This window comes from Lissotriton helveticus, chromosome 1_1 (assembly GCF_964261635.1).
Source record: "Lissotriton helveticus chromosome 1_1, aLisHel1.1, whole genome shotgun sequence".
NCBI classification, from domain to species: domain Eukaryota; kingdom Metazoa; phylum Chordata; class Amphibia; order Caudata; family Salamandridae; genus Lissotriton; species Lissotriton helveticus.
Window position 1 is genome coordinate 256,506,837 of NC_136057.1, and position 144,179 is coordinate 256,651,015.

Below are 144,179 nucleotides of genomic sequence, written 5' to 3' on the forward strand. Positions count from 1 at the left end.
TGCTTAGTACATGGGGTTGGAAACTGTTAACAGTTCTATGCGTGATTATAGGGATATTTTTCTTTTGTTGCTTATGTATTCAATGTGGTCCTACTTTATGTTCTGTATGTATTACAGCCTGTATCCCATCCAAAACGAGCTATTGCTAAAAATGTACAGATGAGTAATGCTGAAGTAAGACAAATTATGATGATCGATATTGATGATGAAACATCCGGATTACTTTCATTATGAGGTAGCTTCAGCTAAACGCTAAAAGGGCCGTCTGTCGTAATTTGGCAGTACCTGACTTAGCGTTTAGCTCAGCTACACGAGCATTCTGTTAACTTGACCTAAGACATACGGGGGCCATCTTGTATTTGGTGGCTTCCATTTTGTATGAACATGCGGTCTCGTGGTCAGCGTGCCCTTTCGTCCTTCCTCCATGCCAATAAGCCTTTACCCTGCCCGGCAACAGGGTATTTTTAGCGATGGTCAGTTTTACGCATGCGTACACACGATCTTTGGACTAGTGAGTGGTCACTCCTTAGGAATGTTCCCCCAACTGACCAGTGGTATTAAGCTCCTCCCACATGCTGGCTGTGCTCCAAAATTTTCCTTATATGTACCTAAAACTGTTCAAGAGTATACCGCCTACCTTTTTATTGCTGTAAAACTGTATAAAAGAGGTCGCGCACCGATGTTTGTTGTGATACTTCTTGCATTGCCGAAGGGTGCTGTAGGAATGTACCACCACCCCATGGGGTCCTAATAAACTTGTCTCTTTGCATTTTCAGTTTCCGTGCCAACTTCTGTTTCTGGTGTTCGAGGGTTTTTGCAGAGTATGTAGGCCTGACAGAACCCGATACCTCACTCTCCCTATCCAACGAACCAACACCGCAAGACACAACTTTCGAGAAGGCATGGAAGCCCAGACACCTGAAACGACACCTGGTAGCCCCACCGCCCACGGAAGCCTGCCCACCCCCACGGACCACTCACACAACCTGGGAATAATCCTGGACTCAGAGCTCAAAATGGACCACCAGATCAACTCTGTCTCGTCCTCCTGCTTCCACACCCTAAGCCTCCTATGTAAGACCTTCAAATGGATCCCCCTCGAACACAGGAAGACCGTCACTCACGCCCTGGTCACCAGCAGGCTCGACTACGGGCGGAATAAACAAAAACCTCACCCGCAAGCTACAGAACATCCAAAACGCCGCCGCAAAACTGGTCCTCAACCTGCAAGCCACTGCCACATCTCCCAGCACCTGCGCATACTCCACTGGCTCCCCATCGAAGCTAGAGTCACCTTCAAGATGCTAACCCATGCTCACAAGGCCCTCCACGACACTGGACCAGCATACCTGAACAGCCGACTCAAAATCCACACACCCCAAAGGACTCTCCGATCAGGCCAGCATTCGTTGATGTCTGAACATTGAGTGAGTGAGAGATCGTTAAGGTAACCATGTTGTTTCTGCTTACATTTCACATGCTTTACTTAATCTTGCATTCCCTATGAGTGTTTGCTTTTAGTTTTTTTAGGCAGCATATTACTCTTACTAAGTGCATAATTTGAATTGAGCCACATCCAAGTGTTTATAGCGAGCACAATTAGGTTGTAGCGGAAGGCAGTGTGCGTTTCTCTGTGAGGCAGTATGGTGTTCAGTGGGAGAGGATGTGGCACTATGGCCAAGATGTCGGATTTGGAACTGGGGAACCGGCATCAGCGTTCATGTACAGTCCACCAGACCACTCTACTGAGGGAGCATATTCCCATGCTAGACGTTAGAAGGCCTGATGTCTTAGCACATGCAGGTGTACCCTAGTGGTGTCAATTCTAGGTTAACCTTGGAGGCCTGTCCACCACAATCCATACTGAAGTTCATCTCCAGTCTTGCGGGCAGGCCTACGAAGCAGCGCACCCAAGAGCAACAGTGATCCAGTCACTGTCACTCTGGCACTAAGGTCACGTGAACCTTGAGCAGGTTAGGGCAGTGCGAAGGGTGTGACCGCACTGGGTACCTATTTTGGGTGGGTGCGTAGTGTTTGCCAGTATATTGTGGTTTTAAAAAAACTTGCTGCCTCCTTCCTGGCCTCCAGCAATTTTCAGCAACAATTAAAATGTCATGATAACTTCGGCGATTAATGTTCTTCCTAGAGAGAGATCGGAGATTTGTCTAGTGGAAGGGTTGACTCCTGGAAAGGTAGCACAGAGTGTTAATGTGACTGCTGCAAAGAACATGTATCATGCAGATCACAAAGTGCACATAATGTTAACTAGGTTAATAGGTTACTGCTCTTGTCAGAGAGATCCTTTTGTTACTTGCAGTTTATAAGTTAAAATCCTAACATAGAACAGTGAGCTATCATACTATACTGCCTACTAGTATGGTTGTCATGTGGCTTCTACACCTTGTAGTCCTTTGTCTTATGTAACATTTCCTATACAGTGATTTACACACGTATAAATGTATAAATGTGTGATGTAAAGTGCTCTGACACCCTACACTGGTATGAGTGGCGTTGTAAATCAAATTAAATGCATCTGAGAAAGAGTGTGGTTATGGAGACTTGAGGGGGACTAGTAAAGGGTGGTAGTGAGGGAGTCCGAGGTGTAGGTGATCATTGGGGGCACCAACAAACATTGTTACACAGGGCGCCACCAGCACTAAAGCCGGCCCTGCCATCGAGATCAATCCACCTCACCCATTGGTACCTCCATTGGCCTTGTTTCAGCAGTAGGAGCTGCAACTCACCAAGGATCGGCAATGCAGGATCTGCACGCACACCAAACATAGTTTGCAAACTTCACAGTCTCTCTGCTTCATGCACAAGCACTTTTAACATGTGCTACCTGCTCTGGAGCCACTGGAATTATGCAGCGGTTGGGGACAAAATGATGGCGCCGTGTTGACTAAATTATGCAACAAAAAAAAGGCTACAGCATAATGCAATATATTTTCTTGTACTTTACTATTTAGACATTTTTACACGTTAAGTCTCTGCAAAGATTCTGCCTCATTAGTATCAGTATAACATACAAATGCAGCAGTGAGAAAGGTGATCAGTCAACCTTTGCAAAGGAATGACCACTTTGCAGCAACTCGCGTCACGTTTTTAGTAACTTTTTATCCGTTTGAGCTACAAAAAGGAGTAGTTAAAACTGTAAGATTATGCAGTGGATGATGTATTAAGTGGCAAATATGGCAGAGCCATATTTATATAGAAAACATTTGCAAGCTAGGATATTTTGCGATTCATGTTTGAACTGCTCGTGGAAGAAGGGAGAAGTGCTAATGAGAAAAACTGCATGGCTTGGAGACAAATGGCATGTGATTCCACTTAAGTGTATTTGGGACATTAAGTGATTGGAAATATATCCCACTTTGTGAATGTATTTAAATGCCAATAACTCCTATGACACCTTAAATAATCAAGTGTATCCATTGGTGGAATTAAATAACACAATAAGCTGTAACTGGTTGGTGAAATGCTAAACAAATACAAAAAATTGGGATGTTTGGCACATTCTGACCACACCTCTGACTCTGCCCACTGATCTAATCCTCGGGTTATCCCCGCCCTCGAAGTCTCCGCCCACAGTTTCCCTACATTTTTCCCCCTATTTCGACCACTGACAGACGAACGGTCAGACTGGCTCATCGCCTCTGCTCACACCTGCCCTTGAAATGCAAGCATGAGCCACCTCCTGTCCTAGGAGTAATCCAGGGTCAGCCACTAGCTAGCACTTTGTGTCGTTTGATGTTGAAGTCAAGCGCTGTGCCTGAATCCTCTCATAGCGTCAGGAGGCTTCTGCTGAGGAGCAGCATCCAACCCAATACATGTACCTGGGCTCAGGTCCAACTGAGACCCCTGGGGCAAGATGCTGCCCTTGTCACTGACCCGCCATCGATGGAAAGAAGGCCGGGGAGTCTGCTGAATTAAACCGCTTTCGGTGGAGTGAACAGATGGTTGCGCCGGGGGTCCCATAGCTCCTATGATCCATCGAGACCTTTTTAAAGGTACTGGGGTAAGGATTTAGGGTCAGCGCAGTTTCATCTCAGAGGAAATTTAGCACAATCAAGGGTGGAAGGAGGGGTGCGAAGTGGCACCCCTGCCGTTCCATCTTGAGACAACTTCCATCGGGTCAAACTCAGTGGAAACCAGGATATTTTCCCCCAAGCGAGGAATCCAATGATTAAATGAAGCCCGGAGGGTTTGTGGCCTCTTACTATTACTGAGGGGTGGAGTCTGCAAAGACCGAGCCGCAAAAGTCACAGCGCAAGCCAAGAAAGGTCCGGGCTCCTGTGTCTCACCTCCTCGGGAGCCCGTAGATCAGTCTCATGGTTGGTGCCAGGCAGTCGCGTATGAGGCACTCTCCAGGCTCCCTGGGCAGCTTCAGTCCCCACCCCCCCCAGCACCTCGACCGCGGCGTACATCGACATGTCACAGATATCGTCCAAGTCTCCTCTTTGTGAGGTCGCTGTTAATTCGGACGGGTAGTCCCAGTCGTCGGAGCCGCCCTCAATGCCCCCGCCACTAGTCTTTTCTGTTTTTACACATTTTGGGTCTCCTACATGCCTGCATGTGACAGATAAGTGCACTGAAGAGCAGAGCCTGAGAGGATTGCGTCCACATGCCCATGACGGTGGACCACGCCACAAGCCTACTTTTTCATTCTCTCAGGACTGGTGCACAATGTTCAGCAACAGTACCAGATTCCTTGTATGTGTGTGCATTAGCATAAGTAAGCAAACAGCTTTTAATGTACAACACAACAATTTCTGAATATCGTTCTTACGTATTTGTACATATTTATGTTTTATTTTTTCTCAGTTAATATGTATGTCTGAACATTTTCACAGGTATCGCATTACTGGTTACAATAAAAACATACTTAACAATGAACCCAGTGCTTCAGTTATAACAATGTCAACATGTATAAGCCCATATATGTTGCTCCTTCTCCCTTAAGCATTTAAATAAAGTTCTCCATGTACATGGTAAAAGTTAGACCTCTTGGCTTTATCGCGGTTTGCTTGTTAGACTCAGAGCGGAAATAATAATCATTTACCTTTTATTTGAACAGAGAAAGTCCCTAGGTAAGGCATTTATCCACCTTTGAACACAGCTTGCCAAAACAATGTACCTGCAGGAGTGGGTTTCAAATAATTCTATAAATTGAATATAGACTGGGATGTCCTGCAATCTATAGGGAAGGCTCCCCTTAACAGTCTACGAAGGACTCTCACCATAGGTTTTAGGTAATTGTATTTCAAAACGAATGCAAACAATGTGTTTGCAGTGTATGATTTTGCTGGCTGTAATCATGATCTTGAACAATCCTATATAACTCCCAGTCACCCACATATAAACTTTGATCCCTGGTTTTCAAGCTGCCTTTATTGAGGGCTGAAGGCTCCAGATTGGAATCGCTCTAAATTGAATGACGTTGTTTCCTGGATTAAAAACAGTAAGGACTCAAAATTCTGATGTCGTTTTCGGACAGAAGTTCGTTTGAGGACAGTGACGGGGTGGGTGCGCCAGACCCCGAGGCATGAGATCAGACTAACCTTTGGTGGGCCGCCGTCCCTGACTTACGTGCCTCCCTTGCCTCCATGCAGCCCCAGGACTGTCCTGACCCAGAGGAGTGGATGAAGGGAGATCCGGAGTATTGGTGGCCGACGAGACAGGAGCCTGAACACTACGCCTTTAAGGACTGGGAGACCTCCTTGGTAGCCCCGCCCCCCTCCGTGAACGTGACGACGTCAAAAGAGCAGAGTGAACAGGAAGAGACGGACAACGCGAACCCCGAGTCGAGTGGACGAGAGGTGAACTCCAGGCGTTGCCCCGGCGGAGAAGTATCACGGACGAGCCCAGCAGTCGACTTCCTGAAGAGCCCACAAGAAGAGACCTCGAGGAGCCCAGGAGACGAGAGACAGAGGCCAGGAGAAACGAGCCGCCCGCCACACGCCCACGGGAGGTGTGTGGCTCAAACAGGTACGGGGCGTATGGCGGGTTGGTTGGGACAACGTACCCTACCCCCCTGTGATTAAGTGTACAGCACGTTGAACCGTCCTCCTGCATAACCCCCCCCCCTCACGAGCACTATCTCGGCACTTAAAGCCTTTGGGTTAATAAGACACAAGTGCACTGGTTTCCCTCACCCCCGGTCCCTGAGAACTGTGCAATATATGATCCTAACTTCCGGTTTCCGTTCTTCCCTCGGTACTGACGGAGCTGCCTTCGGGAGAAGACCGGACCCCTGGCCCAGGCACCCTGGATACTCCCCGGACTCCTACCTACGACCCTGCAGCTTTTGCGAGGGAGCGACTCACTAGCCGCCGCAGGAAAACATATACTGTACCCATAAAAATAAAAACCCTCCTTGAAAAGGATACAAGCGTATGCCGCCTCTCCTTCTGTAGAAACCACATTATCCCCCGCTCCTGCGATAGAATCTCCCAGCTCCAGTCAGGTGCCCTTCCCCAACCCCTTACATCTGGTGTCAGAAGTGGGATCAGAAGATCAGCCCATCTGTACCAGCGAGATGGACGCCCTAATCCAGCACATCATCAAGGGCCAAGAGAAAGTGGAGTGGGCAGTGGAAAGACAGTTAACATCCGCCCAGGCAGACCGAGAACTTTTCAAGTCAACAATTTCCGCCCAGCTCGAGAGCCTGAAGAGTGTGCCGCCTCCTGTGTTGACCCCTGCGAGCGAAACGAGGGCCCATAGTCCTCACCCCTCCGGTATTTCCCTACAGAAATATCTTCAGGGGGAAGACCCCGATGCGTTTTTGATGAATTTTGAAAGGGCAGCGAGGGCGTTGGGATGGCCCGAAGAAAAATGGCCCTTTTTTCTGGCCCCCTTGCTAACAGGGGAGGCCCAGTCCGCCTACCAGGCCGCGAATCCCTTGGGGAACACCCCGTATTTGGTGATAAAAGGGGTGATATTGGACCACCTGGGTCTTGACCAGGAAGCCTACCGAGTAAAATTCAGGAAAGAGCGAGGCCTCCCGGGGGAAAACCCTAAGACCCTCTTCACCATCTCAAGATGGCCGCAGACAAGTGGCTCACCCAGGAGGCCTGTACCAAAGAGGAAATTCTACACAAGGTGTATTTAGAACAGTTCATGGAAGCACTCCCCTATGCATCACAAAGGTGGCTGCGTCAGCATTCAGGTCTGGGGATAGAGCAGGCCATTGACATGGCCGCCAACTTCGCCAGAGCCCAACCCAAGGCCCTCCCGTGGGACCACGAGAAAGCCACGAAACAACCCTTGACCGTGAAGGCGGAGAAGAAACCCAAACCCGGTGGGGAATTCGGACGGGTAAAACCCCCAGGGCCGATGGCACCCATGTTGAGAGGACCGCAGTGTTACGAATGCGGCGAGTGGGGTCACATCGCTAGGCTGTGTCCTCGGAAAAGACCCCCCCTGAGGAACCCATGGAGGTCGGGTACCTGCCACGAACGGTGCTCTATTCATCAGAGTTGGGCTCCTCCTTTTATGTGAGTATGTGGATGAATGGGTTGCGAGTAAGGGCCCTGTTAGACTCAGGGTGTAGACAGTCGGTAGTGCAAGAACACCTGGTCGCCCCTAGCCAGTACATACCCGACTCCCTAGTCCACATTAGATGTGTTCATGGAGATATCAAGCCCTACCCCCTTGCCACAATCACCCTCACCCCCAAGGGGAAAGCCCCCTGCACGGTAAGGGTGGGAGTAGTGGACACCCTCCCCGAAGACGTGATTGTAGGAGTAGATAACCCCGAATTCCTTTCCATGTTCAGGGACTCTCTTACCCGCTCCCCGGGTTATGGGACAACCCCCATTTCTCATTTCCTTGCTCCTGAGCCGTGGACCACTGACCATAGTTTCCGATATGCACAGGCGGAAGACAGGTCGCTGTTCAATGCATGGGAAAACGCGCACTCTCCCCAAAGCACATCTAGCCCCGAGTACCCGAACTTCAGCATAAGGAATGGTCTCCTGTACAGGCATCCCCGGGAAGACTACCAACCTCAGTTGGTCGTACCCCGGTCTTTCCGGGAACAAGTGCTCTTCTATGCCCACACCCACCTCACCGCAGGTCATGCGGGTAAAGAAAAAACCACCGAGACCATCCTGAGGTATTTTTTTTGGCCGGGCATTTACAAAGAGGTCCAAGACTACTGTGCCCACTGCGAAGTGTGTCAACGAAAGAACACAAACCGGCCAAGTGCCGCTCCCCTACGACCATTGCCCATCATAGGCACTCCCTTCGAACGGGTTGGCATGGACTTGATAGGGCCTCTGCCCAAAACTGCAAAAGGACATGTATACGCTTTAGTCATCGTGGATTACGCCACTAGGTTCGTGGAGGCGTTTCCCCTACGTGCCCCTACTACAGCAGCCATTTCCGACCGATTCGTGGAATTGTTTGCTAGAGTGGGTTTCCCAAAGGAGGTGCTGACGGATCAAGGTACTCCGTTTACATCCAAGCTAATGAGGGAAGTATGCAAGACCTTGAGCATAAAGCATCTAAAAACGTCGGTCTATCACCCGCAGACGGACGGGCTGGTGGAGAGATATAACCAGTCCCTGAAGAACGTCCTGAAGAAAATGATGACCGCGGAAGGACCCGACTGGGACCGCCTGCTGCCACTGGCCCTTTATGTTTTAAGGTCTCAAAAACAGAGTAGTCTGGGGTGTTCTTCGTTTGAACTATTGTATGGAAGGCTCCCCAGGACATTACTGGAGATCACGAAGGACCTATGGGAAGCCGAGGAAATACATGAACAACAATCCGTCCTCGATTACACCATGCACCTAAAGAGCCGGCTGGGCAAATTAAGAGGTCTAGCCTCCTCGAATTTAGAACAGAAACAACAAGAACAGAAAAAGAACTATGATCGCGGAAAGAGATTGAGACGTCTCGCGGTGGGGAAATGGGCACTTGTCTTGATACCCTCCCTAAGTGGGAAAAACAAGGGGGAGTGGCAGGGTCCCTACAAAGTGGTAGAAGCCATCGGGGATACAACGTACAAACTACAAATGACCCCAAGGAAATCCCAGAGCTACCACATCAACCTGCTGAAAGAGTGGTTGGGGCCTGCTCCCCGGGGAGTACTCCATGCTGGTTCTTCGACCATACCCCAACTGGTAGTAAACCCCGAATTGACTCCGGAGAAGGACAGTGCGCTGAACCAAGCCCTGCAGTCCTATTCAGACATATTTTCGGACCTCCCCGGTAAAACGGCCCTGGTGGAACATCGCATCAATACGGAACCTGGGAAGATCGTGAAACAGAAGCCATACAGGATCCCCGAGGCGCGAAGGACAGCGGTGAAAAAGGAGGTCCGAGATATGATGGACTTAGGAGTGATCAGACCCTCAACCAGTGAGTGGTCCTCGCCCATTGTGATGATACCCAAACCTGACGGGACGAAGAGATTTTGTATGGACTTTCGGGCGCTGAACGCAATATCCTCCTTTGACACCTACCCCATCCCGAGGGTGGACGAGCTGATCGAAAAAATCGGTGACGCCGTCTACATAACCACTCTGGACCTCACGAAGGGGTATTGGCAAGTGCCCCTCCGTGAGGAAGACCGGAAGAAGACCGCATTTGTAACGGATGAAGGATTGTACGAGTTCACCGTCCTACCCTTCGGCCTCCACGGGGCCCCCGCCACCTTCCAGCGCCTGATGAACCAGGTCCTACGGCCTCACCTTCGCTACAGTTCAGCATACCTGGACGACATCGTGATTTTTAGTAGGAGTTGGGAGGAGCACCTAGAACATCTCCGGTCCGTACTATCGGCACTACAGAACGCAGGGCTACATGTCAACTCCAAAAAGTCAAGAGTCGCTTTCACAAAGGTGAATTATCTAGGGTACGTGCTAGGAGATGGCCACATAGCCCCCCAAGAAGCCAAAGTAAAGGCCATTTCTGAAGTTTCTTATCCGACCACAAAGTGAGAGCTGAGGGCCTTTTTGGGCCTTATCGGGTACTATAGGCGCTTCATCCCCAATTTCGCGGAGGTTGCCTCCCCGCTTACTGATTTGCTCCAAAAGGAAGTCCGTCCCAGGGACATAGCCTCTCTCTCCCCTGCTGCTCTCCAGGCCTTCACCCTTCTCAAACGTTCCATGACCACGGCCCCCATATTGATGTCCCCGAACTTCGAGAAACCCTTTTATCTGGCCACGGATGCCTCAAACACAGGGGTGGGGGCGGTTTTGTCACAAACAGGGTCCGATGGGAGGGAACATCCAGTGGTGTACATCAGCCGAAAGCTATTCCCTAGGGAAACCCGATATTCCACCATAGAACGGGAATGCCTGGCCATCAAGTGGGCGGTAGAGAAGTTTAGGTATTACCTTGAGGGCCGGCCATTCATCCTTCATACAGACCACGCCCCTCTCCGTTGGATGCACCAACAGGGTAGCCACAATCCTAGGGTCCAGGGTCCGATGGGAGGGAACATCCAGTGGTGTACATCAGCCGAAAGCTATTCCCTAGGGAAACCCGATATTCCACCATAGAACGGGAATGCCTGGCCATCAAGTGGGCGGTAGAGAAGTTTAGGTATTACCTTGAGGGCCGGCCATTCATCCTTCATACAGACCACGCCCCTCTCCGTTGGATGCACCAACAGGGTAGCCACAATCCTAGGGTCCTCAGATGGTTCCTCTCACTCCAACCCTATGCATTCACGGTGCTTCATAAAAAAGGGACAGACAATGGCAATGCGGACTTCTTGTCAAGGGTGCGTCCTCTCCCCGATCGGGAGAGTCCAGGGGGGGAGGTGTGTGACGGGGTGGGTGCGCCAGACCCCGAGGCAGGAGATCAGACTAACCTTTGGTGGGCCGCCGTCCCTGACTTACGTGCCTCCCTTGCCTCCATGCAGCCCCAGGACTGTCCTGACCCAGAGGAGTGGATGAAGGGAGATCCGGAGTATTGGTGGCCGACGAGACAGGAGCCTGAACACTATGCCTTTAAGGACTGGGAGACCTCCTTGGTAGCCCCGCCCCCCTCCGTGAACGTGACGACGTCAAAAGAGCAGAGTGAACAGGAAGAGACGGATAACGCGAACCCCGAGTCGAGTGGACGAGAGGTGAACTCCAGGCGTTGCCCCGGCGGAGAAGTATTACGGACGAGCCCAGCAGTCGACTTCCTGAAGAGCCCACAAGAAGAGACCTCGAGGAGCCCAGGAGACGAGAGACAGAGGCCAGGAGAGCCGAGGAGAAACGAGCCGCCCCGCCACACGCCCACGGGAGGTGTGTGGCTCAAACAGGTACGGGGGCGTATGGCAGGTTGGTTGGGACAACGTACCCTACCCCCCTGTGATTAAGTGTACAGCACGTTGAACCGTCCTCCTGCATAACCCCCCCCCCTCACGAGCACTATCTCGGCACTTAAAGCCTTTGGGTTAATAAGACACAAGTGCACTGGTTTCCCTCACCCCCGGTCCCTGAGAACTGTGCAATATATGATCCTAACTTCCGGTTTCCGTTCTTCCCTCGGTACTGACGGAGCTGCCTTCGGGAGAAGACCGGACCCCTGGCCCAGGCACCCTGGATACTCCCCGGACTCCTACCTACGACCCTGCAGCTTTTGCGAGGGAGCGACTCACTAGCCGCCGCAGGAAAACATATACTGTACGCTTAAAAATAAAACCCTCCTTGAAAAGGATACAAGCGTATGCCGCCTCTCCTTCTGTAGAAACCACATTATCCCCCGCTCCTGCGATAGAATCTTCCAGCTCCAGTCAGGTGCCCTTCCCCAACCCCTTACAAGGACGCATTAATTTTCTATGTGTAAATTGATACAAGAAAGCGCATCATCTGAACAAAGTATTTTGGCAAATTAACTAGAAATGCTCAATCCATTTTGAAGCTGCAACTACTGAACTTCAGCAGTGCATTCCTTGCATTCTGTACTATATTATCAAAAATAAAGATGGATATTTGTTAACACAAGACAGACTTTGTAGCATTTCATAATGTGTAGGTGCTTCTTTGAACAATTGTGAAGGTTAAGTGATTGGTTGTGCAAATGATTTTCCCCACTCTCACTTTCTCCATTGTCTAACAACAGTTGTAGGCAGAAATGTTAGTCACACCCCCTGGTATCCGCAATTTGCTGAAAAAGACAAGCGCCCCAGAAGCAAGACGTATTTTAAATCCAGAGCATATTTGATTCTGAGATTCATTTGACACATTGCTATATGCTCTATGGGACTTGAATAGTGTTCCTTTTCTTTCCCCAAAATCCCCAAACAACATTGATCTCCTTGCAGATGCCCTAGTGCAGTGGCAGCTGAAGATCTTTGAAAGGGGTGAGGTGCAATGCTTGCACTGCACCGAGTTGCAGTGAGTAAAAGAAGTGAAGAACATGGGATTTTAAAGCTAAATGCTCACATACATTTGCTAAACAAGCATTGGCCTAGCCAATAGGTCTCGCTTTTGGGACCTTATAAGTATTTACCCGTTGGGGTAGCTGCGCGCTTTATAAAAGACACAATAATAATAATAATAATAATTTAGTTATGCAGCACAATATCCTTGGTGCAACACTACCAACCGTTGCATTGCTAAACACTTATAAGGTCCCAAAGTCGAGACCTATTGGCTATGCCAATGCTTGTTTATTTAGGTTTATACTTCTATTTTTCTTCTCCGCTGCTGCATTTATTCTGCTTTACCCTCATCCGCTCCTCTCCGGTTGCACCATTTAACCGCAGGCCAAGCCCCAGGCCCTCCCACCTGCCAGGGTTACTTAATGGAGGCCACAGTGCGACGTGCCAAAGGCAAGCCCATCTGTGACCGCGCACAATGCCAGGAACCCTGGCCCTCCACATTCTCACAGGTACTATTCTGCAGAGGTCCAGGCTCTGGACCCCGCAAGCAACAACTGCTGCCTCACAACACCATGCTCCACAGCAGGACCTTTCTCCTGCACCCAATTCCATTTCACCGCCACCTCATCATTGCTCACCACCCCATCGAAAGCCATGCCTACCCCAGAAGCCAACTCAACTGCCTCCTGATCAATGCCAGATTACCCTGCAAACAGGCCACCGAAATCTGGGACACCAACATCACCATCACAGAGACCTGGCTAACCTACTCATTTGCCCCAGACATCGCCGCGGCAACACCCAGCGGCTACAAGATGAAACACAGACTGCACCAACAGACACGGCGGAGGCTTCACCATCATGCACAAGGAATCAATCACCTACACCATCACCAATATAGACACCACGCAGACTATCTCCAGGATGACATCAAATCCACTGTCAAAGGCACCCTCTCATACAGACTGCAAGGACCACAAACAGGCATCAGCGACACCATTGCTGAATTCATCACCACACTTGCAGTCGTATCTGAACACTACATCTTCTTGGGAGACCTGATCTTCCACCTGCACGACCCCACCGACACCAACACCACGACCTCCTGAAAAGACTATACAACATCAGGCTCAAACAGATTGCCACCAACCGTACACACAGAGCAGGACACACAGTAAGCAGCTGAACAGATACAGCCACACCTCAGAACTCACTCACCTGGATGGAACACTCCCTCCTACACTTCACCCTCACTGGTCTGCCACTCACCGCCCTCAACCGACACAGCACCCCCTACCGCAGCTGGACCAAGGTAACCCAACAGCAATGGCCCGACGCCCTCAGCACCGCTCAGCCCATCACAACCACCTACCTGGACCAAACAGTAGAGAATTTCAACACCTGGATCACCAACGATGCCATCCAAGTCGGACCCCCCACCAACCCAGCCAAAACACAAAGACCCACCAGGCAAGCCAGCTGGTTCCCGCCAGAACTCAGCACATCAAAATACAAGTGTAAACAACTGGAAAGAAGATGCTGAACCAGCAAGAATGACACAGACCGAGCCACCAACAAATCAGCCTCAACCACTACCACCACCAGCCCAAAGCCGCAAAAAAGGAGATCGAAACCAGCCTCAATCAAACCAAGGAACTTTTCACCATCGTCAGAGTTCATTGCCTTTCAGCCATCGAAAACTCAATCTCTCCCTCACCACTCTGCGTCTCTCATGCCGACCACTACCTTAACACGATACCAACCATTTACAGAAACTTTGATCCCCAACCCTCTGAGCTTTGCGGCAGCCCAACTATCTCGACCACCAACCACCCACTAACTGCATGGGAACAGCTTAGCACACAGACAACTACCACCTTGATGAACTCAGCCCACTCAGAAGTACCCACCAGTCAGTGCCCACACTGACTCTTCAACCTCAGAAGCAATATCAGCCACCAGCTCACCACCATCCTCAGCGCCTCCATATCGACAGCTGCCTTTCCCGATGCATGGAAGCATGCAGAGGTCACACTCCTCCTTAAGAGACATTCTGCAGACACCAAAGAGCTCCAAAACTACGGTCTTGTCTCCCTCCTCCCATTCTCCAGCAAAGTCCTGGTGAAGGCCATCAACCTCCAACTTACAGAACATCTGGAAAGAAAAACTGCTTAACTCCTCCAAATCGGGTTTAAGAACCAACCACAACACCTAGACAGCACTGATCACAGCAACAAATGACATTCTCCCCCCACACACTCATCGATCGACTATGCCAAATTGGAATCAGCGACGATGCGCTCAGATGTACAGTTTAATGTTTTTTGGCTCCTAGAGTGGAGTCTATCAGGCTCCCAGCTTCAGACACCCGGTGCGAGAAACTTTCCAACTTTTGTATTAATAAAATTCGTTCTATCCAGACATCGTTTATCGGTTGCAGTCTGTTCCCTACTGTAGTTACACACTTGGAGGCCTTATCGGCTTCAGCTCCTTTGTTAGCAGCCTTTATTCCCATTGATCTACCGGATTCACTCAAGATTTTCATGGCCCTGAAATCAGGCTCCACTTCGGATCCCTGCACTGCTAGGCTTTTGGCCACGGTTGCAGAGACAGTCAATCCAGAGATCAATAGGCTTGTTAATTTGTCCCTTCACCAGGCTCTTGTCCCGGACGCGTGGAAGCAGGCCAAGATTCTGCCACTTTTAAAGAAACCCTCTTTGGACCCAGGGCATCCTGGGAGCTATCGCCCTATCTCCCTTTTACCTAGTATGGCTAAAATCTGCGAGAAGGCTGTTAATAAATAACTTACCAAATATATTGAAAGTTAGGCCCTACTTCATCATGCCCAATCTGGGTTCAGAGTCTCGCACAGTAAGGAGTCTGCTTTAGTCGAAGTCGCCGAAGATATCTGGGAATGTCTGGGAGCTGGAGGAAGGCCTGCTCTTATATTCAATGCTTCTGGCCCGCTGGCAGAAATAGGTATCTCAGGGACGGCCTGGGGTTGGCTGAAATCCTTTCTGGAGGGTCATACCCAGCAGGTATGGCTCCCTCCGTTCACATCACCACCCCAATTGGTGACCACTGAAGTGCCGCAGGGGTCTTCCTTGAGCCCCTTCCTTTTTAACGTTTACGTCACACCTCTAGCCCGGTTGGCAGAGGATCTTGCAGCCAAGATTGAGGCATACACTGATGATACCCAGCTCTTGTTCATCTGGGGAAAATCGGAGTATTCTACTTTGGAGGCCAAAAATTGTGTGACAACTGTCGTTCATTGGCTCTCGGCAGCCAAGCTCAAATGTAATGAGGACAAATCGGAAATCCTCCTCCATGGGAATTTCCCTGCTCGGTTCAAAGAAACACTCTGGCTACCCGATTATCCCTTGTCATCGTCTTCAGCTCAACCAGTCACCAAGGCTAAAAACCAATGGAGACTTCATAGATACCTCCCTCTCCTTTTGCCACCACGTAAATATGCTCACTGCATCCACCTATTACATTTGAAAAATCTTGAGGAAAATTCTTCCATTCATACCGGTAGGACTGCAGAAAACAGTGGTGGCAGCCTAGGTGCTGTCCAAACTCTATTATTGCAATGGGCTACTGTTTCGAGCAAATAAATCAGTAATAGCAAAATTGCAGGTACTTCAGAACTCTACCGTTAGACTGCTCCTTGGTCTGTCCAAATGTTCAGCCAAACATGTCTTGAACACCTTGCATTGGCTGCCTATCGAGAAGAGCATTAGATTTAATGCACTGTGTATTGCCTTTAATGCTTTACAGAATTCAGGTCCCACATACCTGGAAAAACACTTCAAATGGCATACACAGGCACGCACACTTCGCTCGGCTTCACTGAAGTTGGTGATCGTGCCATCCACCCATCTTCAGAGATGGGGCGGAAAAAGCTTTTTTAATAGAATAAAAAATATTAAAAAAATATATATATATCACCACTAGATGCTGGAACAAGCTACCTGTTCAATTGAAGAACTCTACTGATCTCCTGTCCTTTAGGAAAGGACTGAAGACCTGGCTTTACACTGTGTAATTTTGTAAGTACTGGTTTATTACATCACGCAGCTGCTTTGTGGGCTACCTCTGCAAGTGCCTATATGCCCTTGGGTAGTAGTGCACTATATAAATATATAACTATACCCGTTAAGAACCTGGGTGTCTGGTTTGAAGAGAATTTATCCTTTTCAACCCAGATTAAAAAGTTTGCAGGGGGCTGTTTTAGGTTGTTAAAATCCATTCGGAAATTCCTCCCGCTTCTTCCCAGGGCAGTGAAGGAAACAGTAACACAGGCGCTGATTTGTTCACGTATGGACTACGCCAATGCTCTGTACATTGGGCTACCGGGCTACATTCTTAAACTGCAGGTAGTCCAAAATGCTGCGGCCAGGCTTTGTTTTAATATTCTTATCAGATGCAGCGTCAGGCAACATCTCCGCACACTTCACTTGCTGCCTGTTCTCGAACGTGTCAAAGCCCTGGTCCTGGCCCACCATGCTTTGTACGCCTCTTGTCCAGCTTATTTAAGGAAGCTTTTCATGTTCTATACCCCAGGCAGGAGATTACTTATGGGCATAGGTCATACTTAATATAACTAGTTTGTGCTAAAACGGACTGACATATTCTCCCAAGCGATATCGGATTTGTTTGAACCCAGGAACCTGCAAAAGTTTTCTTCTGCATTTCTGTAAAGGGTTGTACTATTTATATATTATCTGTACTTGGTATCCTGGAGTTCTTTTCTCAAATCCTGTCAGCATTGTTATTTGGTTTGTGTTTACCTTCACCTTTTCAGTGGATTTCATCAAATAAGAAGGCAATTCATAGATTTTTGGATATACTTTCACTATTATAAACAAAACTTTATATTATTCAAAACATTTTTAACAGTTTTGGGACTATTCCATTACTCATTTAAGTGTCTAGAAGGGACCATTCTTCGAAAACTGATAAAAGTGGCACAGTCGGTCCCAGTTCAAGCCCTTCGTCTTGAGCTATCGGTTACGGGAATTTTTGCCAGAGTAATTTGTAATATTATTAGGTGGGCATACAATCTGCTACATGCAGCCGCAGACACCTTAAAACATTTGCTAAAATTTGAGTTTTTTTAGAGGAAGCGTCTGGGTACACCTTTAATAAGAATATGGTAAAAGCCTTGGAGGTTCCACAATGCACGGTTGCAATTTTACAGGAGTGGTCTCCAGCACATCTGAAAAGGTTTTTAAATCATTTGGCCCCTAGAATCAGTTTTGAATCTGATAAAGATCACTGTTGTCAATTGAAGCACTATTAACGGTTCGCTGAACAAAAGGAATTTAAAACTTCTGTCCCTTACTTGCTTTTTCAATTAGAGCATGGCGTAAGGCGGTGTATTTTACTCTTACGTTTGGGCATACTCCCTTTAGCCACTTTCTCAGCTAGCTGGGATGGTACTAATAACCCTAATGGTATATGTGAACTTTGTAAAGGTGGGCAACAAAATTTGCACCACGTTCTATTAATCTGTCCTAATGAGAGCATAGTTAAGGCCCGCCGACGTTACATAATCCCAATTCAATTAAAGTATAATGCTTTCTCTGCTCAAGATTTAATTACATTGTGTAACTCTCCGGTTAATGAATATGTTTGTCATAACCTGTTTAAGTTTTTAAAAAGCTTCTTGAAGTGGTTTTAAACAAAAAGTACAATCCGAAGATTTTATTCTATTCTATCAACTTCATTCTAATGTTGTCCAAGTAGGTGGCTGAACATCACCACTGTACCATCTTGTAGTTAGCTTAAAAAAAAGCAAAAGTGTTTTAGCTAAGCATTTTTATGAGTATTTGAAATTATTTTAATTTTGTATTTGTTGATCTCAGTTGAGGTCTGGATCAAATAAAGTTTTACTTTACTTAAGTGTCTACTCTTAACAGTTACTTTTGCATTATCTTGACAATTATCATAAATAATCTATTTGGCTATATTTATATAAAGAGAGGAAAAGAGCATTTTCTTAAAAGACATTTTCAAGGTAAAATTGATAACTATTACTTGGAAATTTTTAGTCAACTCTTCAAACCAACAAATTGTAAATTAAAATAATTTTCTTCCTCTACCTGGCAAATCAAAAGTGTGTTGGACAATTTGGAACCGCAGTTTTGAAAGTTATCTTATTGCCACTAATGCCGATGAATATTCTCCAAAACGCAAATTAGCAATTCTTTACAGTCACTTAGGCAGTGCTGGTTGTCAAAGTATTTGATAATCTTCCATCTTCTATTCCACTTCCTGGTGATGGTGATGGCTGGAATGTCTACACGGATGCCATTCGGAGATTAAATAAGACATTTTTAGAACAACCCAACATTATGCTGGAAAGATTTCATTTTATGAACAGGAAGAAAGATCCTAATGACAGTGGAAGAGTTCATTCCTATTTTAAGGAACTTGGCAGCAGATTGTAATTTTGGTGTTTCTCTTGACATGTACTTCAGAGATCAATTTGTTTACAGCTGTTTTCAAAAAAAGATACAAGAGCACATTTTGAGTTGTAGAGATCCTTCATGATCAGAAGTAATTGATATGGACAAGAGTATTGAAAGCTATTATTTCTTCAAGATGTTTTTCCAATGAGAATGATTCTCCCATTAATTTAGTACAAAATGATTCTGTTATTAATGCCACTGCTGTCAAAAAAAGTTTACAAAACCGTTTCAAAGAAGAACAAACACCATCTGTTATAGATGTGATTCTAAAACTCATCTTAGAAATAGTCCCATTTGTTCTGCTCTCGGTAAAAAATGTACAAATTGTCATAAAATTTCAGACTTTCAATCAGTTTGCAGAAGAAAACGGGTAGTTCAAGTCAGTTCAGTTATCTCACAAGATCCTCCCTATTTTAATGTTGCCTCTCTTGATACACCCTTACAAAGTCTCAATATTAATGCTGTGAATTTAATTCCTGAAAGTCTTCCTCCAAAAATTATTTTCTCCACTGATTCCAATGAACAGTCATCAAGTTCAGAACGTGCAAAAGATCACACCTCTGAGGTCACAATTGGTGATCTCAGTCTTGACATGATGGCTGTTTCAGGCGCACCTGTTACCATCATTTCTGATACTGTTTTTAAAAAGCATTGGGCTTCTTCTATTTCCATACAATGTTGAGACTTTGTTTCCGAAAAAATATGGTGATAATGACCGATATGATGGGTTTCTTTTTGGAAATTCTAACTTGTCTAGTTAAATGCATTAATACAAAAAATGTATGTTGCCATCAAGGGAAACAAAATTGTTGGGTGGCATGATATTGCCAAAATGGGCTTAAAATTGGTTCCTGGTTCAAATAATCCTGTACAACTCAATGAAGTCTCAGTTCCCATGGCTTCGGAGAATATTGATCCAATAATTCAAGATATCATTTCATAATTTCCTTAATTTTTCAGTACTTCCATAGGGAAAATTACAAATTTTGAACATTTTATCAAACTTAAGCCCGGTGCAATACCCGTTGCACACAAACTAAGATCTATTCTATTAAGTTTCAGAGAAGATCTTAGAAAATTACTCGATACCACGGTTTCTGAGGGAATTATTGAACCTACTGACTCCTCTCAATGGGTCAGTACAATTGTAATTGTCAGAAAAAAGGACTCCAGTATCCGTTTGAATGCTGATCTTCGCTCTCACGACAAAAACTTCATCGTTGATTGTCACCCTCTCCCGAAGATACAAGATCTGATAACTGGCATTAGCGGTTCCACATTTTTTACATTACTAGACCTTCACAGTGCTTATCATTAAATTCCCCTCACTTCCCATTTGACTTATCTTTCTACGTTCATTACACCTTTTGGAGCATTTAAATATCTCAGAATGCCGTTTGGGTGGCCTCTGCGGCCTAAAAATTGTATGGATTATTTGTTAAAAAATAATAATTTTGTACAAGCTTACCAAGATGACGTTCTCATCTACTCAAATAAGAATGAACATTCACACTTTAAAAAAAGTTCTTTCCAGATTTAAAGACGCTGGTATCACTTTAGGCAGTAACAAGTGCGAATTCTTTGCCAATTAAATAGATTACTTAGGACACTCCATTTCATCTAGTGGGATCAAAGCAAAATTTTCATTAACCCAGGCCATGTCTAATATTGCCATTCCTAAGGATAAAGATTCTTTGAAATCTTTTTTTAGGGATGACTGAATATTACTCAAGATTTATTCAAGGGTATGCTCAAATTGTTCAACCATTACGAGTTCTTTTAAAAAAGGATTCCAAATTTGTTTGGTCTCAAGAGATTAGTGATGCTTTTGATCTTGTCAAAAAGGTGATCCCGGAAGCTCCTACTTTGTCCTCTTTCACACCAGGTCTCAAATGTTCTATTTCTGTAGATGCAAGTCAACATGGTTTAGGTGCCATACTTTGTCAGTGGATTGGTGTGAAAGAACACACAATAGGGTTTGCTTCCAGAGCTCTTTCTAGTGCTGAAGTGAATTACAGCACAATAGAAAGAAAAGCCCTCGCATGTGCTTGGGCTGTTGAAAAATTCAAATGCTTTATCTGTAAAACTCATTTTAATCTTTATAGTGATCACAAGCCCCTCTTAGACTTACTTGATGGCAATCGCACTGGCAAGGCATCCGCCAGACTATTTTGCATCCTGTCAAGACTACAGGAGGATAATTTTACCATACAGCATATTTCTGGTGGACACAATGTTAGAGCCGATTGTCTCTCTAGATTACCATTGGGAAGATAGTCACACTGACTCGAGATTTGATGATATTAAATGCGTTGTTGCACCTATTGAAGACTCTTTCTTCACATCTTTCACATTTACGCATACAGATTGGATTCAGGGATCTAGAGATGATCCCACTCTCTGGGCTGTCAAAAATATGATTATTTCTGGTTGGCGAAAAGAGCGTTCTCTTTCTGCCTCACTCAAATCTTATGCTCAAGTTTCTGATGATCTTTCCATTGTCAACAACATTATTATGCGAGGTGATCAATGCATTCCTCCCACTGCTCTTAGTTTCAAGATTTTTCAAAATGCACTGAAGGTCACTTGGGTGTAGGTGCCACCTCAAGAAAATTGAAAGAACATTTATGGTGGCCAGCATTAGATAGAGATGTTTCTCAATGGATTGCCAACCGTCAGACGCGTTTACTCTCTGATAAACACTGGAAGACTACCAAACTACCTCTTCATTGTGTTCCTGAACCTTGGTTTAAGCTTGCATTTGATTTTGATGGCCCTTATGATTCATTACCTCATGATAAATGGTATATTATTGTTGATTATTGATTACTATTCAAAATTCATTGTGTTCCTGAACCTTGGTTTAAGCTTGCATTTGATTTTGATGGCCCTTATGATTCATTACCTCATGATAAATGGTATATTATTGTTGATTATTGATTACTATTCAAAATGGGTTGATTTAGAATTTTGTGATAAGTTGTCAGTATTTAATTTTCTGAGCAGGTTTTCAATCTGAGGGTTCACCCTGAGAAATGGTTACTGACAATGCCTCGCATTTTTCTTCATATTTAATGCAAGATTTTTTTATTTGCACATGATATAAAGCATCTCAAAGTAGCTTGATATTCCACTTCGTCCAATGGTCTCAATGAAAGGATGAACAGGTTTATGAAGGAAGGTATACAGTCTGCACTAGCTTCCAATTTCTCTGCTGAACCTTTTCTTCAAAACAATCCTGGTCCTATATTATTACCCCACATACCATCATAGTTATTTCACCTTTCAGACTTCTCAAAAAGAGGGATCCCAACGGCAATTTTTGTCCCAGTTGGATTAAGATTTTAAAGAAAAATGACAATTTATGTTTGGCTTGCCAAGACAAACAACATGCAAAAAAAAGTTCTAGCACAATAAAAAGTTCAACAGAAGCATTTTAATTTTAAAGCCTCTAAGATTTCATTACCTGCTCAAGTTCTCAGGTTTTCTAAAGGTTCCATTTTTTTTTTTAGATAAAAAGGGGTGGTGGAACAAGAGTGCTTTAGTCAAATTATCTCCTGAACAAGCTAAATATTCTCACCTCTACGTGCAACCTTTTTAAGGATAATTCTGATTGTTCTCATTTTCCTTAAGGTGCAACATCTGATATCTCCACCAACACTTTAAACAATTTCCAAAGTGCTCAAGTCACCACCTCACATTCCACACCTTCCTTTTCAGGTTCTCACAGATCACATCGCAATTGTTCAATTCCTGTTAGGTTTCAAGATGTTTACATGTCTTGATTTAACAACCTTTCTTTCACAGGTTCCTTCATTTTTCACGGAAGGGAGATGATGTAAAGGGTTGTACTATTTAAATATTACCTGTACTTGGTATCGGGTAGTCTATTCTTGATGTTTTTCTTTGTTCTTAAACATTCTGTATTCTTTGCTCACCTGTTCAGAGTTCCTGGCGTGCGCACTTCCAAACATGTTTATGTTTGAAGGTGCGTCGCTCAAGATGCGGTTTCTCAGCGAAGCATGTTAACTGGTGAACAGTCATTGATGGTTCATGCTTCTTTGAAGACAGATGTGTTCAAATGCTGCGCCTAAATAAACATCCTTGGATTTGACTCATCACTGTCTGATCTTTTTCTGGGATTTACAGTTTCACATTGATTTGAGAGTTCCCTCTATCTCCACTCAATGAAGAGTGATGCATGTAAAATCTATTTTTGTTTTAAATATTCAATAACTAGGCAGAAAAAACTAGGCAAATGTTCTACAAAAGGACACAGTAGTACTTGCATTGCTTGCAATGCACCAATTTTCTTTTTCCTGTTCTCAAAGACATTAAGAGTTTGCATTGGCATTTTACAGAAGCATTGATGAAAACTACTTAGTACACAATTTTTTTTTCACTATGCTTTGCTCTTCAGCTTTTTCATTGGCCTGTTTTTAAATGTACCTACACCTGATCCCCCGACAGGGATTTTCGCGGACCGTCGCCCCCACCGAGCCAGCCACCACCAGCAGACAAGGACGACCGCAGCACAGCAGGAGCCGATTGAGACGCCTGGTGAAGGCGGGAGGCGCCGCGGAGACGGACCGCTGCCGCCTCATGGCGCGAAGATAGTGCCGGGGCCCGAGTGCACAGCGGCCCAGGGAGGACTCCAGCAACGTTCCTGACCCCGGAACAGTGGGGTCGGGGACAACTGAGGCGGGTGCGGAGGCCGGGGGGTGAGCCCCGGCGGCGGCAAGCGAGGAGCCGGGCGGACCCGAGGCGGATTGCAGTGTGCCGGGCCCGCCGGCCTCATCAACTACCGGCTTGGCCTCTTTGCCGGCCCGAGCGACTACCACGCAGTGAGGTGAGGGGCCCCGGGGTCAATTGCGACGGCCTGCACGGGTGCTGGCGCGGAGCCGTGCGGTAGACACCCCCCTCTCCCCCACACGCATGAACTACCATAGCCCGGGAGGTGGGCTGACAGCATCGGAAGGCGGTGGGGCCCTGGCGCGCCGGACATAGAGGACCGCAGTGCACCGTAAACGTCCAGGGGACCCCTGGGGCACGGCCAAGAGCCCCCCCCCCACAGGCGCCCAGCAGAGAACGCCCCACGAGAGAGGCCCTCCCAGGGCCACGCAGAAGGTCATAGCCCGCAACAACGCCCGACAACTCACGAGAGTTCTACAGGAAGGGGCGACCGGAGGACAGGGGCCCCTCGGAGAAGGCGAGAGTGTGTGGACCACGGACTGGGCCGCTCGGGACCAGACCCTCAGCCGGCAGTGGTACTACAGGCTAGGCTTGAGGCGCGGAGGCCCCCGCTGACAGGGACGTGAGGAACGGAGACTCCGTCGGGGACACGCGAGAAGACGGGCCGGGCCACAGCAGGGCCTCAAAGAAGACCCCGAGGAGGCTGTGCGTCACAGAGGTAGAGGCCCTGGGAGGTGGAGGCCCGGGAGGCCCAGCAGACATCGGGGAGTTGCCACGCGCGCCAGAGCTGCACACCGGAGGAGGCGGCATCACGCGGGCCTTTGGCCGCGACCGGAGGATACAAAGGCGACCAGGAAGCGGACCGGAGGTGATAAGTGAGCACGGGCTGCCCCTCCGTTCACCCGCCCAGGCAAGCCGGAGACGCCTGCGGTCCAGCGGGGGACTGCGGCCCCCGGCAGGGACCGAGAACAATATGGCGTCCACCAGCCGGAAAGGGAACCGCAACATTTCTGACATGCTGGTCAAGGGTTCCTCTAAAGGCGACAAAACACCGGACAAGCCGGCCCCGGTGCCTCCCCCCAAGGAGAAGGACCTCACAGAAGGCGAGGCCCCTGCGACCAAGGCTTTCATGGAGGCCCTCTTCACCTCCCTTAAGGAGGACATCCAGACCTTCCGGCAGGAAATGACCGGGGAATACAAAGAACTCAGGCGCGATGTCGACGATCTGGGGGAGAGAGTGGCCGCCAACGAGCTATCGGGCCAAGCTAGGAGTGAAGAAATAGAATTCCTCCGGCAGGAAATTGTCCGAGTCCACGACCAGCAGACAGACCTCCAGTACCACACGGAGGACTTGGAGAACCGCTCCAGACGGAATAATATCCGAGTCCGGAACGTGCCACCCAAGGCGGAGGGCGACGACGTGGCAGGATACCTACAAGCACTCTTCCGGATGGTGTTGGGCGAAGATAACTTTGTGATCCGCATCGACAGGGCCCACCGGGTGGGCTTAGCCCGGCGGACCCAGGGCCCTCCCCCCGATATCTTGGCCTTCCTGACGGATTATCCCCTCAAGGAGCGCATACTAAAGGCGGCGCGTCTCCAGCAGCCCCTTCGTTTCCAGGACCACAATGTGGAACTTTTCCAGGACCTGTCGGCGATCACCCTGCAGAAGCGGAGGTCATTTAGGGTTGCCACAACATTCCTACGCAAGGAGGGGGTGGCCTACACGTGGGGGCACCCTTTCCGTCTCATTTTCAAGTGGAACGGCGCCCTGCACCAACTGCGCTCCCTACGAGACACCTGCGCAGTACTAGACATCCCATTTGAGGAACCGCAACGGGACGATGTGGATGGGGGGCGGTCTCCAGGGACTGCATAAGACTTCCCTCGGACGACGGGAGACGGCTGGCAGAGAGTGCGACGAGGCAAGCAGCAGAAAAAGTCCCATAAGCCTAATCCCGACACAGTAGCCCTGGAACAGGCAGCAGCGATCCAAGTGGTATCCAAGGACACTGGTGCCGATTCGTGAGATGACGGCAGCGACGGTCGACATCAGCTAAGTTTGACTCCTGATCGGGGGGGGGTCGGGGGGCCAAGAGCCGCCACAGCCACACGCCCTTACTTTGACTCATTTACCACAGGCCTAGACTTTCAAATGATTGGCCTGGGACTATGTTCACCAGTTGGGGGGAGGAAGGGGGAGGGGGGCGAATGTCGGGGGGGAGTTGGGGTCAGGGCGGGAATGGGGGGGGAAACTCGGTGTGTTCAATACGACCTATGGCCAGGCGTCCCGGGAGAGGTGGCACGGGGCTCACACTAGGGCACGCGGTACGATCTCACACTCATGGCAGTTGACAGCATTCGTATCCTCTCCCTTAATGTGAAGGGACTCAACAACCCTATCAAGAGGAGGGCAGTTCTTTCGTTCCTCGAACGATCTGGGGCCGAACTATGTATATTACAGGAGACACACCTCTTAGCGAAAGACTGGCACCGCATGAAAGCAAGAGCCTTCCCCCATCAATTTTACTCCACAAATACAGAGAAAAAAGCAGGAGTGGCTATTCTGGTAGCCAAGCATTTTAGAGGACGGGTGGGGGGCAAGATAGCCGAGATTAGGGGCAGACTCCTTGCACACACGGTCCATATAGGCACATCTTCCTTCACACTGGGCTCTATCTACGCACCTAACACTAAACAGGAGGCCTTCTTGAAGGGGGCGCTATCCGAAGCGCTGTCAGGGGACATGAGGCTTGTTCTGGTGGGAGGGGACATAAACTTGGTCATGGACAACGAAGTGGATAGGTCCGGGAAGAGGTTTGGGGACATAGGGGCACACTCGGAGTCGGGGAGGCAGTGGCTGAGAGACAGGGGGCTGGTTGACGTCTGGCGGGAAATGCACCATACCACCCCGGGATACACTTTTTACTCGCATATGCACCACACCTATGCTAGGATAGACCACTTTCTGGGCTCCACAGATATGATCCTCATGATTCAAGACATCGACATTACACCTGCTGCACTTTCAGACCACAAAGCGGTGGTCCTCCAACTGACAGTCCCGTGCACACCTCCACACAGGAGCAGGTGGCGACTCCGGGAAAGCCTGCTCTCCCGCGAGGGGGTGGTACAACGACTGTCCCAAAGCATCGCCAGCTACCTGGACCTGAACGACACCGGCGATGTGGCCCAGGCGACACTGTGGGGGGCACTCAAGGCGGTCGTTAAGGGCGACATCATTGCGATTGCGGCGGCGGACAACAAGGAGCGTATGGACCGGAGGCGGGAACTAGAGACGCAGGTGTTGGAGCTAGAGCGGGTTCACTGCCGGACAGGCGCCCCCCGGATTTGGCGCAAACTGAAGGCTGCCAGGGCACAACTGGCGGGTGTAGACCTGGACAGGGCTGAATATGCGGCGCTCCGCCTCCGCCACACGTACTATGTAGGGGGAGACAGGACTGGTCGCCTACTGGCTAGTAAGCTTAAGGCTAAGACCGTTCGCTCCCAAATCCCTGTTATACGCGGAGACAGAGGAGAGGAAGTTAGGGAAGACGACCGCATAGCGGAGGCGTTTCGAGCCTTCTACGCACAGCTTTATGCTGCTGACCCGGACCTGGGGGAGGAGAGGGGGAGGGCCTACCTGGAGACCGTGGAGGTCACCGTTCTCAATGACGCGAACACCAAGGCGTTAGATGCCCCTATCCGCCTGGAGGAAGTCATATCGGCAATTGCCCGCCTGAAACCCCTGAAGGCCCCAGGCCCGGATGGCTTCTCCGCAGGCTTTTACAAGACCTTTTGCCCTCTCCTGGCGCTGGTCCTCACGAAACTTTTCAACTCGTTTGGGGGCCCGAGCTCGATCCCAAAGGAGATGCTCGAGGCAGAAGTCATAGTCCTGCCGAAGCCGGGCAAGGACCTCTCGCGATGTGCGGCATATCGGCCGATATCGCTCCTCAATCTCGACCTCAAGCTCTTCACGGGCATCCTGGCCTCCCGTCTGGGCCCCTGCCTGCCAGGCATCATGGAACCAGACCAAGCAGGCTTCGTCCCTTCCCGATAGTGCGCAGACAACACTAAACGCATCATGCATGTCATGGACAAGGCTAACTACAATGCCTCTGATGCAGCACTGCTATCGGTCGACGCCGAGAAGGCGTTCGACAGGGTGGATTGGAGTTTCTTGGATCACACGCTGACAAAATTCAGGGTGGGCCCCCGTTTCCGCTCCTGGGTGGCAGGTTGTTATTCGTCACCAAGGGCGACGATCAAAGTCAATGGGGTGAGCTCTAAACCATTCGACATCCAACGGGGCACGCGGCAGGGCTGCCCGCTCTCGCCACTCCTGTTCGCTCTCTACATTGAGCCCTTTGCCCAGCGAGTTCGGGACAATCGCTCTATCACGGGGATCAACTTTGGGGGGGTGGATCAAACGCTGAGCCTGTACTCGGACGACATTCTGGTGGCAGTGGATAGTCCGAGGGTCTCTTTGCCGGCCTTCTTGGCGGAAATGGAGGCGTTTGGAGCGGTGTCGGGCTTCAAAATGAACGTACAAAAGTCCGTGGTCCTCCCGCTGGGTAGCAACACCCGGCTGGCTAACAGAGAGTCCCTGCACATAGGGGGTCTTGAGGTGAGCACCACAATACAATACCTGGGGATAGACTTGACGCCGGCGACTGCCCAGACGGTCGACCTTAACTACACTAAGCTCCTGTCACATGCCCAGGGCGACATTGCGAGGTGTATGTGTATGTATGTATAGGCATTTATATAGCGCACTACTTACCCGTAGGGTCCCAAGGCGCTTCGACCGCTGCGAAACCCTTCCTGGCTTCCCTGAGAGATGGTCCCTTAATGGGTATCTCCAGGGTGAGACCAGGCATCCCCGGCGGTCTGGTGGGGCCGTTAGTGAAGATGAGGCAAGCTAATGCCCAGAGTTGCCGAGTGTGAACGCTGATCAGAGTGGGCACCGAGGCGAGAGAATTATCGAGTCCGCTGACCCTGGTCCAGAAACCTGCCGCGCCGGGAATCGAACCCTGGTCCCGGGCCGTCCTCTGCTCTCGGGTCTGCCGCCTCTAACCAGTGAGCCACACTACTTCACAGGTGGAAACAACAGCAGCTCTCGTGGCTAGGACGAGTGGCCGCCATCAAAATGTCCCTTCTGCCCAAGATCCTGTACCTATTCCAGACCATTCCGGTCACTCCCCCATTGGGGAAGCTGAAGAAATTGCAAGACGTCCTGAACCAATATGTATGGGCTAACAGGAGGTCCAGGATGAGGCGCGACTTGGTCACGAGGGTAACGGCAGAGGGGGGCCTGGGCGTCCCAGACCTGCGGCGCTATTTCCAGGCAGCACAGCTCAGATACCTTCTGGAGTGGTCTAGGCCGACTTCAGAAAAGCACTGGCTATTTCAGGACAGGGCCATGGCGGGCCTGCCCCTATGGAAGGTCCCCTTTTTGGCACGGCCGGATAGACCAACGTACCTCAAGAGATCCCCCATTACCAAAACTCTCCTACAAGTGTGGGACGCAACCGCGGTCCCGAGGGGCCTGACAACTTTACCCTCCCCTATGACGCCCTTGTTAGATAATCCGGCGTTTCCCCCTGGCAGGCCTCCAGGCTCGTTCCCCCAATGGCGACATTCTGAGTGCCGCTCTGCGGGCCACCTGTTTGACACAGAGGGCTTTCTGACGTGGGACGTAGTGACAGCGGACTACACACTTGACAAACCGCTCCGCTACCAGTACTTCCAACTTAGGCACTAGCTGACCCACGCAGACGTGGCGCCCCTGGCCAGTTGCCCGCTCACCCCATATGAGAGGTGGATTATGACCAAAACATCGGACTCACGGTCCATCACGGAACTTTACCTAATGCTGTCCCCGCGCCCCCCCCCCCCACGGAGCGATCTGCCGGACAGAAGAGGTGGGAGAAGGAGTTGGGGCGTGCCCTCTCTGACAAGGAATGGCAGGACATATATTATCGGGCTCACCACACGGCTAGCAAGGAGGCGGCGGTGAAGATTGCCTATTATTGGCACTTGACCCCGGAACGACTGCACCACGGGAACCCGAGCAAAGACCCCAACTGCTGGAGAGGGTGTGGACAAACCGGAACCATGATACACATTTTGTGGGAGTGTACCGCGGTGCGGGAATTTTGGGAGGCTGTGCTTAAGGACATAGACACCGACATTCCGCGCTTCCCCGCTTACGCGATACTGTGGCTCCCCAACAGTTTGATGTTCCCGCTCAAATCCATAAGGGGTAAACAGATGGGGTTGGCGATGGGGGCGGCGACCCAACACATCCTGTCACTTTGGGGGACTACGAGGAAACCCACTCACACGGGGTGGCTACATAGATTATGGTACATCATGGGGATGGAGAGGATACAGGCCTCACTCACACAGACATCGGAATCGTTTAGAGAGGTATGGCAGCCACTCATCTCCCTACTCTCCCAAGAATTCACGGAACTCACATGCCCGAAATATCTCAGGGTTCTGAAACTGGCAGAGGGATTCCGCGATGTGAAGATCAAGGGAGGCCGCAAGGGTTAGCCTGCACCCAGTATGGAAACCTCTAGGCGCTACAAGGAACACACCGAGTGGGGAGGGTGGGAGGAGGGTTGGTAGGGGATGGGATTTGAGCACGGTTGGGGTAGGTTGGGCTGGGTGGGTTCCGGGGGGGTTGGTGGAAAAAGAGTTCCGGAGGACAGAGCGAGGTTGGTCTACCATCATACGAGCATGCATAGACTCCTGGCAACCACTCGTTTAACATGTGGATAGTTCAAATGTACATTGCCTCTGGGGTGGGTGCTGCAGCTTTGTTCTTTTCGTTTACTGTATGTATGGTATTGCTTTGTGGAACTCAATAAAATACATTTGATCAACAAAAAAAAAGTGACAACAGCGGGGGGAGGAGCTTCGCGGGCATCCGAGATGGTCGCGTGAGCAGAGGGCTCCCGAGACCCGCGCCGCCCTTTTGCAAATATCCTTAACATATCCTTATTTTGAATATGGGCTTTTGAAGACGAACTCTTGCTGATCCCAACATCCTTTTCAAAATTGAATTTGGACGTCGGGAGCTGATTTTACGTCTACCTCAACTTTTTCGGCCTGCCCCAGACGTGGCCGGGGGACTCTGCTGTTTCACAGGCCGGGGAGTAGTTGAACAACAACGGCCGGAGGGATCCCCCCCAGTCGGCCTCATCCCCACTTTCGGTTTCGCTTTCTACTTCGAGCTCAGAGTGGCCGACGCTCTCCCAGACTCATTCTGGATTCGGCGCGGCTTTGCCCTGCTGTCGTGCTCTGCCTCTCCTGAAGGTTTGGGCCTCCTGCTCTATTGACATTTTACCAGTTTTGGCCTATTTCTTGTCTTCCGTGGCCCCACCAAGATCGGCCATTTTTACCAGGTCTAGAGGGCCCCTTCGGGGCACAGCATCCAATATGGCCACCAAACCAGACATCGTTGGATTTGAAGACCTCTAGCCTGATCACTGATGTTTCGGACGCACAGACTGAGATCGACAACCTGAGATCATTACACGACTTGATGGCCCGTCGGCTTGAAGAGCATGAAAACAGGGCCAGGCACAATAACGTGCGCCTCATTGGTGTGCCCGAAAATCCCGAGAACTCTGCTGTCGACCTCCTCGTAGAGGACCTGGTCCTGAATCATTTAGCTCCCGCCGGACTCAGCAAATTCTTTGCGGTCGAGCGGGCATATCGCTTCCCGGGCGGGAAGGTGAAGCCGGGTGCCCCCCGAGACCAATTGTTGCCAGGCTTTTTCATTTTCGAGATACAGACGCTATTCTCCAAGCCTCTCGGGAGCATGGCCCCTTGAAGTTCGATAATACCATCGTGAACTTTTATCCGGACTTTACTCCTCAGGTCCAGAGACAGAGACTGGGGTTTCAGGGGGTGAAGAAGCGGCTGCGAGACCTGGGCCTCAAGTACGCTATGTTGCTCGGCTGCGGATCGAATATCAGGAGCGAACCTTCTTCTTTGACCGTCCGGACAGTGTCAGTGACTGGCTTGATTCCTTGCCAAAAAGGGATGATCGATCTGAGCAACCCGGTGGCGCCGAGAGGGGCACGTCGGATCAAGAGTGACATTGTGGTTTCCGACGTCTGTGTTCCTTTTTAATCGTTTGTCAGCTAAGTTTTGCTCATTGTTCTTTTACTATTGTTTTTTGATAGGTCCAAGGGTGGCGGGGGTGTAAGGGATTCTTCCTCCTCCGGGGTTCTTCGTGTCGACTAGTTTCATGATTGGGCGACAGGCACACTGCAAGTTGGGGTGGTTTTCAGTTCGAATGCAGGAGTGCAGGGTGGGGGGTGTTGTAACGGGGTTTTGTTGGGGGGTGGGGGTAGGGAGTGTTTGTTTCTTTGTTACCTTCACATGGCATCGTATTGTCTGCTTAGCTCTTTCACCTGCGGGGCTTCATGGGGACGGGGCTCTGTTCCTTTCTCGGGATGGGGGGTAGTGAGTTGAGACTGCTATCCTGGAATGTCAATGGTTTGGGAGACAGAATAAAACGAGGGGTTGTTCAGCAGTTCCTTCGACGCCACTCCCCTGATATTGTCCTACTGCAAGACACGCATTTAATTGGTAATGCTTGCCAGGCGTTGAATAGACGTGGATATCGCCTAGTTGCACATGCCGGATTCACCTCTGGCTCCAGAGGGGTGGGTGTTCTGATCAGATCCTCTCTTCCCCTTAAAATTGATGAGATAAGGCTCGATGACAGGGGTCGCTATGCTGCGCTTTCTGGGAGATGGGAGGGTAAGACGCTTTCTGTTGTCTCCGTCTATGTCCCTCCAGGCCTACAGGCCACAACCTTTGCTGACCTCGGGCGGCTCCTATTGGGGCTGCCTGAAGGTTTTCTGATTCTCGGTGGAGATTTTAATTCTGTGGTCTCTGGTACTTCTGATCGTTACCCCTCCCCCCACCCCCCCGGGACTTACCTAGATCACAATTGCTGATCGAAAGCTTTGGGCTAACGGATGGTTGGAGACTCATGCATCACACACAGTTAGAATATACGTTCCACTCCGGGGCCCATGGTAGCCTTTCCAGACTTGATTATTTCCTCATGCCTGCAGCGCAATCGTCCTCCATCAGGGAGATACGTCACCTTCCCAGGGGTATTTCTGATCATTCCCCCCTGTGGTTCAGTGTTGAGGCTGGAGTGGGTAGCGAAGGTAGAGTTGCTCCCATTAATCCGTGGTACTTTCGGAATCCTAAGATCCGCTCCGACCTGGTAAAGGCTATTGACTGCTACTTTAATGAAAATGTGGGATCTGTTACTTCTTCTATCTCATTGTGGGAGGCTTTCAAGACTGTTGTTCGTGGGCATTCATTGTCATTGATTGCTGCTGTCAAAAAGGCTAAATATGAAGAACTTGTACGCCTCGAATCTGAAATAGCTGCGCTTGAGAGTGATCTCGATGGTGATGTTACCCCTGCTACACAGCATTCCCTTAGTTTGAAACAGGCCGATTATAGAGCCCTTGTAACTGATGCTGCGAAAGTCATGAATAGAGAACAGCAAGGTAGAATTCATGATGTGGGTGACAAAGCGGGTAAGCTGATTGCATGGTTGGACAAGAAAGAGAGAATGAATCGGGTCGTACCTGTGATTGAGTGGTCGACTGGTGAACGTGTTTCTGAGGGTATTGTTGGGTGTTTTGTGGATCATTTTCGGATGGTGTATGCCTCGGTCAGTGAAAGGGATGAACTTGACTCTCGGCTGTTGTTGCGCGATATTGCCTTGCCCTGCCTCTCAGATGAGGATAGGGCTCTAATGGATGCTCCTATCACGGTAGACGAGGTTGCAGTCTCCATCCGTGCCCTCCGGTCGGGTAAGGCCATGGGCCCCAACTCTTTGCCCATTGAGCTCTATAAGCTACGGCCTGACAAAATGGCGCCTCACTTGAGGAACATGTTCCTTGAGGCCCTTGATTCTGGTGTCCTCCCCGTCGATCAGCGTCTGGCTACCATAGTTGTAATTCACAAGGAAGGTAAACCACGAGATCGTTGTGCTTCGTATAGGCCCATTTCATTACTCAATGCCAAACCCCAAATTCTTGCTAAACGGTTGGTCAATCGATTGATTAGGGTGATCGGTGACTTGATTCATCCGGATCAATCTGGTTTTATTCCGCACCGGAACACCGCTCTTAATCTGTGGAGGCTCCATGGAGTTCTCGTGAGAGCTGAGACTCTGACTGAGCCGGCCATTTTGGCTTCCCTTGATGCCACTATGGCTTTTGATACCATAGAATGGTCGTATCTTTGGGCTGCTCTCGCCAAGTTTGGGTTCGGACCGACATTCATTGCCTGGGTGAAGCTTCTGTATGAAAGACCCCTGGCCCAGGTGGTTGTTAACGGCAGGGTCTCCAGCACTTTCACGCTCGGGCGAGGTACTCGGCAGGGCTGCCCATTGTCCCCATTGCTTTTTGCCCTCGCTTTGGAACCGCTAGCTGAGTGGCTTCGCTGGGAGCCCTCGCTGAGGGGCATTCGGTGGACTCCGGACTTTGAGGACCGAATATCGCTATATGCGGAGGATATCCTTCTTTACCTCACGTCCCCTCGGAAGTCCCTTAATGTGCTTTTTGATGTTCTGACCACCTTCGGTAAGAACTCGAGTCTTGTCATCAATTGGACCAAGTAATGTGTCTATGTTTTGGCCGGAGAGCTCCCTCCGTTGCCCCGTAGATTCCTGATACAGTTGGCTACGTCCGGCTTTAAGTATTTGGGTATTTATGTTTCCTTGAATCCCGCCGTACAATACGACCGTAACCTTCGAGCCCCTCTTCAGCGGCTCGAGCTTGATGTAGTACGATGGCGCCGGCTGCCTCTGTCACCCTTGGGACGCGCGGCTCTCTTCAAGATGATGTCGCTACCCAGATTTTTATACGCACTCCAGAACTCCTTTGATCCTATTCCTCCTGGCTACTTTCGTGAAGTGGAGGGCCTTCAGAGACGGCTGCTTTGGGATGAGCGTGCGCGCATTGCCCTCACCAAACTCACTCTTCCATGGTATGATGGCGGCATTGCCCTCCCAGACATCAGACGCTATTCTTGGGCCTCCCAGCTGAGTGCGGTTAAATCATGCTACTTATGCCCCCGGTCTAACGCCAGCTTTTGCAATGGATAAGCATCTTTTGCCAGGTGGGAATTTCAACAGGGCACTATACTCTAAGGGACCCTATAAGACTCTGGCTGGACCCACTAAAATTGCTGTGCGAGTGTGGCGTGATGCGACTGCGGCTCTGGGATGGTGTGATAGATTGTCCCGTGCAACTCCGTTGTATGATTCAGATGATTTGGGCAATTTGTGGAGAACGAAAGGTTTCGATAAATGGGACATGATAGGTATAAGCAAGGTTGACGATCTTTGGTCCAAATGGAACGTTAAGACTTTTGAGGCGGTTAAGAATGAATATGAGCTTGACGACAAGGAATTCTTTCGGTATGTTCAGGTACGGCATGCCTTGTTGTCTGTCTTCCCCAAGGGGACGGAGGTCCCCGAGTCCTCGCCTCTAGAGGACCGTATCCTTGACGGCTACGTGCCTGGTAGCACAATTTCACTGATCTATAAAAAGCTCATTAACAGAGTTGACTTGCTTGTGCGCCTCAGGGCCTTATGGACTGCTGACGGGTTGGAGTTGGATGATGAGGACTGGCAAATGGCCGTGTCCTCTCCCAAGGAGGTGGCCATCCCTGCCCGCCTTCGGTTCGTCCAGCTCAAGATCCTTCATCGCGTGTATGTCACTGGTCCGCGTCGGGTACGAATGGGGTACTCTGTGGATGGTCTGTGTAAACGTGGGTGCGGTATGAGTGGTACCTTCCTCCATATACTGTGGGAATGCCCTGAGGTGGCTGCGTTTTGGTCCAGAGTACATACCACCATGGAAAGGGTCACGGGGCTTGCTCTTCTGCCTGAGGCCAGACGTTGTCTCCTTAATGTATGGGAACCGAATGATTATAACACGGCACAGATCTGTTGGGCAACCCTCTGTAACATGATCGCGAAAAGAGACATTGCGCAATTATGGGGTTCCCACAGACTGTCCACTATATCGGCGTGGAAGGAAAACATGAACTGGTGCATGTTCAGAGAAAAGACTGTGTACTTGTCACGGGGCAGACCTAAGAAATGGAACAGAATTTGGTCTCAATGGAATGCGTATCGTAGGAATGTATGTACTCCCCCTCAAGACTATACCCTTGACTTCCCTTTGTCTCCCTAGATGGCATTCCTGGTCCTTGCACTTTAACTAAATGTATAGCGCGGTTTCCTCGCTGCCCCCCCCCTCAACCCGGAATCGATGTCTGAAATAATGTATGCATATGATATGGAGTTGATTCCCGTCTCCTCATGTTTCCCGGAAATGATTATCTGCCTTGTGAAGTGTATTATGTTGTTTGTTGGTTTTCAATAAACTCTTAAAAAAAAAAAATGGAAAAAGAAAAGAAAAAAAAAATGGAAAAAAAAAGTGACAACAGCAATGAAGGGCAGCACAACAAATATCTAACTCCGCATTTCAAGGATAACTTCCGCCTGCAAAGTAATGCTCCAGGCACAAAACTTAGCATTTAGAAAGGCATGCGTCCCTTATTCACATACCTTTAAAGGATATGGTATGAATGAAAGTGATAAGCACCATTTAATAAGACAAACATAAAAATGCTTATGAAGGAATATAAAATCGATATTATATAATGTTGACCTAATGTATCCAATATATCAACATGCCACCTTAGGAAAACCCCTTGTAAATATGCTCGAACCATGCATACATTAAGAATCGGGGCTAGAGTGAACAAACGCCAATTTGGTGTTATTTCCTTGTATCTCTTTCGTTTGTAAGGAAAACACGTGACCTGCTACTGTGAAGAGAGTCCGAGAGGCCGGCGTGGGCTATGAACGGGCCATTGATTCTAACTGGAAACTCAAGGTCGCATCTGTCTTTCTTGTAGGATGAGCACATTCTTGCAGGCGCCATGCCTGTACTCCCGTGCCCCAGAACGAAAGGGAGGCACCTTTACTGACCTACCCCCGAAATAGTTTGAGCTGAGTTTCCAAGCAATCAATTGTACCTTATATGGGTTTTCCTGTTGGGCTCACAAGAAGTGGTACTTTTCCATGTACGGGGTTTTCATGAGATATGCTGGAAGTATATATGCACTGTTTTGAATGTAATCCAGCAGTCTCCTCTGCGCACCTTTGAGGGTGAAGACGACAGAGGCTCCCCTATATAGGGTACTTTGCAAAATAAACAATTGAACCGTCTCCATTGCCGACTGACTTATTCTTGGTAAATAAGGTATATGGGCTATTGGTAAGTATAGCTCTATGGTATATATCTTTAGTACTTCAGTTACTTAAAAAAACCACACCTCTGCTGGTTAATAAGCGGGGCAGGAATCTCATTAGAACCACACGCAGGCAGTGTTCCCGAAAAAATTATTGCAAATGGAAGTACAGGAGACTATAGTCGGGGCTTTAAGTGGGCTGGGTCTTTCCGGCTCTAAGACCCGTTAGTAATTAAAAATGGACATTGAAACGGGCCCCCATATTCTTGTCCTTAACTTTATTGGCAAAAAGCATTTAGATTTATGAACAATTCAGGTAAAAAACTTTAAAAGCAGTTTCATCTTCTATGCCGCAAAAGCCTGGAACAACCTGCCAGTGCATCTTAGGAATTCTACTGAGCACCTGTCCTTTAGGAAGGGGCTGAATACGTGGCTGTTTTCTGAATAAGCCGCCGCACCTATGGAAACCAGTTAGATAGTGCTTAGTGCCAGGACAACTTTGGGTATAAGTGCGCTTTAAAAGCTTTAATAACATAACATAACGTATATCAGAGATTTAGTTCCTGTTTATATTTCACGTTTTACTCAATCTTGCACCAAAACACTGGGCACACGATTGAGAAAACAAAAATGTAGTTAGCGTATTTAAGCCAAAGCATTAAATGCATAGGCCACAACCCTTTGAGAGACCGCCCTCCAACACTTTTTGAAACCCACTTGAAGCCCTGCAAAGTGAAACACTGTGTAGTGCTACACTGAGGTATATCTTGGTGGGATCCATTGTAGATGTCAGAGTGTTACAGTATAGGTTTTAATGAGGCAAGGAGGATAGTCCGGAAGCACACAGCAAACATTCAGCTGCAGTACTAGGTCGCAAACCAAGATTGTCAAATACACACAAACGTGCACCTGACATGACCAGCCCACCTTGAGAAATCATGTTAACACACGAGCCAAAGATGTTCTATTTTTTTCCTTTTTATAGAAAACAATTAGCACAGAGAAGTCCTGAATCGACTTTAGTGATATGCTTTGGACAGAGAGTAGTTTTATTGTTCTTTCCAAAGCAAATATTTCTACTACCCGAGCTCTTTAATGCACAAAGGTCGAATTAGCAGGCATTCGCTCCATCTTCCAAGGGTTTATGTTCATACTGTCGTTTGTTGATGGAAAACGTTTGCCAAATAATGTCCCCACTAAAGAGTCATTGTTTCTACTCCCCACAGGCGGTGTCATGAGTGTATTCGTCGTGGCTCACTGAGGACAATACCACCTTCTTTCATGGCGTTGCGGAAGCGCTGGACCTGCAAGATGCACCAGCCAAACAGAACAGAAAGCACAATGTTAGAAACCTGCTTTTTAAGGAAAACATTATAATACTGAAAAGACAAAGATGGCAAATAATGGAAGGGCAGCAGAGCCAGTAAACAGGTAAAGCATGTCTGGGGGAATGGTTTCGGTTCTAGAATAAAAGCAATGAGCCCTGTATGTGTGCAGTTTTGTGCAATAGCTAAGATGTGGACATCATAATGAGAACATGTTTTTTCATGGCAGATCACGAGAGCACTGGTAGGGAGGTATGAGGGGATCCATAGCTCTAGGTCTAGTGCTTCACAGGAGGTTAGATTCGGCACGGGGTATCAACCTGCCAGACCAGGGCCTCTCTGGCAATTCATTTTGGATTGTTCTTTTGGAGTGGGACCAGGTTAGATTCCATGCCTGGTGTCTGTCAAGTGTGGGTTTTTGGGCAAAAATGATGGAGTGGAATGCAGTCCCAAGTAATGGCCGGTGGGCTTAACCTAATTCACGCGTTCCACCAATCAATATGAAGATGTACATGCAGACGTGGGTCCCCAGTATGAAGAGACACATGCAGACGTGGGTCCCCAATATAAAGAGGTACATGCAGGCGTGGGTCCCCAATAAAAATAGGTACCTGCAGACATGGGTCCCCAATATGAAGAGGTACACACCCAGACGTGGGTCCCCAATATGAAGAGGTACACCCAGAAGTGGGTCCCCAATATTAACAAGTACACCCATACGTGAGTCCCCAATATGAAGAGGTACACCCAGACGTGGGTTCCCAATATGAAGAGGTACACCCGGACGTGGGTCTCCAATATGAAGAAGTACACCCAGACGTGGGTCCTCCGCTAGCTTTGCCACATGACACCGTTATATTTTGGTCTTCTCCTTCCCTGCTCCTCAGCCTGTATGTGTGATGTCCTCAGAATGTTAGTGTATGCATGGTTTGAATGTGTGGCCAGTTTGAGTGAGTGGGGCTGAGAAGCTGGATGCTGCTCCCAGTGGGGCCTTCTTTACCATCTTACTTGTGATGAATAAACCTACTTAATTACATCTACGGCTACTGGATAGCTTACCTACCAGAGTACTTTCTTCAATGTAACAGTGGCAATGATTGGAACTAAAGAACCACGCGTGAAAAATTTGAGAAACCTATGAAACTGCAGAGAAGCCAGCTGAGCCTGAAGAGCTAACCAACGCCTTGGATGCCCCACCGGTGTCTTTTACAACAGACAACCTACAGTAATATATTTTGTGCGTTGATTTTCATGTGGTTTGAAATCTGCCAGACTACTGTGAGCCTACATGCTTTAAGATCAGAAGATTTGTAACATCTAATGTTTGAAATCTACCTACCTACAGAGGTATGTTTTGGGCGTTGGACATTGCGTGGCTGGTATGTCTGGAAACCTAAAGACAAAAAACCAAAAAGGTGGTGGAGGGTCCGAGGGGAAATATTTTTATAGACCAACTAGTACCTAGTCCCCCAACTTAACAATAAAACACACGAGAGGTACTACAGGTCTGAAAACAGAGAGATAGCTGGAACCTAATAGTGTCCCATTTTATGCCCAGACCACAAAGTTGATCCAGAGAGATAACATTGTTATACCCAAGAAAGTGAGAGAAAGAGAAGATACAGAGTCTGAGGAAAAAGTACCCATCAGCCCACTCATAAGTGGAATCTCGTCATCTGGGTATGTTTGTGTTGGAGAATGGTGTCCTGTAGGCTCTTCCTCAGAAAAGAATTTCGAGGTTGCCTAATGTCGGACCCAATGATCAAACATTCAACCAACAGATGGCAGTGTATGAGCGGGAGGGGCTAGAAGTTGCAGTGCTCAAAAGAAGAAAAGGAAGGAAAATGATCCACGTGATTTAAAAATACCTACATTGATGTCATAAGAAGCTTTATTAGGTCTGACCATCAAAGTGGTATGGTTAAAAAGCAGTATAATGATAGCATGCAAGGAATTGCTACCCACCAGATATGTTATTCGGTCAACAGGCCTCCCCCTCGGCTCAGTTCTTACCCCGAGGCAACGACGGAGAGTGCGTGGCCTCCTTCTATCCTGAGCAGTGGCCAGGTGAGGTGAGGTTCTCTCTCCCTCCAATTAGGGAGAAGATACACCAATTTTTTCATTTGGAAAGCGGGTGTAGATCACATATCACATCACTGAAAGTAAGTGTTGCAGTAGCACCTTAGAGGTCCTGACGAAAGCCGTTTCTAGGCTGAAACATGTTGACTGTATCTTCTCTTTCTCTCACTTTCTTGGGTATAACAATGTTATCTCTCTGGATCAACTTTGTGGTCTGGGCATAAAATGGGACACTATTAGGTTCCAGCTATCTCTCTGTTTTCAGACCTGTAGTACCTCTCGTGTGTTTTATTGTTATGTCTGGAAACCTGCCATACCCAGCTCTAAAGCTAGTCCTGTGATAATTGTTGTATATGTCGGGGAAAAGATCGAGCCCTAGTGTCATAATTCACACCTTAATTGCTACCATCGGGTCCCAGTTTTAAGTGACCAAGTTGTGTGTTGTAGGGAGCAAAGATCGAGCCCCGATGAAAAATAATGATGTTTTGGCATAGAGGTTTTGGGTGATGGATGCTTTCAACTCTTCTGCAATTTGTGTGAGTTGGCGACTTTGAGCAATGATTGAAGAAACTGGGAATTTCAAATGCGGTATCAGGGGTCAACATCGAGCCCCAGAGTAAAGTGCTGACAACTGGGATTTTGAGAAGTTTTGACCAACATCGAGCCCCAAAGTAAAGTGCTGACAACTGGGATTGTAAAAAGTTTTAACCCTGCACACTATTCCCATTTCGCGGTAAAGGTTGTGTGACAGTTCGTACAGAGTTTTGCCTACCCTGTTCTCCAACAGTCGTTTTATTCAGCTGGAGACCTGCTTCTTTGCCAGCTGTGTGTTGAATGAGGACGCAACAGAATCTTACCACGATATAGGTGATTCTGTAGAACGCGTTGTCAGTTATGGGCACACCTCTCCTCAGGTCACAACATCATCACGAAGCGTCAAGTCTACGCATTGTTGATGCGCTCGTACATGCATCATTTTGAAGATCCGGGAGTTCTTCAGATGTCCACACGAGTCACGGCAGCGTCAAAAAGCGTCGTGGTTACGCATGACTGAGCGCTTAAGCCTGTTTCGTTGTTTGATTGCCCGCTTTCCTTTCACGCAGGACTATCTTCTTCTCACGAGCTGCAAATCTCAATGGATGTCATGACGACTTTTCTCCTACTTACAGTACTCGTGTCTCCTGGGTGTTCTGTACTATGTCTGGTGACTGATAAGATTTTTGCGACATTTCTGCAGTAAGACTTTCCATCCCTTATTAAAATACGTTATTTATGGTTCCATTTTCTGAAACATCTGGACCCTTGATTGAGGAATATGTAAAACCTTCCTGAGAGGTTTTTTTTCGTATTGGTTGTCAATTCTTTTTTACTGTGTTTGAGCGCCATCTATTGGGCATACCGTGTATCTATTCTTGCACGTCAAGTTTCAATGTTGTAGTCTGCATTTTACATTGCAGGGAATGCTTTTCTGAATGGCACATTTGTGCTAGTGTGTTGTGTTGTTCATATAGAGCCTTCATCTTGTGTTTGAAACCACTAGTGTATCGGAATCTTCCAGTGCTCTGCTTTTTTCTAGTCTTATTTCTCACAAAGTGTGGGTCTTTATTCTCAAGTCAAAGCACTGTTATCTCATTTTTGAAACTTGCCTTTTGTACAGAACTTGTTCCTACGACTTGCATTGAAAGTGTTGTCTCATAACAAGCTTTTGCATCATATTCTCTATGATAACATCTCGCTATTTACGCTGTGCTTATCTTGCTGCCATTTGTGCCACTTATGTCTTATTTTATGTCAACTTTGCACATTTTTTTTTCTCCATATAATACTTAGTGGAATGTATGTGTGCACCATGCTTGTGTTTTACCTCGGCGTGTGTTTTTTGGTGCGTTTCGCCGAGTCATGTACCCCGTGCGCTGGGGAGTCATGTACCCTGTGCTGGGGGTTGCAACTTGAGTACATTAAGTTGGGGAGTCATGTACCCCGTGCACTGGGAGTCATGTACCTTGTGTTGTGTGTTTTACTTTAGTGTGTGTTTCGGGGAGTCATGTACCCAGTGCGCTGGGTGTCACGTACCCTTTGCAGTGTGTTTTGCCTTGGTATGCGTTTGAAAAGTCATTTAACTTGCGTGTTTTAGGGAGTCATATACCCCTTGCCGTGTGTTCTACCCTGGTGTGTGTTCTAAGGAGTCTTATACCCCGTTTTGTGGACTGAGTTGTGTGGGTGTGTTCCTTAGCTGAGAACTGCTGCGTTCCTGCTTTTGTTATTCTTTGGGGCGCCATTTTTTTTATTTTTTAGCATTGGTTCCCTGTATATTGCTTTTCGTGCTAGTCTGGCCAACTGACATGATTTGTGCTATTTAGGGTTTGGTTTGTGTTGAGGTATGGGGGTTATGTGAGGTTGAATTGTCAGATTGAATTGTCATGTGATGTTTCTGCATTGGTTATGGTCAGGTTGAATTGTCATGTGATTTTTTTTCATTGTTTTCGTGCGAGGTAATATTATGCCTCTTTTCTTGTTGTGTGTGAGATGTTATGTTTCACCTTACTTTTATATTTAGTGCGAGTGGTGTTGCCGTTATTTGGGTGTGGTGCTATTAAAGATTCCATTTTAACTTATTCTCCACTGTTTGAATTCCTATATTATGGTATATTGCTATTCCATAATTTTTATTTGTAGTCATTCATTCATGTTTAACTGCTTATTTGAAATCCTGATCTTGTCATCGTCGGGGCATGCAGTATTTATTTTCTCTTGCATTCTTTTGTTTTCATTGTTTTAAAGGACGGAGATGTATTATATTCTGGTCTTCTCCTTCCCTGCTGCTCAGTCTGTACTGGTGATGTCATCAGAAGGTTTGTGTATGCATGGTTTGAATGTGTTGTCAGTTTGAGTGAGTGGGGTTGAGCAGCTGGATGCTGCTCCCGGTGGGGCCTTCTTTACCATCTTACTTGTGATGAATAAACTTACTTAATTACACCTACGGCTACTGGATTGCTTACCTGCCAGTGTACTTTCTTTAATGTAACTGACACGAGCTGGGTCTCTTGCACCTCCAGAGGAGGCCCAACAGGCAGGAGCCAGTTTGGGGCTGCTTCTTTTTCCATGTAGAAGGGACCGTAAGTGCAGTATGGGCTGGACGTACTTATTGGAGCACGACTAAACTGCATTTGCCAGTGGCTGGTCTTCATCAGGAGCAGCAAGACAGGAATGCGGTCTATTGGCTGACCGAGGCAGAGATCAATTTAATCATGGTACCTATATTTTTGTTTTTTACTGTGATCGGTACAGACCAGAACTCTCACACTTGTTGAGAATGAGGCAGCAGGAATCCTTGCACGTTCGACATACAACTGGGAGCATTGAGGGGGCCTTAGGATGCACAAGTCCCCGGGAGCACATCTGAAGTAAGGCTGTTTAAGCAGCTCCGACCCCCTTCATTGAAGAGATCACAGCAGTAATCTACAGAGTTCCGCTAAAAGTCTTTCCAAAAACTAGATGTTCTATCGGGACATTACAGATTTAATAACCAAGAGTATCCATAAGAGGTATACATACTACTCTGTGTGAAAGAAATGTTCTGGGAGTGTAACAGTGCCCAGATTCCAAAGAAAAGATATCATTTTAGCACACTGACCAACTATGGCAAAGCTATTCACACCTACATCTAAAGCAAGGGGGGAACTTGGCAGACACTGGTAGGAGCATAAGCTTCAGAGAAACTGACCCAGCAGGATTAACATTCAGAAGGCTTTTGCTTGTAGTTAAAGCAGGCACCAGAGAGAGCAAAGAAAATGTAGCAACATCAGCAGATAGTAAAGGCAGTTAGGATCTGCCAGACCAAGACGCACTGACAGTGTGGGGCTGGTGGTGTTTGTATGTGCAAGTGTATTCAACAGCAGCAGCTTGAGGGTGTTTAAAGTGCTACCACCAGAAGACTAGTCGAGGGGGCTGCACCAGAAGACTAGTCGAGGGGGCTGCACAGGTGCACGTGCAGTGCAGAATGTGGGGTTCCAAGAACTCCCAGAGTAGAGGCTGAAAAACACTGGAAGAGCTTTCCCGCCATTACTCCCGCACTAATAGTTGGGAGGGAATAAAATAAAGGGCACATGTTAGCGCGAGGCGAGTTAGCAGAGCGGTGTTCTAAACTTGACAGAGAACTATACACTCCAAGAAAAGATGAAGGCTTGCAATCTGTAGCACAGAAGTCGGGGAAACATACAATCATCAGAAGACAGCTAACAAACTGCCAGTACTTGCCGACTCGGCCTGGAACTCCCAAGGAATGGCCTGGTAGACCATGTAACTGATCCCAGCTTCCAGGCAGCGCTGGGCCAGCACTCTGCCGATGTTCTCGCATGCAGAGACGTCTCGGCAGCTGTAGAGGTGACGCTTGATGGCCCACTCCCGGGTGGAGGCGGACACCACAACACTGCCGTTGCTGTGCTCCACGTAGCCCGTCACATGGTTCTGCGACCGCTGCAAGCATAACCTGGAAGAACAGAAGAGGTAGAGGAGCTAAGTTCTGGCATCAATATCATGGTGTTTGCTCTTTGTCCGAATGAAAAAAAGACACAGCTAAATGAGACTGCACACTGGTAATCACAGCACTCAAACAGACAAAGAGCTTTCCTACGCGGTAACCAGAGAATGTATAACAATGTGCTGTGCCTAAGCAGTGATTAGACAAAAATCCTGCTCCATGGACCCGTCAATCTAAAACTGAGTCCCTCTAATTTCACAATCTAAATGGGCACCACCCCAATCCGGTGGAAAAAGTACTCAATCTGGGAATCTTTTTTTGCAGTGGTCTATTTACAACCCCATAAACAGTTCCAAAAAAAATATGCAGTTTCCAAAACAGCAAACAGCATCCCTTCACTTACATCTGCTGATGCTCCCACACTTGCAGGATTTCTCCCTGTTGATTGCTCTCGGCCATGTTCTGTTTGAATTACTGGGTTATTTCAACAGCTTATACGTTTCTAAAAGTTAACAGAGTCCAATACTATGTAGCTTCCCTAATATGTTGGTTGAAACACAATAACATCAATCCCGCCCTGAACAGCCTCCACCGGATTTCATTAAAACAAAAGCAACGTTCAAAACACTTTGCATTCTGCATAACGCACAACATGGCCGCTCTCCTTACTTTTGTTAATATTGAAAAGGTTGGCGTTGAGGTGCGCAATGATTGTGTAAGAAAGAAATCGCATCACTATTGTCAAATTCACCCAACATGACCTCTCCATCATTCCAGACTCAGAAATACATTGTCATTTATGCTCGGCGACCTAGGCCGGAAGTACGCATCCAGCCGACAAACGCGCTAACAGGAAACTCAGATTACATACAAATTAGACCCCAATAAAGCACACATGGCCAGAGGGGTGCACAAGTTCCCAAAACACTATAGAGTCAGATGCCACAGGCAGTCAGGAATACTCAGCCAATCAGAACACCGAACACACAGTAATCATGCACTCATGCCAGACACGTGTATAAGTTACCTACTGGTCATTGTTGTGTCCACGTAAGGTCCAAGCCCACCTCCATTTTTTATCAGGTAGGATTATTTTGGACTCCAAGACTAGGCCCATATTCTTTTACCAAAAAAGTGTCATCCATGCTACAAAGAATTCTGCTCACGTCAATATTTGCCTGTGTCCACCAAAGGACCACACTGTTCACCATCACACAGTCAATACACACCTTTGGATGCTCCCTCGTGAAACAAAAAACGGTCAGTTAAAATGCGAACTACAACTTTTAAGACATCAAAGGACACAAGGTTGAGACTACAAACTTTGAATCTGTATTGAATACATTTGGATGCTGCTTACTTAAAAGAGCAAAAAGAACAATTGATGGCCAGAATGCAGAACAATGTCATAAATTCACCCCAGTACAGATATCTGGGACTAAATCCATCGTTTTTTTGCTCCCTGTGCCATTCCAGTTTGACCCCAACCATATGCAAATCAGTCTTGACCCTATGTCTAATGGAAACAGCCCAGCCCTTACTGCCAGGCCAGGTCTTCCCTCCACTGGAAAAAAGCATCCTAAGACTGGTTTCGGGGTTTCACCTCTCATCAGCCAGGATAGCTTGACTCCAGTGGGTCCCTTGCTCACTTTGCCACTGGATTCAAGGTAGCCTAGCTGAAGAGGTTGGTGGTACTCCGAAACCCATCCTATGATGTTTGTTTTTAGTCCAGGGAAGACTTAGCTTGGCAGTTCGGGCTGGCCTGTTCCCATGAGGCACAGGGTCAAGACTGATTTGCATATAGCTGGGTCTGAACTGGGGAGGAGAAGTGAGCTAAAAACGATGATGGATTAAACCCAGATCAGTGACTGGGGTGAGTGCTTGAAAAGATTCAGCGCTCCGTCCATCATCTCCTTGAGTTTGTTTTGTTCGCCCTAAGTTGGCAGGGTAAGCCCAGATGTGGGTCGCTTGCTCACTTTGCCACTGGATTCAAGCTAGCCAGGCTAATGAGGGGTTTTACTCTGAAAACGGTACCAGGATGCTTATTTCCGATCCAGGGAAGACCTAGCTTGCAGTTTGGGCTGGACTGTTCCCATGAGAGACAGGGTCAAGACTGATTTGCATATAGCTGGGTCTTAACTGGGGAAGAGACGTGAGCTAAAGAACCATGATGGATTCAACCCAGATCTGTGACTCAGTGTCAGTGTCTAAAACGTTTCCGCACTCTGTCCTTCATCTCCTTGTGTTTGCTGACTTACAGAAAGCAATTTTACCATGCTCGTGACTAAAGTGCATCACTTCCATAATTATTTTAATGTCATGTTGTTTACCATTAATGGTTGTGAAAATTATTTTTTATCTAGTCTACTGAAGCAGTATTAACCACTTAACTAGTCTGCCCCCCCTCCATGAATCACTAGTGGAAGCCGGGGATCCCAGCCTATGCAATTTCTACAAAGTGAATCTTAACAAAATACACAAATAATACAGACGAATGGATCAAATATACAAACTATCAAATATTTCAGGGTAAAAAAATTCAATTTTTAATGGAAATTTGGAGCTTTTCAAAATCTAGCATATCATATTTTCTTTTTTTGCTCCTTGTGCATCCTTTTTGATGACAAAAAAAGCAAGCATTGACAGCCAATATGCCAGACCTCCAAGCATGGCTAATACTGGTTTCACATACACCACTCTTAAACCTGTGCTTACACTGGCCACAGCTGTATTTGTGCAACAGCATTTTTTAAAGAGAATATATTTAATTCACAATTTCTTCAAGGTAGTGGTGCAGATATTGTAGATTGGAAGTTGTTGGTTACTGTTCCTGTGATGTGCTGCCTGCGGCCTAAGTACTAATACAGAAAAATGTCTGCACTTTGGAACTTGTAAATGCATAAAAATAGAAGCAGAGCAGTGCCTTGCCCGAGGACAAACGTTCATGATAGGGTCATGTCTCTCAAGTTTGGTCTGCACTTATATAAATATATGAACGTAATAAGTCAGACTCTGATGTAGTCAAGTACCAGCCCTTCTATTTCAGAATTAGGCACACATGCAAATTGCCCACCTGTAGCCCCTGGCTAATGGGCAGCTGTGTGATTCTGCAGCCCCCACAGATCACAGGAGAGGAAAACCGTGGATCTTTATTCATCAACAAACCATGGAGGAGATGAAGATCTATGGGTTTTCTCCATAGCGTTGGGGGTTTTGTCTCCAAGGTGCTTTCGAAAGCAGAGCACACTCTTCCCAAGAAACAACAATATTTCAGAATTAAAGGGTTTTTTGAGGAATAAAAAAAACTATATAGTCACTTATTTGAAACTCATCTGCTATAATTAAAACTTCCTCCCCAAGAGTCCGCCACCCAGATATTTTCTAAGGCATAGGACTATCCGCTGCACTATTAAGCACGGCTTGCTTGCAATAAGGGAGTTGGAACAACACCATCTACATGAAGAGAAGCTGTTGCCTGCTATCCAGGGAACACAGATGAGAGTGCCAGAGATCTGAAGCCAGCAGCAGCATGTCGGGAACTGCCATGCCTCGCCCAAAAAAGAAAATAAATGTTTGTTTTTATTGCACAATTGTTGTGAAATGCACTTACGAACACGGAACAAATCATCTCAAAATGAAAACAGCGATTGCATAATGAAAATTGGCAGACACCTCTGCTGGAATTCAAAAATGCAATCACACAACATTGCAAGCCACTGCCACTTTCTTTAAAGTGGCCGCTACACTACTATGTGAAGACAGCTGCCGCTTGCTAGCTAGATAATAAAGGAACTCAATCTGAAGTAGGCACCCAGTAGCGTGCGTGTCGGGGGCTGCAAAGCCTCACACCAGAAAAACAAATACATCCGCAAAGGTAAAAATATCTAAAAAGTAAAAATACAAAAGTTGAGTCTTTTGTCTCACCAGCCCTGCCGAGCAAGTACACTACTTTGCAGGCAAATATGAAGATGTACGGATTAAGAATGCTGCCGCTGGAGGAGCTATGCCAGCAACCAAGATGGCCGCGTAAGCTCCCGGCTCCGCCGACCTCCGCCAGCAGCTCGTATATCCTGTTCTCAATCCTGAATTCGCACCACTCTCCCGGGTTTGTGAAGTATTCCTGTTTCTAAAGGTGTAATCCCGAGCTTTTTATCTTGTCGGATGCCAAAGTTACGCCGTGTTCCCATTCTCGGCCTAACATCGTGTGCAAGCCGGGGCCTCGATTTCTAGCCTATCCGGGTTGGAGTTGATCAACAACGGCCGCTGGACCTGGACTGAGCCCGGTCCGCCGGAATGCATCGTGAACTGCTTGTTTGATACGGACATTGTGAGCGGTCTACACCGTGGAGACAACAGCGTACCGCACCGGTTGCCATGTTCGGAGGTCCGACGCCCGGAGACCCTGCCCCTTCCCGGGGTTGACGGGCCGGGGCCCTCGCTGCCGGCGAAGGTGTCGATTTGGCACGACGGAGAGCGCCCATTATTGTCATCGGATTTGCGTGGCCTGTTACCCCGTAGAAGCCGGCCTCCGGGGTTCGAATCCTGCTCTGCCTTTTCGTGAGAGGAGATGGGGCGGACGGAAAGTACGCCATCGCTACAGGCCGTCATGGCCGCCATTGAGGCGCTCCATTCACAATCCACCGCTGTATTCCGGACACTGATCGTGCAAGTGGACGGTATCTTGGGACCGGCACACGACTCTCCGTTTAGTCCTACTACATCTGTGGTACCAGCGGTGCAACGTACGCCTGAGACCGAGGTCCCCGGGCAAAACCTGGATTCACTGTGCTTTGTCGGCCCCCAATTCACACTCAGCGAGCCCGTGATTGTCGCTATCGTTCCCTGCTCGATCCTGTTGCCGCCTCGTACAGATATGGACAGTCTTCTGTGCTGTAACGAGTTCCAAAGTGACTGTTGGGGAGATTTGCTATTTCTGGACACATTCCCTCACTCGTTATGTGGCTATCGAGACCCTCTATCCTTTTGTCGATCCTGCAACACTGATGTGGACTTTACTGAACATTCTGCCTTTTCCTTTGTGATGGTGGTTCGAGTGAAAGAGACTCTCCCGAAATACCGTACTGGTCAGGGTTGACCTTGAGGGCTTGGACTTGATAATATGGCTTCACTCAATGCCGGGATTGTCACATGTTATGTGCTGGGAGTTGGGTGGTGCTTTGTTATACTTCCACAATTGGTTTGTATATTTTGCTAAATGTTGGTTCGATTATATCTTGGGGTGGTCACTGCTGGCGGGGGGGTATGGGAGACCGGGGGTGTGTTTGCTTTTACGACATTCCCTCCTCCATCTTTTCCCTTCCTTGGGGTTAGTTTAGTGGGCGACAGGCACGCTGCTAGTGGGTTAGGTCATAGCCATCCGCAGGGGTGCCGGGTGGGGGGTGGAGGGGGGCAGGGGGGTTGTTATTTTTACTTTCTTTTGTTCTATGACCTTTCTATTTCCCTTTTCCCTTCTTCACAAGAAATGTGGCGTATTCTCCTGATCTTTATACATCATATTCGGGTATCGAGTGTCTGGTCTTCATATCCTGTATTCTGGGTGGGCGGGATTCTGCGATGTTTGCTTAGGTTAACGGTAGCGTATTGTTTTACCTCTGCCCTACACTGCCATTGACGTCTTTCAGATGCTTGTATTCGATGTGTATTTCCTCAATTGTTTTGCCCGTCCACCATTATGGTATGTTCTTCCGAATGGTGCCCGATATGTATATTTTTACTCGTGTTATAATTAATAAAAATATATATAAAAAAAAAAAAGAATGCTGCCGCCAACCACGAGAAAAGCCAATGGCTACAGCAGGCTACCGTATGATGTGGGCTGTGGTGGGTGAAAGAAAAAGTTGAATGACAGCTGAGGAGACCAATGCAGAAGCCAGCTCACCAAAAGCATGCGCAAGCATGTGTGTTAAGTTATCTACTGGCGCATGCCAGTAGGTAGTTCTAGTTAGGACCTAGTTTCCATAGGAAAAGGGTTTTTTAATTTGCCTATATCGTTGGCGCTGGTTGACAAATCTTAACAAAATTATCCAAAAAAGGTATTGGGGTGATCAGTTAGGCAGAGACCGAGAAAAAGGGGGTAGGTTAAGAAAAGTGAGTTTCCCATTTTAACTCCCAAAGACATTTTAAGACACGACTACAGCCCAAACCGCTGAAAAGAATGACACCAACTTTTGCAGAAAGGTAGGTCTTGGCTCAGAAAGCCACCCTTTTGTTATTTGGTGTACATCTATAAAGTATCTCTATTGAGATATTAAAAGAAAAACAAAATTGTACATTTAGAGGCACGAACCCTTCGCAAATCCTCCCGATATCATGCAGAGATTCGATTGGCTGTCATTTTAGAACTTAGAGTCCATAAAGAGAAGAGGGCAGGGTAGGAATACCTCCTAGGCCAGGTGCTGTCAGGGTAAAAAAGTATACATATTTGTTTTCATTTTCATGACGAAAAGCACAATAGACTTACAAATTCGAGGCATGAATTTTCCCTTTATCCCTGGGTGGGCCAGGACTTGGGACATGACTATTTCATTTAAAAAAAAAAAAAAAAAAAGAAGAAGAAGAGGTCGTGCACTGGGCCCCCTTCCCTCCTATGACTCATTTTAGCCTCAAGGACCACAACCTCGCCGGGTTTCATTTAAATTTCCGCATAAATCCCGTCCCTGGGGGCCACCACCTCCCCGAGTGCAGACTCCTCCTATCTCCTGAGGTGCCCAACCTCGGAAGATAGCTGTTTGCTTTCGCTTAGCGGGAGCTGTCAAAGCAAGAGCAAACAGTAACTCCACTCCCACAAAGCAGGAGTTGTCAAACTGCTCCCGCTGGATGTATGACGTTAAAACACATGTATTTACAACGAAGGCCATTACAACGCAACTTTTACCCCGCAGGTGCCATTACAACGCATTCCATTACAACGCATGGCATTACAACATAGGTGCTTTTACAACGCATACCATTACAATGTAAGTATAGGTAAGTATTGATTTTTTTTCATATTAATTTAATTTTAATTAAATTTCAAAAATTATTCAATAATTAATTGTAATTAATTTTTAATTTGTAAATATGTTATATAATTAATAATTTTAACACCAGGGGGGTGTAATAGTAGGGTAAGTGCTGGATAGTGTAGGGGTAAAAATTACTATTCTAACTCCAGTGGGGTGTAATAGTAGGGTAAGTGGTGGATAGTGTAGGGGTAAAAATTACTATTCTAACTCCAGGGGGGTGTAATAGTAGGGTAAGTGCTGGATAGTGTAGGGGTAAAAATTACTATTCTAACTCCGGGGGTGTAATAGTAGGGTAAGTGCTGGATAGTGTAGGGGTAAAAATTACTATTCTAACTCCATGGGAGTGTAATAGTAGGGTAAGTGTTGGATAGTGTAGGGGTAAAAATTACTATTCTAACTCCAGGGGGGTGTAATAGTAGGGTAAGTGATGGATAGTGTAGGGGTATGTAATGGGGTGGGTAACACGGGGGAAGGAAGTGAGTCTGAAGGCTGGAAAAGTGCTTTTAACGAAGGCTTTATTTTTAGGTAGGCTTTCTTTCTCCTGCTAGATTGTCTTATACGGGCGAATTCATCCGTCTCCGTCCTGACGCCTTTCGGGAAAATAGGTATGTCCAGGGTGGCTCTGCGACGTGCAGGGGTTGCTGCTGCCAGAACGTCGGGATCGCCGTCGACCTCCAGCCGGAGTCCGGGAGAACACCACCGGAAAATGAAGAAGAAGAAAAGAAGAGTTTCAGGGGGAGTGTTTTACTCACACTCGTAGAGGGAGCAGGAGTGAGGGATTCTGTGCTACAGTGTAGTTTACAAGGCGAGGTGACGGAGTGCCAGTGAGGAAGGGGTGCAGGGAAACGTAAGGCGGAATACAGTGAGCAGATCATCCGCTCCAACCCGCCCAGCCCGCAACCTTGCCCCATACCTTTGTTAGCCACGCCCCTCCCGCGGGAGCGTGGCAGGGCGATTCGCGGAACCGTTGGCCTCCTGGCTTGACGTCTTCCGTAGAACTGGTTTCTCTCCGACCCGTCTTCAGCGTCTTCTCCTCACCACAGTCGACCTCCGAGGAAGTGTTCTCCGGTGTCTTCCGGGTTCCGTCTCCTTTTGTCGTGACGAGCTGTACCCTGGGCGGAGTCACTGCTACGTAGCTGTCAGCGTTAAAGGTACAGTGTCCTGGATCTGTCTCTCCACCCCATGGGTACGCAAATTCCGGGCTTGCCCACTCCTCTTCGGGCAATGAAGTGTTTTGCTGGAGGGGACGAGAAAAGGGCAATAAAGGCACAGCTGACCACCAGTCTTGCGTAACTGTTCCCTTTTCCCCGTCAACCTCACCGGGGCGACCCGCCCCGTCACACACCTCCCCCTCTGGATTCTCCCGTTCGGGGAGAGGAAAAGCACGGGAGAGGTAGTCCGCGTTGCCATGCTCCTCGCCCCTCTTGTGTTGCACCTCAAACGAATAGGGCTGAAGGGATAGGAACCAGCGTAACACCCTGGCGTTCATGGCCCTATTACGATGCATCCATTTCAGGGGTGCATGGTCTGTCTGTAATATGAACGGCTTTCCTTCCAAGTAGTAGTGTAGTTTTTCTATGGCCCATTTTATCGCCAGACACTCCCGCTCGACCGTTGAATATTTACACTCCCTGGGGAACAGTTTTCTACTGGCATACAGGATGGGATGTTCGACTCCGTCTTCTCCTTTCTGGGAGAGAACCGCTCCTAGACCTATGTTCGAGGCGTCTGTTGCCAGGATGAAGGTCTTGTTGAAGTCGGGAGATTCCAAAACCGGAGCCCCGGTTATGATCCGCTTCAGACTTTCGAAGGCCTCTCTCGCCTCTTGGGTCGGGGATAGTATTTCCTTTGGTCTGACGGTCTTCCGTAGCAGGTCCGTGAGGGGTGCAGCGACGGCAGCAAAGCTGGGGATAAAACGCCGGTAATAACCGATGAGGCCGAGGAAGGCTCGTACCTCTCTTTTGTCCTTTGGGAAGACGGTGTTTTTGATAGCCTTGATCTTCTCGGTTTGTGGGGCTATGGTCCCTTCCCCCAGGACGTATCCCAAATAGTTGACTCTGGTAAAAGCCGCTCGTGACTTCTTCGAGTTAACGTGTAAACCAGCTGCCTGTAAGGGGGATAGGATGGTGTGAACATGTTGTAGGTGTTCCTCCCATGTTGCACTATAAATCACAATGTCGTCTAAATAGGCTGAGCTAAAAGACGCATAGGGTTTCAGAACGCAGTTCATAAGCCGCTGAAAAGTGGCTGGGGCTCCGTGTAAGCCAAACGGGAGGACCGTGAATTCGAACAGGCCCTCTTCTGTGCTGAAGGCCGTCTTCTTCCGATCTTGTTCGCGCAAGGGAACCAGCCAGTAGCCCTTAGTGAGATCCAGGGTGGTGATATAGGTGGCATCGCCCAGCTTTTCTACCAACTCGTCGACCCTAGGGATGGGATAGGCGTCGAAGGTGGAGATAGCATTCAGGGCACGGAAGTCCATACAAAATCTTTTAGACCCGTCCGGTTTCGGGACCATCACTATTGGAGAAGCCCATTCGCTCCTAGACGGTCGGATAACCTCTAGGTCCAACATATCTTGTACTTCTTTCCTTACATCTTTTCTCCGGGCTGCTGGGATCCGGTAGGGCCGTTGCTTTATTGTCCTGCCTGGTAGGGTGTCTATACAATGTTCCACCAAGTCGGTTTTTCCGGGGAGGTCTGAGAAGATGGACGAGAAAGGAAGAAGAATCCCAGTGAGATCCGCTTTTTGTTCTTCTGTCAGCTCCGGATTGACCACCAGGTCCGGAAGGGTGGAAAGGCTCCTTGGCCCTTCTGAGAGAGCTAGATTGGTAGTCCTTGGAATGGGTCCAATCCATTTTTTCAATAGGTTAATGTGGTAGCTCTGTCTCTTTGTCGGGGAGAGCTTTAATCTATATGTGGTGGTGCCAATGGTATCCACTACCTCATAGGGCCCCATCCACTCTTTTCTCTGGGCCAGAGTGGGTAGAAGGACTAGAGCCCAGTCACCTCTTTTTAGAGTCCTTAATTTCGTACCACGGTCATAACACTGTTTCTGTTTTCCTTGCTGTCGTTCTAGATTCGTGTCTGCCAAGTCTCTCAGCTTCCCCAGTCTTGCCCTTAGCTGTGTTGTGTAGTCAAGGAGGGATCTCTGGTCGTCTGTCTCCTGTGATTCCCACACTTCTTTGGTGATGTCCAACAGAGATCTAGGGAGCCTACCGTACACCAGTTCGAAAGCAGAACAGCCGAGACTGCTCTGTTTTTGCGCTCTCAAGACATATAACGCCAGAGGAAGCAATCAGTCCCACGATGGGCCTTCAGTGGTTAACATTTTCTTCAGGGTTGATTTCAGTGTTTGATTGTAGCGTTCCACCAGGCCGTCGGTCTGGGGGTGGTACACCGAGGTCTTTAGGTGTTGTATGTCGAGGGTTTTACACACCTCCTTCATCATGCGAGAAGTGAACGGAGTCCCTTGATCCGTAAGGATTTCCTTTGGGAAGCCTACCCGGGAAAAGAGTTCGACCAGTCTTTCCGAGACATTGGCTGTTGTCGGGGATCTTAGGGGAAACGCTTTGATGAAGCGGGTGGCATAATCCACGAGGACCAGCGCATACAGGTGACCTCTAGGGGTTTTTGGTAGGGGCCCGATCAAGTCCATCCCCACCCTCTCAAAGGGCACCCCAATAATGGGCAAGGGCTGAAGCGGGGCCGCGGGAGGGCGGTGGGTGTTCTTTCTCTGACAGATATCACACTTTTTGCAGTACTCCTGTACATCCCTATATATACCAGGCCAAAAGAAATGGCGAGTGATGGTGTCCGTGGTCTTTTCCTTACCGGAGTGTCCTGCCGTTAAGTGTGCATGGGCAAAAAACAGAACTTGATCTCTGAAGGAAGTAGGGACAAGAAGCTGGGGATCACTCCCTGCCTTCGGTTCCCTATATAGGAGGTCTTTTAGGATTACGAACCTAGGGTACGGAGTGTCCTCATTACCTTGAGCGGTGTGAGCAGCCTCCCAGGCGTTGTACAATGAACGTTCTTCTGTCTGGGCATACTTGAAGTTACGGTCCATGATCCATGGATCGGATGTAATCAGAGCAGGCTGGGGAGATGCTGCGGACCCTGACCTGACGGCTACTTCCTTCTGGAACAAAGCGAGAAACTCTGGGTTGTCGACCCCTAAAATGACGTCCTCAGGGAGAGAGTCCACTACCCCGACTCTCACTATACAGGCGGCTTTGTCTTTCGGGCGTATCGTGACCTGGGCAAGGGGGTATGGCTTCACGTCTCCGTGGACGCATCGAATGTGCACCTTTGTTTTAGGGATGTATTGGTTAGGGTGTATCAGGCGGGTTTGGACCACGGATTGCCTACACCCGGAGTCTAGTAACGCTCTTACCACGTATTTATTCAGTTGTATACTCACATAGAAGGAAGGCCCCCATCTCTGCAGAGTACAAAACGGTTCTCGGTAGATAGCCCACTTCCATAGGTTCCTCTGCTTGGTGCTTCCTGGGACACAGTCGGGCGATGTGGCCCCATTCGCCGCACTCGAAACATTGTGGCCCTCGGGTCATTGGAGATTCCGTTCTCCAGGTTTTGGGTTTGTGGTGTTCTACCGGGGCGAATATTTTCTTCTCTGGTTTGCTTGGTGTCACGGGCTTCTCGGTCTTGTGGGGCGATGGCTGTTTGTGGTGCCTCTCGTGTTCCCACCCCAAACCACGGGGTTGGGCTCTGGCATAGTTGGCGGCCATTTCTATGGCTTGGTCAATGGTCAGTCCCGAATGCTGCCTCAACCACCTCTGGGACCCGTAGGGGAGGGCCTCCATAAACTGCTCCAGATAAATCCGTGCCAGTATCTCTTCCTTGGTACTGGTCTCCGATTTCAGCCACTTATCCGCCATCATTTTGAGACGGAAAAACAGGGTTTTAGGGTTCTCCCCTGGTGTTCCCTTCTCTCTTCGGAAGTGGACCCTGTAGGCTTCGGGGTCCAACCCCAAATGGTCCAGGATAATGGATTTGACATGGTGATAGGGGGCGTTCCCGGCAGGATTGGCTACCTGATAGGCAAACTGAGCCTCACCGGTGAATAGGGGAGCAAGGAAACAAGGACACTTCTCTTCGGGCCACCCTAGGGCTCTCGCCGCCCGTTCAAAGTACATCAAAAATGCGTCTGGGTCGTCCCCTGGAACATATTTCTGCAGGGCTATACCGGAGGGGTGAGGCGTATGGCCTCGGGTTTCTACCTGTACTATGCCAGTTGCTGTTGGACCCGCTCTCTGTATACTTTCCAATTGGGCCGTTACTGTGTTTTTAAACAAGTCTCTGTCGGCCTGTGCTGCGGTCCATTGCCTTTCCACAGCCCACTCAAGTTTTTCCTGCCCCTTAATCAGGTGTTGGATAACAGCGTCCATCTTGGGTTCGCAGACGGACTTCGGTGGTGACCCCACTTCTGACACCACTTGTAATGGGGTGGGTAACACGGGGGAAGGAAGTGAGTCTGAAGGCTGGAAAAATGCTTTTAACGAAGGCTTTATTTTTAGGTAGGCTTTCTTTCTCCTGCTAGATTGTCTTATACGGGCGAATTCATCCGTCTCCGTCCTGACGCCTTTCGGGAAAATAGGTATGTCCAGGGTGGCTCTGCGACGTGCAGGGGTTGCTGCGGCCAGAACGTCGGGATCGCCGTCGACCTCCAGCCGGAGTCCGGGAGAACACCACTGGAAAATGAAGAAGAAGAAAAGAAGAGTTTCAGGGGGAGTGTTTTACTCACACTCGTAGAGGGAGCGGGAGTGAGGGATTCTGTGCTACAGTGTAGTTTACAAGACGAGGTGACGGAGTGCCAGTGAGGAAGGGGTGCAGGGAAACGTAAGGCCGAATACAGTGAGCAGATCATCCGCTCCAACCCGCCCAGCCCGCAACCTTGCCCCGTACCTTTGTTAGCCACGCCCCTCCCGCGGGAGCGTGGCAGGGCGATTCGCGGAACCGTTGGCCTCCTGGCTTGACGTCTTCCGTAGAACTGGTTTCTCTCCGACCCGTCTTCAGCGTCTTCTCCTCACCACAGTCGACCTCCGAGGAAGTGTTCTCCGGCGTCTTCCGGGTTCCGTCTCCTTTTGTCGTGACGAGCTGTACCCTGGGCGGAGTCACCGCTACGTAGCGGTCAGCGTTAAAGGTACAGTGTCCTGGATCTGTCTCTCCACCCCATGGGTACGCAAATTCCGGGCTTGCCCACTCCTCTTCGGGCAATGAAGTGTTTTGCTGGAGGGGACAAGAAAAGGGCAATAAAGGCACAGCTGACCACCAGTCTTGCGTAACTGTTCCCTTTTCCCCGTCAACCTCACCGGGGCGACCCGCCCCGTCACAGGGTAAAAATTACTATTCTAACTCCGGGGGGGTGTAATAGTAGGGTAAGTGCTGGATAGTGTAGGGGTAAAAATTACTATTCTAACTCCAGGGGGGTGTAATAGTAGGGTAAGTGCTGGATAGTGTAGGGGTAAAAATTACTATTCTAAAATAAATGTAATTAAGAAATTAAAAATTAATTAAAAAAATGTAATTTAATTAAAAAATAAAATGTATTAAAAATGTAATAACTATTTTAAATACATTAATTTATTAAACTAAAAAAAATTACAAACTAAAATTAAATACTTACCTTAACTATACTTAAGTTGTAATGGTATGCGTTGTAAAAGCACCTACGTTATAATGCCATGCGTTGTAATGGAATGCGTTGTAATGGCACCTGCGGGGTAAAAGTTGCGTTGTAATGGTACTTCGTCGTAAAAGTAGCGTTGTAAAGGTCGTTTCCCGCTCCCGCTTGATGGGAGCAGAGTTCATCTGTTTCTCTGCCCGCTGTCCAGAGGCAAGGGAAACAGATGAAAAATTGCTCCTCCACGCAGAGCGCAACATTTTTAGCAGCTCCCTGTGTGAGGGAGAAATGCAGGCTCCAGCAGGGACTGCGGGCACATTCGGGCTCCCCCCACGGACCCATTAAAGCACACTGGGTGCCCTGGGTGGGGCTAGGGCACCCAGGCAGATGTGGCTATGCCCCGGGAGTTGGGGTCCCTGGGGCCAAAATTGGCCCGATGTGGGGAGAGTGGGAATAAAGGGGGCGCACGTCCCTCTCCCAGTACTACTTTTTAAATAATACCCGGGGAGGTGGTGGTCTCCGGAGCCATATGTGGCCTAGGAGAGGGCCCTGTGCCCCCCTCCAAGTTGTATTTTGCCCTGGGGAGGTGGTGCTCCCAGGGCATGGTAATGCCCCAGGAGGAGAGTTTGCATGGCCTGCCTACATTGATAAGATATTGTCCTGGGGAGGTGGTGATCCCCAGGACGCCAAAGATCTCTAGGAGGGGAGGGACCTGTGACTCCTCCTTTATTTAGTGCGCACCCACTGACTGACCCACTCATACGCTCATTCACCCACTCACAGATCCCTTCAAGCACCCATGCACCTACTCACAGACCCAATGAGACTCACGTACACACACTCACAGACCACCCACTCAGACTCCCACACCCACTCAGACACTCATGTTTCCACTCACAGACCCGCCCACTTACTGACTGACCCAGACACTCATGCACTCACTTAGAGATCCACACAACCAGTCACACCCATTAAAATAGCCATGTACACACCCGCAGTAATTCACATGTTAAACTGTTCAAACTTGTATTTATGTTTCATTAATTGAAAGCCATTATTATTAGGGGGAGAACTCTATGTAAAAATTGAAAGCTCTGACTGCACCACTGACAGTGGTTCCAGTATAAAAATGTGTACACACGTTTTCAAAGTTTATCAATATGAGGCTATGTATTATGCTCCCAGAATGCTCTCCGATCTGATGCAAATACTTGAAGACGCTTGAAAGCAAGATTGACGATTCTTTGCTTTCAAAACAAAATGTTCATAAAAAATGATAGCAGGAAAAAAGACATTTTGCTAAAGTACTGTAAAATTTCAGGTACCATTTCTTAGCAGCATCATTTAGTAACATGTGATGATGCATGCTAGTATTTCCCAAAACTATTCATAATGGAAAATCAGTGTAACCAGTTTCAAAGAGAATATGGGAAACAAAAACAAACAAGCATTGGTAAAGTCCGGTCTGCAATTGGTGTCCGCTTTTTAGTTTTGTCATGGTTTTTGTAAAACCTTATTTGAGAGTGAGAGTGAGACAGAGACAGAGAGGCAGAGAGAGAGAGAGAGAGACAGAGACAGAGACAGAGACAGAGACAGAGACAGAGACAGAGACAGAGACAGAGACAGAGACAGAGACAGAGACAGAGACAGAGACAGAGAGAGAGAGACAGGGAGAGAGAGACAGAGACAGAGACAGAGGCAGAGAATTTTAATAAACTAAAAAGGTCATGGTCAACGCCAGACCAAATTAGGAGCCCAATTATTAAAGAAAGTCTCAAAAGTGCACCCATGGGTTATGTCCTTGCATTTAGTGTAGCAATACGGCTTTCGTGAATTCTCAAGAATTTACAGAAGTAGGATGTTAGAAATGGGATTTTTGGAAGGTTAGGGCCCGGGCCAAAGCCAGGCAAAAACCACCACTCCAGTCAGGATAAGGGAGTTGTACGTCTAAAATAACCCCTGCTCACCCCCTTGGTAGCTTGGCACGAGCAGCCAGGCTTATCTTAGAGGCAATGTGTAAAGCATTTGCACATGACCAACAGTAAGATAGTGAACGCACTTCAAAAGGACACCACACCAGTTTAGAAAAATATCCAATATTTTAATATAATTAAAACAAGACCAAAAACGATGAAAATCCACAATACCATACTTAAAAGTTCACAGTTCCCAAAATACGTTGATTAAAAAGAGTTCCTTGTGTGGATAGCTCCGTCCGGGCTTCCATAGCATCGTGAGCACACAAATCCAAAAACAGTTTTGGCTGACCGTGGGGTCGCAGGCCAACTATGGTGTTGGGAAGACCCGCAAACAGTACCTTGAAGTCACTTGCGTTGCAGGTCAAGCTCCTTTCTGATGGGATCTGCAGCGCTGGCGCCAACAGGCGTCGGGTGCTGCGGTGTGAAGCGGAGCGGTGCGGTGTGAAGCGGAGCGGTGCGGCGTGCGGAACCCCCAGGTCGGGGTGCGAGCAGCAGCTCGGTGGCGGCGTTAGATTGAGTCAACGGTGAGACCAGGGTTGCGTTGCGAGATGGAGGCGGAGCTAGTCACGGTGCTAGCAGGTCACGGTGCAAGCAGCGGTGTTGTCGTTGCTGAAGCGCTGTCGTCAGCTGACAAACTAGAGTCGATGACACCGTCGTCGGTGGGCCAAGGCTGCAGTGTGGGATGAGGGTGGTGCGTCGTGTAACTTACGCCCATTGCCCCCGAACTACGGTGCAAGAAGCAGCGTTGATTTCGGCAGGAAGTGGCAGCGTCAGGAAGGCCACGGCGTCGTCGTGTAGCGAGGCAGTGTAGAGTGCGGGCCCACAGGTCGCGGTACAAGCAGCGGCTCAGTGATGGTGTCAGCAGGCGTCGTCAGTGAGATCAGGATCGCTGTGCGGCGGTGCCAAAGCTTCGGCGTGAAGCAAGGCGGTGCAGTGTGCGGGGCCCACAGGTGACGTGCGAGCAATGGCTCGGTGATTGCGTCAGCAGGCGTGGTCTGAGTCCAGGGTCGCGGTGCGGCGTTGCGGTGGTGCCCTCCGCGGTGCCTTCAGGACATGGGTTCGGCAGGGACGTCGTAGACATCGTCGAGTGGCATTCTTCGGGTTGCAGCACAAAACACACAGTCCCCAGTGCTGCGGGTCGAAGAACCTGAAGTCTTTGCTGTTCCTGAGACTTTATGAACAGGGGGCAAGGTCTATCTCAAGTTCATGGAGTCTCTCACCAATTTGGTTTCAGAAAGTCCAGTCCAGGCCTTTCACTGCCCAAGACAGAAGCAGCCACTGCAGGTCAGCACAGCAAAGCGTGCAGCAAAGTACGCAGCAAAGCACGCAGCAAAGCGGTCAATCCTTTTAGCAGCTTCTCCGGCTTTTCCTCTGTGCAGTCTTCTTGATCCAGATGAGTTCTAAAGTTCAGGGGTCTGGGACCCCGTATTAGTACACAAAAATCCTTTGATCTTCCTGGCAGAGGGTGTCGGTGTACAGCCAGATCCAGTTGGGCCTTCTCTGGCGTGAATTCCTGGCAGGAGGTAGAGACGGCTTTGTCAGAGGCAGACCAGGTCCTTTAAGGTGCAAGGAAATCTCCTCCCTCTTCCCCCATCGTAACCCTGGTCCATTTAGCCCTTTCCTGACCTACCTAGACTAGACTTTCGGAAGCCACCCTGTTTCCTAGCCATCTGTCATCCAAAAACCAGACAGGCAATCCACATTCCAGGAGGTACATGGGATGACCGAGCAAAATAATACCCACTTTCTAAAAGTGGCCTCTATGAACTTAGAAAGAAAAGGGCACCCTTGCTAAAGGCTGCGTCTTTAGACGCTGACTTCAGGCACACAAAACTTCATTCACTTATACCTTTTTTGGGCTACATACGTGGGTGGGACAGTCAGTGCTGCAGGCCCACGAGTAGTGGTTGACTCACAAGCCTCGGCACCCGCAGCGCCCTTTACTGGGGACTGACAAGTCACACATCCAATCATAACACAATTTACCACAGGAGCACCCGCGCTTTACCACTGATCAGCAGTGCGAAAAGCGCGCAGAAACATTATACCAGCAAAAACAGAGTCAAAACCGGAAGGACAGAAAGCAAAAAATAGGGGGAAACACGCCAAAAGATGCCAAGTCTAACATAGGCCAAGAAATTATACTTCTAGAAAATATTTGTGAACTGCATTTTAGCATGAGGAAATATGTAGATTTGCTCATGCAAAATTCTGAGTGTTTGCAAGTTCACTTTCTCGCCAACTGCTTTTTACCAAAATATGGTAGAAGATTTACGTTTGCCATTGTCAGGAGTAAATGGTCAACATTTCATATACGGGAAATGATTAGAAAAGAGTTGTTGAATACCCTTATTACCTGCAAGTTAGTAGGTTTGCACAGACTCAAGAGGGCCTTCTAATACTGGAACTATTGCTTACCACTACCTCCAGCCCCAGTATGTATATCTGCGGAAACGTGGCAACATAAGGGGATTACAAGTATTTAAACACTTCTATGGTATGAGCCCTGGCATAATCAGAGGCTATATAAGATCTCTTATATAATGAGATTGCGGCCATAATCTGTTGCCGCACTACATGGCACCAAAGTGACAAGTGGAGTTTGTTACAGGACAAGTAGACTTATGAAGTCAAGGGGACTCTCGACTTGACAGAGCTTGAGGTCAAAGACGTTCAAGGGTTTGAATTGATGGGCTTCTCGCTTAAAGGTCATAAGGGGGTCCTGTACTCTGGCCTGCTCGGTTATAGACCACCTGGCAGTGCCACGACAGTCTCACATGATTTGGTGGATCTCATTTATGATCTTTCTAACTCTCATGCTAGGCTCATGGTTTTGGGAGACTTTAATCTCTGGCTGAATGGCCCCTTGGACACGGCGTATAAAGATCTATGCCAGGCCTGCAGTAACATCCACCTTCAGCAGCTGGTGCTCTCCCAAACTCATTTGAAGGGTCATATTCTGGATCTGGTCTTTGCTGAAGACATTTGGGTCAAGATTGGGGATATAACCGTTCAATGTTGGACTGATCACGCCATTATCCAATTTTCACTACAACTTCCCAATAACTCTTTCTTAGATAATTGCACAGGCAACACTAAACTTAGCAGACAGTGGTCTAGATTTTTGAAATGCTCTACCTTGCCTGATTTGCTTCCTTGTGGTTTTACTTTGGAGAAAGAAGTAGAGGAGAGTTACCAGAGCCTTTGCCAACAGATTACAGAATCTTTAGATAAAACGGTTCCATTAAGGAAAGTGAAGGACAGATCCAAGCACGCTGCCCCTTGGTACTCTAATGAACTCTTTCAGCTGAAACTACGCTGTAGACAAGCGGAAAGAACCTGGAGGAAGCACTATTCTGAGGTAGATAAAAATCTTTTTAAACAATCACTTATGGGCTATAAAGCACAGATAAAATGTGCCAAAGCCAAGTACCTCGAGGTTACGTTGGCACACTCAGCTAATAGGTCACAAACTCTTTTTAAAATTGTTAATAATCTTTCCAATCCTGCTTGTGCCGTTAACAGCATCCCTGCTTAGCAGGAACTGTGCGATTCCCTCGCCGCTACTTTTGAGGACAAGATTGCCACTATCTTGAGCGGTTTTTCTGCTCCTAGTACTTTTAACATCCAGCCCACCTTTGAGCCACTGTCCACTTCGACTCCAGCAGACACCGGGGAAGTTACTGCACATCCAACGCTGTCCAGCTTCACTATTCAATCCTATGAGGATTTTTGTAATTTGGCTAATTGTGTCGCATCGGGTTCTCCTTTGGACCCGTTACCACATAAGTTTTGGAAGCTGTTTCAAGAGGAGCTTTTTCCTCCTCTTTATTCTATCTGCTGTCAGTCCCTCAGCTCTGCTATGGTCCCTGATAGGTGGAAACGGGCAGTGGTATCTCCACTACTGAAGAAAGCCACACTGGATCCTCTCTGTCCTGCGAATTACAGGCCCATCTCCTTATTACCCTTTCCAATCAAAATCTTGGAAAAATATGTCACCAAATCCTGTTCTAGCTTTATAGAGATTAATGCCTGTTTAGATGTAGCCCAGTTCGGCTTGCGGCCAGCTCACGGTACGGAATCGGCACTGGTGGTGGTTCTGTACGATCTACGTTCACGTGTCGACAGTGGTCGAGCAGCATTTCTGGTGCTGCTCGACATGTCGGCCGCGTTCGACGCGGTAAACCACTCTACTCTAATCAACAGATTGGAAGAGAATGGGGTGGTTGGCTCGGCCCGGGACTGGCTGGTCTCTTACCTTCACAATAGGAATCAAGTGGTGGCCTAACCTCCATCAAGGTCCGGCACCAGAAAGGTGGGGCAAGGAGTGCCTCAAGGGTCGGCAATCAGCCCCATCTTGTTTAACCTTTACCTTTGTCCCCTGCTTAGGTTGATTAAATCCTTCGGCATCTCTGTAATAAACTATGCAGATGACACGCAGCTTATCTTCTCTTTTGAAGGTAAGGACGCTGTCTCTGCAGAGACCTCTCATCGGTGCATGCTAGCCACTGCGGACTGGCTGAGACATAATTCCCTTCAGTTTAATGGATCAAAGACTGAGGTGTTGCATTGTTCACTGGATAAAATTCCTCGTCCTCTGCCTGTGGACTTTTGGCCACCAACCACCTTGGTCACTGTCGAAGCAGCGAACGCTGCTCGAAACCTCTGTGTCATCTTCGGCCCACAACTACAGTTGGATGCCTTTGTAAATAAGACTATTGGCACCTGCATGATGCTGCTACGAACACTGCGCAAGATCCTCCCTATGTTACCTGCCTTGGCCAGACCTGAATAGTAGTGCGCAGTATCATACTCAGCAGACTTGATTACTGCAACGCACTGCTTCTGGGTGGCCCTAGTTCCCGGATCAGGAAATTGCAGCGGATCCAGAATATGGCAGCCAAATTGGCCCTCTCTCGGATGCGCTCAGCTTCATAATCTCTGGCGCTTAGAGACCTCCATTGGCTGCCAATTCATCAGCGGATCTGCTTCAAGGCCTCTTGCATAGTCTTCAGGGCACTCCATGGACAGGGGCCTATTGCACTTCAGAAACTCTTTTCATGGTATTCGGCAGCCAGACTTCTACGTTCCTCATCTGCTCATTTGGTGGCGGTCCCTCGAATCCAGAGGACTCGGATGGGCGGCCGTTCCTTTGGCTTCACTGCTGCTAAACTTTGGAATTCTCTCCCATTTTCCTTGAGGAGTTTGAATGAACTATCCCTTTTCAAAAAGGGGTTTAAGTCTCACCTTTTCCCCAGGGCAGTGTGATCTCGTCTGTGAGTGATGTTTGTAGAGTCAAAGCGCCAAGATACCCTTTGGGTGATAGTTGCGCTATATAAGTAGGTCTTACATTACATACATTACATTACATGAAGCAACCTGACCCATGAACAAGTAGATATTTTATTAAATTCCACACCCCTTGAGAGTGCTTGAAAACTAGCTCTCAAGGATCAACCAAAAACAAATGGGGGAATGGTTTTCTTATGAATAACATTTGCACCCAAAATCTTTCCGTAGTAAAAGCATTTTTGTAGCGATTACATTTAAATAGTAAGTGGTGAACACTCACTTCAAACTATGTACATACAAGTGAACGATTATTCTACATGCCCAATAGAAACTTCTTTCTTTTGGAGTGAAATCAAGCCTCAAATCTAAATCTTGATGTGTTCCCTTGAAGCTCAAGCATTGTGACGCCTGGATCTTTCCTTAAAAGGGATCCATCTACCTTACTTCAAAAATAACTCTTTCAGCGAGTATCGATTCCAGTTTTATTCATGTTAAAATAAGTAACTTACACTATCAACCTTTTCTTCACTTAAATAAAGAGCACTTATTAAAGGCATTTAACCCAATGTAAGCTCTCAAGTGTTGACAGATATGTGAGTTGAAGCACAGGGACATGAGCCGAGTAGGCCAAGATCACAAAACATGATCGAGGGGGGAAGCTGCAATTTGTCTATGGTACCTTAGGTCTGGAATAAACACCTTCTGTGGTGGCTGCTTTCAGACAAACATAGTGGGGCAGCATGAGGGAAAAATAACAATTAGGAAAAGAACTTTTTTGACGCCTTGCAGACTTCCCTGCTCTGAAGCTGCGAATTCAATTACCGAGCATGAAAAAAGCACAAGGATTGGTCTGAGCCGGCTGGTTTTGCACTCCCACAGGAACTGAGAACCTGTGCCTGCTGTCCACCTGGCTGTGCAACACAGGGTGAAGAGTGGAGTAAACAAAGTGTGCATATTATTTCGGCCATCCTAAGTCAGCCAACCAAACCAACATGCACACTTGCAGTGCCCCCCCACTCCTCCCCCATGCTTGCTGCAGAGCCTGCTGTTTTCAGGATGGACCCACCCCAAAGTCGCTGCTCTGTGATGAAAACGAAAATGAAAATAAAATAGTTTTATTATCATTTTATTTTTCATGTTTTCATTTGCTGGCTCAAGAAAACGCTCCTCCGCCATAACGGAGGAGCCGCCGCTGAACACCTTGCCTTTAGAGCACAGATGCTCAGGTTTTCCCTCTTTTGTTATAATAATGTTCTGATCCTCACTGGTCTCTACTTATTTCATCTGGGTTTTGATGAGATAGATTATTTACATATTTATGGAAAGGTTTCGGTGTAGGTATGTTTCTTTTAACAGTATGCTTCATGAGCCTATTTTAAAAAGCCTTATGATGAACATATCACCCCAAAATGACTTAAAACCTATACTAATCATGTGCTTAATTGTAACTTAACTATCAATCAATCAGGGAATTGTAAGCGCACTATTCACCCGTGAGGGTCACAAGGCGCTGGGTGACAGAAGCAGTTCCGTTCAGTCGAACAGCCAAGTCTGGAGTGGCTTCCTTAAGATGTTCTGGTGGAGGCGCATCTGATGTTGATCAGGAGCTCGTTCCAGGTCTTGGCCGCGTTGTAGGAGAAGGATCTTTCTCCTGTTCTGGCTCTGCGGGTGCACGGAGTTTCAGCAAGGTTGGCGGATCTGAGGTTTCTTTTGGGTGCGTGGAAGGAGATTCTCTCGTTGAGGTATTGAGGTCCGGTGTTGTGGAGGCATTTGTAGGCATGGGTGAGTATCTTGAAGGGGACTCTTCTCGACAGGGAGCCAGTGCAGGTTCCGTAGGTGTTGGGTAATGTGTTTGTGTTGGGGGATGTCGAGGACGAGTCGGGCTGCGGTGTTCTATATTGTCTGGAGCTTGCGGAGTAGAGACTTGTTTATCCCGGTGTAGAGGGCATTTCCGTACTCTAGTCTGCTTGTTATGAGTGCATGGGTGACAGTCTTCCTTGACTCGGGGGGACGGGGGGGATCCAAGGAAAGGTCTTTCGGAGGATGCAGGCGACGTCGTTGACCTATCTGTTCATGGAGAGGGAGGAGCCGAGTACGATGCCGAGGTTCTGGACGTGGTCCGTGGGGGTCGTGGTCCACCAGTTGTTCCATGCTGACGGGGGGGTTCAGAGGATGACGAGTTCTGTCTTCTCCGAGTTGAGCTTCAGGCCACTGTTGCTCATCCAGGATGAGACGTCCTGCATTGCTTCCTTGAAGTTGAGTCTGGTGGTGGTAGGGTCCTTGGTGAGGGAGAGGATGAGCTGGGTGTCGTCGGCGTAGGACAATATCTGAAGGCCATGCTGTCTAACGATGGCAGTTAGTGGGGCCATGTAGATGTTGAAGAGGGTTGGACTGAGCGAAGATCCCTGGGGTACTCTGCAGTTGGTTTCTGTGGATCCTGAGAGGAAGTCTGAATCTTTGGGTTCTGCCGGTGAAGAATGAGCAGATCCAGTCAAGAGCGGTTCCTTGTATGCCGAGTCATCCTCCTGGGTGGTTGGTGCAGTCCTTCCTCTGGATCTTGTATCTGTCCGGGATGGCAAAGGCGATGTTGGGGCCAGAGGAGGAGTTGGTCCAGGTTACTGTAAAGAAGGCGAAGTCTGGTGAGAGGGTGTCAAGAAGGTTCCAGATCTCTGCGGCGTGTCCGTTCAGGGAGCGTACCTTGAGGAGAATGCAACTCAGGGCGTCTGCGGTGAAGGTCAGGCAGCAGTAGAACTGGATGTGGGTGGTGTTCGGCATGGACGTCTGGCAGTTGTTGTTACTTCCGGGGTTGAGTGCGAGGAGGGCAGCTGAGTCGTAGCGGTGGAAGGTCGGAGATCCAGGGTCCAGGGCGCTGGCCGCAGACGGGCATACAAAAATAATAATTCTCACTGCTCCTTCTAGAAGAACATGATGTTGTACAATTCAAAATACCAAGGAACATATTCTTTGCAGAGTTATCAGAATATTCTCATAGGAAGTTTTTAGGATTTAAAGTACATCTGCTCCAAAAACACCTGGAGTATGAAGAAAAAGTGGTCTCATGTTCTGCTTGTCAGTTGTGGCAACAAAAGACCAGCGTTTCAGCCTTGCCATCCTCCCTTAACAAAATGTGTGATGTAGAACAAAATCACTCCAACTAGGCTAAATATCTATTTTCTGTCAAAGTTGAGTACCAAGATGTGTATTAATTACCAAAACTGGATGGCATAAAGAAGCACAACACACATTTGAGAAAACAAGTGGTTTGTCTTGAGAAATGAAAAATAAAGAAGACAGAGGGATAAACTTAAAATATTTAGACATGTATTGGTCTGCTTCTCGGTTTAGTATTGGAAAAGGAACATAAGGCAAAAGAAGGGTTATTGTAACAGGAGCAGTAAATAAAGCGCATGCGCTAGATTGAGCAGGTTGATTTAGCAATTACGGATCAACCAGCGATCACAAATCCAAAGTCGTCCATACAGGACTTTAAGCGTGCGACTTTGAACCATGTAACCATTCCCTTTTGTAAAAATCTACTGGCAGGGCAAGGCTTGGTTTAATAATATAGTTCTTAAAACAAGGACACAAACCAGTAAAAATGTTTCTCTACAATGAAGCACTAGCAGATTGTAGCCTGATCTCCACCACAGCAGTTTTAGAGCAAGTTTGATGTGTGCTTGATTTCAACTCAAGATCAAGCCTTCTCCAAACAGTCTGAACTACCTGTAGCACCTATAGCTTTTTAGGCATTTTTTAGTTTTTTTAAGATTTGTTTGGAGGTTGTGAAATTGCAGCACTCCTGGAAAGGTACGTAACAGAAGTACTGTAATATTTCATAAGTTCTCTTTCAAAACCAACACATTCACTTCAGATTTATTGGGGAGAGGAGTTTGCCTAACAGCTAGGGCGGTCAACCTAGAATCTGGGGAACCAGGTTCGAGTCTCTGTAATGACGCTGAACATTCTGTGATTCTGGGCAAATCACTTGATCTTCCTGATCCTAACAAAAAGGAATGTGTCCTCATGTAAAGCAACTGGTGCTATGTAAAGTGCTCCAATACCTTCAGTTCAAGTTCGCCCTAAATAAAACTCTGTAAATACATTTTTTTTAAATAATATTAATAAATTGTACTGTTGCATGCGATGATTGGCCCAAGTTTTCTTTAAAGGATTTCTAGGGGGAGATCACACTGAACATAGTTTGGATAGGGCCCATTACCACATTTAAAGATCACTAGCCTGCTGAAGCACACCAAGAACACCAGGATTTCATTAAAAGCTCGCCTCTAAGGCACAATCTAAACCCCGCTTCTCTCAATTTGGCAAGTACCAGAACTTCTTTTTACCCCCATTTAAGCCACAGACTAGACCCATGTGTCCCCTTCCGTCTGTGGTTTTTGTGTTCCAGAGTCTTGATCAGCAGCCCATTGGCTTCAGAAGTAGCAGGTAGAAGCATATTCTATTCCCACTGGCAAAACATAAAATCAATCAATAGTCCATGTCAGCTAGAGGAGTCGCAGGCTGGGCCAGAATGTGGGCTGTGTGGGCAGGGGAGAGCAGTGTGCTAATGAAGGATGGGGCAGAATGAGATATTGCAGCAGGCACTGAGTTTAGAAGCAACGTGCTAGTAATCTTGAAACAATTGAACGATTGCGCATAATACCTGTAGTGTCTTGTGAGCTAACAATGACAGACCATTTTGGCTCCTGATGGACTCCGTAGACCTGTGATAGAAGTGTTAGAGTAGAATGCAATTAAGATTGGTTTAGAATATGGTATAAAGATGTGAACTACTAAGCTTAGTGTGTGGTGTAGTCATTGGCGGGTCTCCAGGCTGGGGAGGATGCTACAATGCAAACACAAGGACGGAGTGCTGAAACTTTTCACACACTCACCCCCAGTCACAGATCTGGGTTGAATCCATCATCGTTCTTTAGCTCACTTCACCACCCCAGTTCAGAAATAGCTATATGCAAATCAGTCTTGACCCTGTGTCTCATGGGAACAGTCCAGCCCAAACTGCCAAGCCATGTCTTCCCTGGACCGGAAACAAGCATTCTGGGACCGGTTTCTGGGTAATACCCCTCTTCAGGCAGGCTAGCTTGAAACCAGTGGCAAAGTGAGCCAGGGACCCACGTCTGGCGAACAAAGCAAACAATACTTTTCCATGCTGGCTACTCAGTAAACATCGCATAGGAGGCAAACTTAGTATGGCACAGTTCACACTATCACTGTTTTGCTACTCTAAAATGGATGCCGTTTTACTTATAAACCTGCTGGCTATCCTGGAATACCACACTTAAAATACACAATTGAGAATACCACCAGTTTGGAAGCAGTGGTCATGCAGGACACGGAGCACTGTATAGAAAAGAGCAGCTCAGCAGCACAGGGAACTGCCTGGTGTTCTAAAAAGCAGCTTCAGGAGCAGCACCAGTACGAGTTCCTAGGGAGGGCTGGAGGTGAGGATTAAAAGAAGGGACGCTTGTCTGCAGAAGTAATGCAGCAAAATACTGTAACTCAAATTCCAAGGAGCAAACAACAGTCTTGTGGGAAGATACAAAATGCCTACAAGCCAATCGGTAAAGGGGGCAAACCCAGGATCCCTCTCTATGCATGCTGGGCCAGTCGGCTCTCAACATCAGTGGAGTGTGCTGCTGTTGGAGGGCATGAGCACACACGTGTGCAATGGGGAGCCCCCGTTTCATGTGGAAGCGGTTAGCATGGCAGCTGAGGTAGCTTGCACACTTGCACTCCCCTTTCTTCTCTCGGCCTTTGGGATTTACACCATTGACCACAGCCTTCTGCCTTGTGCTCACTCTGCAAAATTCCGCCCAAGCGGAGGTAAGGCGTCTTGCTGTAGCACCAAAAAAACAACAACAATTTCTGAAGCAGGAAAACAGTTCCTGCTCCTCAACTAACCAATAAAATGTTAGGTATTAATGAAGACATCAGAAAACATCTACATTATCTACTTTTCAATGAGAAATTCCAGCATGGATTTACATTTTTTCAGAAGGATGGATCTGGAAGCCATTAAAGCTCGGATTAACCACTCACACTCAAAAGAAACGATCCAAGAAACATTGTTAAACAAGATCAACAGCTGTTGAATAGATCTATTTTGCCAGTGTCAAATACATCTAGAAAGAGCTGCATTCAATGCTGCTGGGCAATAGAACAGCTGTATGATGTGTGCAGGTGAATCCTTTTCAGATTAAAACCTCCAGCATAGCAAAGAGTGTTGGTTGCAACGTAACTATTTTTATTACTAAACCAAAGCAGTTTCAAGGAAAGCACGAATATCTGGAAACGTCTGAAGGTTACTCTTCCAATTGCCACGATAGATGCATACGCCTAGCTCTTTCTCCCAATCCCGAATTACTTTTGGAGAGACAAGTTTCCAACTCAAATACTTTCACCTTGCTGAAGCGGCTTTCAGTTTCCCAGTTATCCATCCATGGGAAAACAGGTTGTATGTCAAAAAGGAATAACTCTCTGATCTTTTGTCAATATCAGACGAGCAGCTCTTAATATGCTCCATTTTAGTCGAAAAAGGAGCCACTTGATCCTGACTGTGTTTATAACAGATCAGTAAAGCAAACGCTTTCCTATCCTCTTCATCTGGATTTATTTAAATTATTAAAAAGTCTGTGCTGGGGGCTTGTGCCTGCCACACAACCATACCAGTATTTTAAGAAAAGCAATGGGAAATAGTTGTTTTTCCTTCTTGTGCACTGAAGCTATCTTTATATTGACACTGCTATAAACATCTACCTGTTCAAGAACTACCTAGGATACAACACAACTACCTACCAATATACAGAACAGGTGCTTCCACAAACTGCCTGAAATTTACCCAATTGGTGTGTAAGTAGGACAACTGCTCACCTGTGCCAATAACGTCTTGTCGGCCAGGAAGTCTCCCAGCCCCGCTCCTTCATCGCCAGTGCCATCCGCTCCAGGTTTCGTGGATTACGGTTATTGAAATGTGGGCTAACCAGCTCATTTTCATTTGTGTCTGGTTCACCATCTGGAGAAGACTGAGCTGCAACCCGGACAGAAAGACAACGGTACTCTGAAAGGCAAAAAAAGGAGAAAAGAATAAGGGACGCTGAAAGGGAGAAGGCGGGCAGGAGAATATGAGAAGAGGATCAGAGGGTGCGATGGAGAATAATAGCGGAAATTATGGAAGGAAAATGATGCAGAAAGGGGAGGTAATGACAGAAGAAAATTGGTTAAACACAGATGTAGATAAAATTGAGAGGCTAAGGCAAATAAATAAATGCAAACACCAAAATACTGGCACAAAACTGAATAAAAGAAGAAGATTTTTTTGTAGACAAGATGAGACTTTTGTATGAATATTGCTAAGGGGTAGTGCAACTATTGCCAAAAACCCATCATGCAGAATAGAAACTCATTGCCATAAAGCTCTTTGAAGAGTACGATCCAGGAAAACTGGCAAGATAAAGGTGTATAAGTCACAAACAGTCATACTGAAAAATGATGGCAGTTAAGCACCCAATTTACATGTTAGGTGGGAATCGTAAATCCTCCAATTTTAGCACTTTGTGCTAAACCTACGGGAGCAACCAATGGACAAATTGCCTCCACCAAACCTTCGTCAAAGTAGAATAAATTCCACTGGTGTACTTCCCTTCCAGTCTCAACACTTCCTCCAAAACACAGAGGGTTTTACGCCCTATCCAACTGCAAATCAGGATATATATCTCTTTTTTCAAACTTTCAATATGTTCCTAGTCCAGTCACTCACTTCCTACAAAGTCAAAAGAAAGGCTACTAATGTCTTGATATTTATTCATACTCATCAAACTCCTACCGCCCCCTCAGGTGACCGCCTCGACTTCGTTGGGAACGGTCGCTCCCTCCTGCCCTCGCTGACTCCTGCCCAGAACTGCCTGGTATCGTGTGCATTGCGCTGCTGAGCTTTCCTGACGTTTTAAGTGGCTTGCTGCACTGTACTTTAATTTTTGCCTGCATAGCGCTGCTGCCCTCATTAAGCGCTTGAACGTGCCTGCCTGCTTGTGCGCTCGACTGTGCCTGCATTAGTTGAATGTTTGTAATATTTTCGCTTAAAAGCTGCATTTGTTCACTGCTTTTATCATTTTGGTAAAAACCTCTGCTCTTTACTCCAACCCGGTCTGCACTCGCGTTATTGCCGCCATTTGCTGTGTTGTTGTTGTTTTTCCCTGAGCCCGCCCCCTCCACCACGCACCCGCCTCCCATCTGATCCTCCCTCCCACTAAGTGTGTAAGCTCACCCCTGTCCACCATAGCGCTGTGACAGCCTCGACTTCGTTGGGAACGGTCGCTCCCTCCCGCCCTCGCTGACTCCTGCCCAGAGCTGCCTGGTATCGTGTGCATTGCGCTGCTGAGCTTTCCTGACGCTTTAAGTGGCTTGCTGCACTGTACTTTAATTTTTGCCTGCATAGCGCTGCTGCCCTCATTAAGCGCTTGAACGTGCCTGCCTGCTTGTGCGCTCGACTGTGCCTGCATTAGTTGAATGTTTGTAATATTTTCGCTTAAAAGCTGCATTTGTTCACTGCTTTTATCATTTTGGTAAAAACCTCTGCTCTTTCCTCCAACCCGGTCTGCACTCGCGTTATTGCCGCCATTTGCTGTGTTGTTGTTGTTTTGCCCTGAGCCCGCCCCCTCCACCACGCACCCACCTCCCATCTGATCCTCCCTCGCCCCTTCCCCCTCCCCACCCACTTATGACAGATGCCGTAGCGCGCAGCGTTCACGCGCAGCAATCGCGCCCCAGTTGCGCCAAAGGTAAGCCCGTCTGCGCCCGTCCGCGCCTGGACCGCGCCCAGCGTCCGTCCCCCTGCTCTATGCCGCTCCCAACCCCCCAGAGTAACTTATGATGCCGCTACTCTCCTCGCCATCAACGCCGGACGCACCCCACTTTGCAGCGAAGCTACCCCAGGACGTACCCACGGCCCATTCTCCTGTAAGTTCACCTGCTCCAGGACCCTCACCAAACACACCTCCTCCACACACAGCTCCGAACCCAACGTCTTGAAATGCATCCTACTGAACACCCGCTCGGTCCACAAACATGCAACCGAACTCTGGGACTTAATCGACACTGCGTCACCTGACATCGCCTTCCTCACTGAAACATGGATGAATGCATCTTCTGCCCCCGACATCGCCATAGCCATACCGGACACTTACAAGATCATTTGAAAAGACCGCACCGATCAAACTGGAGGGGGCATCGCCATCGTCCATAGAAACACCATCAAAATTACATCCAGCTCTGACGACAATCTTGCAACCGCCGAACACCTCCACTTTCAGATCCACACCGACCCCAGGACCACACTTAGAGGAACCCTCATTTACAGGCCCCCAGGCACCAGATCTCAATTCAGCGACGACATCACTGACTTCGTCAGCCCGCACGCCCTCGCCTCCGAGAACTACATTCTTCTAGGAGACCTCAACTACCACCTTGACAACATTCTCGACAACAACACCACCACCACCCTTCTGGACAACCTGTCTAATCTCGGACTCAAACAACTTGTTGACACCCCCACTCACATAGCCGGACACACGCTCGACCCTATCTTCACCTCCAGCAAGCACATCTCCTTCGATCACACTACAGCTCTCCACTGGACGGATCACAGCTGTGTTCACTTCAGCTACAAAACAACCCTGACCCACAACCATCCACAACCCATTCCCCGAAGAAAATGGAACAAAATCACCACCGACCAACTCCTCACATCACTCAGCCAAAACACTCCCACCCTAGCAACGGACCCAGACCTAGCGGCCACCAACCTCAGGCAATGGATTACCCACAGTGCGGACGAACTAGCACCCCTGAAAAAACACCAGTCGAAATCATCCAGCAAAAAAGCTCCCTGGTTCAATGATGACCTTATAAAATCCAAGAAGACATGCCGCACCCTGGAGAAGAATTGGAGAAAAGAACCAACCTCAGACAACATGGCCTCCCTCAAGACAGCCACCCGCAAACACCACCAACTGATTCGATCCGCCAAGAAATCAGCATTTAAGGACCGTCTCGACAACAATTCTCATAACAGCAAGGAACTCTTCAATATCGTCAAAGAATTCACCAACCCTCCCGCAGCATCCAACGACATCACTAACTCCCAAGACCTCTGCGATGCGCTATCCTCCTTCTTCTACAACAAAATTGCCGACATCCACAACAGCTTCAAGAACACTCCCAATGACCAACTCACCACACCCCCTTCAGATCCCACCCCTCCAACTAACTACCTCAACTCCTGGAACCCAATCACCATTGAAGACACCATTCGCCTCATGAACTCAATCCACTCTGGCTCACCTTCTGACCCCTGTCCCCACTACATCTTCAACAAAGCTGACTCCATCATCGCTCCCCAACTCCGCGATGTCATCAACTGCTCCTTCAACTCCGCCACCTTTCCAGAAATTTGGAAACACGCCAAACTCAGCGCCCTTCTGAAAAAACCAACAGCAGACCCCTCAGAACTGAAAAACTACCGACCCATTTCCCTCCTCACTTTCCCGGCCAAAGTCATCGAGAAAGCCGTCAACAGCCAACTCGCCGCCTTCCTTGAATCCAACAACTCCCTGGATCCCTCACAGAACGGCTTTCGAGCCAAACACAGCACAGAAACCGCCCTCATTGCGGCGACCGACGACATCCGAGCACTCCTGGACAACGGTGAAACAGTGGCCCTCATTCTACTCGACCTCTCCGCCGCCTTCGACACTGTCTGTCACAACACCCTCATACAACGCCTCAACAACATCGGCATACAAGGAAAAGCCTTGGACTGGATCATCTCGTTCCTAGCCGGGAGAACCCAGAGAGTCCGACTCCCCCCTTTCTACTCAGAACCCACCGAAGTCATCTGCGGCGTACCTCAAGGCTCCTCACTCAGTCCCACCCTCTTCAACGTCTACATGAGTCCCCTCGCCTCCATCGCACGTCAACACAACCTCAATATCATCTCCTACGCCGACGACACCCAGCTAATCCTTTCCCTCACCAAAGACCCCAACACCGCCAAAAACAACCTTCAAGAAGGTATGAAAGAAGTAGCCGAATGGATGAAACAGAGCCGCTTAAAACTCAACTCAGACAAAACGGAGGTGCTCATCCTCGGATCCTCCCCCTCAGCTTGGGACGACTCCTGGTGGCCTTCCGCTTTGGGATCTGCGCCCACACCCACAGACCATGCACGTAACCTTGGCTTCATCCTAGACTCCTCCCTCTCAATGTCCAGACAAGTCAACGCCGTATCGTCCTCCTGCTTCAACATCCTTCGCATTCTCAAAAAGATCTTCCGCTGGATCCCCCTCGAAACAAGAAAGACTGTCACCCATGCACTGGTCACGAGTCGACAGGACTATGGCAACACACTCTACGCCGGAATACAACAAAATTGCAGAAAAAGCTCCAGCGCATCCAAAACGCATCAGCGAGACTCATATTAGACATCCCGCGCCAAGAGCACATCACCGGTCACTTAAAAAACCTCCACTGGCTTCCCGTCAACAAAAGAATTACCTTCCGCCTTCTTACCCACGCACACAAGGCCCTCTATAATCTAGGACCCGAATGCCTCAACACCCGACTGTCCTTCTACTATCCCACCCGCCAACTAAGATCATCCAATCAAGCCCTCGCTGCAGTCCCGCGCATCCGAAAAACCACCATGGGTGGCAGATCCTTCTCCTTCCTGGCTGCCAAGACCTGGAACTCACTCCCCACCCACCTCCGCCTTACTCAGAATCACATCTCCTTCAGAAAAGAACTGAAAACATGGCTATTCGATAAACAGTAAACCCCTCCCTCCAGCGCCTTGAGACCCTCCGGGTGAGTAGTGCGCTTTATAAATGCTTGAACTTGAACTCATGATACACGAGGATTGTATACTCCTACAACTGCACGGACTCCTTATTTGTTACACATGATAGTATTCATTGATCTGTGCGCAAAATACTGGGCGGTGGACGGTAGTGAACCCCCGGTTCACAAACTCCAATCGCTGCATACAATGCGGCATGGGCGGGACTTAGCACGATACTATACAAGGGACTCAGGGAACAGTTTATGATCACACATACAACCCTGCGAGATACATGGGAGGCAGACTTGGTGAGGACTTTTTCTGACAAATAATGGTCGCACATGCTCTAAAAGGTGCCCCGCAACTCCAGATTCAAGTTTATTCAATACGCTATACTACACAGAGCATATCTGACGCCACACAAAATCAATCAAATACCCTACTGCATCCTCGAGGTGTCCCCATTGTCGAATGGAGAGGTCCGATCTGATTCAAATGCTTTGGGCCTGTCCGCAGTTATCACACTACTGGGCGGGGATACAACGAACACTAAGTTAAGGGGCTGACCAGGTGGGACACTATTGAACATTGTATATTGAGGCTTCCCATAAGACCCAGATGTTCTAAAGCAGGTATACGGTTCATGAACTTGACATTACTACTAGCAAAGTGACTCTTACAATACACTGGAAGTCTCCACTGTCTCCTACACTAGAGGATTAGCTAGTAGAGGACCATCGTTGGGGTCTTGCAGAGAGTATGGCCATTAGGCAGGAAGAGCACAGCTGCGCAAATCTCCCATTTCCTTGGAATGAGATATACTAGTGGAGGGCTTTAAATATCCGGACTCGGATTCATGATAGAGTTGTGATTAGGGGAGGGACTGACCATGTAGGTCTGACGTTGGTTGTGCCCTAGGTGATTGTATGCAGTAGGACCCCGGACACCGTTATTGCACCAGGTCCATACATGGACTAGATCACACATTCACTTCTCCTTTAATGATAAAGGAGACAAATTTTAGGCGAAGTATTAGGGTCCCGTTAAATTTAGTTTGGGGTCAGGGTAGGAAGTTAATTATGTCATTCCGTTAATGTGTTTATTCCCCCCCTCCTTTTTTCCGTGGTGTGACCAATGTTGAGACATGAAGCCATTACTATGCGATTCTATAATTACACTAATGGCACAATCCACCTGTACTTATTCATTACTTCAACGGTCATGCTCATGTACTGCCTACTATTAATAGAAATGCAATAAGTGTGTTAAAAAAAAATATTTTGAAAACAAATCAATCCAACTCCGACCAATTGCATGTGTTCGTTCCAGCATAGTTCTCTGCTACTCCCATCTCGCTTCCTTTCCGCACTTTCTTGGTAAACATTCTTAAATAGAAGACCTGAGGACTCAAACCTGCATCCCTTGTTACTGTTTCCATGGCAAAGCCTTTTTAGCAACACAAATACCTTGCATTAGCTTTCTTCAAGACTTTTCACCATTTAGAAACCACCAACGTTTTGCTGTTTTTCTCAAGCCAATTTTGAGCACTCTTTCCAAAATCAAAATAACCCATTCCACCCTTACCTGTTGAACTCCATCGCGTGTCTTCATGTTGTACTGTGCTATAAAGCAATTCTGAGCGTTTGTACAACTCTTCATAACCTCTACTCTCCTATTAATCCTACTCTTTTTTAATCTCGAAGCAAAAAACTCTACACCAAAACTTCTCTCAATACTTTAGTATGAACCTTTCGATTAGAGCAAAATTAGAAGTAAACCAAAACTAATGCTATGGTGCCACCCTGTGGCGGCTCTGAGAACTTCCACTAACTCTTCGCCACCCACACTTTCGACGGGACGTTTGGCTTGCTACCTAGAGTACACATACTCCCCTACAGGAAATCGCAATTATCCGTATTATAAGGTGGATCTCACTCTTAGCATACACCTTACGGTACTATTAATAATCTTTATAACAAAAACATTATAGAAAAAATATTATTTCTATAGGTTTCAGAGAGGAACCTTTCTTTATTCTATTCCCAAAACCAAGAAATGTGGTACTCCCTTAGTATGGCTGTTGCGGTATCTCAACTTCCCTGCTCCCCAAGTTGAAACGGTAGCACCCCTTTTCAGTGACCCGTATTCCCTTTTGATCCATTCCTTCGCATTTTAGTTCTACTCGATGATGGACGTCCTCATCTAATCTAGCCTATATGTAAAAAAAAAAAAAAAATGTAACGGTGAATAGAACATTGTCAGAACGGGGAAAAGGCAGTTTATTGAAAGAAAATGTGATGGAATTTAAAAATGGAGCAGAACTTGATTGCGAGTACTGAGCGTCAAAGGGACAGCCGACACCGTTCTATAAAGATTCAGACTACATATAACCTCACGGAATTTCCTGCCACTGAAATAAGGGCTGTATCTGCTAAGCAGCTTGCACATCAAGATTGTGAGTCAAACCAATCGTCAGATCTCTTATGACAAATCATGACGACAGGCCAAAATATTGATGTTAAAAGAAATCTGCAGAACCATGTAGAAGGTAAATCAAGAACTGAGGGAGCCAAAAGAGCAAAAAAAACCTATAAAAAAATACAACTTTGAAAAAAATGACAGTGCAGACTTCGGGTGATGTCCCCTCAAATCCAGGAGACTGACTACCAAGCAGGCACCAGTCCTGCTCAGATGGTAATATACTACAGGGAACGCCCTTTCTCATCAAGTAGGACTTGAAACTAGGGCAAAAAGTACGTTGTTTTGGTCCCACTTTTATACATTTTTTTCTAGACAGGGTACCTGGATCCACCTTCTCAAAATCCAGAACAGGTATGGGGTGGATCTCTTTGAAATTCCCTTCTCAGAGCTGCTCTGCTGACAAAGCCTTCATGTAAAATGATGCTTCACATAGCAGGTAGCACTGGTTTACTCATAACATGAACATAATGAAGTGTGAGATGTCTGCATCTGGATGGCATCAGACTCACAGAAGCAGTAATCAGGGTTAGACTAAATGGCAGGCCTAACCTAAGAACCAACTCATCTTCCAAAACAGTCCCTACAGGCACACCCCTCGTCCATAACAATAGCCAAATGGCAGTGCTTTGAAAGAAACACAAACACCTCATGGAATTCCTAACAGTAGGCCCATCTCCACTCTCAAGCTACAGGAATGCAGGCAATACACTCCCACTGGCTGGGAAAGCTGTTTCCATGCTCCATCCTATGCAACACAAAACCAGGGGCTCAATGGCTTCAATGCTCAGAAGCACTCAGAGTCCTGCTACATGCACACTACAAAAGTACTCAACATTCACAAAGGATGACAGTGCAAGGTCCTGGGCATTTACATAGCTGCAGAACTTTACATTAGAGGGGCCTATTGGACACACATTCAGTAAGACAGACAAAAGGTCTGGGCACCCTATCAATATCAAAATATGGTACGTTGATACCACTGCTGTATGTGCTACACACAAGACAGCCTGTGAGGGCACACTACTTGTACCAATCCAGGTCACGACAGGTCTAGCATCTCACAGTTATGGAGAGGCCCAGGACTCTGCTCTTACACTAAGAATAGCAGAACACTAAAGCAGAAATAAAAGTCAGGACACCAAATATACATGCAGTCAGATACTCGGGGCAGGTAAAACACGCTAGTGCACCTTATAAAGGATATTCCCATCCAGTAGATCCCCTGCTTTGTCATCTCATAATACAGTTCTATGATCACAAAGTTTAACTCTTCTGTAGAGCAAATTAGTTGTCAGTGTCCTGAAAGGTAATGGTCCATAGATCATGCAGAGACAATAAAACTAAATTTGAAGGCATGATAGTCATTGATTTGCAGGTCTGAAGGTTTGCCAAAACTGATGCATAATATCTCACAATGCATTGCAAAGGCCAGCCCTACTAAATCCGATTAGGTGTGCCTGTGCACATATGGGGGAAGTAGGATTGGAGTAGTGAGCCCATGACATGTCACCACAGACTTCAAAGGTGTCAGTTACAAAAACACGGAGAGTCCTGACTCTAGCTTATATTAATTAGCATTTTCAAAATGTCGAAGTTGGTGACAGGCTACGAATATTACAAAGCTGATGCCTACTAGGTGTGTGTGTCAATGATTACATGTGCTATCTTAATGATTATTTAAACCAAGATTTTAGGACATTCCGGTTTAGAAAGGGAAGTAGGCCAGAAGTGTTGCAGCTATTTTAAGACAGTTCCAAGACAATTACTGTAGGAGAGTATGTTTCTGTTTCAGTACCACCCTACTTTTTGCCAGGTTTCTGATACTCTTTGACTTGATGTACCCTGGGTCCCTGTCAATCTGGTTACAAGGGCCTGTGTTCTTTCCCCAAAACTGTACATTTCTACCTACAATTGGCACACTTCTAGCCACAGATAAGCCCCCTGTTAAAGGTACCATGGGCACCAAGGGCACTGTGACCAGGGAAGGCCTCCAAGGGCTGCAGCACCTATTGTGCCACCCACACACTGCTTTTGCAGGCTGCATTGTTTGATACAGAGAAAGTGAAGAGTCGACATGGCACATATTACTGTGTGCTATGCCTGCAATCCACTACCTGGGGCCTAGGTATGTCACCCCTCTAGCAGGGTGCACTAGCCCACAGGTGAGGGTACAGTGGTATGAGCCCTGTACCCCTACGGTGTCTAAGTCCATTCTTAAGAAATTGTAAGTGCAGTAAAGCCAGAAAGAGTATATGGTCTGCGAGTTGGTCATTACGAACTCTACAGCTCCATAATGGCTTTACTGAAACTTGGGAAGGTTGGTAGCAAACATTTCAGCACGTTAAACCCAAAGCCAGTGTGGTGTTTAATGTAAAATGCAATTCGAGGGCATCTTAGAGATGCCCCCTGAAAACAGACCTGCCCTAGTGTGGTTCCTGAATGGCTATCTGCCATTTGCCACCACCAGAGAGGTCTCTGGACCCTTGGGTAGAGGGCCTCTGCTCTCTGCGTCCAGAAACTAAAGCCCATCCTCGGCAGATGTGTCATGCCTCCTCCCCCAGGATGGGCTGAGGCCTGGCGCCTTTGTAAGCTGTCCCTGCCTTTTACTGCCAACAGCAACTGGCTCCCACTGGTTCTGACCCCCCACTTTGGGCAGGAGAATCAGCGGGGAAACAAAGTTAGGAGGAGAGGTGCAAACCCCACCCCTCAGGTGGGGGAGGCAAGATGAAGCACACATCTCATTCCCCTCCAACTTGAAGATGAGGGGACCCAGCCAATTAGAGAGAGGCTCATGCCCCCCTGCCAATGGAGGGTGGCATAATAGGGGGTGTTCCCACACCAAGAAAGGGACCTATTGTTCCCGACCTGTACACCCCTCCATTTATTATTTAGGGGTGACCCTGAACCTTGCCTCCTCGGATTCCTGCAAACTACAAAGAAGGAGGACGGTAGAAGTCGCACAGCAGAGGAGACTGTAGAGAAGAACTGACATGGCCCCAGCCCTACCAGGCAATTTTCAGTTTCCAGAGAGCCTGCTTCAAAAGTCGACTTGTCCTGCAGCCAGCAAACTCCAGAACACCTGGGAGAACTGACTAACTTCCACAAAGACTGGATCTCCTGCGAACAGCAGCTCTGTTCCAAAGAAAGATTCTGAGCCTGCCGAGGCCGAAGAAACTTGACGCCTGGAACCATCACTGCACCCGTCGCCTACGGCTCGAGTCCAAGTGGCCCACCAGTCCCAACAAAGTACCCCAGCACTCCAGAGTCCAAGTTCACCAGGGGTTGACCCCTCCACAACTACCCGACGTCACCTGCAGCCTCTGCACGGAGACCTCTACCACCAGAGTAGCCCGGAAGGTGAACTCCAACCTCAAAAGGCCGCCCTGCATCTGGTCGCCCTGCAGAAGAGGACCTGAGGTGCACCTACGTCACCAAGACCTCCAACTTACCTGCCCAGCTGTTGGTTCCTTCCAGAAGACTTCTTGGACCGAGCCTGCAGCCAAAATCCAAAACCAGCAACCTCCATAGCATTGCATCGGGCTTCTGACCTCTCCTAAGCACCATGCACTCGGCAGCCCCTGCATTGCTGGTGATGTGCCAACCTGGACCCCCTTTGCCCTGACCTTAACCCTAGGAGCTTGGCTCCAAGATCAGAGTGGCCTGCTCTTAAGCAGCCCCCAACCGACAGCCCCCTAGCACCTTTGGTTGACACTGGGCCACCGCACTCTGCACCCGGGCACCCTAGTGCAGCTGGTGGTGTCCTTTGAGTGGCTAACTGGCCCTTGGGGAACCTTGGTCCTGAACCCCAAAAGCCATACTTGCAGGTAATTTACGTACCTGTAAACTGTTAACACTCTTTAGCTCCATAGGAACCAATGGTAGGATTATTTGCCCAAAAAAGTTCCAAGTGTTGAACTGACTTTTTGTATGAGAAACCAAAGTCACTTTCTTTGACTTAAAACCTCTGGTACTTGCCTGTATTTTGTAAGACCCACAGTTTAATATCTAGGCATATCACCTGAGTAGCAAAAGTAATTTAAAAGTACTCTAAAGTAGTTTCTGTGTTTTTAACTGTTTTAATAGCCAATACAAACTTGTACGATTGCAATTTCAACCACAACTGCTTTTCCTTGTAAGGTTTTGCATTCAAAAGTAGATTTCTCTAAACTGTTTCAAGTCCTGCTTGGTTCTAGAAATAAAAATATGTATTCTTTTTATACTTACCTAATTTGTCTGGACTCGGTCTCGGAGTGTGTGCCATTAGTCTCATTGAGTGAATACAACAAATGCTTAACACACCCTCCTAGTAAGCCTAACTGATTGACCTCACTACCACGAAGAGATGTTAGTGATTATCTAATTTAGCCTCGGCTATACCTTTGGGGATCGACTGGACTCCATGAACACTATAACTTACTTTGGTATAGTATATAAAGAACCAGCTTCCTACAATTATGTTGCAAAACAGGCCTATTTTTTCAAATATTCACCAGTGATCAAAGGTCACTCAAAGCTGAAATGGCACACAAGCACAGTGAAAGCATTGCACAATCACACAAGCAATTTCAAAACTTTCCATCTGATCTGTAATCACTCAGACAGAAGGCCCATTTAGAATGCCATCTAGACTCGGCCAAAACATTCTTAACTCAAGGCCCCGCCCCCACTTGGTCCCCACTCCATTTTTTCTACACATACTCAAGCACTGCTTGTCCCGTAACTTTGCCATCCAATACATGGATTGGCTTGAAACCAACACGATCTTGTCCATGGTCAACCCTTTTGCTCCTAGCATCTTGGAATGGAAGAGATGTATAGATGATATTTTTTTTATTTGGAAGGGACCCAAGACTGCTCTGTTAGTATTCCTCGAGTGACTTAACACCCATTGTAATGGTCCTAAATTCACATTGACACACAGTAAAAAATAGGTTGCATTTCTGGACCTATTAATCATATACTAAGAGGACAGGTTATACACTACCCTCTTCCGAAAGCCTACTGAGAAAAACACCTTACTCGTTTACAACAGCCATCACCCTCGCGCACTGCGAGACTCCCTACCTTTTTCCCAGTTCCTCCGTATTAGAAGGAACTGCTTTTAAAAAAAGGATTATTTTAAGGAAGCACAAACTATCTAGGAAACTGATTAGTAGAGGTTACCCCATAAAACATGTCAAAAACTCACTCAAATGAGCATGGTACTGTCCCCGTGAGGTACTTCTGACTCCCAAATCTAAAAATAATGATGATCGGATGGTATGTGGGACAACATTTTCCCCAATTTCCAAACTGGTTAAGAAATGTATCATAAAACATCGGCCGATCCTGAATGCTGGCAATATGACACTAGAACTTCCTCTCTTCGTATTCCGTAAAAACAAGAATATAAAAGGTCACCTAGTCAGAGCAGCATTACCTACCAAAAAGACCTCCAAAACACTCACTGAGATATGGGGCCTACCACCAACAATGGGCCACTATCGCTATGGGGGCTGTAGTGTTTGACACATGACCATCGAAAGCAAAAGATTTGTCTATGAAAGTATTAATGTAAATTTAAACCACCTTTCCAACTGTAACACCAACAATGTTGCATATGCGATTATATGCCCATGTAAGAAAATCTATGTCAGTCAGACCACGCAGTAAGTCAGGATTAGAATCTGCCAACTCCAAAGCAGGCTGAGATGCCAAACACCGAACGCACTTCTGGTGGAACATTTCACAAGTCAAGGACACACGGAGGATGATCTAAAATGTCAAGTAATCAAAGTGATCCAACCACCACCTCGGAGCACAGACATTAATGGAATCCTCAATAAGAAAGGAGCTCAAATGGATTTTGTGCACCAACAGTCTCCATACTGGACTGAATTGTATGGAGGACTGGACTAACCTGGTTTAAACCACAATTCACCCAAGTAGTTTCTCTATTTCTCATACAATTCCGTCTGTTATAAGGTTTGTGTCTACATAACCTGACTTATCTAATCTACACCTTGCCTACCCACTTGTCGGGTACCCGAAGCTTCAGGGCTGATGCCCTCACAGTGTGGCAGCTGCGACCATCTACCCACTGTGCTGAGATGTACAAAGTCACATGTAATTGATTACAAAACATTATGTTCACTCTCTGGTGAACTTTCGTCTTATGAGTCCCAAAAAAACCCCACCTCACACCAATCGATCGTATAGACCTTGGCATAAATTGATGCCGGAGCATCTCCTGTCCCCCTTTCTCTCTTGGGATACCGACACCGCCACTTATAGTGTAGCACAACAATTATCCCATTTTAACTCCGCCATCTTAAACTCTATAGATAAGGCTGCCTCTATGAAGCCACAGACTCATTCCTCTAAATCCACTCCCACTAATTGGTATTCCCCAGCCTTACGTATGGAAAAGAGCAGGTGCAAAAAAACAGAGCGAATATGGCGACTCTCGCACAGTGAGCAAAATAAAGGGAGATATAAATCCGCTCTGACCTAACACAAAAATATCAAAAACGCTTGCAAACTTTACATCTCACATCAATTGGAACAAGCTGGAAATAATTCTAGAACCCTCTTTCAGATCCTCAAAACCTACACGAATCCCAGAGCCTGTGACACAGCAGAATCTCTGTCACAGACTTTGTGTGATAACATAGCCTCCTTCTTCACTCAAAAAATTTAAAACATATGCCAGAAAATCATTTCATCGAAGGCCATCCTTCCCCTTTCCACAGCAGGAGATACCAGCCTCCACAACACTTCCGCGCAACTACACTGCTTCCCTCCCCTCACTCCAGCAGAAGTCTCATCCCTTCTTACCATAACTAAATCAGGTTCTCCCCTTGACATTATGCCCGCTAAAATATCTTCCACATTTTCGGCTCAGCTAGCCAGACCCATCTGTTCCATCCTTATTAGCTCCTTGAGCTCAGGCAGACTCCCTCTTGAATGGAAAAACGCTCAAGTAGTACCCATGCGCAAAAACCTCAAGATCCCGACTTCCGAGCTGACCAACTATCTTCCTAGATCTTTGCTCCCGTTGCAGAGCAAGTTCCTTGAAAGACACATAAACAAACACTTGTCTGACTTCATCGAATCCTCTCACCACCTACATGTCTCCCAGTCAGGCTTCCGAGCCAAACATAGCACCGAATCGGCTCTTATCGAGGTAACTGATAACATTAGAATGGCTCTATACAACGGTCAGGAAGCACTTTTGGTGCTGCTAGACCTGTCAGCAGCATTTGATACCATCTCACATCAGATTCTACTGGAGAGACTCCAAGACATTGGGGTTCAGGGGCTTTTTCTGAAGTGGATGACCAATTTCCTAACTGACAGAACCCAGACCGTCACTCTGGGGACTTACAGATCCACACCCACCAACGTAAACAAGGCGGTTCCACAGGGCTCTTGTCTAAGCCCTACCCTTTTTAGGTCGAGCTGGTGTTAGCAGCACGAAGCGCTGCATCCAGCGAAAGATCTCATGTTATCCACTTGCTGGGAATAATGGACAGGGGATGGGCACGCGCAGGGCCGTCGGCGATTTCAGCATGTGTGCGCGCACGTACAGCCCTGCTCCGTGCACATCTCCTGTCCCACATTCCTGGAAAGTCAGCCTCTCGCAATCGCGCGCCCACACACAGCCACACACGCATGCACACACACAGCCACCCCCTCTATCTCTCTCCCGCAGGCGCGCACACACACAGGCGCGCGCACACACACACGCACATAAACACCCCCCCCCCAGCCAGTGCACGCAACATGTGTTCAAACAGCCTGCAAGCTCTACCTTACCGGCTCGGTCCTTGCCCGTCTCCTGGCACGCCACGGGGCTCTCCTCACCACTCGGGAGCCCAGTGTTGCCTCTGGTGCCATGCAGTCTTCGCCCGGTCCCTCTGATGGGGCCAGGAACTTCAGCATTCAGGCTGCAGGGTTCCGGACGTTCTCCCCGTGGCTCCTTCGCTTTCTTTTGCAGGCCCCGTCCACGTCCCAACGAAGGCTGCCTGACTTCCGCGATGTCGCACGGCAAATGCTTCTTACCAGAGTTACCCCTTTGTCCTGCTGCAGTTTGCCGGCGCTGATAGAAGCAGCTGCCCGTGTCCAAAGAGGAACTGCGCATTTGCATTTTTCCACTCTTGAACCGAGGAGGGTAGTGTGATAATCGACGTGGATTCAACCTGTCTATCTTGGCGTCTTTTCACCATCCAGGTCTTATTCACTGCCACCCACCCTCTAGCATGTCCCACGATTTTAGTGCACATTAATCATCACCATTCGCCTTATACCTCGGGCCCTGCCACCATTAATATTTGGCATTTCCAACCTTTCCTTTAGATCATATGGACCCCATGAAGAAGAGGTCCACTGCTCGAAATGCATCGGGGATATTGACGCGTTTCTTTCCACAGACAATCATGTTGTTTTTAATCTATGTTCGTGGAACCATTCAAAATTAATGTACATGAACTATTCTCAATCAAAAAAACTTTGATTTTGAAACAAGAAAAAACCAAGTGAATAAAACTTTGAAACATTGAATACTATTGTTCAATTACCAGCATATATTGAGCTCATAGGAGTGCTCAGGAGCTCCACCTTACACCCGTAATGTCTTTTTAATTTGTACTGCTTCCCATGCCCCTCCCGGACAGAAGGGGATCACCCTGAGCACCCTAAACAATTTGAATTCATCCAGTACCCTTATAGTACATTGAACACTTTTTGGAGTGCAGCAGACCTCATCATCGGGTTAGTTGGTACACCTCAGCCCCCGGCGCCGTAGGTTTAATGTATAAGAGATGCACCAGGTCAGTGTCTGCACAACTGCACCCGCGGGCATCACCAGTGATGCACATGACATGTGCTCGCATAGCCACACCTGAGCCACAGATTTCAGGCATGCTAGGTGGGAGTAGCATTAGTATGTACACCTGACCCTGCGACCATCCTTGGTGTTCACGCATGCGCAAATGCTATATACAGTTACACTTCAGCCCATGGCCCCAATAGATTTAGGGTCTAAGAGCTGTGCAATGACATTATCTGCGCATCTGAATCAGCTGCCATCGCCAGTAAGGTGCGTGCGCATGGATGCCCACATTTTACATGTCAGTAGGGGCACACGTAAGCAACAGGGTTAAGACCTAGGACGTGCGCGTTGTCATTAACATGCAAACCTGACCCCAGGACATGCCGGTGTTGCACACGTGCATGGATACGCACATGGTATAGGCTGCTAGACTGCACACTTCTGCCCCCGCCTCCATAGGGTATATGAGGTAGGCAAGGGTATACTTACCTGCACACCCGATTCTGTGCCCATCGCTGCACAAGTGCAAATATAGACATTATATATACATTTAGGCAGAACACCCGATTTCTCAACTGTCATCGGTTTAGGTACCCCAGGGGCTCATGGGCTTTAACTGCACACAGAGCCTGCAGGCGTCACAGTAGGGTGGGTGTGGCCTAAATGCCGAAGCTGCCGACGACTTTGGAACTGCATTTGATTCTCCACGTCGGCCCAACATCCTGTGACTCCGGGCAAACCGGTTTATCTCCCTGTGCTTTCAAAAACTAATGTAAGTAGCTGTGTAAAGCGCTCCAGGTGGAGTTCCGCTACATAAACAAAAAAAACAAGCATTGGCCGTGGATTCCTTCCCCCGGATGTCACCATGCCCCCGGTCTGGTACTATTAAGGTAGGACAGGGGAGTAGGTAAGAGACGGAGGAGGTTATTCATGTCATCCCTGCAAGACAACTTTACAGGCAGACGGTAAGGCTTGTGGGGTTTGTGACAGCAAGTAAGTGAAGGAACGGGTGGATGGATTAGTGAAAGGGTGAATGGATGGATCATGAGAGAAAGAATGGATGGATGAGTGAGTGGAAGGATGGATGAGAGAAAAGATAAATAGATGGGTGGAAGGGTTGATGCATGGGTGAAAGGATGGATGAGTGAAACTGGATGATGGATGTGTGGATAGAGGAGTGAAATGATGGGTGGGTTAATAAGTGAAAGGGTGAATGGATGGACGGATGAGTGAAAGGGTGGATGTAAGGCTGGATGAGTGAGTGAAAGGGAGGGTAGATGGACAAAAGGGTGAATAGATGAGTGAAGGATTGAAAAGGTGGCTGCATAAGAGAAAGGATGGATGAGTGATAGGGTCAATGGATTGATTCATGAGTGGATGAGTAGATGGATGGGTGGGTGGATGGATGGAAGGATGGATGGTTAAGTGAAAGGGAGATGGAGAGAGAAAGGGAGGATGGATGAGAAAGGGTGAATGAGTAGAAGATGAGTGACTGGGTGGCTGAGATGGTAAATTGCTGGATGAATGGATGAGTGAATGGATGGATGTACGGATGGATAGGGTGGATAGATGGATGTGTGAAATGATGGCTGGAAGGATACATGATGGAAAGGTTTGTAAATGGTTGAATATGGATAGGCACACAGATGGAAGGACAGAATGAATGGTGAAAGACTGAATGATGGATGAAGTATGATTACACCTTGTAACCCCCATTAGCTCAAGTAACATTTCCCATACATTGACTTTCACATTTATATGCGTCATTGTCTCTATATAATATGTGTGCAGGAGAGCAGGAGCCGAGAAGACGCGGGACCCACCCAGCCAGCAGAAAAGTATGGTTTGTTTTAAATTTATTATTAAATGAATCCCCCCTCTTCTCCTTGCGACCCACTGCCCCCACACCTTCGAGCCATGCCAACCGCGACTGGGTCTATGTGAAGATGAGGGGCACCATTAGAGGGAGGTAGCAAGGCCGGGCGGGGCATTTGGTGTTTCCCTAGGAGGCTGGCAGGGAGGGAGGGGTAGGGGAGACAGTTTTGTGGCACTGCAAAGTTCCTTGTATATCCAGCAGTTTCCAGGCAACAGTAAAATCGGCCTCACTTATATTAAGGGGTGGTTCCCCAGTGTCAGTGTCTAGTGACTAATGTACCTGCAGGAGTGAGATGAGAGTTTTGAATCATCTAAGGTAGCACAAAGGGTTAATATGCCTGATGCAAAATATGTGTACCATGCATATCAAAGAACAGTATTTTATGTGCAGATCTTAGTGGGTTACTACTTTTGTCACTGAGATTCTTTTGTTACTGTGCAGTTCATAAGTTACTTATGTAATCTATCAGTGAGCTATGAAGTGCCATCAAACAGCTGCATGGTACAGGTTACAAAGTTATGTTTTCATCAGTCCAACAAGTACCGACTTGCACCCACCTGGGTGATCCACTATTGAACTACAAGTACCAGAATCCCGAGGGGCGATCCGGAGGAGGGGCTAGCGGTGTGCGCTCCATTGCGGTGGTTTCTACTAATTGGCTCCCTTGAGCTTTGAGCCGACGGGCTCCTGGATGCTGCCCTGCGTGCCGGTTCGGGCATCGAGGCCATTGACGGTTCTTTGGCGGCCTTCTCCTCCACCCCTAACCATTTCTCTACTGATGAGGGAAGTTATCCCGAAACCCGAGCCATGTCTCGGGCGATACCCAAAAACCCGGGACATGTATCGGGTCTAGAGATTCATCAGTCCAACAAGTACCGACTTGCACCCACCTGGGTGATCCACTATTGAACTACAAGTACCAGAATCCCGAGGGGCGATCCGGAGGAGGGGCTAGCGGTGTGCGCTCCATTGCGGTGGTTTCTACTAATTGGCTCCCTTGAGCTTTGAGCCGACGGGCTCCTGGATGCTGCCCTGCGTGCCGGTTCGGGCATCGAGGCCATTGACGGTTGTTTGGCGGCCTTCTCCTCCACCCCTAACCATTTCTCTACTGATGAGGGAAGTTATCCCGAAACCCGAGCCATGTCTCGGGCGATACCCAAAAACCCGGGACATGTATCGGGTCTAGAGATTCATCAGTCCAACAAGTACCGACTTGCACCCACCTGGGTGATCCACTATTGAACTACAAGTACCAGAATCCCAAGGGGCGATCCGGAGGAGGGGCTAGCGGTGTGCGCTCCATTGCGGTGGTTTCTACTAATTGGCTGCTTTGAGCCGACGGGCTCCTGGATGCTGCCCTGCGTGCCGGTTCGGGCATCGAGGCCATTGACGGTTGTTTGGCGGCCTTCTCCTCCACCCCTAACCATTTCTCTACTGATGAGGGAAGTTATCCCGAAACCCGAGCCATGTCTCGGGCGATACCCAAAAACCCGGGACATGTATCGGGTCTAGAGATTCATCAGTCCAACAAGTACCGACTTGCACCCACCTGGGTGATCCACTATTGAACTACAAGTACCAGAATCCCGAGGGGCGATCCGGAGGAGGGGCTAGCGGTGTGCGCTCCATTGCGGTGGTTTCTACTAATTGGCTGCTTTGAGCCGACGGGCTCCTGGATGCTGCCCTGCGTGCCGGTTCGGGCATCGACGCCATTGACGGTTGTTTGGCGGCCTTCAACTCCACCCCTAACCATTTCTCTACTGATGAGGGAAGTTATCCCGAAACCCGAGCCATGTCTCGGGCGATACCCAAAAACCCGGGACATGTATCGGGTCTAGAGATTCATCAGTCCAACAAGTACCGACTTGCACCCACCTGGGTGATCCACTATTGAACTACAAGTACCAGAATCCCGAGGGGCGATCCGGAGGAGGGGCTAGCGGTGTGCGCTCCATTGCGGTGGTTTCTACTAATTGGCTCCCTTGAGCTTTGAGCCGACGGGCTCCTGGATGCTGCCCTACGTGCCGGTTCGGGCATCGAGGCCATTGACGGTTGTTTGGCGGCCTTCTCCTCCACCCCTAACCATTTCTCTACTGATGAGGGAAGTTATCCCGAAACCCGAGCCATGTCTCGGGCGATACCCAAAAACCCGGGACATGTATCGGGTCTAGAGATTCATCAGTCCAACAAGTACCGACTTGCACCCACCTGGGTGATCCACTATTGAACTACAAGTACCAGAATCCCGAGGGGCGATCCGGAGGAGGGGCTAGCGGTGTGCGCTCCATTGCGGTGGTTTCTACTAATTGGCTCCCTTGAGCTTTGAGCCGACGGGCTCCTGGATGCTGCCCTACGTGCCGGTTCGGGCATCGAGGCCATTGACGGTTGTTTGGCGGCCTTCTCCTCCACCCCTAACCATTTCTCTACTGATGAGGGAAGTTATCCCGAAACCCGAGCCATGTCTCGGGCGATGCCCAAAAACCCGGGACATGTATCGGGTCTAGAGATTCATCAGTCCAACAAGTACCGACTTGCACCCACCTGGGTGATCCACTATTGAACTACAAGTACCAGAATCCCGAGGGGCGATCCGAAGGAGGGGCTAGCGGTGTGCGCTCCATTGCGGTGGTTTCTGTTACTACTTTTGTCACTGAGATTCTTTTGTTACTGTGCAGTTCATAAGTTACTTATGTAATCTATCAGTGAGCTATGAAGTGCCATCAAACAGCTGCATGGTACAGGTTACAAAGTTATGTTCTCTTCCCAGTCTTTCATTATCCTGATGTTGCTAAAAAAAGGTTTGTTACGGTAGGAATACATTCTTATCATTAAAGTTAACTAACCACAGTGTTATGTTTTGAATCCTGAGTTTGTGCTTCTTCAGACCAAGCACTCTTAAAATATCCCTACCAGTATAGGTGACATGTGCATCCTGCACCTTGTAGTGCCCTTTGCCTTATGTAACATCTATATACTGAGTTACACGTGTATGATTTATTGTCTCTGTATGTGTGTGTGTGTGTGATGTAAAGTGCACCGACATCTTATAGTGGTATGAGAAGGGCTATAAAACAAATGAAATATATGCCAGAGAGGGGCTGTGGAGAGATGAGAGGGGCCGTGGAGAGATGAGAGGGGCTGTGGAGAGATGAGAGGCACTGTTGGTGATAGTGAGGGAATCAATGAAGAGCCCCATCAAAGACTGTCGTAGCCTGGTGCACAATAAAGTCATTATTTACTATGCTTTAGAAGCTAAAGCAATTGATATATAGTGACAAATTTTTTGAGGAATGCACAATGTTTTCCCAAATGTCCTTGGGGATGTGAAATCAAAGGCTGTGCGCCATCAGTTCATTTTTAACACAACAACTTTTAAATATCTGCAAATGTCTCAAAACATAGCAGTTAGGAAACCACAAAAGGACCACTTGTTTGTAATTCAGAAGTGTGCTGCAAACAGAGCTTTAAAAGGATCAAAACAATCAAGACACTTTACTTGGTGATGTTCAAATGATACATATTTGCTGAGACCACATTTCCACACATTAGAATTTGGGCACGATATAGATTTATCAGCAATACTGCACGATGGCATTTTGCTTGCATTTCAATAGAAAATGTTCTGTATGTAAAAGACAGTTCCTCCTTCTGCCCTACAATAATGCCTCAACAGTGTATACAGATTCTATTCGGTAGCACACTTCTGTGTATCAATGAGAATCTGAAGTTTAAAGCTCACAGAAACTAAATTGCCCAATCAGTACACTATTTCCAATATACAGTTAAAATAAGGAGGGCTGATATATGGCTAGCCAGGGAATTAAATAGCAATGTCAACTATCTAACCGCTCTAACACACAATAATACCATTACACTCAGCATTGAGCAGCCAATTAAAGCACATGCAGTCTGCTTAATAACTCCCTTTTCCTGCTTAATGCTCTTACTCTCATAGAAGACCTTTCTGCTATGGGTCTTATCCATCACTCAGTACTATACCATCCGCTAAACCAGTCATAACCAGCTGAACAGAAATGGAATGCTTGAAGCGATTTGACACATAAAGCTGGTCACTCGGAGGACTGCACTCTAGTCCAGCACTGCAGGTCTCAATTGGCTACATCCTAGGCATGCCACTTTACATCTCACAATGTCTATCCGAGCAGATCTTCCCAACTATTTCACTCACCAAACATGCCTGCTCAGGACTATGAATTGTAACAAAATATCAGACTGGACAACCAAGTGCAGTAACCAAAGTACATGGAGCACGTAAAAACGGTATTCATGGAAAAGGAAATGGAGGGTGGAAGGATATGATGGAATATATGTGAGTTTTTAGAAGGTTTTAGCTGACATATAGTGTTTTAGAAATATATTGTATAGACAGGAATTTAACTTGTTTTTAAAATTCTTGTGTTTGGTAACAGATGTAGGTATGGATTTTAGAATGAATTTCATGTAAACCCAAGTAGCACAATGAAGTTGAAATGTTTCTAGAAATTGCGATGAACTGAGAATGATTTTAGAATTTTTGTATAGGAATGTTTAATACCGTTTTAAGGCCAATGGTCAAATAAACGTAACTTTGACTGACATAGATTATCATATGAAAAATTACAAAAAGACATGCATAGTTGCTCAAACCTGCGTGCATACTGATAAACCATGAAGAGCACAGTTGTCTCAACCTAATATAAACTTATTTTGGACATGCACCAAAGTGGTTGTCTATTTACTTATATACATACTATTGCGTGACCTCTGTAAAACGTACCTTTTGTCCCTAAGTTTTGTCCTGAATTATGACCTCCTGCCCTGAATTTGTACCCGTTGTCCTAATTTTTACAACCACCGTCCTGAATTTGCACCCATGCCAGTTGGTCACCCTACACTTGGGCCAGTACTAGTGATCCTTTAGCCCGCACCACTGTGCATTGTAGTACTTGTTGTTTTCCTAGATAACCACTCAAGCTGTGTTTAATGTTTTTCTATTGCACGAGCTTCATATACACATCTGTTTGTATAAACATTAAAAATCCAGGTGACAACTGACAGACCACGTGCCAGCAGCGTCACAGGCTTCTACTACCTCTGCACTCCCCTCCGGTACATTTTATCCACACATTCCTCCTGTTCTGTCACACCACTTCAAACAAACATATACAAACTGCACATTTAACATATTTAGTAAACTAGTCCTCCAACTCACGCTATACCGCCCGCCACCCTAACCCGTCTTAGTTGTATTCCCGTGTGCCCACCACAAAATAACCTAAACGTTCGTTACCTCTGGGTGTTGTCAGAAGCCTCTTGGTGCCCCGCAGTAACGCCATTGCAGGCTCCGAGTCCGCAATCAGCCTGAAGCCGAGGGCACCGCATACGAGGATTTTCCGCCCTGACCTCACGCTAAGGAGGCAGCCATGTTGTCAGGCACCGCGCTTCCGGTTCACTTGCAGCTCTGGCGGCCATTTCTCAGAGGTAAACGCATCACTGTCAAGCATTCATAACGGTGCGGGGAGATCGGGGAAGTCAACAGAAATGTTTAACTTTTAGTTTCGTAGAAAAGTACTCATTATATTTTTGAGGAATTCATTGTAACAATGTTTTGTATGAAATAAATAATCGCTTTTCATGTGAAGTTTTTTTTCTCCATTTTTAATTTGTTCTCGTTAATGGTTCAACATTTGCCATGTCTCTGCGCTGTTGGTCAACGGCAGTAATAAAATCCAACAAGCATTGGAAATGCAATAGGTCTCGCAGCATTAGAGTTAGTGCTTTTAGAATTGTTTATGGGTTTTTTTTGTAAATCTTTAGCATTTTTGTTTCCTGTAGCCAATGCTAAAGAATTACAAATAAAAAAAGCCATAAACAATTCTAAAAGCTCTAACTCAAATGCTCCGAGACCTATTGCACTGTGTGAGGGTGAGTGAGGGTGAGTGAGGGTGGGTGAGGATGAGTGAGGGTGAGGATGAGTGAGGGTGAGGATGAGGAGTTGAGGGTGAGGAGTTGAGGGTGAGGATGAGTTGAGGGTGAGGATGAGTGAGGGTGAGGATGGGTGAGGGTGAGGAGTTGAGGGTGAGGATGAGTGAGGGTGAGGATGAGTGAGGGTGAGGATGAGGAGTTGAGGGTGAGGATGAGTGAGGGTGAGGATGAGTGAGGGTGAGGGTGAGGAGTTGAGGGTGAGGATGAGTGAGGGTGAGGATGAGTGAGGGTGAGGGTGAGGATGAGTGAGGGTGAGGATGAGTGAGGGTGAGGATGAGTGAGGGTGAGGATGAGTGAGGGTGAGGGTGAGTGAGGGTGAGTGAGGGTGGGTGAGGATGAGTGAGGGTGAGGATGAGGAGTTGAGGGTGAGGATGAGTGAGGGTGAGGATGAGTGAGGGTGAGTGAGGGTGGGTGAGGATGAGTGAGGGTGAGGATGAGGAGTTGAGGGTGAGGATGAGTGAGGGTGAGGATGAGTGAGGGTGAGGAGAGGAGTGGAGGGTGAGGAGTGGAGGGTGAGGAGTGGAGGGTGAGGATGAGTGAGGGTGAGGAGAGGAGTGGAGGGTGAGGAGTGGAGGGTGAGGAGTGGAGGGTGAGGAGTGGAGGGTGAGGAGTGGAGGGTGAGGATGAGTGAGGGTGAGGATAGGAGTGGAGGGTGAGGAGTGGAGGGTGAGGAGTGGAGGGTGAGGAGTGGAGGGTGAGGAGTGGAGGGTGAGGATGGATTCGCCATTGGTGTGACGGTCAAGAAGGGTTGCCCTAAATTCAATCAAGAAATTGTACTTGCATACCTCAGATGTGCCAGGGCGCAGGTAGCTTGAAGTACACGCAGCCGCCAGGGCCTAGTAACACCACACACGCAGGAGATATAAACACAGAAACAGACGGATTCGGGAAGGGCTTGTGCTGACACCAGTCACGCAGGGGCACTTCCAGGGCTAGATGATTGCGAGCGTCAGTCACAAACACGTGCTTACGTTCAAATGCAAAATGCGCACTCACAAATAAAGTATATTGAGACGCCCGCGCATAAGGAGCGCACGCACAGATTGGGGCACAGCCAACATGTACAAGTGCACTTAATGCACACCCAGAACACACCATTCGAGTCAAAAACTGACAAGCACACACAATGTACACGGACGGGGTCTGACAGGCATCTATGCACAGTTCCTCCACAGTGGCACCTACTGATACCTATGTGGAGTAAACGCACGCACTGAAAGAGAAAGCTCAGTTTTATGCAATTTACAAAGAATAGCCTCGTTCAATAGCATAGGGTGACCAGGCGTCGCGGATTTGCCCGGACAGTCCCGGTTTTTCTCCAGCCTTCCCTGCAGATTTCAGGAAATTAAGGTCATGTCCCGGTTTTTAGAGACGGTCGGCTGAACTAACAGTGGGAGGTACCTTTTAATGTTTTGCAAAGCATGGATAGTTAGCAGCTGTTATAAGAAAGCAATCTAATTAACAGGCAAGCTGCTGTGTTTATGGCTTTTTATGAATGTTCTTACTGTCTCTTCTGTAATTCTCTGCTGAGGAGCGCTGTCATCGGTGCGCTGGGTTGAATTACAATACTATTACGAATGGTTGTTCTTCTTTAAGGCACTTGTAGCGTACGATACACTCCGGGCGGTGTCAGGGTGCTAGTCCGGGCTTTGCCTTGCTTTGCTCCGTTCTTCTGTCATGTACCAGTTTGTCCGACATGGAGTATGTTTATTTAGGCATTAATACATAGTGCGAGTTGTTTATAAGTTTATGCATGTATGCATTTTTATATAGCGCGGACATTAGCCAAAGGTTCCAAAGCGCTTTACAGAAGACATACATATTACATATTCCTAAAATGTTCCTACATATAAATAAAGTAAAGACAGTAGAGTGTGGTATAAATTGCAGCAGTCATAATATTTGTAGAATGTACCATGTACCTGGATGCAGGGGCTATATGTGTAACACAGAGATCAATAGTTCCACAGCCATTAAACACAGGACGTGTTCAGCCGGTTGGGGATGCTCTACAGCCATTAAACACAGGACGGGTCAGCAAGTTGGGGATGCGCAATATTATATTTGAATGAATGAATAAATGAGATTGCTTGTATTACCCACGCTAACAGCAATAGATACCTTGGCATACATTTCCAATTCCAAAGGTCACTAAGAAAGAGGAGAAGCTACTATTAAAAGGAAAGAATCGTACAAAACAATTACAGCTCAAACAGAAGATGAATGAGCGCGTTTTACAGAAAGATAAAGCGGGTCCTTTAAACCTCGCAGCTCCCCTCGAGATTTCACACGGGTTTGTGAAGATTAGGCCATGGGGAGAGAATGTGACATCAGTCTGGGCTAACCACTTCTGAGCGGGGGAACCAGGTTCTAATCTTGGGGTTGGCTCGACATCCAGTGATCCTGGGGAAATCGCATCATTATCCGTACCTACAAAAACCAAATTTGTCCTTGTGCAATGTAACGGGTACCATGTTAACCGTTCCAATCAATAGCTTAGAGTTGAATTTGCGCTATATCAAAACTGCAAAAAAAAAAAACCTGCAAAATACAAGTGTGCAAGATAGGATCCTTCGGTTTGCTGAGCAGCTGAACTGCAGTATAGTCCGGAAAACGGGAACGCTTCAAGACTTGTATGTTAGTTTGTTGCGTTAGGGCCCGGACAGAGTAAGTCACGTCAGTCTCATGTCTCCATGGGGCTTGAGGGGCTGTGGGGAAGGTAGTCTCATGACTGACATCTCAATGGAGGTTCTGGCCTGGAGCATAAACAGTCACGGGTCAGGTTGGTGTCTCTATGAGGCTTAATGGACTGGGGCAGAGGCTCTGCCGCAGAGCCAGTCACATTTCTTGATGCTGAAGGGCTGCATGTAGTTAAGTATACTGCCGGATGTAAATTGCTACAATAACTCCTCAAGTGTATTAAGTGTCACATAAAAGTTGCTGAGCACCGCGCTGAGAGTAAAAGTGTGTTTGAAGGCAAGCCTCGATGTCCATGACAAAAGAAAGGCGCGCTGCCATACTTGAAGAAGGTGGGCCTCTTCCAGCAGAGAATGGACCCCGGGGCGGGCCAAGTACGCCTCTCATAAAAGAAATGGCGGGGATGGTGGAGAGTCAACCGCACAGCATTTTTATATAGCGCGGACATTAGCCAAAGGTTCCAAAGCGCTTTACAGAAGACATACATATTACATATTCCTAAAATGTTCCTACATATAAATAAAGTAAAGACAGTAGAGTGTGGTATAAATTGCAGCAGTCATAATATTTGTAGAACAGGACGAGGACTGGCGCCAAATTTAAGACATGAGGTAGAGAGGGGCGCCTCGAAGCATGATCAGTGTAAAGACTAATCCAGCGAGGTAACATCCTAAAAGAGACGCCAGGGCCGCGAGGGCAGAGACCAGTTTAGGCACACCGTGTGTGTGCGCCCTTCTCTTCTGACAGTCACTTTAATTAAACCAATACACTGCAAATTAAATTAAATATAACTCGCATTCAATCAAGGTTCATTTAACAAATGCGTCACGCGTTGGGCAGCAGCCTCATCATTAAGCCGGAATCAAAGTGACAACAAGCTCTCGGCATTGCGTGGCGGGAGGGGGCGGGGGGAACGTCGAGGGCAGGCAGGATGACTCAGGGGAGGGGGCGGAGCGGGGCAGAGCGGCATGTGGGTGTGAACAAGCCGGGCCTTTGAAGTGAAGCTAAGCTTCACTTCAAAGGTGTCGGAGGAATGCGGGCGGCTGTGCACGCGCTTTTAAGCTCAATGCACATGCGCATTGAGCTTAAAAGTCACGGGCACTGCAAGGAATCGCCACGATTCCTTGCAAGTTAGATAAAGTGTGGATGAGCCCCTATAGTCTCGCTTGCTCGATGCGCATGCGCATCGACAGGCGAGACCTAAAAAGGCACGGGTTACACTTTTCCATGAACACATCTCCTCCGGAAAGCAGCATCGTTGTTGAAAGCCAACCCCAATGGATTCAAAACGCTTTATTCGGTATGCAGTGCACAACCATATAAGCAAACACAAATAGACATTTTAAAATCATCGCGAATACATAAATAGTAATAATATTATCCTGTCATTTGTATTTAGATTCAGAAAACAAAACATTAACGTGTTGTATGACGCTTGGTTTAAATATGTGAACCAAAACATGTCTCTTACGACCTAAGATTCATGTTGTCGCAATACAGTAACTAGGATTGTTTCTAGTAACGAACACAGTGCAAAAGTGACAGAGGTTCTTAACTGGAAGGGTCATGTGCAAATGAAGTAAAGTGCTTTTTTTTTCCACTCTATGCTCCGCGATGTGCAAATTTCGCTAATAGGTACCTCCAGGAGAAATTTAAAGTGCCAGAGGATTTTCGCTGGATAAGAAGTGGTCAAAAAGGGGATTGTGCAAATGTAAGCGGTAGGGTGCAAATTACACAAATTACACAATAAAGTGCCCTGGGTGTTCTAACTGCTGCAGATGTGCGAATTTCACTAAATACTTCTTTTTTTTTTTTTTTGTGTCCTCATTTGCCTTTTCTTCAAAAAAAGGACCATACCAACCACCTTGCACGGCTTATAGGCGTGATTTGATAATTTGGTAGTAGAGATGTCCCAGAAGAAGAAGTAAGGGTGCTTTCTTTTAGCTCCATCAAGGTGTATTTCAACCTGTAGGACCTTTATCGAAACTTGACTGGCCCTGGTCCAGGAGTGTTCGAGGCATAATCATTGGACCCGGGGAAAAAAAAAAAAATCCCGGGTTCATCTCCAGTTGATTAGGAGATCCCAGAAAGCCAAGTTACGCTTACTAGCTGTTCTTTTGAGGTCAATTTTAGATGTTTCATATAAGGATGAAAGCCACCGAGAGTGTAATGGGGGTGTTTTCTCTACCCAATGTATGCACATTTGTCTTCTCGCCAATAAGATTGCGTAGAAGAGAAAGGATTTCGCCTTGCCTTTAATGTTATCTTCCAACCCAAAGATGACAAGTGGGAGGGTTATTTCCAAAGATATGTTTAGGAAAGAGTTTAAAGTTTTCTTCACATCTTCCCAGAAATTTCAGATGTCAGGACATTCCAAGAACATATGTATATCACAAGCACCTATCAAGTTGCATTTGTTACATTTTTTATGTGGTAGAAATTTAGATAGTTTCAAAGGAGTTATGTATGCACGATGTGCAGAGAAGAGGTGGTTTCGTCTTAGCCATGAAGGATTTACAGTTTTATATAATAGTCCGAAAGAGTTTTGCCACCTCTCCTCACATGGAATACCAATCGCCGTTCCCCATAGCTCATCTGGGAGTTGGAATTCCCCATCAATTTCCTCCAACAGCTGCCAGTACCATGTAGCTACTTCTTTCCCTAATAAAAGAGAGAGGGACCCAAACCTAAAGGGATAGGGTACCAACAAATGACTTTATGTCAAGAAAATTTCCCTTTAGGTAAATCAATTTAACGAACATCAACTTCTCAGTGACATAGAAGAATAACATACATTTTAGACAAAAACACAATTACAACCTTGGAGACTAGGAAACTAAGAGCAATGCATAAGGTTTAAAAACAGGAGATAACAGTGATTTCAAAATAAGCACAGTTTATTCATACATAAAATTTTAATAAAAATTACATAAAAACACAATAAATTTGGGAACACAGAGAATATAACAAGGGGATGAATCAAACCATAAATACTCCTAATCAAATTCATACACCTAACAGCAGGAAATACACAAAAGATCCTAAATCAAAAGTTAATAGTATTATTCCCTTCAATTCAACGCGTTTCGACGGACATTTAACCTATCGCCGTCTTCATCAGGAAATATAGTCTGTATTCCCAAGCAATCTGCAATCACATAAAAAATGTCTTAGTGCTTTCACCATGGCATTGTTAAAACTATCCTGTACATTAAATCAAAACACAGTATCACTTAAATAAACCCAGCTCTTGCTCAAAATAACGCAGCCTCTCCATAGTTTTTCAACACAGATTGTCAAACAAATCAGTTTTTTACACACAAAAAGTTATTACATCCACATTTCTTCCTACTTAGATGTGTACATCTACATACTAATAACATAATATTAATAACATAATGGTCATGAATGTCACTTCAGTAATTCGTGAACCTGGATTACATCCAATCTAGATATAGCATTTCATATTCTATTTATCCTTATTCAGCATGGTTCATCCTGAAGGATACCAGGTGGTATAATAACCACATCTTATACACTGGTTGTAGACTAGGGGCTATCCCCCTCTCTCACCAAATATCTAGCGAGAATACCCGTACACCCACCTTGTATATTAAGCACGTCACCCACGTGAGGCGAACAGTTGCTATTTACACGGACGGTATGCCCTCTCTCCGTAGGGCTGCAGAGAGATATAACTCCGCAACTGCATAGGGGAAGAGAAAAAACACCAAAATGTAGATCATTTCGTCTGACTGCCTAGCTCTCAGACACCTAATAGTGCACGAGCTTTGTGACCTGACCCCTTAACCTCACCATTCTGAAATTAAGTAGCGCAAGCGCTAGCGAACTTACATTCAAAATCCAAGATTCGAAAACGCCTTCAAGTTTAAAACAGATAATGATTCGGCGAATAATCTCTCTGTGGGATAACACGAGAAACGCATTGTAAATCAATTCTAAGAAATTTTTTAATTGTCATATTGACCACTCTTCTTAATTACATATACTTACATCTAATGTATTAAAATCCAGAGTACTCGCGGTACATTTCTTGGATCTCAGCTAGTTTGTCATAGTTAGATGGGCTCCCAGCCGGTTTTATCGCTGAAAAACGAAAGTTCGACCTCTTTAGAAAATTATTATGATAAAGGATACCTACATTCGCCCTGATGTCAGAGATCACTTACTAAACAGCGCGTAAATAACGTCACTGAACACCGACGTTTCCTTGCTCTTGTAGGGTAATGATAATTCCTCTACGAGCTTCTGTAGGGAAAGATAAGGGGCTACATTCAGTAACACATTTGCGCCACCCAGGACTAATATCCCTATCTCCCATCAGGCATAAACATACCGTATTTGCTGGAGCCACTGTCGACCCGCGAGTTCCTCCGCTCGTATCCGGCTACAAACCTATTGCCTGCAAGGCTGTTTGATTTAAATACCTGAAAGCGCACCAATTCCAAAAAGGGTGTGGTGTTCGCTTTAATACTATCCCCGGAAGTACCTAACTTAGGTGACCCCAATCTTAAGTTTACTCACACATATAGCACTACGAGAGTGGACTTTCTTGATATTTCGATTAAGAGCTCTGAAGGTGTGTTATCAGTGGAACTTTATACGAAACCAATGGCGAAAAACACCCTTCTCCATTTTTCAAGTTTTCATCCCAAATCTCAAAGAGAAAATATACCCTTCAGCCAATTCCTCCGTCTGCGGAGGAATTGCTCTGACATCAAGGACTACCATAAACATGCTGAAGTTCTCAAAAAGAAATTTAGAGAGAGAGGGTATCCTAAGAAATTGCTGTCTCACTCAATGAAGAGAGCTAGGTTTTATGACCGTGAAGCCCTGATACAGAAAACCACTAAAGAGAAACAACCAGTAAAAAAGGTAGTGTTCGTGAGTAAATTCTGCAATATAAGTAACCAGATTAAAAATGTGGTGAACAAACACTGGCATATTTTAAATCATGAAGAGGAGAATGCCCTAGAAAAACCACTTTTTGCCTTCAAAAAAATAAGAACTTGCGAGATCTGCTAGTGCACACTTACAGAGAGGAAGTGGGTGAGACACAGAGAACCCTAGATAATACCAAAGTGGTGGGTACAACGAAATGTGGCATGTGTAATATCTGCGAACAGTGTATTGTGGCAGCTGAAATTACTTGTAATGACAAAACTGTCAAATGTAAAACTCATAATAATTGCAGAAGCAAAAGTGTGATCTACTTGCTGGAGTGTCCTTGCGGGCTCTACTACGTTGGTGAAACTGGTAGAGAGGTAAGGACTAGGCTCCAGGAACATAGGTCCGCGATAAAAACAAAAAAGCTCACTGCCCCTATTGTTTCTCACTTTTTGGAAAAACAACATGGAGAAAATGAATTCAGATGGTTCATACTGGAGAGAGTTAAGGTAGGAAAAAGAGGTGGGAACCTGGTTAATGCCCGTAAAAAGAGAGAACAGTGGTACATATCGCTGTTAAATACAGTCAGACAAGGACTGAATTCCCGTGAGGAATGGGAGCGTATTATTGGTGGCAAATAGGCTGTTTGCCTTATATTTACTCTCTCTTATCAGTAGTGATTTACTGTATTACCAGATTGTTAAATTCTTGAGGATTTACCTATTACATAGAGCTTACCGCTAAATGTACCATCTTTTATCAGCTCACTTATTTCATAGAGCTTACCGCTAAATGTACCATCTTTTATCAGTAGATATCCAATATACCATCCATAAGCAGAAATGATGGGGCTCTGCCTGTAACGTAGGACTGTAATCATTAAATGCCTTGTTTCGGCGAGCTTATGTGTCTCTCAACTACTGTTGCATCAGGATTTGGGTGAGAGACATGATTATCCCAAGATGTACTCGTAATATTGCAAGAAATATGCTGTGGTGGACTTTCCACTAATTTTGGAGATTTAGTAAATAGACAGGGAGTTTTTAGCATACGTAATACTAAATATCGGCGATTCCTCCGGGAAGGAGCCGTAACATAATTACACAATTATATGTGCTCCTGTGTGGTAATTTTATCTATTTACGCTCAGCCGTTTGGACACTGTGAGGCGGGCTTTTCTCTATGTCCATGCTGAGTGTAGTTCGGCGAGGAATGTAGGACTCCCAGTGGTCCTTCCTCTTATCTTTAACGGAGTGCTTCCGGGGATAGTATTAAAGCGAACACCACACCCTTTTTGGAATTGGCGCGCTTTCAGGTATTTAAATCAAACAGCCTTGCAGGCAATAGGTTTGTAGCCGGATACGAGCGGAGGAACTCGCGGGTCGACAGTGGCTCCAGCAAATACGGTATGTTTATGCCTGATGGGAGATAGGGATATTAGTCCTGGGTGGCGCAAATGTGTTACTGAATGTAGCCCCTTATCTTTCCCTACAGAAGCTCGTAGAGGAATTATCATTACCCTACAAGAGCAAGGAAACGTCGGTGTTCAGTGACGTTATTTACGCGCTGTTTAGTAAGTGATCTCTGACATCAGGGTGAATGTAGGTATCCTTTATCATAATAATTTTCTAAAGAGGTCGAACTTTCGTTTTTCAGCGATAAAACCGGCTGGGAGCCCATCTAACTATGACAAACTAGCTGAGATCCAAGAAATGTACCGCGAGTACTCTGGATTTTAATACATTAGATGTAAGTATATGTAATTAAGAAGAGTGGTCAATATGACAATTAAAAAATTTCTTAGAATTGATTTACAATGCGTTTCTCGTGTTATCCCACAGAGAGATTATTCGCCGAATCATTATCTGTTTTAAACTTGAAGGCGTTTTCGAATCTTGGATTTTGAATGTAAGTTCGCTAGCGCTTGCGCTACTTAATTTCAGAATGGTGAGGTTAAGGGGTCAGGTCACAAAGCTCGTGCACTATTAGGTGTCTGAGAGCTAGCCAGTCAGACGAAATGATCTACATTTTGGTGTTTTTTCTCTTCCCCTATGCAGTTGCGGAGTTATATCTCTCTGCAGCCCTACGGAGAGAGGGCATACCGTCCGTGTAAATAGCAACTGTTCGCCTCACGTGGGTGACGTGCTTAATATACAAGGTGGGTGTACGGGTATTCTCGCTAGATATTTGGTGAGAGAGGGGGATAGCCCCTAGTCTACAACCAGTGTATAAGATGTGGTTATTATACCACCTGGTATCCTTCAGGATGAACCAGGCTGAATAAGGATAAATAGAATATGAAATGCTATATCTAGATTGGATGTAATCCAGGTTCACGAATTACTGAAGTGACATTCATGACCATTACGTTATTAATATTATGTTATTAGTATGTAGATGTACACATCTAAGTAGGAAGAAATGTGGATGTAATAACTTTTTGTGTGTAAAAAACTGATTTGTTTGACAATCTGTGTTGAAAAACTATGGAGAGGCTGCGTTATTTTGAGCAAGAGCTGGGTTTATTTAAGTGATACAGGATAGTTTTAACAATGCCATGGTGAAAGCACTAAGACATTTTTTATGTGATTGCAGATTGCTTGGGAATACAGACTATATTTCCTGATGAAGACGGCGATAGGTTAAATGTCCGTCGAAACGCGTTTAATTGAAGGGAATAATACTATTAACTTTTGATTTAGGATCTTTTGTGTATTTCCTGCTGTTAGGTGTATGAATTTGATTAGGAGTATTTATGGTTTGATTCATCCCCTTGTTATATTCTCTGTGTTCCCAAATTTATTGTGTTTTTATGTAATTTTTATTAAAATTTTATGTATGAATAAACTTTGCTTATTTTGAAATCACTGTTATCTCATGTTTTTAAACCTTATGCATTGCTCTTAGTTTCCTAGTCTCCAAGGTTGTAATTGTGTTTTTGTCTAAAATTTATGTTATTCTTCTATGTCACTGAGAAGTTGATGTTCGTTAAATTGATTTACCTAAAGGGAAATTTTCTTGACATAAAGCTACTTCTTTCCCTCCAATAGCTCGTTCTACCAACTTTTGTTCCGTTATGCTTGTTTTCCCTAAATTGGCATCAATACGAGTCTGAGATCTCACCCAGCTGTTTAATTGAATGTATTTGAATCTGGACAACCCTGAGCCAACTAGTTCATACAGCTCGTCCCAAGCTATAAAATTACCATCTTTAAATAGTTGGCCCCATCTTGTAATACCTGCTTGTTCTATTATTGTAGAAAGACTATCTCGCAAGCATGGTGGCAACCCGGGTGAGTCCCAGATTGGGGAGTAGTTGGAGTAATATGAAAAGCCCAGTTTCTTTCTGATGTTAGACCAGTTTTTAGCGCATGATTGTGCTATTTTAAGTTTGATGTTTTTGAAGAATTTCTGACATCCAAATTTAAACATAAAGCCATCCAGTGCTAGATTGGCCCCCATTAACATGGCCTTATACATAGAATCAGTTGTAAGATTAGATGGCATTTTTAGGAGCTATCTCAAAAAAGGCTAGAGATTCGTCCGACAGAAATTTGATCTCTTCCTCCTCAAGCAGCAATGTCCGGTCGAAAGACCAGGATGGGTGATTAACCAGATTTTCAGATTTTAAAGTAAATTTTATTGCAGAGTGGTCTGAAAGATGTGATGGTATATAATCTATTGAGACCAGAGTGTCCTTTAGACAGTAACTGAAAAAGGCATAGTCAATTCTAGATTTGTGTTTGAAGCGACTGTTCCTAAAGGACACACCTGGTTTATTGCCGACTCTTTCTCTCCAGAAATCTGCCAGTCCCAGATGTGTCATGATGGTTTTAAGGGTATCTCTAGATTTAACGGAACTGCAAATTCTGGATTTTGTTGATTTATCTAATCTGGGGTCTAGAACAATATTAAAATCTCCCATCCAAATTATTGGTTCCTGGACTGATATTAATTGATTTCTTACAGCGTCCAGGCGCGATGGATCATCTGAGTTGGGACCGTAGTAACCTACCAATGTCCTCATTTGACCATCGAGAGAGACTCTGACTATTAACCATCTCCCTGTATTATCTTCCTTACATTCCTGTATTTGCGCTCTTACCGATTTTTTGAAGATGAATATTACCCCTCTTATGTTCGCGTTATGATCTGTGGAGCAGAATTTATCTATCCACCTTTGTTTTCTTAATATAGTGATAGCCTCTGATTTAAGAAGATGAGTTTCCTGCAACGCAATGATCTGCGCCTGTGAGTCTCTCAGATACTGTAAGATACGATCTCTTCTTCCTCTCACGCGCAGACCATTCACGTTCCAGGACATGTAATTAGTTGTTGTCATGTTTTAATTTCATTCCCTTGCATCTTCATTCTTTTACTTGTATTTTTTATTAGATTATTGTTTTTTGGATTTAACCTGTCAAAAATTTGATTTTGAGAAAAGTTGAAGGCTGGAACACATAATTGAACTGACAAATGAGGATTTTTTTGCTTTTTTACCACCCCACCCCCTCACCCACCTGCTTGGAAACCCTCCCTTATTCATTCTGGCTTGGTGTTAAGCCAGGTGAACGCCCGTCAGCAGCCTTTCTTTGACCCTCTACCGCTACATTTTCCTCGAGGAAAAAAAACCGAAAAAAAACCCAGCTGTGACTGAGCCAATAAAGGTAAAGATATCACCAATGACTATCATACCAAGAGGGGGTATTTGAGATTAATCTAAAAGTTAATCTGAAGGTTTTATCATTACCTTTTTTTTTTTGTAAACCTCTTCTGTGTTTTTTTGTTTTTTTTTTAAATATATGCATGTGACCCTATTGTGCTATTGAATAAAAAACATCTATTTTCAATTTATTTAGTAGTTTTTTATTGTTTTGCTGCTTGGGTTTTTTGTAGCTCTTTTTTTTTATATTATTTGTTTTTTTTATTATATTATATATCTTTTTTTTTTCCATTTTCCTCCCCTCTCCTTTTATCTAAGTTGTTCCTTTTTTTTCTTCCTTACTTTCTTCCTTTTTTTTTTTCTTTTTTCTTCCTCCCTTCCATTCTTTCTTTTGTCTTTTGACAAGATCTGTTTACCTTTGGCGATACCTATATTAACTTGTTTTATGAGCCTGAGTTTGGGCGTGATCTCTGATGGAGCCTAATAGGTCATCGGCGTCATGTATAGAGCGAACATTATGCATCTTATTGTTATACATGACTCGGAGAAATGCGGTAAATCTCATCTGTACTGTCGCACCAAATGATCTAAATTTGTCCATACGCTGCCCCAGCTCCCACTGCCTATCCAGCGTGGTTTTCGAGAGATCTGAACGTATCTCAAAAGAGAAATCAAGGCCCTTTATTGTACCTGCTTTCAGAGCAAGATTTAAGATTTTTTCTTTGAGAGCATAGGTCAGAAAGTTGATTAGCACTTTACTTGGTTTGGTCCTTGCCGGATTCATACGAAATGGGTCTCTGTGTATTCGCTGAATGTCTTTGTCTAGTTCTTCAGCAGTCTCTTCCAAGGTGAGTGAACTTTTTAATAATTGTACTATGAAGCCTTTAAGATCCCCACCTTCTTTCCCTTCTGGAATTTTTAGGAGTCGGATGTTGTTACGCCTAGAATAATTTTCTAAGACTTCAATTCTTTCTCTCATGTTTTCGCCCTCACTTTGGAGAGTATGTACTTTTGATCTAACTGACTCCAAATTTGTGGTCAGTAGGCCTACCGAGCTTTCTAGTGCCTCCGTTTTCCCACTCTCATTGCTGCAATAGAGGAGACTATGGCCTCGAGCGCGTTACCAAAACCTAAATCTGAGTTTTGACCCGTTACATTTTTCTTCTTCCCCACTTCAGTTATCAGAGTCTCATTTTCTAAGGTCTCCTTTTGTCGGGCAGGGTCTATGTTATCGGTGGAACTCTCTGTATGTATTTCTGTGACAGGCAGAGCAGACAGAGTAGATCTTTCAGCGTCTTCATGCGATGCCTCGTCTAATGAAGGATCCAGGGGTAAGCCTGATCTCGGGGTAGATGAAACGTGCCCTGTTTGGTTATCCAGGTTATCCTGTTCGCCCTGCCGTAAATTTTTGTTTTTCAAAGCAGCAGCCATATCTTGTGTAATCTGCAGTACTTGTGGCAGAGCTTTAAAGTATGAGCGCAGAAACGGGGTTATGTCACCTGGAGCTTTTATTTTTTTACTCTTATTTTTGCTTTGGAGCTGTTTTTGAGTAATATGCCTGTCTTTCGCTAATTCTGGTTTTTTTTTAACCTGGGCTTTTTTTTTAACTCCCCCAAGGTGCCTTCTGGGACCTGTAGTCATTCCCCACTGGCCCTGTCTCCTTCCCTCTGTTTTTAGTTTTACTCCTGGTTATTCTTACTTGTGAGACTTTATTCAAATCGCTGTCTGTCTTTGCCCCCTCCTTAAATAATTCAAAGACCTTACTTGAGTTGTGAGAGAAAATGTTCCGATCACTCAGCTCGTCAAACCCAGCCTCTGCTGCAGTTGTTGTTGTATCATTCATCTCCTCCACAGACGAGCGGGTCGATACCACAGCTCTCCATGACTCCTCTCCTTTTTCTCCACCAAATGCTGCCGCCGTATGCGTGCTACGAGCAGCGGCCGCTCGGCCGCGCCTGATCTCCACGGCTGCCCGCCCCCAGAACAGGAGAGAGGCGGTGACCGGTGAAGCTAACGGAGGGCACATTCACAGAGGCTTCGCCATTTCAGGAATTACTGCAGGACTCCCCTTATCGAGGCTCCGTGTGAAAAGGTACGCTCACTTTTCGGTGACAGCCGTCATCCGTAAGGGTAGCGATGAGGGTCTCAGGAGACTGCTTCCAGGCGCGCGAGCCGCGTTAGCCTACGGCCGCCATGTTTCCATCGACGCCTATTGTCATTATGCTGCTCCTGATTACACCTCCCTAAATACTTCTTTCAATAGCCGATTAAAGTGCATGATAAATTTCCCACAGTAGTAAGAAGTCTGAAAGATAAAGTGCAGTATTGATGGAGCGCGCAGGTCACCGACTATAATTTTCTTTACCATATGCACATTTGGGCCCATAAATTTCAATTTACCATATTTATTATTCGGGTAACCTACACTCTACTACCAGTAACCCAGTTAATTCCTATTTATTTCCAGTGTACCCGACTTACCAATCCTCGTCACGGGTACCTATGATCACAATGGATCAGGGAGCTAGCTGCAAAAGATAGGCAGTCACCAAAATACAATAACATTTATAATATTTGCACTCTTTATAATAACCACAGACTCAAGAAGTTTTGAAAACCTTTATCTAGTTCTCATCAATGTCAGAAAGCATGAAAATCACAGTGAGTAAACTATCAATGACTAAAATCATGAATATCGTATAACCATGCAGAAAATAGATTATGCCAACCATTTAGGACTCTAAAGGGAAGGTAAGAACAGGGAACATACTTTTGGAAAAAAATAAACGTAAAGGAATCAGCCTTAGAATGGATATTTTCTAAAGGACGGGAAAATAAGGAACATACTAGAATGTCACAGTTTTATTGTTTCCAAATGGGATGGGTAAGAAAAAGGAACATGAAACTATAATGACGAAACTAAATTTATCATGTAGCTATAGGGAGGGTAATAATTGGAACACACTAATAATTCAGAATGATCTCTTTAGTTCAGAAAAGGGTGGGTAAAGAGAAGGAACATCTATCCATTCAAAACAGTACTTTATTGATCCAACTATAAGGTAAGGGAAAAATGGAACATGCTAATAAAAGCACTTTCACGACTTTGTAGTTTATCACAAGGCAAGGGTAAAGAAAAAGGAACATATGTAATTATGAGTTTTGGCACGATTTCAGAAAAAGGGTAAAGAAAGATTAGGCAAGTGTATTTCCCTCACAGATTTATATTTACCTAGAACGGTGTGGAGACCTACCCTGGCCACGGGTCAGTTAAGGACAGGAGAAACCCCAAAGAATGCGGTGGCCAGTAGGCCAGCAGGTGCAGAATGGAAACCCAGGACAGGAAAACCAGATTAGGATCAGGACGGAACCACCAAAGTTGAGACCAGCACCCGCAGTTCAGTTGCAACGCCTGCGCTACACCCTCTCTGCAGCTATCAGTCAAAACCCCAATTGAGTTTCTCGAATTCCCCAGCAAAGTGCTTCGCCAGCACTTAAGGTTCTCAAAACCCCGAATGGGTCTGTGAGTCTGTCTGACAGAGTGCTCCGCAGCACCTCTGTTTCTCGATCAGCTATTGAGTGCGTTGGGTCAGTGACAGGTCAGCTATTCGGACAAGTCGGACAATTTCTCTAGCTAACCTAGGCTAGTTATACTGTTTTCGGATCAGTGTACCACCCCCCAAATGTTGCAAGTGTAAGGATCCCCAATTTCGATTGGACAAAGGAAAGGACAGGTCATCACACTTCCTAGGATTTGACTTTCTTAAGCCCAATATTTGCATTTTCAAGACCTCCCCTTGAATTTCAGGTTCCCATGACATGTTCTTTACACATAACAATGGTGAATTTAACATTTTATACATTGTAATACATTTAGTACAATCCAGCTTCTTCTACTAGGTGAAGGTGCCTCTTCCCAGGCGCATTTTGGCTTGGACTTCTGTGTTGGCTCGGGTTCAATGTCACAGAGTTCATCCTCTGGCCGTGGACGGTCATGCGCAGAAGGTTTTTAAAAATGGAGTATTCATGTCCCTCATGCCCAAGGATTACGATACATGAAAAGTAAATAGAAACAGTTTTAAAACACAGAAAAAATGAATGCACTGTATACCATGAATCACTATACAACTCCCATTACTTTATAATATCTATAGCTTTAGTAATTAATGCAGAACAAGCAGCATAGCAGCAGCATCGCTGCAAGCTTGCAGGCATGTGAGAACACAAAGCAGCCATCTTAGTTTTACTGCGCAAGTGCAAAGGGTTTCCCACCAGAACTGCGAGTACGTCACATCACATGGGTATGACAGACGCATGCGCAGAAGAAATTCCCGCTTAGCAGCAGCCATATTAATTTGCAAGCGTATTACTATTAGTAAACACATAGGCAAGCTTCTCTGGGACACCCCGATGTCAGAATAAAGAGAAAATTAATAAGACAAACTGGTTGATTAATACTATTAGGGTTATTCGAGGTTCATGAGTTCAAGCAAGTCGCTGTACGTGCGAATCCTTTCTCCATCAATACCCTCTTTGATGATATTTTATATCATCACAAATTAATGGAACCAGATGCCAACATTTTAACATTTTACCCAGTTCAATCTCTTCAAACATTCTGTTCAGCTTTTTCTCAGTATCTTTGTTAGGGTGAGAATTTTTCACCCTTTTATAAATCTGATTATTCAATTCTTCTAATTCAAGCTCGTCAACATTTGTTTTCACTCCTCTTTTGTTCACAGTGTACTTCTTTTTGTGTTTTCGACATTTGCAGCACATTATTATTATAAACACTACTAAACTTATTCCCGCTATTGGCATCAGTATTTTGCTCACAAGACTTTTACCTAGGTTAGAAAACCAACTACCTACGGCGGAGAGACCATCAGTAAGTCTCTTCCAGGCACTGTCAACCTCAAGTGGTTTAAGCTCTTTTTCCAAGTTTGTAATGTTCCTTACATACCCTTTGATTTCCACACTTTTGTCTGGTATGTAAGCGCAGCAATGTTGTGCTTTCCACATTCTGCAGACTCCGCCCTCTTTTGCTAATAAGGTGTCAAGAGCAATTCTGTTTTGTAAAACCATTGATCTGATCGCAACCATTTCGGTATTGACCATCAGGAAACCTCCAGCATTGTCAGTTGATAACCGATCCACTACTGTGGACAATTTGCAAATTCTGTGTGTATTCAGAGCCACTCCCACTGTAGGTATCAATGCACTAAAAATATCACCTACTATTTCACCAACACTTTCTCTTTTAGTGCGTACTAATTCATTAGTCTTTTCAGTGCTTCCAGTGATTTTCCCCACATGGTATATCTTTGGGAAGACAATACCAAAGTAACAGCTTCCGTACCAATGGTCGAGCAATTTGAAATAAGCCTTGTTCCCACAGATATAATAAATTCCAGGAAACACAGGCTCTGACCCATCTTTGAAACCCCAACCCCCAATTACCTTGTAATTATGTTCGCATTCACTGGAACCAATGAATATATTGTTATATTAACTGGTTCTTTCTCTTTGAAGACAAAGTTTCCCTTTCTTTTCGAAATCCAGTAACATGGCAGCATTAGCCCCACCATTTGTGGTGCTCCCTATGCTTTCAGGCCATTTAGGAATTTTCAGATTTTTGTCTTTGGCCTTCTTTTGGAAACTTTCTCTTCTTTTCTCTACCATATTCTGAAACATTTTCTCTTTTTCGTGTAATGAACAGGTTAAGTTACCTTTATGTGCGTCATCTATATTTATTTTACCTACAGTTAGAAAATAGTCACTCATGTATTTAGCTACATCTCTAGTTGTATGTACAGGGTTCAGGTTTCTTCGGACAGGAAGTTCAGAAAATATCACATTAAAGTTTGAGTAATAATACTGTAAAGGTCCTCTTCTATAAAACAAACTAGTTAGAATGCTACAGGAGATTCCATAGGTTAGTGGCAGATGGTGGTAAGTCACACCTTCAGCAACCGAAGTGGGTAGCTTCATGCAGACATAACAGTCGTCTATTTCCATAGCTTCTACATAATGTACTAACAGGTTTGCGAAAACATTTAAATGAGTTTTGTTCTTAATTTTGCTATAATGTAATCCTTCCTCATCTGGTGCTTCTAAATCTAACTTTGTTTGCTTAAGGCTAAGTGGCTTCTCTGGTGCATTTACTCTTTGTGGTGTACTTCTAGTGTGTAATTCTACAGTGTCTTCTGGTAAGTGATTATTTGGGTACAGGTTCGAGTCTTTACTCATCATAGAAGGGATAGCTAATGTTAGTCCTATCCAAAGTATCAGTACTATAGCTACACTACATAAACATACTTGGCAGCATGTTTTTAAACAACCTCGTCTCGGTCTCCCATTCACAGAAGAATCAGACATTTTGGCTCAAAAGAAGCTTCAACCCCTCTTTGTAACTCTGCACAGCTTGCTTACTCGAACAACTTTTCAGGTTGGTTTCGCTTCTTCACTGGTCTGGTCACCAATCAATTCTTCATCAGTAAGTCCACTCAGGACTCTGGTACTTGTTATTCAGTTTCTTAATATGAGCACTTCTTCGCTTAAATTTTACTACCGCTGGGTCAGTTTGACTTGACACTTCATTTATTTGCTCTGGTTCTTCGTTTATTGTCTTTAGTCGCAATCTCAGTCTTTTCACAAATCTAGGTACTGAGTCACCTTTTCTGAGTCTTTTAACTGGCACTGTGTCTTGGCCTTCTTCAAACTTTTTTTGTTGTCGTTCAGTTGTGGCACATTTGTTTCAAATTCGTCTTCAGTATTTCTCCCTAACTGACTAGGTCCAGGTCTTTCATCGGTTTCTTCTGCCTGGTTACTAAACTGGCCTTGTTCAGGTGTATGCTGAATTTGGCTTTGATCTGTTTCAATCAATCAATCAATCATGCCATTTGTATAGCGCACTACTCACCCGGGAGGGTCTCAAGGCGCTTGGGGGGAGGGGTATGCTACTGCTCGAACAGCCAGGTCTTGAGTTGTTTCCTGAAGGCGAGATGGTCCTGGGTCAGCCGAAGGTGGATGGGGAGGGAGTTCCAAGTCTTGGCAGCCAGGTAAGAGAAGGATCTTCCTCCGGCGGTGGCTCTTCGGATGCGTGGTACGGCTGCGAGGGCGAGGCTGGTGGACCGTAGCTGGCGGGTGGGCGTGTAGAAGGTCAGGCGGTCGTTGAGGTACTTGGGGCCCAGGTCGTGGAGAGACTTGTGTGCGTGGGTGAGGAGCCGGAACGTGATCCTCTTGTCGACGGGGAGCCAGTGCAGGTTCCTCAGGTGGCTGGAGATGTGGCTGCATTGGGGGACATCCAGGATGAGTCGGGCGGAGGCATTCTGGATGCGCTGGAGTCTTTTCTGTAGCTTGGCTGTGGTTCCGGCGTAGAGGGCGTTTCCGTAGTCCAGTCGGCTGGTGACGAGTGCCTGGGTGACAGTCTTCCTGGTCTCGGTCGGGATCCAGCGGAAGATCTTGCGAAGCATACGCAGGGTGTTGAAGCACGATGAGGAGACGGCGTTGACTTGTCTGGTCATCGAGAGGGAGGGGTCCAGGATGAAGCCCAGGTTGCGTGCGTGGTCGGTTGGCTTCGGTGCGGTGCCCAGGGGTGGGGGCCACCAGGAGTCGTCCCAGGCGGAGGGCGAAGATCCCAGGATGAGGACTTCCGTCTTGTCCGAGTTCAGTTTCAGGCGGCTGTCCTTCATCCACTCGGCGACGTCTTTCATCCCTTCGTGTAGGCAGGTTCTGGCGGTGTCGGGGTCTCTGGTGAGGGAGAGGATCAGCTGGGTGTCGTAGGCATAAGAGATGATGTTGAGGTTGTGCTGGCGTGCGATGGCTGCGAGAGGTTTCATGTAGATGTTGAAGAGGGTGGGGCTGAGTGAAGATCCTTGCGGGACGCCGCAGATGACTTTGGTGGCCTCGGAGCGAAACGGGGGGAGGCGGACTCTTTGTGTTCTTCCGGGGAGGAACGAGATGATCCACTCCAGTGCCTTCTCTTGGATACCGATGTTGCTGAGGCGCTGGACTAGGGTGCGGTGGCAGACCGTGTCGAACGCAGCGGAGAGGTCCAGGAGGATGAGGGCCACTGTTTCCCCCTTGTCGAGCAGGGTCCGGATGTCGTCGGTGGCTGTGATGAGGGCGGTCTCGGTGCTGTGGTTGGCTCTGAAGCCGGACTGCGAGGGGTCAAGGGATCCGTTCGTCTCGAGGAAGGCGGTCAGCTGTCTGTTGACGATCTTCTCGATGACTTTAGCAGGAAAAGGGAGGAGCGAGATGGGGCGGAAGTTTTTGAGATCGGTGGGGTCCGCTGTAGGTTTCTTCAGGAGAATTTCTTCTTCCTGAACACAATTGTCTAGTCCTATCTGTTCCTATTCAAGCACTTTGAACCCTTGATTTTCTTCCGCTTGAACTTCCGCCCTAGTTTCTATCTGTCCCTCTTCTGGCTCAGGAGTTCTTGGTGGAGTGCATAAACAAAGAGATTCTATCAATGTGTGGTGGTTTAAATTTTTATTTTTGTTTTAACATGTGGGTGGTGAAAAAGATAAACTCTCTCTTCGGGTGGTAAAGATGAGAGCACAATGTGCTTGTTAAAATACCCCTCACACACTAAAAAAATCCTTTAGTGTCATGCTTCATCATTGGGGTCTTCCCGTCCCTCTACGGGGCGGGGCGTGCTACGACCTGACGAACTACGCGGGAGCACTTTTAAGGTGACGAAGGCTATGTGACAGTGCAAGGTGAGTGGTGTCAGTGAAGTGTAGGGACCTATTAATATGTGGGAAATAAAAAGCTAAAAATCCTCTGGCTAGTGGAAAAAAACAATTTATTCACTTCCCTAGCTGGGGACGTTAAGAAGGGGGTTTTGAGGTAGAGCAATTAGCTAGCTACCTGGTCACCAGGTAGCTAGCTTCTTAACGTCCCCAGCTAGGGAAGTGAATAAATTGTTTTTTTCCACTAGCCAGAGGATTTTTAGCTTTTTATTTCCCACATATTAATAGGTCCCTACACTTCACTGACACCACTCACCTTGCACTGTCACATAGCCTTCGTCACCTTAAAAGTGCTCCCGCGTAGTTCGTCAGGTCGTAGCACGCCCCGCCCCGTAGAGGGACGGGAAGACCCCAATGATGAAGCATGACACTAAAGGATTTTTTTAGTGTGTGAGGGGTATTTTAACAAGCACATTGTGCTCTCATCTTTACCACCCGAAGAGAGAGTTTATCTTTTTCACCACCCACATGTTAAAACAAAAATAAAAATTTAAACCACCACACATTGATAGAATCTCTTTGTTTATGCATATCGAATTGGAGGGTGATTCTGTCAATACCTCTACACTTCCTCTATTGTTTTGGAGTTCTTGGTGGAGTGTCAATTTCCTGCTTTTTCCCTATCTGGTCCTCCTCAGAATCAGATTTGATTTGGATTTCGATGATCTGAGTACCTTCTTCTTCACCTGTCTCGTCCTCACTATCCCACTGTCTATCTAAATAGATCTGTCTTCTAGTTTGTATAGGGTCGATAGTCAGGTCGACTATTGGGACCCAATCTTCTTGACTGGAGCTCGGTCGTTCTTCTTCAGCTACTTCAGGACCGATATCTTGGGACCCCTCAGCTGCACAACCTTCAGCCTCAGTTTCGTCAGGTTCATTCACTTTCTTTGTGTGGCTGGCATGGATCCAGCGAGGTACTCCTGCACACTTCACAGCTGTGGTGGTTACTAGGATCACCTGTCGTGGTTTTCCCCACCTTGGTGTAAGGCAACTTTTCCGAGTATGTTTCTTTATTACGACCCAGTCACCTGGATGCAGGTCATGTGCTGGAGTCGTTGGCCTGGCGACAGCGTCTCCCCCAACCTGGTGAGAGATAGAACACACTTGGTCAGCCAGTTCTTTACAGTATTCTAGTACCAAATCATCAGATATGATTATCAGTTTGTATCCTGGCACCCATGCTTGCGGCATTGCTCTTCCCATCAATATCTCATGGGGGCTCAAGCCCGTGTTCCGATCTGGAATACTTCTGAGTCCCATCAACACAAGTGGCAAAGCATCAGGCCATTCCAATTGAGTGTATTCACACATTTTTTCCAATCTTGCTTTAATTGTGCCATTCAGTTGTTCTACCACTCCAAAAGGCTCTGGGCGATATGCACAGTGCAGTTTTTGCGTGATTTTGAATGCTTCACAAATCTTTTGATTATTTCATTCTGGAAATGACTTCCTCTGTCAGATTCAATTGTGACTGGAAAACCGTTCCCTAAGTAATAGTTTGGCTACCGTGATGCTGTCATTTCTACGTGCAGGGTAAGCTTCCACCCATTTTGAAAACAGGCAGACAATGACAAGTAAGTATTTCGTTCCTCGACAAGGGGGCAACTGAAGAAAGTCAAGCTGTAGTCTAATAAAAGGGCCCTCTGCCTTTCCAATCTTTCCTGGCAACACTACTATTTTCTTTCCTGGGTTAAATTGCTGACAAATCAGACACCTTTGGCAGAGTGCCTATGCTATGTTTCTGAATTGAACCATGTCTGGCGGAATATGCGTATCATCGCATCCCTTCCCAAATGTGTGTCTCCATGTATCAACCTAGCCATAGGAGCAAGCAGACAGTCCGGAAACACAGGCATACCATCCAAGTAAACAATGACACCGTCTTCCACCCTCCTCTGGCAACCAAAGTTTTTCCACCTTTGTTTTTCCTGTGGCTCTGCTGCTTCCTGTAAGTCTCTCACTTCCTCCCATGTACTCACTCCCTCCAGCATCAAAAGTTAGCAGCTGTTTCCGTTTCCCCCAACCTTTACATTGATTGCTATTCGGTATTTTGCACAATGTTGTGCTAACTGGTCAGCATACCGATTACCTGCTGTCACCTTGTCATCACCAGATTTGTGAGCAGCACACTTGACCACAGCCAATTCTTTTGGTAACTGGATTGATTGCAGTAAATCCTGTACATATTTTCCATTTCTGATAAGGGTGCCTGAAGAAGTCAGGAATTCCCTTTGCATCCATAACTGGCCAAAGTCATGCACAACCCCATAACCATACTGGCTATCAGTATATATGGTTATCTTCGAGTTCCTCCCAACTTTACAGGCTTTTGTCAATGCAAACAATTCAGCTATTTGTGCAGACTTGACTCCAGGTAAATAGGATGCTTCCACTGGGCCTCCTAGAGTACACACTGAGTAGGCAGCACTTAGGCCTCCTTCCTCATGTCTCATGCATGAGCCGTCTAGAAACAGCTCATAATCTTCATTATTAATGGGTTTTCTTTTATATCTGGGCGTGGTTTTGTGCTAAACCCGGTCAAATCAATGCAGTCATGTCCAGTTTCCTCCCTCACCTCTTCTCCGAATGAACTAGGCAGTAAGGTAGCTGGATTCAGAATATTACATCGGGCAATGGTTACGTTTCCTGCACCTACAAGGATTTTCTCATACTTAGTCACCCGACTTGGTGTGAGATACTGAGTTTTTGTTCGTGTCAGCAAAATTACAACAGAATGTGGAACATATACAGTTACTTGATGTAAGTAAGTAAATTTTATTGTTTGATTATTTAAAATCTTACAATATTACACATGCGATACGAAAAAGAAACATATAAATTGCTATATTAATTTAAAAACAATTAAAATGCCAAAACACCATAAAATTCATTTGGTTGCATAATAAATTACTTTTAAAAATTATTATTCTCCTAATTTCTTTTTCACTATCAATAGGAATCTTACGAAGGCAGCATTTAAACTTATATCGTTTCACTGTAGACACCGTATCAGAGCCTGCCTACATGTCCTTATTCCACGTACCCTAAGCGGTAATTTAATTAAAGTTCTTCTCTCATTTAGGAGTTCGGGGCAAATGCATAATAGGTGGAGAATATTCTCCTCACCTTTGTTACACAATCTACACGTTGTTTGTTCTTCAGTATTTTTCCACAGGGGAAGATGACAAAATCCCGGCAGCATTCCAAATCTCGCTTTAAGAAGCATCTGTTTATTTTTCTCAGTCCAGGGTATTTCCAAGTATTGTTGTATTCCCTTTTTTTTGTAACCAGGCGTGTTTTCTCTTTATGAGGGTGGCTTTGTCACTTACAATAGATAATTGGTTTGCAGTTTTTTTTTTTAACGATACGTTGGTTATATTGTTTTCCCAGATATAAGTAACTGCAAAGTCATCTATTGCTTCCTTGAGGTAGATCCATGCGGCTGAGTTTACGTTATTATTTATTTCCTTCCATAGTAGCTGTGATATCTCATTTTCATGGTCATTTTTTATACGCTTCCAGATCTTGATAAATTGCCCTTGCCTTGCATATTGTTGGTTTGTTAATCCAAACTCCAACCTAATTTGTGCAGATGACGCATTCCCAGGGAGTTGAAAAAGTACCCTATATGTTCTTATTAGGGCCTTATTTATTGTTTTCGTATCCTTTCCCATTAGTGCTTCACTACCATACGTAATGGTTGGGAGCAGTCTTGCCTCTATAATGTTCAGGAGTGGCCCATCACAATGGACTCACTCTGTTCTAGACTCGTGCATGTTGCAGCTACAGCTTTCAAACATCCAGGTAATCCAGCTGCGACTGGGTCCAATGTGGAAGAAAAATATGCCACTGGACGTCGAGTCAAACCATGAATTTGGGTCAAAACTGAAAGTGCACAATTATCTCGCGTGTCACAGAAAAGTGCAAAATCTTTTGAGTAGTCAGGCATTCCTAATGCAGGAGCTGTACACAGATATTCTCGCAATTTTACAAAAGCAGTCATGCTTTCGTCATCCCACTCTACGGGATCTTTTGCTCCTTTCTTTGTCATTTTTATCAATGGTCTTGCTAGGACTGCAAATCCCACAATCCACTGCCTACAGTATCCTACAACTCCAAGGAACATTCTGATTTCTTTCTGGGTATTGGGCAATTCCATGTTGCGAATTATTCTAATTCTTTCTGTGGTAACTTTCCTGATACCTCTCTCTATCTGGTGCCCCAGATACTTTAATGATGCGGTGCAAAACTGCAATTTGTCTGGTGATACTTTATGTCCTCCTTCACCTAAATGGTTCAGCAAGGCAATTGTGTCAGTAACACAGTCTTTTCTGCTCTTAGACGCCACCAAGAGGTCGTCTATATATTGCACCAGGACTGATTTTCCGGGCAATATCAGAGTTTCAAGGCACTTTTTCAAAATTTGATTAAAAATCGAAGGACTCTCCGTGTACCCCTGAGGAACACGATTCCAAACGTAGACATGGCTGTCGAATTCAAATATGAAAAGAAATTTGCTGATGGAATTGAAAAGAATGCATGACATAGGTCAATGACGGTAAACCATCCAGCATTCCAAGATATTTGGTATAAAATCACTGCAAGGTTCGGCACGACAGGACAGCAAGGAACCACGATTTTATTAACCTTGCGCAGGTCCTGTACTACCCTGTACTTACCACTAGGTTTCCTTATGCCAATTATAGGTGAATTACAAGGACTGCTCAGTACTTCTTGCAAAATACCTGCTTCTAGTAATCGGTTGATTTCAATAGCAACTCCCGCTTTCACTTCTGCACTCATTTTATACTGTTTAGTATTTGGGTAGACTGCATCTTCTTTATGGCTATTTTTATGGGGTCAACATTTGCCATTAATCCTACATCTTTTCCAGTAAAATCCCATACTTCCGGTTTCCCTGTCTCTTGGAGTTCTTTAGGTAAGTACTGTATTGTCAGTCTTTTAATTTCTGAGTCGGGTCTTGCTAACAATAACTTGTAAATTCCATCTTCGTCTGGGGTCTGTATTTCGACGCCATTTGGAGTGCAAAAGATAGTACAGTTCATTTTTATTTATTTATTTATTTATTTATTTGTGGGTTTGTAACGCGCTTGAATAAACTCCCGGAGGAGTATCTCTGCGCCTGGGAGCAAGGAAACAAAGACAGAGCAAGAGTAGAATCAGATGGATCTAGATCTGGTTTCTAAACAGCAGGGTTTTGAGCTGCCTTCTAAATTTTAGGTGTTCTGAACATTGTCTGAGAGACAGAGGGAGCTTGTTCCACAGTGATGGTCCAGTTACAGATAGAGCTTTGCCTCCGTGTCTGGCCTTTCTTGCACGGGGCACCACCAAGAGAAGGTGGTTGCTAGATCTGAGAGATCGGGTAGGGACATATGGAATGAATTTGTTTTCCAGGTAGACGGCCCTTGTCCATTTAAGCTTTTATGTATTAAACAGCATATTTTAAACTTTGTTCTCTGTTGGATTGAGAGCCAGTGTAATTGGTCCAAAAGAGGTTTGGACGCAGTTCTCGGAGGGACATACAGGACCAGGTGGGCCGCCGTGTTCTGGATTACTTGGAGCTTGGCCAGCACTCCCTCGTTTGCAGAGAGTAGCAAGCCGTTACAGTAGTCCATCCAACTTAGAACAAGAGCCTGCACCAGAGTTCTCCTGAAGGAATCTGGGAGCAGGGGAAAAACTTTGCGCAACAGGATGATAGTGTGGAAACAAGAGCCTATGACATAGTTGCTGTGCTGTTTCAGCGAAAGTTCTTGATCCAAACGGATCCCCAGATTTTTAACGACCTGCTTTGGTTCAGGAACTGTTCCCAGGTCGTGTGGCCACCAGTCAGGACTCCATAGCATTTTAGACTCCCCGAACAGCATGACTTCTGTTTTACTGACATTGCACTGAAGGCAGTTAGAGGACATCTATTGTGCTACAGCCTTCATGCCTAATGAGAAGGAGTTCTTTACTTCAGTGGAGAGAGTTTTGAAAGGGAAGAGGAGCTGTGTGTCATCCGCATATGACACTGGGATGAAGCCATACGTCCGCATCACTCTTGCCAGGGGTGCCACGTAGATGTTAAAGAGGGTTGGGCTCAAACAAGAGCCCTGTGGCACCCCTTTCGAAATCTCTACCTCCACTGAGCGATATGCATCCATGGTGACACTCTGGGTGCGATTGGATAAGAAACCCCTTAGCCAGGCAAGGGCTTTGTCCTTTAGTCCAATGTTCGCCAACCGGTCTGTCAGGATGGAATGTGACACGGTGTCGAATGCTGCCGACAGATCTAGTAGTACCAGGATCACGGCGTAGCCCTTGTCCTGATACATATGCAAGTCGTCTGTGACTGACTGAAGGGTTGACTCCGTACTGTGCTTCGGCCTGAACCCTGATTGAGAATAGTCCAACCCCCCTGTATGTTCAATGTAGTTTGACAGATGACGATTGACATGTTTTTCGGTCAGTTTCCCTAAGAATGGAAGCAGGGATATGGGCCTAAGATTGGATAATTCGGTCCATGGTGTGGCGGTATTTTTCCTGATCGGTCTTACCAAGGCCCGTTTCCATCCCCTGGGGACATCACCTGAGCTTAGTGAGAGATTCACGAGCCTCTGAATCACAGGGCATAATTCTTCAGCAAGCATGGGCATTATTCTAGCTGGAATTGTGTCATCCGGACTTCCACTCTTTATCTGTGAGGTTAAAGATAATACCTCCTCTGCGGTGATAGGGGGAACATGTCAAGGGTGTGGATGATAGAATTAGGTTCATCCTTGATCCGAGGGAGTGATTTTACACAACAAATCTCGTCCTAGTAGGTTTACAGGACTGGAATCACAAACAACAAATCTATGCATATCTTTAAAATTCCCAATTTTTATCTCCATAGGTTCTGTAACTGGGGTACTAATTAGCTGATTAGAAACGCCCACTACTTGGATTGCTTCTCCCGAGAGGGGTAGGTTTGGGACGTCTGCTGTTCTTACAGTAGAACGGGTAGCACCAGTGTCCAACAGAAAGATGACGTCATTTCCTTCAACCTTTCCTTCAATGTATGGCCCTGACTGGTCCACCGGCAAGGAGGCGCCAAGTACGCACTCCTCGTCCTCCCCCCTCAGGCACCGTCAGTAGGTGTCGTTGCAGAGAAAAGAGTAATTTAACAGAAATTGTGAAGTTGCTGCATTTCTATCCTCCCTTTTTTCCCAACCGTCGGTGTCTTCACCCTATTGTGCTTTGCTCCTATAATTTGGCCTAGGTGCACGAGGCAACTGATTCTGTTTTACCTGCTGCTGGGTCTTCCGTGGTGTCTCATTCTGCGTCTATGGATTTAAATAATTAATTTGCACATTACCATTCTGTACAGCCTTACACTCTTCTCTCCAGTGTCCTATCTTTCCGCACCCGTGACAGGGTAATTTCTTCCTTGCCTCTTCTCGGCTCATTTTTACTCTGGGCTTTCCCCCACCCCCAGGGCCTTGACTCTGATTACTAGTCATTTTGCTCAGCTGTTGTTCTTGGTGCTCTGCTAATTTTACCTGTGCCCACATGACTTTTTCTTTCAACTCTTTCAGTTTATCTTCCAGCTCATCCTCGCAATATTTAGCATATTTCAGGACTTCATCAATTGGTTTAGCCTGCCAGCATATTTTATTATCTTTAATCCACTGAGAGATCTCAGGCCTTAACCCTAACACAAATCGATAGATGAAGTCAGTCATGTCCTTCATCCCGATGTTATCCAGACCGCTGTATGTCTTGAACACCTGTTACAGTCGTTCATAGTATAAATGTACAGTTTCATCTCGATTCTGGGTAGTTCTATCTATTCGGGTCCAATCTATTTCTTTTGCAGGTAACTTTCCTTTCAGATACAACATCACCTGGTTGTACTTCCTCATGACATCCAATGAAGGAGCCCCTGTCTTTGGGTCTCTAGGGAATTCTTCACTAGGCCAATCAACAGCAATTTTACATTCTGTCCATAAATCTACAGGAACTACAATGTCAAAGAAACCATCTAGATCTTTCAGGAGACATTTCTGAACTTTCACAAATCTCTCGACCTGTCTGTACCATTCTACAGGCTTTTCTCGTAATTTTGGGAAGTCATTTGTAAAGGACACCACATCCTGTCGGGACCATGGAACATGTACATATCCTCCACCTGGCACTTCTCGCATAGGATATAATTTTTCCACCTTTTCTGCTTCTTTTAAGACATACTCAGAAGTCATTTGTTTGGATCTACTGTCTTCCTTTTTCTTGGCCCACCTGGCTTTCCATTTTTCTAAATCTCCCCATTTTTGTAACAGGTTTAACAATTCTCTAACCTGTACCTTTTTTCCTGACACGTTCATGTTTTCCAAATCTTTGTCTGAAAATTCTGCTCTGTATGGTTTTTGCAACACTTTAGATCGGCTAATATCTATTCCCATACTAGCTGCGGTGTCCATTAGTTTCTCATGGTACACTCTGGTATTTCTGGTAAGGCTTTTGCAAATGAATAACAACTCCTCTTCACTAAGGGTGTTCAGTCTGTCCAATCCCACATTTCCATTCATCAGTTCCTCCAATTCTATTCTCAGTTTGTATATATCCAATGGTTTTGGCTGGTGATTAGGTTTCTCTAATTCTCGGGTCCATCTGTCTATTTCTTCAGGAGTCACTACTGTGGCACTCCCAGTACCAGAAGATGACTCAATCTGCACTTCTCTTGAACTAAAAGGAGTGTTCTTTCTCTGTGAACTCCCTTCTGGCTCCCCTTATCGGTAAATCCATCAAAGAGATCACAGATTCACATTCACTTGGCTAGTCATCTACTATCAAGGGCTCTTTTTTCGGCTGTACTACAGATGGGGTTATAATTGGAGTTTCCGGACTACTTTGCTTATCCTCGTACAGAGGACCAACTGGACCAATAGTTACAGGAATTGTCAGAGCTTCAGGACTGGTGTTTAATTGGGAAATGTTCTGAATTAGTTCTGTTCTTTGCTTATTAAAGCCTCTTGTTCTCTATCCTGAAGTGCCTTTTCCATGGAGGTTTCATGTACTATCTGCGGAATCAAAGGAGGGTTATAACTCGGGGCACTGTGATGTGTCATACTTGGTCCCTCAACATAATTTGGTTTCAGGAATGGATTTCTCGTACTTAGGGTCCTTGGTTCCTCATTATAAGGTGGTGGATTATTCATTAACAAATCCTCCAGATAATCATCGTCTGAATCACCACTGGTCATTAAATGCTTTGTCTTCTCTGTCCTTTTCCCTCCCATGGGCTCTTCCACAGTTATTACAGGGTACAGTCCTTCTACCATCATGTTCTGTCTCCATTCTTTCATTCTTTTTTCTCGGGTCTCTTTCTGTACTTTCGGGTAAAATTTAGCTAACCCTTTGTCAATTTTGTGCCTGTCTCGCTCAAAAGCCTCTATTTCCCATTCTTCTAATGCCTCATATTGCGTTAGGCTGGGTCTGGGATGTAAATCATTCATTCGGGTCCTCAAATTAAACAGAATTCTGCCATTAAATGTACCTTCTAAGGGAAATGCTAAAATTCCTTCATCTTTAGTATATTCCACCCAATTTTCCAACCATACGCAAGCATGGTAGCCCCTGTCAAACATCATGAATGATGCTGGAGTATTAGGAGGTGGAATGATAACTCCTTCTCTAGTTTTGATAGGCTTATCTTTCTTGAAACAATTCTTTACTTTGTCTACAAGAGTCATTTTCCTCTTGCTTCCGTACATAACGTTATGTCTAGCTGTTCTCCACTGATCCCTCACAAAACCTTGATATCTTGGATCAGGTCGAATCTGAGGGTGAGTTGGATACCACATATACCTTTTTGCAAATTACTTTGTTTACAAAATCACTTCCAATACAACTGCGTCTTTTATTTTTCTGTAACCAACCAACAATGCGCGATTTCAAACAATTTCAACCAATGGGTGCGCGGCTTTTCTCGTGAGACAAGTTCCCACGCTCCTGTGCTCACCCCTCCTTTACAATACGGTCTCAGCTACATGCCCGCTGTCTCAACCAATACCAGCGCGGCACTGAGTGATGTCAGCGCAGCTCCGCAACTGACTCTCTCCTTCACAAGGTAACGGAAAACTCAAGTTCTACCCTTTAAAGTGCAAGTGCTCTGTTTAATTTACAACGCAAAACATTCGCCACTGTACTCGAGTGTCTAGAAAGAAAAGATTTGTTTCACTGCAAGTAAATATCTTCCATTTACTTTTCATATACTGCGAGAAGATCCCTTCTGCCTACTCTTCACACAAGCATTAGAGAACCTGCTACTCCTTCGACTCATCCACTTTGGGATATATACTAAGCCAAAAGTTTCACCAGTGAACCCCTTTGCTATCAATCAAGCTTAGACGAACCTGCTACTCCTTCCTTACTAGGTGATATCACAACAGAAGTTTTGCCAGCGAACTCTTTGCTATCATTTATTCATACATTTATACAGAAACCCTAATTAGTGCTTCCAGTCCTGCCCAACCCGCACTAACTTTTCCTCGAGCCACTGACCTCACTGCGAGGTGGATTCTCCTCACCACCCGCTATTCTGCCACCGGGGATTCCAGACAAACATATTAGCAGCATATCAGGGAAAAATGTAAAAACATTTCATAACATTTCAAAGCAATTTCAAAATAAACACTATTTTTCATTTGATCGATCAATACTTTTAGCAGCAATAAAATTTTCACAATTAGCAGCAGTTTACCTATCTACCTATCTTAACTAGTCCTACCTACCTTTAACTAGTCCCTAACCATCCCTCTGCTACCAGAAAATTACTGATGGAGCACGCAGGTCACCCGACTATAATTTTCTTTACCATATGCACATTTGGGTCCATAAATTACAATTTACCATATTTATTAATCGGGTAACCTACACTCTACTACCAGTAACCCAGTTAATTCCTATTTATTTCCAGTGTACCCGACTTACCAATCCTCGTCACGGGTACCTATGATCACAATGGATCAGGGAGCTAGCTGCAAAAGATAGGCAGTCACCAAAATACAATAACATTTATAATATTTGAACTCTTTATAAGAACCACAGACTCAAGAAGTTTTGAAAACCTTTATCTAGTTCTCATCAATGTCAGAAAGCATGAAATTCACAGTGAGTAAACTATCAATGACTAAAATCATGAATATCGCATAACCATGCAGAAAATAGATTATGCCAACCATTTAGGACTCTAAAGGGAAGGTAAGAACAGGAAACATACTTTTGGGAAAAAATAAACGTATAGGAATCAGCCTTAGAATGGATATTTTCTAAAGGACGGGAAAATAAGGAACATACTAGAATGTCACAGTTTTATTGTTTCCAAATGGGATGGGTAAGAAAAAGGAAAATGAAACTATAATGACGAAACTAAATTTATCATGTAGCTATAGGGAGGGTAAAAATTGGAACACACTAATAATTCAGAATGATCTCTTTAGTTCAGTAAAGGGTGGGTAAAGAGAAGGAACATCTATCCATTCAAAACAGTACTTAATTGATCCAACTATAAGGTAAAGGAAAAATGGAACATGCTAATAAAAGCACTTTCACGACTTTGTAGTTTATCACAAGGGAAGGGTAAAGAAAAAGGAACATATGTAATTATAAGTTTTGGCACGATTTCAGAAAAAGGGTAAAGAAAGATTACGCAAGTGTATTTCCCTCACAGATTTATATTTACCTAGAACGGTGTGGAGAACAACCCTGGCCACGGGTCAGTTAAGGACAGGAGAAACCCCAAAGAATGCGGTCGCCAGTAGGCCAGCAGGTGCAGAATGGAAACCCAGGACAGGAAAACCAGATTAGGATCAGGACGGAACCACCAAAGTTGAGACCAGCACCCGCAGTTCAGTTGCAACGCCTGCGCTACACCCTCTCTGCAGCTATCAGTCAAATCGCGCCGGGATGCCCCCGGGTAAGCTGAGCGCGTTACAAATTTCATATAATAATAATAATAATAAATCCCCGATTGAGTTTCTCGAATTCCCCAGCAAAGTGCTTCGCCTGCACTTAAGGTTCTAAAAACCCCGAATGGGTCTGTGAGTCTGTCTGACAGAGTGCTCCGCAGCACCTCTGTTTCTCGATCAGCTATTGAGTGTGTTGGGTCAGTGACAGGTCAGCTATTCGGACAAGTCGGACAATTTCTCTAGCTAACCTAGGCTAGTTATACTGTTTTCGGATCAGTGTACCACCCCCCAAATGTTGCAAGTGTAAGGATCCCCAATTTCGATTGGACAAAGGAAAGGACAGGTCATCACACTTCCTAGGATTTGACTTTCTTAAGCCCAATATTTGCATTTTCAGGACCGCCCCTTGAATTTCAGGTTCCCATGATATGTTCTTTACACATAACAATGGTGAATTTAACATTTTATACATTGTAATACATTTAGTACAATTCAGCTTCTTCTACTAGGTGAAGGTGCCTCTTCCCAGGCGCATTTTGGCTTGGACTTCTGTGTTGGCTCGGGTTCAATGTCACAGAGTTCATCCTCTGGCCGTGGACGGTCATGCGCAGAAGGTTTTTAAAAATGGAGTATTCACGTCCCTTATGCCCAAGGATTACGATACATGAAAAGTAAATAGAAACAGTTTTAAAACACAGAAAAAATGAATGCACTGTATACCATGAATCACTATACTACTCCCATTACTTTATAATATCTATAGCTTTAGTAGTTAATGCAGAACAAGAAGCATAGCAAAAACATCGCTGCAAGCTTCCAGGCATGTGAGAACACAAAGCAGCCATCTTAGTTTTACTGCGCAAGTGCAAAGGGTTTCCCACCAGAACTGCGAGTACGTCACATCACATGGGTATGACCGACACATGCGCAGAAGAAATTACCGCTTAGCAGCAGCCATTTTAATTTGCAAGCGTATTACTATTAGTAAACACATAGGCAAGCTTCTCTGGGGCACCCCGATGTCAGAATAAAGGGAAAATTAATAAGACAAACAGGTTGATTAATACTATTAGGGTTATTCGGTTATTCGAGGTTCATGAGTTTAAGCAAGTCGCTGTACGTGCGAATCCTTGCTCCATCAGTATGTATGATCATCTTAAAATTCATCACGTTTTCCATTAATGAAAAGGTTTCATTTAAAAGAAAAAGAAAAAAAAATAGAAAAAATTTCAAGTTGAAAACAGCATGTAGCAATATTTTTAAAATGCAGCTAGACTCTATTTACGAATTAGTTCTATGCCGAATACAAAATTTTAAGAACCTTGTGACGTTTATAGCTCTAAGGTCCGATTCCAGAAATTGAAGAATCATAAAAGCAGGGCGACATTGGCGAAGGCCCAGGGATTTTAAGATCGGAATCAGCCAACGCTTTCTGGATTCGATATAAAATTTACAGAAAAGGGTTACATGAAGGAGGGACTGTGGGGAAATACCATCACATGGACAGTGGGGTAAGTGCTTGGACCAGTCATTTGGGGATGGAAAAGTTACGAAGTGATGAAAGATATTTAATCTAAATCGAATCAGTAGAAGCGTGTCAAAGCTAGATAACTTCAACGTTAAATAGGGCTGGATCGTGGCAGTTGTTTGAATGGACAATGACTGCTGAACAGAGATTTTGTTCACTTCAGCAGTCAGACGGAGATCAGCTAAGTAGGTTAAGCATTGGTTCTTTAGCATCTTTCTTGAGATCTTGGTCAGTTCTTGGGGATTATGATAGTAATTCTCCACGCCCAGGTCAGATAGGAACTTCCTGACGTATTGTAACCATTGGATCTTCTTAGCGTATTCTAACTTAACGCAATCTCTCACGATTGCTTGAGTAAACGTTAGTTTATTGGACATCCAGAGACGGTGCCATAACAGGACTGGTTGCATCCGAATAATATCGGAAATGTAGGGTTCTCCCAGTTCTAAATGGCAACTAATTGTTGATGTACTTTGAGGTACTGCGAGTAAGAATCTTAGGAAACTATTTTCAACCTTTTGGATAGATTCAACCAGCGCATACCCCCAAATCCCTGTCCCGTAAGTGGCAGTACTAACGCATCTAGCGTGATAGATTCGTAGCATCTCTTCAGGGGGTCTTTTTCCAAGCCTCTGGGTAAATGCTACTAGGGCCGTTGTAGCTTTCAGAAACTGCAGTTTTCCGACCTCAATTGCTCTTTTCATCTATGACCACTCCCAAGTAAGGGTAAGTTGGGGTGTGGTCGATCCTGGAATTGCTTATTCAGATGTCATTTCCCTTTCCCAGCTTTTTACCAGACATCATAATAAAGGTCTTTTTTATACTGATTTTTAAGTCTAAGTTCGACATGAATGCATTGTCACGATTTACAGAACGCTGCAGTTCAAGAGGGGTGCGGGCAATAATGACTGCGTCGTCCGCGTATAAAAGTGCAGGGGTTGGGCAATTGTGGACTAGGGGAAGGTCCTGACTCCCCTCCAACATAGCTATTTCCAAGCCGTTTGTATATAGTGTAAAAAGGAAGGGGGCCAGGACACAGCCCTGTCTTACTCCCGGCTCCACCTTAAAGGGTGCGGATAACTGGCCCCCCAAACAATACCTCACTTTAGCAGTTGCGTTTGAATAGATTTCTCGGAGGTAGTTAACCAGCAGAGTGTTTACCCCATTGCTGTCAAGATGTCCCACAGTTTTGCATGGTTCACACAGTCGAACGCTGCGGAGAGGTCTACATATGCCATGTGCAATCTACCGCCCTTCGCGTCTACATACTTGCTTCTAATTAACGAAAGATTTAGGACCTGCTCGATGGTGCCGAGACCTTCCCTGAAGCCGTACTGGAGGTCAGATATGATGTTGTTATCTTCCGTCCAGTACTGCAAGCGTTCTAACAGGATACGGCACACCACCTTTCCCAGCGAGTCAAGTAAGGAGATGGGGCGGTAGCACATTGGACTATTACCCTGCGGTATGCGGTTACCCTTTTTAAAAACCGGAACCAAGATGGACTCCGACCAAGAGTACAGAAGCCCAACCTCTCCAGTAGCTTCTAGAATCCTAAGTAATATTGGGGCCCATAGATCCATTTTAAATTTATATAGGTCCACTGGGACCCCATCCGGGCCCGGGGCTTTCCCTCCTCTGCTTGCGTTCAGGGCTGACTCAACTTCGGCCAGGGTAAAATCTAGGGCCAAAGAGGTTGGAGAGACAGTTAAAATTCCAAGCCCTGGCCAGGGACTGCCGAGAGTTTGGGTAGGGTCCACCGTTAGGCCAAACATCTGTGAGAAGTAAGGTATCCAGTCAGTTTCAGTAATAGTGACTACTTTGTTACTACTTTCTCTTGGGCCCGAAAGGAACAGTGAATTAATAACTTTCCAAAATGCAGTACTATCATTAGTTTTACAGCTATTATGTAAGGCGGCCCAATATTCCTCTTTTAATTCGTTCTTTCTCTGACGAAGAGTTTTATTGTATGTTTTCCTTAATTGATTAACCTCTGTCCTATCTCTGTTTTTTTTTTTAGAGCTGATTTGAGGGCGGAATACGCCTTAGAACAAGATGAATTAAACCACCTGGTAGTGGGTTTTCTTTTCCCTTTGGGGATAGCGGTGAGGGCCTCGTTTACGGACTTAGTTATTATTTTAAAATTGTCTACAATCACCTGAGGAGATGAACTCTCCGCCACGCATAGACTAACTGCTATCATAGATGCTCTAACAACCTTTTCTGTTATTATTTCGGGATCTATGTCGGCCCACTTTATTGCGTACCCATTTAATCTGTTCATTGTGAGGTTTTCGTCCTGGAACAAGGACGATGTTTTTTTACTACATCCTGCCAATTGCATGGTTACAGAGATGGGAAAGTGGTCGCTATATGCACAATCATGCGTAGTAAAGTTGGTAATGAGGTTGGAAGCACTTGTTGCCATGGAGAAGAAATCGATGCAGCTAGAAGCTCCTCTACTGTTAAAGGTAGGACTTGAGGAAACAGGAGGTGTTAATAGTTCATTGGCGAAAGTTAATTGAAGGAGTGAGATTGTCTCATTCATACATTCCCCTTTAAGAGAGTGGGGAAAATGCGTGATGTTGCTTTCTTGGGGATCCAGATGGCCACAGGTAATGTTATTATTTTTCTCGCATAGCGATAGATTGAAATCGCCACCCCACATAATTGTGGGATTTTTCCCGTGATTGGAGTTAGTAAAATCTAAGAGGAAATGTCGTATTTCCTTCAATATCTCCACTAGTTTTGATTCCTGTAAGTTATTATAAAAATTAACTACCATTGTATGTGATGATTTATTTATGGTTAGTAAAATTATCTGGTAGTTCTCCTCATTTTTTAGTGAGCTTGTTTCTCTAACTTGGATTAGGTTTGAAACATATACCACCAGCCCACTTTTGGCTCGCCCTGAGGCTGAGGTGAGTGCCAGAGAGAAGAATGTATTATAGCCGTTTAAGTGAATTGGTAGTACTGCCCATGTCTCCTGAAAACACAGGATGTCATAACACCGCACAAATGTTAGCCACCCTTCCGGCAATATTCCAAAATATTACACCAATAGTAAGACCTTTTGAGGTATCAACATTAATCTGGAATGATGGATTTAAACTACTTCTTTCTTTGAGAGGGGTACTATTAGTTGAAAAATCCATGGCTAATTCTAAGTGATTCGCTTCTTGGGTTCTTAGTTGAATTATTTAGGGATCGTGATTGAGTATGGGCGATTCTTGAGCCTGTTCTAAAGGTAACAGAACGGGGTTATAGGGCAGAGTCAAGGGGGTTGCCCAGGGATGAATGTCTTGGAATGAGTCACAAGTTAGAGGCCATTGGCCATCACTTCTTGCTCTCTCGAGGATTGGACGTACAGAACCTATCAAAGAAGTTGGTTGTCAGTCCACCTCCTCTATTAGTGACAAAAGTTCGAAGCGATTCTGCGTTAGAATAGAACCGTTTGTTTTCGAGATGAGTTTGGGATCCGGCCTATAGAAGAAGCCAAGTGGGACAGACAGAATTGCTGTAGGTGCTGTGGATGTTACTTCCTTGTCAGCTAGGAGAGAACGAACAATTCTAGGGGTGTTGAAATTCATGACAATACAGTCACCCTGGATAGATTTTTGAGAGGGACCGACCCATCCTACTCTTCGGACCATAAGAATTTGATTGATATTCTGGGGGTGAAAGTGCTTGTATTCAACTAGCCAGTCCATCACTTTGTTCCGTAAGGAAAACCAGGACTCTGTCACCCCTTGTTTCAAAGGTGGGACATCAGTTAGAACCAAAACGTAAGGACAGGATGCAGGTGGCAGATTTAAGGAATCTTTATTTGGTTGGACCATGCTATTGGTGGGATTAAGGTTCGCCTTTTTCTGCCCTAAGTTGCTGGAGTTCTCTTTCCTGTCGGTAACTTTTAATGTGGGGCCCTCGGTTATATGGCTTAGGTTCTCTTGATGGCGTCCCTTGGGGAAACCAGGCCCAACCAATCTATTGAGTTGTGTGAGTGGATCCCTTGGTGGTGGTGCAATGTTATTATCACTGGGGGACGAATTGGGAGCTTCTAGTCTAGCTCTAATTAAGGCAACATCCCCTTTCATTTGGGCCAGCTTGTTCTCTATACGTGCACATTTTTCATCGAAAAGTGAAGAAAGAAAGGAAGTCATTTCCCCAATTTTTTGTTCTAGAATATTTTTTACAAGGCCTTCCATGTGTTTCCCTAGCTTTTGTAAGTTTACACTGGAATTATCAATGGGGGGACCTAGCTGAGCTGTGAGATGGAATTGGCTTTCATTTGTTTGAGTTCCCGATGAGCTAGAGCCGACCCCAGTTAACGCCTTTCACTCTTTAACCAGCTTCCCTCCCTTCTGTTTTGAGCCCATGGCTCGTCCTTTCTTCTGTTTGGTTTGTCTTTGAGTCTGGGGACCTTTTCCTCTTGAGATAGTAATAGCAGGCTTCCTTTCCCGTAGGGCTGGTGATTTTAATAGAGAATCCACAGACGGGGAAGAGAGAATTATGGAGGGAGTATTATTAGATGGTAATGGGCTGTTGAATACCTCCTCCCTGGAGGGAGGGAGTTGAGAAGGGTCGAGAGAAAGTCTGCGCTCTGTTAATTGAATCTCCTGGTTAATTAGCGATTCTGCTCTTAATAGATAAGCGTCTAGGGTTCCCGCGGTATTCTTGCGTTTCTCCATCAGTGAAAGGTCTCTATGCAAGGCTTATCAGTCAATTGACGCTGAGAGTTCGAGCTTGGGGAGCAAGTTGTATCTATAGAGTTGGGCTCCAAGCTTCACCAAAAATGTGCCAAAGTGCTCTTTATGTAACAATATAGAAGTGAGCTCCCACCGTACTGTTCGCTGCAAAAAGGTTTCTTACCAGGGCTCTTAGTGATACCGCTCATGTGAGACAGCCAAGGGACCGGGCCCTGCCCTGCCCCGGTCGACCCCGACGGCAACAGACGGCCCGCCCTTTGCCCGGGCTTAGCCCGGCGCACGCCCGCGCGCGTCCGCGTGGCGGAGGTTGATGCTCCCTGAAGTACTTCCAGTGAGGGAGGAGAGGGGCGGACGATCTCCTGTTGGCCCTCGCTGCTTTCTGGGGCTTGCAGTCCCTCTGGAGCTATCACAGGCTTTTATTGCAGGTGCGCAGCGTCTCCCACGGAGCGAGAGACGCAAAAAGTTTTTGAAGACCCCGGTGAAAGAGGGGAGGGGCGGACGATCTCCTGTCGGCCCCGGCGACTTTCTAGGGCTTGCAGTCCCTCCTGAGCTATCACAGGCTCTTGGTGCAGGTGCGCAGCGTCTCCCGCGGAGCGGGAGACGCAAGAAGTTTTTGAAGACCCCAGCGAAAGAGGGGAGGGACACACGATCTCCTGTTGGCCCCTGCGGCTTTCTGGGGCTTGCAGTCCCTCCAGAGCTATCACAGGCTCTTGGTGCAGGTGCGCAATGAAATTATCGTTAGTTTAAATACTTTTAAAGATGACGGGTATATAGTATACCGGTCCGCCCATAGCGATACACGGACACGTTAGGGAGTTTAGGAATATTTATTTCGAGCGCCGGGAACGCGACTTGCCGTTCGGTGTGCTGCTCTGCATCTGAGATGGCCGCCACACGTTCCCAGAATCCCTCGGGCGCACGCTCTGAAACACTTGAGCGCATCGCCACATATTTCCCCCCCTTTAACATTACACACAACAGATATACAACAATATAAATGATGTCCTTATAGTCCAGGGACTACCTTAGTAGTCGGTGGAAGCTAGTACATAACAGTCTTACTTGGTCTCCATGTTATATTCCTCAAACCTCTTGGGTGCCCGGATCAGTCTTCCCAGCCTGGTACGCGTTTTCATCGGGCTGCTCCCCTCTCGCTGGTCACTATCATGTGGGCAGACACTCACCATCACCTTTCTTCTCTGCCCTCCTTCCTGTCCCTCGGGAACCAGGGCTGCGAGGCATGATTTGATAGGCTGATCTCTCACCACCACTCTCCGCTGGCTCGTACAAATCTTCTTCGCTCCGCTCTGTGCTAATGGTTTCCTGCATGGTCCCTTCCGACTCTAGTCCACTTTCATGTTCCGGGCTTCCTCCAGGGGCGGGGGAGCACCACACTTCTGGGTCTTCCCACTTCTCGACTTTGTTGCACCGTGCCATTCTGTCTTGCGACCATACTTTGCCATCGCTTAGCAAGGCCGACCTGGCGTACGGCTCCACAGCTTTTAGTGGAAGGCTGAACTTGCTGTCGCCCTTATTCTTCATCACCGCCTGCTTCACTCTCACCCAGTCGCCCTTCTCCAGGGTCACTTCCTCGACATTATGACGTTTGTTGTAATATTCAGTGTACGTCGCCTGTGCCCTGTCCATGTTGCGATGTACTACAGCCGGGGACCATTTACTTTGAACCACCAGTTGCTTCCATGCTAGATTATCCTTCGTGAAGGGGTCTCGCCCTATAAGTACTTTAAACGGGCTATATCCTGTGCTGGCTGGGGTGATGCGATATGCCCATAGCATTTTTTTGTAGTTCCTTCTCCCAGTCCTTACCCGCACTTATTGCAGCTTGTACGGAGCCCATTATTACTCTGTTAAATCTCTCCGCTAGTCCGTTTCCTGCAGGGTGGTACACGGGAGTGTGCTTAACTTCTTTTCCGTTGCGGTCCATGAATGCGTTCCTGTTAGATCTGGGGGTCTCTAGTTGGCAATGGTATTCACCTTTGTCCAAATAGGGACCCTTAATTCTAAGTCAGGATAAGGGGATTACACTCCTTAATAACCCCTGCTCACCCCCTTGGTAGCTTGGTACGAGCAGACAGGCTTATCTCAGAGGCAGTGTGTTAAGCATTTGTGAATATACACAGTAATACAGTGATAACACTACAGATGGACACAACACAGGTTTTACAAAAATAAGTATTCTTTATATAGACTTAACCACAAGAACACAAACAACAAAAATCCACAATACTACACTTAAGATTACTTAAAAGGTGATTAAAGTCTCTTAGTTCAAGTTGATGGTAGATGCGACAAAGTTCTCAACAAAGCACCTGGATGCATAACGCAAAGTTAACAAAAGGACTCGCAGAAGGGGAGATGCGTCGGTTCCGTGACCAGGGGGAACGATTGCGTCCTTCCTCAATGCTTGCGCCGAGTAGGGGACTCGTTGTGAGCCTTACCGGTGCGGAGGTGATGCGTAGATTCTCAACCTGTTGTGGTGCGCAAGATGGCGCCTTGATGCGATGCGATGACAATGTGATGATCCAGTTGCGATGCGAGAAGATGGCGCCCTTCATGTGGCGATGCGATGACGATGCGATGACGCACTGGCAGCCTTGCCGCGACTCTGTACTTTGGAGCCGCGACAGGCCCTGCGACGCGCTTCTTCGGCGATGCGATGGCGACTCTCTCGATGGCGTCACGCTTCTCCGGTGATGCGACAGCAGGCAGCTTCGATGAACACACGCTTCCAGGGAGATGCGACGAAGGCTCGCTTCTCCGGCGTTGCGCTGATTTCAGCTGCGGCGGCGACACGCTTCTTCCTGATGCGTCGCGATTCCCGCTCCCAGCGGCACGCAAGTGACTGGAGTCAGAATTCCCAGCAAGGAAATTCAGGAGGGAGCTGGAGGTGAAGTCTTTTGGCCCTGAGACTTCAGCAGGAGGCAAGCACAGTTCAAGCCCTTGGAGAATATTCTGTAGTTGAAAGTCCTTACAAAGTTCCTTCTCCTTTCCCTTGGCAATAAAGCTACCACTGCAGGCCAACCCAGCAAACAGCACACTGGCAGAGGGGCAGTCCAAACTCCTGCAGCTTCCTTGGTTCTTCTCCTTGGCAGAAAGGTTTCTTGTTGTTCCAGAAGAGATCTAAAGTCTGTGGGACTGGGTCCCAATATTTATACCCCCAAATCTTTTGTTCTCGGAAGGCCTCTGCCTAGTTCAAACCAGTTCCTGAGCACTTCGTTGACATGACTCTCCTCTTCCTTTCACTGTGCAGGGCAGAGACATCAGCCGCCCCACAGGAGGGGGAGCCAGCACAGGGGAGGGAAGATACAGCTCTGGAGCACTCTGTTGACAGGATTCCTCTTCACCTTTCACTGTGCAAGGCAGAGACATCAGACAAGCCACAGAGGGTGGAGCCAGCATTGTAGAGGGAAGGTCCAGCCCTATTCAGGTCCCAGGTGCACTCTCCCTCTCCCATCTGGATGTAAATCTCCCTATTCACCACTGGGCTGTCCCAGACTGTCTCCTGGAATTTCCCCAGCCCTGTCACACACAAACCCAGACAAGGAATACACAACTCAGCAGAGGCGGGCTCAAGTGGTTAGGCAAGCAAATACCTACTTTCTAAAAGTGGTATTTGCAAACACAGAATATTAAAATAAACTTTACTAAAAGATGTATTTTATTATTCTGAGTTCAGGCATACTAAATTCGAATTTCTACCATGTTTCCTGAGTCAGTTAGGATTATAAGAATGTAATAATCTTCACTGCCCATTCTGACCTAAGAGAACAGGTAGCCTTCAATAGTGAAAAACGAAAATGGCTGTAATTCACTATTAGAACATGTTACACACATCAGAGCATGTCCTACCATATACTGACAATGCACCCTCCCCTTGGGTCTACCATAGGGGTGTCTAATATGAAGCAAAGGGAAGGTTTAGGAACTGGCAAGTGGGTGCACTTGGCCAAGTCCACATGGCAGTGCTAGATTGCACACAGGCCTTGCAATGGCAGGCCTGAGACATACTTTACAAGCTGCTTCTGTGGGTGGCACAACCAGTGCTACAAGCCCACCAGCAGCATTTGATCTACAAGCCCTGGGCACACAGGGTGCACTGAACTAGGGGCTGACAGTAAATCAAATAACCCAATTGTGGAATAACCAATCAGTACATCAATTTAACATAGGGAGCACTTGCACTGTGGCACTGATTAGCAGTGGCACAGTGCCCAAAGCATAAATGCAGCAAAAATATATCAAAACAGAGGAGGCAATCCGTCAAAAAATGGAAGGGAGATTCACGCCAATGATGTCAGGTCTAACAGTTCCATTTTGCAGAAATAAACTGTGGCCCGTTGTCACACGTAATCATTTTGGGAATCCCTGCTCTCATGTGGCAGTAAGGACGACAAGTACTGCATCGGTGTCCGCCTCCTCGCAAATGCCCACTTTTCCAGCCACTTGGTGTACCTGTCTACCACAACGATTGCATATTTGGCTATGCCATTAGCGTCCACTATAGGGCCCAAGATGTTTACCGAAAGCATTTCCCATGGTCACATGGGGCACATGCACTTCCCCAAGGGTGGGCGTAGTAGGACTTGAGCTGTGTCTGCCCTGCTGCAACTTTCGCACATTCTGACGTGTTTTTCTATTTGATTGTCCATTGCTGGCCACCAATAGGCCTGCTTCGCTCTGGCCTTTGTCTTCATTATTCCTAGATGTCCTTCGTGTAGAATGGTTAATAGGTGATCTATTAACGGCTGCGGGGGCACCACTTTGTCCGCTCTAAGCAGAAACATCGGATTGTCCCCAATGGATAACTCTTCCCTGACTTCCCAGAACTTCCTCAACTGGCTGTCCAGGTGCCTTTTGTCCGGCCATCCTTGTGTCACGTATCTCTTCACTGTCTTCAGCACTTCATCATTTGAGTATGCTTCTTCCCATTCCTGACTGCTGATTACTCTTCATGGTCTTGCGTGAGTGCCACCATGTAATCCTCCCACTCTGAGTGCTCTTGTTCTGCAGCGGGTTCCATCGCAGCTGCTCGGCTCAAGAAATCGGCTACTTTGTTTCTAGTCCCGGGCATATACTCCACTTTGTAGACATAATCTAGTAGCCTCAAGGTAATTTTTGCTATTCTAGGTGTCGCGTGCGCATGCCCACTCAAGGTCAAGATTCTCACCAGTGGCTTGTGATCTGTGCAGAGTATGAACTTTGAACCCCAAGAATTGCCTGAACCGTTCAATGGCCCACACTGCTGCCAACATTTCTTCTTCTATAACGCTAAACTTTTTTTCATTGGGAGCCAACGATCTGGAAGCAAAGCTGACGGTGGTGACTTCTCCTTCCTGGGATGCCTGCATCAGCACCGCTCCCAAGCCTTTGTCGCTGGCGTCCGTGGTCAGGATGGATAGGGCTGCTTGATCAAATCCTTTGAGCGGGATGGCTGTGCAGACGTCTTGCTTGAGTAGATCAAACTCTGTCTGTTCCTCGCTTGTCCACTTGAAGCTGTTCTTCTCCTTCAGGAGTTGTCTGAAATGGTGCGTTTTGGACGCAAAGTGGAGAACGAACTTGCTATAAAACTCTGCCATGCCTAGGAAAGAATGGACATTTTCCTTCCTTTTTGGCGTTGGTGCCTCTTTAATAGCATTCACGTTGGCACGGTTCAGTTTAATCCCCCTTTTGCTGATCTCGTGGCCTAAGTATGTTACTGACCCCACTCCAAATTTGCATTTGCCCCATTCCGCAGTGAGGCTGTTTTGTGCTAGTATGGTCAGGACTGCATGTAGTTTGGCATCATGATCACTTTTTGATTTGCCCATGACGAGGATGTCCACTTTTTGAAACAATCTGTACATCAGCTTTTGGAGCACTGCAGCAGTGGATGCTAGCCCAAACGGCATCCGTAGAAATTTGTAACACCCGAAAGGTGTAATGAACGAGGTAAGGTGATTGCATGAAGGATGCAGGGCAATTTGGTGGTATGTGGAAGTGAGGTCCACCGTGGAGAACCACTTTACTCCTTTAGTTTTAGCGAGCATCTCATTTATCCGGGGCAGTGGGAACTTGTCCACTATGATGTTCTTATTGAGCTCCCTCAAATCCACACACAGACGTACCTTCCCATTGGGTTTCTGTGCGACCACCAACGCTGCGAATCATTCAGCGCTTTCTATGGCTTCTATGACTCCGTTTTTTCCCAATCTTTGGAGCTCTTCCTGTACTGCTTCTCTGCTCCGGAAGGGAATGTTGCGCACCTTGTGGCTTACTGGTTGCGCCCCTGCTATAGGCATATTTTGTGCGTGAATTTCGTCATACGGCCGATCGTTCCCATGAAGACTTCCGGGTACTCTTTCCTCCACGCCTCTTCTTCATATGCCTGCACCGTGTCTGTCATCATTACTTGTGTGGTTCCACCTGGGTTGAGCTGGATCCCTAGGGCTCCTTGGTCTATCCATTCTGAAGGTCCTTTCTCAGCGACATAGAGCTTCCCTTCAGCTGCTCTTCCTCTGAACTCGAATTTGAGGGTGCAGTAACCCACCATTGGTATGGGTTCGCCGGTATACGTGACTGGGTGTATGTCTGTTGGAAGTAAGTTCCTGCGCATCTGGGGTTCAAAGTCTCTCTCCCACACTGTTCGCTGTACAATGGTATATGGGGAGCCTGAATCTGCCACAATGTTGATCGGCACTCCACCTATTTCCATTTGTAACACAGGTTTTCTGGATCTTGCGAAGTTTATTCCCAAAACTTGGTCATCTACACACAAGACTTCATCCTCTTCCTCTTCTCCTTCCGGTGCCTCTTCCTCTCTGTCCATCTCTTGGGCTACATACCTCACTTCCGACCTTCTCAGTTTCCGCCTGCACACTTTTTCGTAGTGCCCCATTATCCCACAGAAGGAGTATTTTGTTCTGAACGCTGGGCATCCCTTGTTGTTGCTGGCATGCGTTTGGCTGCCACATCTGTAGCAGTTGTTTCGGCCATCTCCCTGCAGCCTTTGGGTTCCCGCGGTTCTCGGGGGGTATTTCTTCTGGACCCTTGAGTTCGGTTGTGTTTGCTGCGGGGTCGCTTCTTGTTTGCTCTTGTCCGTTATTCTGCACACTGGCGTTTTATTGGCATACCTCTTTTGACAGTTCCGCCTTCTTCACGAGTGCCACGACTTCTTTGAGAGGGGCATCTCCGTTCACCCACAATTTCTCTTGGATCGCCGTGTTTGCCGTGTGCATTATGATCTGATCTCTGATGAGCTCATCATGCAGAGTGCCAACATTTACACGTTAATGCTAACTTTTGCAGCGCCGCTACGTACTCGTCTATTGTTTCTCCGCTGTTTTATTTTCTCTGGAAAAAACTGCATCTGTCTATCGCTGTGCACACTACTGGGCGGTAGTGGGAATCTAAATCCTCCAGCGTGTGCTGGAATTCATCCGTGTCAGTATGGAGCCTGGTTTTCTTCACTAAATTATCGTACACTCTAATGCCCTCAGGGCCTAGGTTGTGTAGAAGTATTCTCTTCCTTCTTGGGCTGGAGAATTCGCCTTCTCCCTCATCCTCCAAAGCCGACAGGTAGTTCAGAAAGTATCGCTTCCAGTCCTCCCTTGGCATCAATGGTTCTCCTCTTTTGGGTAAGAATGGGACTAGATTGGTGAGGGACGACGTTTGTGCGCACATCTTCCCCTCCGCTCGCTGGGTTGGAACTTGCTGTGCGGTGCCCCCCAGTGGGCTCCCCGGGGCTTGTCTCTCTTCTGCCCTTCCTGCTTGTGTGTGTGTAGTGCTCCTTTCCCCGTCTCGGGATGAGTCTTGGCACTCCAGTAAAGAATGTCCCCTGCACTCAAAAGAGTGAAACAAAACGTAGTGCGTAATAGGAAGTTAGATTAGTCACAGTCTCAATAGCTGGAGGAAAACATGATGATGAAACAAGAAACAGTGTTGACTCGAAAAGTAGTTCTTTTAATGCTTGATAGGCCAGCCGACACGTGTTTCGTCGCAATGGAACACAAATTTCCGCGACTCTTCAGGGCTTTCCAATTACGTTGGCAGTCAGTTGGGGTCGCCTAGCTGGTGATAGTTCCAACCCAGCTGGGCCCTTGACCGAAAATGAAGCGTCACAAAACGGTTGTCATTAGAAATAGCAGCAATGTAAGCACTGTTAATCTTTATTCCAAAGGAAGAATAGATAAATACGTAAAAAAGATATCTGCAATCTTACTATGGTTTTGTGTAGGGCCCGCAGAGTGCAAAAATGCACCAACATTACAAGGAGCGGGTCCCTCCTATAAGCAAGAACGGGATCCGTAGATAGACGGATTCC

The 144,179-nt window shown here is 46.4% G+C and overlaps 1 protein-coding gene across 1 annotated transcript; it reads right to left on the reverse strand.

The window, feature by feature from the left end:
- Window positions 1-37,779: 37,779 nt before the first annotated feature.
- MRPL18 (mitochondrial ribosomal protein L18) lies at window positions 37,780-96,127 on the reverse strand. Its single transcript, XM_078666015.1, has 4 exons — window positions 95,956-96,127; window positions 72,534-72,720; window positions 44,481-44,712; window positions 37,780-38,123 (listed from the first exon to the last, which is right to left on the reverse strand). Exons 1-4 carry the CDS (start codon window positions 95,999-96,001, stop codon window positions 38,052-38,054), a joined length of 537 nt encoding a protein of 178 aa, XP_078522141.1. The 5' UTR covers window positions 96,002-96,127; the 3' UTR covers window positions 37,780-38,051.
- Window positions 96,128-144,179: the final 48,052 nt, after the last annotated feature.

Excerpts from the sequence above, each read along its gene's own strand:
- MRPL18 (XM_078666015.1), bottom strand. The coding sequence starts at position 96,001 with ATGGCGTTACTGCGGGGCACCAAGAGGCTTCTGACAACACCCAGAG. Across the intron at positions 44,713-72,533 it reads ACAAGACGTTATTGGCACAG|GTTATGCTTGCAGCGGTCGC; the intron begins GTGAGCAGTTGT and ends CTGTTCTTCCAG. Across the intron at positions 38,124-44,480 it reads GGGAGTTCCAGGCCGAGTCG|GTCCAGCGCTTCCGCAACGC; the intron begins GCAAGTACTGGC and ends TGCATCTTGCAG.